At 41.7% G+C, this 144,179-nt stretch overlaps 2 protein-coding genes across 3 annotated transcripts; one reads left to right on the top strand and one right to left on the bottom strand.

Moving 5' to 3' along the window:
- Nucleotides 1-27,651: 27,651 nt before the first annotated feature.
- Nucleotides 27,652-37,197, bottom strand: TPBG (trophoblast glycoprotein). Of its 2 annotated transcripts, XM_063125788.1 has the most exons (3): nt 37,125-37,197; nt 34,092-35,573; nt 27,652-28,023 (listed from the first exon to the last, which is right to left on the bottom strand). In XM_063125788.1, the coding sequence occupies exons 2-3, from the start codon at nt 35,213-35,215 to the stop codon at nt 28,017-28,019; spliced, it is 1,131 nt and encodes a 376-aa protein (XP_062981858.1). In that variant the 5' UTR covers nt 35,216-35,573; nt 37,125-37,197; the 3' UTR covers nt 27,652-28,016. The 2 variants fall into 2 exon arrangements, with proteins under 2 accessions (XP_062981858.1, XP_062981857.1); XM_063125787.1 differs by lacking the exon at nt 27,652-28,023 and having other exon boundaries at nt 33,827-35,573.
- Nucleotides 37,198-62,757: 25,560 nt separating this feature from the next.
- On the top strand, nt 62,758-121,333 carry IBTK (inhibitor of Bruton tyrosine kinase). The gene is made up of 29 exons (XM_063124919.1): nt 62,758-62,932; nt 71,196-71,870; nt 74,902-74,998; nt 76,295-76,419; nt 76,893-77,003; nt 78,657-78,827; nt 79,893-80,010; nt 81,094-81,274; nt 82,878-83,001; nt 84,673-84,847; nt 87,848-88,019; nt 89,461-90,069; nt 90,840-90,926; nt 92,153-92,235; nt 92,325-92,362; nt 99,550-99,646; nt 100,209-100,310; nt 100,846-100,963; nt 103,634-103,694; nt 105,304-105,431; nt 106,090-106,202; nt 108,346-108,494; nt 110,348-110,511; nt 111,123-111,215; nt 111,529-111,663; nt 116,612-116,746; nt 119,209-119,280; nt 119,367-119,499; nt 120,000-121,333. Exons 2-29 carry the CDS (start codon nt 71,547-71,549, stop codon nt 120,123-120,125), a joined length of 4,041 nt encoding a protein of 1,346 aa, XP_062980989.1. The 5' UTR covers nt 62,758-62,932; nt 71,196-71,546; the 3' UTR covers nt 120,126-121,333.
- The last annotated feature ends 22,846 nt before the right edge of the window (nt 121,334-144,179 follow it).

Raw genomic sequence — 144,179 nt, forward strand, 5'->3', positions numbered from 1 at the left:
GTAACCTTTTAAACTTTTTCGTAGCATCGTGTTGAGCAATGAGGAAATAGAAGAGATTCCAAGAATGTTGTAAATGGCAGTTTCTTGCGTGGGAGGAGAACAAGGAATGCACGTACAACTTTTAATATTGTTTGCTGTTTATAAGATGGTATCCCTTTACATCCCATGTGAATGGTGATCCCTGTGTTCCTAGCCTGTTGCAACTTCAGATGTCATTCTAGACAATCTCTCTGGAATTAAAAAAAGCCCTTGAAAATTGTAACTGTGAAAATTCTACATATTATTGTAGTCAGTATCTCTTTGTCTGTTATTATTTTTTAATTTTGTAACAATTATAAAACTTTAATAAATGCATTTTACCTTCTCAAAGAAAACAAATTGAGTCATGTTGCTACTCTCATGATTTTTTAAAATGACCCATATATGCATAAATTAAGTTAAAACAGAGGCAAGGTAGACTATATACTGTCCAAAACTGACTTGCACAAGATAGAGAACAGTGGGCAAATTCACCAATCAATGCACTGAAACTGGTGCTGTGCCAAAAATGTCTTCCACCTTTTACAATCTATACTCATTCAACTTGATGGTGGTGGTAGTGGGGAATCCTTTCAATGAGAAATTCAAAGGAGAAGAAAAATTTGGAGAAATTCTCATGTGCTGGGTTGAGGGTTCTAGTGCTTATCTTACTTATGAGGTGGCTGAGGAGGATGTGCAAATATTCTGTCTTTCATTGTACATTCATCTCTCCAGCAACCGGTAGCCTCATCAGCTTCTGGCATTTCAATTAAAGCTGAGGGGAAGACATCATGGGGCAATTCCTCGCACTGGGTTGTTTCAAATCACCAAGCATAGGCAGCTGTGTTACAATCTCTGCCAATGGTGAGTCCGCCCTGTCAGAGACTATTGGAGAATTTCTCCTCCCCCTGGAGAAATTTGGTGAAACTGTCCAATTTCTTATCCACTAATAGAGTGGAGAATTTCATGAGGCCATTTGCACACTGTTCTAATTCAAACCACAGCGACAAGGCATACATTCTCTTATTGCTGGTGGGACAGCATTCCCCAATATAACAATACTGACAATAATGATGGCAGCTGTTGGTTGTTAATATTGTCTGTGAGGAATACCAATGATGTGAAAATACAAAAGTATATGTGGCTAAATAGATGAAAGAAACCAAAGTGAAAGAAAGTGAGTGAAGATGTTCAAGAATGTTCTGAATAGATTTTTTTTTAAGGTTAGGATTAGGATTAACTCTATGCTATTTTGTTTTAGTGGCCTGGTCACTAATAAGGAATAATGGGAAATCAAGGTAGTTAGAAATATAGGCCATACCAACCTGTCAAGGTGTTCTGAGGGAAGGGGAGCCAAAATGCTTCCTCTGGAAGGCCCTTCCTACGGCTTGGGCATGTGAGGTGCTCAAAACAATTGGTTCGAGCCAAGCTAGCTGGGAAATGCTGGGAGTTGTAAGACTTTTTCTTTCTAAACATGCATAGGATTGGGCTCTTATCCATGCTTGGAATAACCCATTGAAATCAATGAGACTTAAGTTAGTCATGACTAACTTCATTCCCATCAATTTTAATGCATCAGTTCTAAGCAAGTCTGGACTCAGCCTGTAATAGTTCTCCCTCTAACACCCCTCTGCTTCAAGTCTTAAGTACTTTCAAAGCTTTATGTGGAATGAAGTAATCGCTCCCCTTTAATGATTCCCCTTTGTCTTGTCTCCCTTGTCTTGTGTCCACATGATATGTTTCTTACTCCTCAAGTATTATACAGCAAAATGCAAACTCTGAAATGGACTCCCTGGGAGCCATTCTTCAAGGGAAGGCTATTGCCGTCTCATATTGCATCTAAGGGCAATATGAACTTGTTTCCTCAGGAGGCTGGGCCCATGGTGCATGATATTCAAAGAGTTGAGCGTTACCTGCCTGCTTTCTCATTTTACTGCCTTTGTCAGCTAAACACTCTTTATGCTATCTGTAAAGCACTGAATGTTAATGAAGGCAATTAATACTATCCCTGGAACAAGTTTGCTTGCAGCTATGCTGACTTTCCTAGAACCAATGCTTTCCTGGGGATAAGATGCACTCTTCAGCTAAGCTTGGGTAGCCTTAAGTAGTGTATTGTATTTCATTTTGAAAGCTCTCTAATGGGTTTGAATTTAAATAACTAAAATTAATGCCCCAGTATGCATGTACTTGCCTGCAAACGTGTTACTGTTGTGCAAACTCTAAGGTTTCTTCTATTCAAAGATGCCCAGCTAAAATATCTCACCAACAGAACTGGGAAGTCAATTCTCATGTCTTTTTATTACCTGAAAACATATTGGGACTGGTACTGCAGCTCTGTTTTCAAAGAAAAATGTCCATCAGTGGAAAACCTGTCCTGAATTATGGCTTTCCCTAGCCTGTTTCAGAATTATGGTCTTTGGTGGAAATAGTCAAGGCCTAAGGCATACACATGTTCCTCACAAATAATTCTCTCCGGATAATCTAAGCAGAAGCGTTGACAAGTTCCAGATGAAATTGTGTTGAGCTCTCCTTGCATCCCATAAAATGGGCTTGTTGCCATGTGACTAATCCATTCTGTAGCCAATAGAGCCCTGCCCTGGGAGACTTATACAATGCATTTAGAAGATGTGCCTGAGCAGTATTTATTAGAATATAAGGCTTTGTGGCAGGGAATTGTTGTTTTATTGCTTTTTTCCATACAGTACCATGTGCATTGATGGCACTGTATGGAATAAAGCAAAAGGGAGGGGAAGAGTCGAGATGAGTGCAGGACAGGGTCGCCGTCATGTGAGTATCGTGCTGCAAAAACACATACCAGACATGGTGAGAGTGTGATAAATCACTGGTGTGATGGAGCTCAAAGTTTGGAACACCCAAGACCAGTGATTCAGAATCTCAATCAAATGCTCATGCATTAATTCTCCCATGAAGACCGTATTCTCCCATATGAGCCTGCCCGTGCTCTGAGATCTTCTGGGAGGTCTTTCTCTCAGTCCCACCAACATCTGATGGGTACGTGGGAGAGGGCCTTCTCGGTGGCTGCTCCAAGGCTCTGGAACTCCCTTCCCAGGGAGGCTAGGCTGGCTCCCTCTGTGCTACACTTTCGGAGGCAGGCAAAAACTATTTTGTTTCAGCAGGCTTTTGGAACTACTCTGGACCTGCTTTAATGTATTGGATTCCCCCCCACCCCGGTTAATCTGTTACTGTTTTTACATTTTTAACATGTTTTTAATTTTACTGCAGGTTTAATTCTCTTTTAACTTTTGTAAATTTATATTTATATGTTTTAACTAGCTGTACCCTGCCACGCGTTGCTGTGGCTCAGTCTGGTTAAACTGAAAAGAAAGAAAAGACAAAGCGGATGTTTCTAATATGTTTAATTTCACAATGCTTGTGGATATACAATATTTTTTGTTGTTCCATTGTCTGTGTAGATATAGAGATTGTCTGGTTTGCCGACTCTAGAACACGCAACATATAATTGTCCATGTGAGAAGCAATCCGTGTCTAGATCTAAACCGCACAATTCAAAAGATTGGCCCTGAGCTTTGTTGATGGTGATTGCAAACGCCAATCGAATTGGGAATTGCAATCTCTTAAATTGAAATGGCAGATCCGTTGGAATCATAGGAATGCGAGGAATGAGGACATCTTCACCTTTGAAAGGTCCTGTCAAGATTGTTGCTTCTACGACGTTGCTCAGTAATTTTTTTTACTGCAAGCCGCGTGCCGTTGCAAAGCTTTGGCTGGTTGATATTTCGCAACAGGATAAGTGGCACGCCGATTTTCAATTGCAGTACGTGCGGTGGCATCCCTGGCAGATCGAGTGAATTCAAAAATTCTGTTGGATAATTAACTGCTTCATCTGCTTCCACAACAGTGTCAATGGACTTGTATGTGACTGCCTCGCTTTGAATGTTAGATTGAATAATATTGTTAAGTTCGTAGACGTCTTTGTTCTTGGCTGCAAGAATAGCTCGTTCACTCAGCCAATCGTGATTCTTATAATTGGTTTGAATATTGGGAAATACTTTTTCAACCAATTCTTCTTTTGACGTCACTAAATTACAGAAGTTATGAGGTAATAAAATTCGTCCTGAGGTCAGATCAACCGGCACCTTTCCGTTCCCAATTTCCAGCAATTGACGTGAGACTATCTCAGCTGATCGATCGTTTTGCAGCTGGACACGCATATTTGTAGTTAATTTTAACGTCCTTATGTGTCGCCACAAAGTAGAGTATTTCAGGCAAGCATTTATTTCGTCCGCTGGTGTCGATCGAGGAATTACAGGTAATGTTTGCCTGAAATCTCCTGCAAGCAATATTAATGTGTTCCCAAATGGTCTGATGTTTCCACACAAATCTTGCAATGATCTATCAAGAGCCTTGAGTGATTTTTTGTGTGCCATTGTGCATTCATCCCAAACAATAAGTTTGCATTTTTGTAATATTTTTCCCATGCTGGATGCTTTCGAAATGTTGCACGTGGGAGTTTCAATGAATTGTATGTTTAATGGCAATTTCAAAGCGGAATGAGCAGTTTTTCCACCAGGTAGCAATGTCGCAGCTATTCTGGACGACGCAAGAGCTAAGGCTATGTCATTTTGGGATCGAATTGCTGCCAGAATCAATGTAATTAGGAATGTTTTACCAGTTCCTCCTGGCGCATCTAAGAAGAAGATTTCTCCAATCCCGTTATTGATGGTTTTCATTATTTGATCGTAAATGCGTTTTTGCTCAAGCGTTAGCTTAGGAATATTTGATTGCACATACGACAAAAGATCATCCGGGTTGTAATTTTGTTCACGACGCAATTCTACATCGAACGAAGCAGCAACAGTTCGATTCGGTGATGGCATTCCCAATTGATTGAGAATTTTTTTTGCGATTTCTAAGTACAAATCTTCAATCATTATCAACGCTTCGTTGTAGATTTCTGGTGTGAAATCCATGTTCATATTTGAATTTTCTTTGCGTATTCGACGGAGAATATCTTCAGCCATGTCCGATTTATATTTCTCCCATAAGTCTGTTGGAGATGAAGGAGAGCAGGCGGTCAATATGATTGCAAACAATGCACGAATTTGATTTGGATGTGACGTGTTGCATGTGTCATTAATGCATATATCCCAGTGTCGGTCGTTCTCCAATAAATTCAGAGCTTGACATGCACTGCGGAAAGTGGCATGTGTAACACGTTGACAATTCTCAATTGATGGAAAGACATTGGACCGGGCACATTTACCAACAGCATGCGAAGAAAGAAGCATTCATCTTGATTGGGATGCACGGTGTACAGTCTGCCTATCGTTGCTTCTTTGAATATGCCAGGTTGTCCGTCGACTCGCTGTCCTCGTTTGCGTCGTTGAAATGATTTTCTACTTGCATTCCATGTGTAATACGCAGGCACTTCCGAATACAGCAGTGTTTTTGCAAATGCATCATTTTGACATAACGTGAAGAAACCAGTTAACGTTGTAGCCGGTGGATTCAGGGTTATTTTTTCCACATTTGCAGCTGTGAAATAAACGCATTGTCCATTTTCTAGATGTACTGCTAAGTGAACAACAGCTGGACTTCGTTCATGTATGGGAAATGATAAAATTCGCCAAACAGCTTCATTGCTGCTTATGTAACTTCCAGCCTGATACTGTGCTATTTCATCAATATGTATGACCACATTCCTATCACTTATTTCTGGTTGCACGCCAAAAACTGCCATGTCGCTGCCTTTATTCACGTACTTACAAATGTATTTTATTGATTTTACGGAGTTACAGTATTCCACGTTTATGTGTGCTTTGTATGTTTTTGATAGCAACGGCGAATATGGAACAACCCACTGGTTATCTACTTCGATGTCACCGTTTCGCATTTTTATGGTTGCTAATTTTCCGCCATCTTCTGCTGATCTTCGTCTGTATAAAGGATATCCATCATTTCCTGTCACTGTGTTGGATACTAATGCTCGAGGATATCGCTTAGAACATTTTCCGTCTATCATGCATGGTGAATTTGGATTCAGTGTACCGCAAGGTCCATGTAAAATATTTTTCGTCACAACTTCATGCAAATCCTTATTGACGTCGGCATCTGGTATTTCAGTGCATATTACATTGTCAATTTCATTTGAAGTTATTTTGTTTTTAAGCCAGATTAGTATATGTGTGCGTGGCAATCCTCTCTTTTGCCATTCCACTGAGTACATCCAGCAGCGCACAGACCCAAGCACTTCATGTTTTACCATGAATTCCATCAGCGATTTCAGCTTCTGTCTGAAAACACGTGCTGTGATGTCATGCCTATCCACCGGCGATTGGCCAGGAAGTAAGAGCTGTTGTATATCGTCCCAAGCTGGATTGCATGTGAATGTAATGAATAGGTCTGGACGGCCCTAGTGACAAACATACGCAATTGCATCTTGAGCGTACTCATGCATATGACGTGGACTGCCTGTATATGAAGATGGCAAAATCGTTAGTCTTCCAATGTTAGTTGTATTACCGTCATTTACAACTGCATCTCGCAAATGAACGTATTCTTCTGAGCAAAGCTTGGTCTGATTTAAACGGATGAATATCAAATGTTCTGTTTCTATTTTTGCATACATATCTACGATGTATTGGTGAAACAATTGACAGCATTTCAAAATGTGATTGTCTTCATTTTCTCGAATCATTAATTGGTATGAATAATAGTTCATTGCGCTGCATTTCATATCTGTTTCTTCGCCACTGACTGGATTTATCATCTTAACGTTGAAGTGATATCCATCGTCACCATCCCAAAAAATGATTGGATATTGCAGGGCATTGTAGCATCAATGAGTTTCTGCAATTTTTTTCAATTGATTGTTTTTCCGATGAATAACAATACCTCTAGGTTGAAATTGATCTCCGACTATAACAATTGCCACTTCGTCTATAGTTGGAGCATTGAATCTTCGCACATGTTCTCCAACAGGCGTTTTGTCAGCATGAATAACAATCTTGTGTGTATCAGATGGCATCATGTCAATTGCTGTTTTGAACAAATGTACTAAATTGTTTTTTTTGTGAAGTAGCTGTTGCAGTTTTGAAACGATGGACCTTTTTATGCCGGTATAAATTCCGCAGCGTGCATTCAATTCATCATTGCCATTACCAATGAAATACATTTGTAGGAATTTATGTTGACTATCTTGAAACAGAAGGAAGGATCCGGCTTTATGATAAATTTGTCCTTTGACTTTGAAAGTTGGCATAAATTGAGCTGTGATGATTTCTGCGTCAAACGACATCATTTGGAAGCATGAGTTGTATTTCCTGATGTTAGATAGGAAATACTTTGATTCTGCGGTATATCCGGCAAGCAAAGTTTATAATGGCTCTGGTGGTTCTCCAAGTTGAGGCAGTTTAATTTTTCCAGCAGCGTAACACATTCCTTTTGTTTCTCCATTAAATTTAAGAGCCTTGCAATAAGGATACACTTCAGTCATAGTGCCGATGAGAACATGCCGCCTCAAACTATAATCATCAGCTGGGTTGTACCGGAATGCAAGGCGATTGTAATCGTGTGATTGTTTACCACGGAGTCGTGTTTGACGCTGATGTGCTGTTTCTCGTTGACGTCTTTCAGCCCCTCTCAGCCTTTCGCGTTCATTCTGTTGAGAACAAAGCAGATCTGAAGCTGTAGAACGTGATTGCCGTACTCGCAACCGTGCATCCTCAAGTCTGGCTGAACGTTGCTTGGCTGGTTCCTTGGCACGTATTTGAGGCATTCTTTTTTCTTTTTTCCTCGATTGCTGATGCCCGTTTTTCCTCAGTCTGATTTGCAATTTCTCGTCGCAGTGCTTCCGCTCTGCGAGTACGACGACCTAAGTGTGATCTTCTGCGAGGCATTATTTGGATGAAGTAAAGCAGATTGTTTGGTTTTTTAAAAAGGATGTTTTTACGGTGAGGAGGTTAGTGGAAACTCCTGGCAGTTACCTTTCTTCAGAACGTGTAACTGTCACAGGTGTGACATCTATATTCACTCAGCCAATTTTGGGAGAACATGCAAATAGGAGAGGAGGCAGAGGCAGTGGATTGGCCTACTCGTTGGCGATGTCACAATGACCTATAAGAGCAAATAGGAGAGAACATGCAAATAGGAGAGGAGGCAGAGGCAGTGGATTGGCCTACTGGTTGGCGATGTACCCTGCCATGCGTTGCTGTGGCTCAGTCTGGTTAAATTGAAAAGAAAGAAAAGACAAAGTGAATGTTTCTAATATGTTTAATTTCACAATGCTTGTGGATATACAATATTTTTAGTTGTTCCATTGTCTGTGTAGATATAGAGATTGTCTGGTTTGCCGACTCTAGAACACGCAACATATAATTGTCCATGTGAGAAGCAATCTGTGTCTAGATCTAAACCGCACAATTCTAAAGATTGGCCCTGAGCTTTGTTGATGGTGATTGCAAACGCCAATCGAATTGGGAATTGCAATCTCTTAAATTGAAATGGCGTATCTGTTGGAATCATAGGAATGCGAGGAATGAGGACATCTTCACCTTTGAAAGGTCCTGTCAAGATTGATCTCCGACTATAACAATTGCCACTTCGTCTATAGTTGGAGCATTGAATCTTCGCACATGTTCTCCAGCAGGCGTTTTGTCAGCATGAATAACAATCTTGTGTGTATCAGATGGCATCATGTCAATTGCTGTTTTGAACAAATGTACTAATTTTTTTTGTGTGTGTGAAGTAGCTGTTGCAGTTTTGAAACGATGGACCTTTTTATGCCGGTATAAATTCCGCAGCGTGCATTCAATTCATCATTGCCATCACCAATGAAATACATTTGTCGGAATTTATGTTGACTATCTTGAAACGGAAGGAAGGAGCCAGCTTTATGATAAATTTGTCCTTTGACTTTGAAAGTTGGCATAAATGGAGCTGTGATGATTTCTGCACCGAACGACGTCATTTGGAAGCATGAGTTGTATTTCCTGATGTTAGATAGGAAATGCTTTGATTCTGCGGTATATCCGGCAAGCAAAGTTTGTAATGGCTCTGGTGGTTCTCCAAGTTGAGGCAGTTTAATTTTTCCAGCAGCACAACACATTCCTTTTGTTTCTCCATTAAATTTAAGAGCCTTGCAATAAGGATACACTTCAGTCATAGTGCCGATGAGAACATGCCGCCTCAAGTTATACTCATCAGCTGGGTTGTACCGGAATGCAAGGCGATTGTAATCGTGTGATTGTTTACCACGAAGTCGTGTTTGACGCTGATGTGCTGTTTCTCGTTGACGTCTTTCAGCCACTCTCAGCCTGTCACGTTCATTCTATTGAGAACAAAGCAGATCTGAAGCTGTAGAACGCGATTGCCGTGCTCACAACCGTGCATCATCAAGTCTGGCTGAATGTTGCTTGGCTGGTTCCTTGGCACGTATTTGAGGCATTCCTTTTCTTTTTTTCTCGTTTGCTGATGTCCGTTCTTCCTCAGTCTGATTTGCAATTTCTCATCGCAGTGCTTCCGCTCTGCGAGTACGACGACCTAAGTGTGATCTTCTGCGAGGCATTATTTGGATGAAGTAAAGCAGATTGTTTGGTTTTTTAAAAAGGATGTTTTTACGGTGAGGAGGTTAGTGGAAACTCCTGGCAGTTACCTTTCTTCAGAACGTGTAACTGTCACAGGTGTGACATCTATATTCACTCAGCCAATTGTGAGAGAACATGCAAATAAGAGAGGAGGCAGAGGCAGTGGATTGGCCTACTGGTTGGTGATGTCACAATGATCAGCAGGACTGGTTTTGAGGAGGCCTATTTCTTCGATTTTAAGACAAACCTTTGACCCCATATAGAACATAGTTACATAACAACGCTCGCGTATTTGAATGCAACGTTGTGTCACCATAGCTATTCCGAAGGAGAGTTTTAAACTTCCCCCTCCTGTTTTCCTCCTGAAATTCTATCCCTCTCTACAGGGGCGGGGGTGTTGAAAAAAATGGGGGGGGGGAAACCTCTCATTGGAATTCAGTGGAGTGTGGGAAGCTTAAATCACCGCATCCTGAATCAGCACGGTCCTGATCTGAATTGTGGCTACAAGCTTACATGAAGATAAGTTAGCCAATCACACATAGCTCTTCTATGTATGATTACCAACATGTCTAGTTTGGCCCTTAGTTCTACAGGAATCTTCTCTAAAATATAACTGGAAAAAGTTTGTTTATTTATTTATTTATTTATTACATTTCTATACCGCCCAATAGCCAGAGCTCTCTGGGCGGTTCACAGAGGCCTTAGCTAGACCTGAGGTTTATCCTGGGATCGTCCATGTAAATGACACACAGGATATCCCGGGAGCAGGCGGGGACGATCCCGGGACAATCCTGGGATAAACCTTGGGTCTAGCTAAGGCCTCAGTGTGAAAAAATGGTCATGTGAACTAACTTTAGTGTTCCAAAATAATTCCTTCAGAAACACCTTCATACATTATTTGGATTTTTTTTTAAAAAAATGAGGCTGTTAATTGGCTGAATGTACTTTTGTTTTTCTCACAAAACAGATCTGAGCACTACATGAAGAGCATTTCCTTTCTTGCTTTTCATCTACATCTACATGAAGCCAGAAGAAAAGAGAAAGCCGGTGCAAGTGACTTAGCAGAACAGGTTCATGAACTGGCAATAAATTGCTGAGCGAGATAAGACTTAACAGGACTCCGGATTTTACACCTGTTTCACCGCAGCTTCTTCAGAACCTCACTATAAATACACCACTAATAAGCTTGTGCTGTGGGAGAAAAGTTGAAGCAATGCTCAACTTTGTTCCTCTGTCCTCCAAAACGGATTGACTCAAATCCCAGGCAAGTTTTCAGAAAGCTTCAGGGGTGGTGAGTTGTTGAGCTTTTTGAGCAGCTGTGTGCTGTTTAGCGTTGTTCTGCTGACTTACGAAGATAGAACATGCTCAGTTAGCTCCCTCCTGCAGGCTTATGTGACATCACAGCAATTTGGCCAATGGTGAGAGAGAGCTTACAAAATAAGAGCGAACAACTGGTGTATTTTACCTCTTGTTTTGCCCCTTCTGTGTTCCTATCAAAGTTTCTAATTATAAACTACACCTCTCCCTGTTCCTTTGCTTTCTCCTGCCTGTATACCACTCTCCGTATTGAAATGATGTACATTTCAGCATCAAGGTCTACCACTGAATCATTCTTGGTATGTTTTTATGCAGTTATAGCAAATGGGGTACAATAAATCCCTCACTCCATGGTACATACACAATGCAAGTGCCCTCCTGGAGAACTGTTTGCTGTTACCCTCATAAATGGCACCTGTTCAAACAAAAGCTACGTCTGTTCTGTTCCTGTGTGAGAACAGGGGTATGAACTGAGTTGAAAAGCTTGTTTTGAATGTGTTGGAGCCATTCTAGTCCAGGGAGAAAAGGGGAGGGGAGGGGGGAAACTCTTGGTTGTGCAAAGCTTTCTCCTAATGACAACCTTTGCATACTGGCTTTTATGATTGATGTTTATGCTGGAATATGAAAAAACCAGCACCCTGCTCAAGCTCAGCTTCTTAACAATAGCCTTATGCAACTTTTGGAGTTGCATCTGTCGACAATGCCCAATAGAGATTTTGGAGTCCAGCTGATTGTTACAATGCATCTATTGCAGTCCAATTGCTTAATCGAGACATATCAGTTGAGGAATACAGGATATTTTGCGGTATTTTGTGATGGTATTTAATAATTGTAATGACTCTAAATGTTATATATAGCAGATATATAATGCTATCTATCTATCATCTATCTATCTGGCTGTTCTTTCTCCCTGGGTACTAATTACCCCAGGAAGCAGTTGTTTAACTCAAGTTCCTATTTTAAATTGGTACTGGTAGGAAGCATGCTTTCATCCACAGCCATCAAAATGATTTTTGCTTTAGTAGAAATAAGTGGAATCCATTATAATTGTTGCCACATGGAGGGATCCAGCTCTGCCCTTTTCTAGGATACTCCATTTTATTCCCCACACCCAGATTTTCTGTTCTTCCCCCAACAAACAGATACTTAGCATGCTCAATCGCTATTGGGTTCTTTCGGGGCTCTCTCCCAGCCCTTTTAAGGCTTTTTAAGATTCTTTTTGTCCTTCTGCTAAATCCTGGGGTTCCTCTAATCCTGCTGACCTTCTTGCGCATGGATGGTGCCATTTTGCTACATAAGGATCGGCACTTGGAGAATGTGGTCTCTGTTAATATAAATGCTATTTGCCCCTCCTTTCATCTTTCCATCCTTAATCTCTCTCTCTCTCTCTCTCTCTCTCTCTCTCTCTCTCTCTCTCTCTCTCTCTCTCTCATTAATTAATTGGCAGCAAACTAGATGAATATAGAGTTGCCAGAAAGCAGACACCATGTGCATTAGTACTCTTAGGTGTTGCTCAGACATATGGAAAATATTTGCACATGAACAGTAACAGTTTGTGAACTCATAACTATTGGAAGATTTCATGGAGTGTGGCTCCAGGTTTAGGGAAGCTGTAGTGCAAAACCCCCTCAATGGGCTCCTTCCCTCATAGAGTCAACCTTCTCACTGCCATTGTCACTTGAGCAGCTATCGCTCCTCCTCCTCCTCTTTCTTATCATTGTTGTAACTTGTTCACTTGACAGGCAGAAAGCCATTGACCAAGTAGGCCTTGGCATTTTGCTGTACCTCCTTTTCATTACCACCATTGTCTGGGCCAGACCAAGGCCAGGGTGAAAATCTACACCAAGCAGAATATAACACTTTGAAAACTGTATATGGAGTGTGTCCGGGGCCTCAACAATTGTCACTACTGTTATAGACTGTTTTAAAGTAGTAGTTTAGATCCTGCCCAGATCTACACCAAGCAGGATAGGACACTTTGAAAACCATTTGAAAACTGAATATGGAGTGTGTCCTGGGCCCCAACAGTTGTCACTACTGTTATAAAATGTTTTAAAGCAGTAGTGTAGATCCTGCACAAGAGACAGGTGAACAAGCAGGTTGCCATGGTGATGAAGAAGAGGAGTAACCCCAAGGGGGTCTTGTCATTGGCCCTTTGCCAGGGTGTGAGCCCTCACCAGGTGCCCAAACATGCCTACCCATGACACGAGCCCTGACTTTGTGCAGAGCTTCCTATTACTTGGAGAACATGGGTTTTCCTTGTAAGGTTTGTGGGTAGAGTAGCCATATAAAGGATACATTAATATTATAGGGAGGGAGGGAAAGCAGGGCGAGAGGAGCAAGTGCTGCCAAAGACTGCCAACAGCTGAGGTGAAATGCAGATGGAGAGTGTTTCCCTTTTTTCCACGTGGAGAGGGTGGAAGGAATAAATGTGTAGGCCTTACACTATAGAGGCACATTAGATTTTTATTGACTTTCTTCGTGAGCTATATTAAATATCTAATTTGGCAATAGCTGTAGCTTGAGTAAAATTAAGCACTGGAGAATATAATAAACTTACAGCTTGTGTAAGAAACCGCTCCATCTTCTTTGCTATCCTTAAATCTTTCCAATTGATTTTCTATTGATTGCAAATCATCCAAAGACTTTAATTCTTTTCATTCCCCACTCCCTGTTTAATAGCAAATATCTTTACCTTCTTTTAGCTTACTTGTACAGAATACAGCATACATACACTGAAGGGCTAATCCAGAAGGAAAGCACATTTTGGTGCTTTTCACAATAGCACTGCAAGTCCCAATTGCTCCCATCCAGTGCAAAATAAAGCCAGTATGGATGTTCACTCCAATATTGGAGAGGAAGAATGCAGAGACTTAAAAGAATGAAACAGTTAAAAACAGTAAAGTATGTATAAAATGGCAGGGTGTCATAGTGGGAGTTGGGTTAAACACGCAGGGGTTCACTTTTTAAAAAAACAACAACTAGGCAGTTCCATGATGCAGTGATAACAGGACCACATTCCTGGAACTGCTTAAACAAAGAAAACAATGAAAGTGTAGTGTAGTGGTTAGCATGTTGGGCTGAGACTCGGGTTCTAGTCCCAAACTCAACCATGAAGTGACTTTGAGCTACTTACTGACGCTCAGCCTAGCCTACCTCACAGGGTTGTTGTGACAATAAAATGGAGAGGATGATGACTATGTAAGCCACCTTGGGTCCTTGCGAGAGAGAAAAAGTGGGATATAAAAGATACAAAATGGCACTGGGTGTCATTATGCATCACCACTCTTACAACAGGCAGTTTCTAATAGGTTCCTGTGACACTCATGCAATCTTATGTCACACAGCAATTTCAGTAGTTATGTGGGGAGCAAACTGCATTTTCCTAAGCACAAAGTATCACTGATTTGAGGGGGCATCTATACGGTGTCGCTTTCACTGGTGATCCCTCCCCAAACTTGCAGCATTGCAATGACTGCGATACATGGCAGGATTGAACCAGACTATCCTTCCTAGAAAATTCGCAGCACCATTGTCACACAGCAGTAAGGCACAGCAAAGATTGAGTAACGATGGAACTGTAAAAAATTTTTTGGGAAAACTATGTGCAACTTTGTAGCTTGAAATCCTGTATCTGCGCACTTACTGTACTGTTGCTTGGATCTTGCCCTCTACCCTGCAGTCTCATGATGCTTCGCACATGTGCAGAGGTGTGTCCAAGCTGCACTCAAGCCACCACTGACACTTGCACAAACCATGGCAAAAGCAGAACAACGTAAAAAATATGCAGTAAAATGAGACCTCGAAAATGAGCGGCTTTGCGATGAAAACCACAATGTGGATGAAAATTGGAGGCTGTGTCATGTAAACCAAGATACACCACTTCACAGCCACAATGGAGTATATACAGTATGTAGACATGTCTTAAGTGCTGAGGAAATGTAATGTCCCTTCAACAGAAGTGTGACTTTGATGGAAGACTGGAGCGCCTACAACACATGGGTCATTCTGCCACGTCTTGAAAAAGTGGTAGATGACAAAGTAGGGATAATTTTTTCTGAGGGCCAATTCAGGCTGTACCAAAATCATGTTTGCAGTGTTTATACACTGCTTTATGATATGGTGAGCTCAAAGTGTCAAGGGGAGAGAGAAAGAGAGAATGAAGGAAAGCGATCTGTGGCATGTGTCCCCAGTGATTTACGATGTTTCCCAAATTGGTAATGTTTTGGATTAATAAGCTATACAGGTCATCACCCTAGCCCCAAAATCTCCCTTCCGCTGCCACCATAGACCTGTACCTTTCCTAGATACTACAAGGACCACACCAGTTTGAATGAAATGTAATTTATTAATACGTAGTTTGTTCAGATACAAGAGCTTAATGGTTTCCTCAGTTCACAACTGTATGGTTACAAAGCACAATGCATAATGGTTTCAGTCAGTAATTTCTCTTGAATGTTTCAAAATATGACTTCAGGTTCTCCTGCCTACTCTATCCCTTCTAGGCTACACACTAATCCACCCTAGACAACAAAGCACACAGACCCTTCCTATCTCTCAAATCACTTCTCAATCTCTTATCTGTCTCTCACCTGTCAGCAGAACCTTATATACCACACAGTACTCCGACTCCTCCCATTCTCTTATAGCCAATCCAGCTGCTCCACACAAACATCCTATCAGCACTCTCCTTCCATCCAGCACTCACTCCCCCTCTATGGCTTTATACTTACCAATCTGCTCTAAATACAACCACAATGAGTACATTTTTTATACTTTTCCAATAATTATATTAATAAACATTAATAGCAAACTTAACAGCATAGTTTAATGCAGTAGAACACTACACTGTCACTCTTTTTAATGGTGTGGAATGTGAGTTGTTTCTGTGGGTTTGCTTGCTTTCCTTTTCAGTGTTTGGCTTGGCTTTCTTGCTACCACCTCCCCCCACCCTCACATATCCTTTAAAATTATTCCTTCCATTTTCATTTTGCTGGCCCAGAAATATCTTTACACCATTCCAATACAGTCAGAGATTCCTCATCTTAGATTGTGGTGTCAGAGATATGCGCGCTGAAAATGTGAGGGGTGAGAGTAACACCTTGAGATGGGATTGTTACCAGTACCTGGAAGAATGGAATATCCAGATTTTTGCTTTTAGGTCATTAGAAGACAAATTCAGCCAAGTATGTATGTGAATGGGTATACAGGTGCAAGGGCAGGTCACTGTTTCATTTTTTGCAAAATATCTGATAGTGAATGGAGAAGGGGCAGTGATCAGGAGGATGGATCAGGCCCACAACCGATTATGTGCAATCATGCATGAGGTGCCTGATTTTACATGAGGAATGCAGTGGCAGCTCACAAGATGAAAAACACAGTTATTAAAAGAACCAGGACCAAACACAAGAGATACGGGGGTGGGGAGCTCATGGGCTGTTCTCCCACAGTCTCTTCATATGTTTTTTAAAAATCAGTGTGTACATATGTTGCCAATTGGATTGCGACAGTGATGCTGAGGGAAGGAAATTTAACTCCCCTCTCCACTGCACCATTTCCCTAATGTAACACACACACACCCAAAGCTATTTGCCATTAGGGAAAATGTATGGGTACTGGCAGTTTGAGTAATCTGAATTAACTCTTCTGTGGTGTATGTGTTCTCTCAAAGGTGTGTGACTTTGTGGGGAAGGTCGGTAGATTGCTTGTCCTTCTGTCTGTCCATCTGTTGTTGTATACCCTGCTGTGTTGTATCCCATTAGAAACTGAAGAGATAAAACTCACAGTCTAGGTGCACATACAGGAAATAACTATGCAGACACCTGGAATAATCATGCAGTTTTCACCACAGCAACTCTTTCTCCAGTTGTCAGAAAGGCAAACGATTGAAGAGATGAGCCCAATAGAGGCCTGCCTCTTCAGCATTGTGTATTCCTGCAGGAAAATCTGCAACCAAAAATCCAATTAAGAACATAATAGCGTAAGAACAGCCACGCTGGATCAGACAAAGGCTCTATCTACAGTCCATCACTCTGTTCACACATCTGTTGACCAGGGACCCACAAGCAACAGTACCATCCCACCCATGTTCCCCAGCAACTGGGGTATATAGGCTTACTGCCTCTGATACTGGTGGCAGCATATACCTATCAGGATTAGTAGCCATTGATAGCCTCATACTCCATGAATTTGTTCAATACCTTTTTAAAGCCATCCAAAGTGGTAGCCATCACCACGTCTTGCAGTAACGAATTTCATAGTTTGCCTATGTGCTTTGTGAAGAAGTACTTCCTGAATATCCCAACAATCAGCTTCATGGTTCTAATATTATGAGAAAAGGAGAAAAATGTCTCCCTATCCACATCCTCCACACCATGCATAATTTTGTATACCTCTATCAGGGCCTAATCTTCACCAAGTAGGATATTGCACTATGAAAGGAGTATGAAAGCGATATATAAAAGGCAGGAGCCCCACCAAGCAGGATAAAGCAGTATGAAAGCTGTATATGGTATGTGTCAATGGGCCCCAACAGTTGTCAGTGCATTTCAATACCACTATAAAGCAGTAGTGTGGCTCCTTCCTTTTATGTACCGCTTTCATACCACTTTCATAGGGTCTTGCTAGACCTGGAGGAAAATCCGGGGCAGAGGAGGGGAGATCTCGCGTTATGAATAACGTGAGATCTCGCCCTTATTCAGACAGGAGCTGTGACGAGCTCTGGAGAAGACTGTCGTGGCCGCCATTTTTTATTATTGTTAAAGCAGCAGGACGTAGGATAGGTAAGTAGGGTTGGTTTTTTAAAATTCTCCTTCCCCCCCCCCCAGCCCCGATCTCCTTCCCCCACCCACCCCCCATCCGCGATCTCCGATCCCCCGCCCACTGTCCCCCCCAATGTCCCCTGGGCCTATATTCCCCCCGATCTCCCCGTCCTCCATTTCCCACCCACCCCCATGTACCCACCGTAGCTATGATGGCCGCAGGGCTCCTGTGGAGAGCTGCGGCCTGTCCTCTGCTTTTCCCAGCTACTCGGGAGTAAATCCAGTAGCCGGGAAAAGCAGCGGACCTGGCTACATGCCTGTGGTCTCAGGCTCAGTCCAAGACCACAGGAAAAACCAGGCCTGAAGTGGTGCCGGTTACCCCGGGCCCAGGGCGGTTTGAGCCCTGCCTGAGCCCGGGATGCCCTGTGCGTCTTCTGGATGCACAGGGGTGAGCCCAGGGTTCACACCGGGCTAAAGCCCCGTCTAGGAAGGCCCATAGTGCAATATCCTGCTTGGTGTAGATTAGGCTGAAGTCTCCCCTTAGCCTCCTTTTTTCCAAGCTAAACAATCCCAACTGTTGTAACCTTTCCTCATAGGGGAGATGCTCCAGTCTCTTGATCGTTTTCGTTGCCCTTTTCTGCATTTTTCCAGCTCTACAATACAGTATCTTTTTTTAGTTGTGGTGGCTAGTTTTACAGGACAATCCCATACATGCATACAAAATAAGCCTCACCGACTTCAGTGAGACTTAGGCAGGATCTACACTACTCCTTTATAACAGTATTGAAGTGCACTGACAACTGTCGGGGCCCATGACACATTCCATATACCATTTTCAAACCACTTTTCAAGTTTTCTATCTTGCTTGGTGTAGATCTGGCCTTAGTTCCAGGAAAGCTTGCATAGGATTGTGGCCCTCTACATGACACTCTCTTCCACCTGATGGGACTTCTTGAATCCAAACAGTAAGCATAATTGCTTCTGCTTATAAACGAGTTTTCCTTAATACTTGTTGGACTCAATAGGAAACCGTCTCAATTTACATGCAAGCTTCCTCAAAGAGATCTATTCCTTGTATGTACTGATTTGAAATGGTAATGCATTGTTTTCATGTTTGTAGATTAACTAAAGCAGCAGTGAGATAGCTGATTTCATAGCTAAATGAGAAAGCACTGAGCGATAACCTCTAAAATTAATATTGCTTGAAGCATTCCTGTACTATAAATAGTTCCCAAGAAAGCTAATGCAACACAATATAATGCAATACAACTGTCAGAAGAGCAATGAAACTGTGGGCCAAACAAGTACAAAAGTGCTCATCCAAACCGACTGGCTCTTTTTATAGCCATGAACCTGGATACAACTTGAGAGAATGGAATGATTGTATGGGAAAGCGCTTTCATAATTACTTGATAAAGGCACCAGATGGTCCCAGAGCATGGATCTGGTCAGTGCTTGGAGGGGAGTCCACCTTGAAAATCCATGCACAGCTGAGCCCCATAATAGAAGAAAGGCGGGATATAAATGTAATAATAATAATTAAATGGTCACTACCTTTAAACCACTACATGATCTAAGTCATATGTACCCATATAGATGCCATCTTTGCAGGAAGGAAGTTCTTTTCTAGATTATGGTGTCATTGTTATGGAATCCTTTCACTCTAGAATCCTCTCAAGCTGCATCTTTTACCAGCAGGTAAAACCTTCTTTGATTTGTATGGCTCTTTCATAACATTCATATTTATGGTTCTTAGGTCTTTTACTGAGCAGTTGTAGGTTTAGGACTATTCTGCAATAATCTGTTGTTACTTCACTATATTTGAATTACATTCTAAGTTTACTTTTATTGATGTTCTAGATTTACCTCTTATGGCTTCTAGTTAACTGTTTTACATCACTTGAAGTAGAATTGTGATTAGTCATTTTAATGTAAATAAAGAAGTAAATATAAAAACTCAGAATCTTACTTTCCAGGATATAAATCTATTTTAAAAATAAAAATCATTGCACCAGTTTTTTTAATGCAAATGCATGGTTTAAGTATAAACCTCCTAGCACTGTATGTTGTTCCTAATAGATATGGCCATCCCTGTGAGCTTGCCTTCTGAAATCCTGCCTTAATCCATCCTTTTTCCATTATGTAGTAAAAGTTACAGACTAAGAAATTTTTATCTACTTTCTGAATTCCTGTTATTCTTAATAATATCGCCACACAGAATGCCATACAAACTTTTATATGCTTTCCCTACAGGCATCCACATTCTCCCCTCCCCATATTTTAACTGTCTTAATGCAGAGCACGAAGTTTAGTAAATAAAAGTGATTTGGGGACAAGTTTTAAGTATAGCTCAGACTCATTTATCTGAATTGCTCAGGGGCACATATCAACCATTTCAATTATTAGAGGCTGGATAAACAGAAAGGCTGTTGATACAGGACTATGACTACAGAGAACACAAACTTAATTCAAATAATGGCTGGCTGTGTGATGGAGCTCATGCAATGCATGTAGAAGGTCCCAGGTTCAGTCGCTGGCATCTCCGGGTTGGGCGAGGAAAAGAATCCCACTTGAAACCCTGGAGAGCTGCTGCCAGTCAGTGTCAGTAATACTGGTCTAGATGGACCAAGGCTCTGACTCAATGTAAGACAGCTTCCTATGTTCCTAATTTATACTCTTAATAACATTTGGATAAGGTGGGCTGTTACATCAATTATATAGCGAAGCTAGATTCTTCTTGGTAGATTTACCAAGGCCTTTTCCAGTTTTGTGTTAGCGAGGTTTTGCACTCAGGAGATTTAGAGTAGAATGACATCCCTTAAATATTTCTGGGATGCCGGCTGCTTGAAACTCTTAATTGTAGGCAATAAATGGTGCTGGAACTGACGACGACGTAAATCTGCAGCTTTATTAAATATACTCTTCTTGAAAATAACAGCCTAATACTTTATTTCTAAATAACACTACCCTTTATTTATGCACTGCTCATAAAAGTATAAGGAGTGGAGGGATCCTTATACTTTGTGAACCGCCCAGAGAGCTTCGGCTATTGGGTGGTATAAAAATGTAATAAATAAATAAATAAATAAATAAATAAATAAATAAATAAAATTAGGTTAAAAAATAAAGCATCAGCAAACTGGTAAAAGCAAGAGAGGGAAGAATCCGTGCAGTTGGGGTGCTGGATTTCACAATGGCTGGGACAAATTTATGACCAGGATACAAAGATGGGCTGATACCAAATTAGCCGAGTGAGGCAGATACTGAATCATGGAATTGTGGAGTTGGGAGGGACCACAAGGATCATCTACTCCAATCCTCTGCAATGTACAGTACCATCCATGAGAGGTGGCTGTCCAGCCTCTTCTTAACCCCACAGTTGGAGAACCCACAACTTTCTGGGGATGCACAAACATCTCATATGCAAACACACACCTTTCTTCTTCCATCCTCCTGCTTATTCTGCACTACATTACTTTAAAATGAAATGTGTTGCAAAGTGCCTGGGCAAGAGTTTGTGGTTTAGCTAGAATTCTGACCAACAAAGAGCCATTAACACATCGCAAAAATCCATTCAGGGATATGTAACAGGTTCAATGATATGAAAAGAAGAAGAAAAAACTTTAAAAGTGTTTCTCCAATTCTTTTCAAATATCAATTGGATTCCCAGCTTAGGCTGAAGAATCTTATTACTAAGCCCGTCGCTAGACCTAAGGTTTATCCCAGGATCATCCCGGGTTCGTCCCTGCCTGAGCGCTGGATGCCCTGTGTGGCACTTAGATGAACAGGTTTGACCCCAGGACAATCCTGGGATAAACCTTAGGTCTAGCTACAGCCCTAGATCATTCTTAGAGAGCATACATTGTTCTTTTCTGACACTCTCTGGCAAAGAGTGTTGGCAGAGCTTTCATCAAGAAATCAATGAATAGCCTCAGCAAAGATGGCTGACCTTGAGTAAAGCTGCCCTTATCAAAAGAGCAATGTCATCTGAGCATGAAGTGACATCACAAGCCCTCATGCCCAAATAGTGTTTAGATTTCCTTTGAAGTCCTAGCCTACGAGGGACGTTTACATGAGATTTAAATACGAAGGTTGCCCCAGGAAAGGGCAGTTATATTTTAGGAAGACTCTTGTTAGGATAATTAGCCTGGTTGTTTTTACCTAGAAGGGTCAAAAGAGTTCCAAAAGGGAAGAGAAAGATTTCCTCAACATACGGTCATGTTGTGCACATATAAATAGTCCTAATTGTTAGGCCATACAGGGCTTACAACAAAGTGATCACATGGTACAGAAACTCAGGGCTGGAAGCCAAATCCAACTGGCCTGGGGTCCCAATCTGGTGTCCTCAGATGGCCCCTTCCCCTGGCTCCACCCCTTCTCCCAAATTGTTCATGGTTCCCCAGCTTTTGTGCAGCTGCCCCCATCCCATTCTAAAATGCTGAAATGCTACTTCTAAGGGTGTTATTGGCAGTGCTGGAATTTAGGCTCCACCCCTTTTGACTTCAGTACCACCCACCACGGAATGCGGCCCTTAAGAGCTTCTCTGAAAATGGTTCAACACTACTACAAGAAGCAATTTTCAGCCTCGAGACTTGCATTCCCTCTGGCAGCCATCTTGTACAAACGTACTGATTCAAATGGAATTAAGGTATTGATCTTTTCTGATTGTGATTTGGGAGTACTCAGATATGGGATGAAAAAAGAAGTATTGGACTCTGCTCCCCTGCCCCTTAAGATAAACTGATGCCAAAGAAAGAATAAAAGTGATATGGCGGTTTTAAGAAAAGGCAGCCACTCAGGCCTGGCACACACGTGACATTTTACTTGTTGGTTTTGTAATTTTGAGAGAAATTGATAGATTAAGATGTAAATAGCCTCCAATTTACCTGCAGGCTACGGCTAGAGATAATTGAATAATGTTAAGCCAGAATCCATAGGGACTAGAGGCAATTATCCCCAGGGTTAATGACATAAAAATATAATGTACACCCCAATCCTCAGGGGATTAAAAATTGGATAAAGGAGAGAACTAATTACATACAGCTTAACAAAGAAACCCGAATTTCAGGCAACTGTAAATTCGGTATTCCAATATTAATTACTGATTTCAATGGGATTTATTTGCCATAATGGTTGCCAACTAATGAGTGCACTGTTGGGATCTTCCCCATACAATTTGGGGAGAACATGTTTATGTGTAAAAACATTTCACAATCCAGTATGAGATGCCTACTCTTTGTAGAAGGAAAAAGCCACAAGGACACTGTGGCGATACCCACTTTTCTGTTCCTTAGGTTTGTATGTCTAGTGAGTGCGGGATGTTTGACTGAGTGGGTGTGGCTGATGATGCTGTGAGAGAGGGGGAGGGAGGAGTATAAATAGGTTGGCTGAGGGGATTGTGAGTTTGGTTTTAGTTTTGAGGTTTGGTTTTAGTCTGGGAGTTTTAGTCTGGCTTGTGCTTCGTGAGAGTGTTTGGTGTGAGGAGTGAGAAGAGATAGAATTTTAAGGGACTTGGGATTGTTGTTTTAAATATAAAAATTTGCAGGTTTGATCTAAATTGAAATACTAAAGATTTGTTAAATTTCAATAAACTTTACTTTGTATTCTGTTACCACAAACCACGAGTCAGCTCGGATTTATTACCTGCTATATTACACAGTGTAAAAGCATCTAACAATACACCTGCAGTTCAGTACTGCAGTAATAGAACCTATTTTCCAAAACCCTTTACCTTGTTCCCTCACATATAGAGGAGAGGTTGTGTTGTTTTTATCCTTTCCTCAGGTTTTTCAAGAGGTGGCGCTTGGCTTGAGAAGGGTGTGCTAGGCAAGGCCTTCTGTGTGAGGTCAGTGCCGTCGCAGACAGCATCAGTAGATAAGAATCTCACCTTCTTTTTTGGATGACAGCAAATCACCCCAATCACTATATCTGATGTAGTGTAGTGACCATGCTGGCTGGGGATGATAAGAGTTGCAGTCCAATACATCTGGAGGGTACCAGGATGGGGAAAGCTGGTGTAGTTGGAATGTCAGCATAGGACTGGGAAGACCCATGTTCAAATCCACACAGACATGAAACTCATGGGGTGACCTTCAGTCAGTCTCTCTCTCTCTGGCTCTTTCTACACCTGCCTCTCCCCCCATCCCCGAGATCATCCTTGTGCATCCAAATGATGCATAGGGGATCCCAGGAGCAGGGAGGGACAATCCCTCCATTCCCCGGGATTTCTGGGACCGCTGTTAACTCAGTTTTACCTGTAGTCCTGGGATAATCCAGAGGACCATGGGTGGTGTGGGCACCTGTCCCAGCTTCTTCCTTCCTCCCCACAAGTAGCAGGGATCAGCAGAGGGAAGGAGTCAGGCTGGGGGAGTCCAGGGACATTGGGGATGGGGTGGGGAGCAGGGTTGGGACTTTTTTTAACTTACTTTTTGTGTGAGCACAAGTGCGCTCCGGCTCCTGTTGCTTTAAAAAAAATGGTGGCCGCAATGGGCATGACGTCCCTCTTCATTTCCAGGACGTCGCACGGCCATCTGGATGCAGAGCAACGATCCTGGAAGCTGGAAATCCCAGGATTATCTCACCTGCGTCTCTCTACATCCTTAGGTATAGAAAGGGTTATAGTCTCACCTACCTCATAGGGTTGGTGTGAGGAACAAATGGGGGGGAATGGGCATGTTGCTTGGAAGAAAGGCAGGATATACATTAAATAAATGCATTGCATAAAATAAAATCTAGTCATTGATGTATTTGTAGACTTGCACTTTAGTGAACACAGAAGACAACTTTTGAGAGAAATTTAGGTTTCGACAGGAAGAAGTTCCACGTCTCACTTAAGCCAGAGTCTTTGGGACTAGGATATCTGGGTTTCTTTGCAATTATTTATTAAAAGCTAAAGCATTTGTTCAAAACAAAAGACTAAGTCGCAATCGGGGGGGGGGGGGGAATAAATAGGCCACACCCAGTTAGCCACTTGCTAGTTTTACTTCTAAAAATTATTCCAGCAATCTGTATATAAAGTTATTCACAAAAGGTAATGTAAACATGCACCACAATGAACATTTTATTTATAGTGCAAAAAATACATTTGATTCAAAACTACAATCCAATGTAATCCATGATGGGCAAATCTGCTCAAGCCAAGGAGATGAGCCATAAGAATAAGTAGCTCAAAGACGCAGCGATTCCACTCTGTTCCATTCTCATCCTCTCACATGTTTTAGCTTCTTGTTATGCACCTGATGCCTTCAGACATATTATCACTGAATCTCACATGCCCAAGAGTTTCTCAATAAATTTTATGTAAACCTTTAAAATTGTTTCAGACTATATTGGCATTAACAGCAATACATGGCATTTTTTTGACACTCAAATGTACATTTTCATGCATCATTACTAAAAGAGTGCTCTAAAGGATTAAAGAGAAAACAAAAAGACACATCATTTTACTTGCATGCCGTCAATCAATCCCATCTCTGCAAGAACCTCACGGCACAGCTTTTGTGCAACTCTTATTCATTTCCCAACAGATTGTGCTCTGCTTGGTCAATTATTAACCAACACTGTGATTAAATTTATTTTTACATTATTTCTGAAGAATATAATTTAGGTTAACAAATTATAGGACTTGAATCACCTGCTGCTAATTTTAAGGATGGGCATGCTAGATCAGACCTAAGGCCCATCTACTCCAGCATCTGGCTTTCCACAATGGCCAACCAGATGTCCCAATGGGAAGCCCCCAAGCAGTGCAATAGCCCTCTTTCACGATTGGTACCCAACAACTACATAATTCAGAAGCATATTGAAGGAAGCACATAGTCATCACATCATGACCCACAGCCATTGATAGCCTTATCTTCCATGAGTATTGTGCTTGTTCTTCAAACTAGACAGGCAGAGTTATCTGAAGGTCGCAATGCAAATTGTGGGGGGTGGGGAACCAAGGGCAATAATGTTTTGCAGTATTGTGCCATTGAACATTCATGTGAAGTAAGGCTTCAATGCACATTTACCTGAGAGTAAGCTCCAAGCACAAAATAGTATTGGGCTGCACAGCACTCAGAATTCTGGGTTAAATGTCTTTAAATATTCTGTTGGATTAGGGCCGTGTTGACTGGGAGAATTTTCCAGCATTTGCTTTTAAAGTTGGCCGTGTTAAAACAAAACTAAACACCTGAGCCATAATAGCTGGTGATATAAGTGCAAGATTGACACCAGTACAGAATCGTGCTCCCTCTAACTCAGGGGTGGGCAACATGTGGCCCACAGGAAGTAGTGGAGTGACCCCTGCAGACCCTTTGAATGTGCTGTGTCAGTGGCAAAATAACTCTCTATTGATTTGCTGCCGAAAGTGTGTAGCAAACTGCTACAAAATACTACACTGGCAAAATTTAGCTTGTTTCCAGGCTAAATTTGGTCAGTGTAGCATTTCACAGTGGTTTGTCGCCAAAAATCAGTGTCAGTTCTGTGATCTTTTTATATTTTGCTGCTACCACCCTTCAGGAATCCATGGTGTACCAGCGATGGTATCAGGATTGTGGCTTGCCTGGAGATGAGGGGAGGCAAAATGGCCCCTGGACCTCCTGCAGTTGCCTACCTCTGTTCTAACTAGTGGTTTCTATACTATCCGTAGATAACGCTCAAGGTTTAGGGATTTGAAAGAAGAGGGGAAGATTGTTAGTCTTTTCATTCAGTTCAAAGGCCCAACCCGATCTTGCATTTTGGATAACTAAGGCAGGATTTACACTACTGCTTTATAGTGGTATTGAAGTGCACTGACAACTGTTGGGGCCCATGAAACATCTACACCAAGCAGAATATAACACTATGGAAGTGGTATATGGTATGTGCCAATGGGCCCCAACACTTCAATACTGCTGTAAAGCTGTAGTGTAGATCCTGCCTTGATATGCCGCTTTCATAGTGCTATATCCTGCTTGGTGTAGATCTGGCCCTACTGTGACCACTGTAGAGTTACAATGGCATTACAAGTGAAGTAACTCCCTCCTGTGATCCTTATACAGCAAGCTTAGTTTTGGTAACTGAACACCCTTTTGGAAAGCCCTATTGTCAGTCCATGGAATCTCTGATCTGATGACATTGTGCAGAAGCCAATTTAAGGCACTTCCCATGTTCAGGAACACTTGGTTCCTGCGTTGTTTGAAAGCTTTCCGTTCATAGATTTGCAGAAAGAGGGCCTAAACTGGCACCCAGAATCAATATAGTCCTAATTTCAAAAGTCGAAGTAGAAGCAGCAGAAAATCATAGAATCACATAACTGAACTGGGCACCCTCAAGCCAGGATGCTCTGCACATAGGAATAGACCAGCCTTCCCCCAACCTGGTATTCTCCAGATGTTTTTGGACTACAACTCCCAGCATCCCTGACCACCTGCCATTCAGACTGAGGCCGTTGAGAATTGGTCCAAAATGTCAGGAGGGAACCAGTTTGAAGAAGGCTGGAATAGAGAATACTCTACGAAGGGCAACTTGCATGATGAGTAGTGATGGGAGCCAATAGCAGGCCATGGGACTGATCCAGGAGAAGGACCTATAATTAGAATAGATGGGAAGAGATGTCAAATTGATATTTCCGTGGCAAAACCAGCTCCAGCTGATTTGGAATGTGCAGGAGCACATATCCGCAGTAGTCTGGCATGCACCGGACTGTGAAAAACACCACCGCTCCACTTTTAAAGGGATGAAGCTCATAGCTGACCCCTGAGTCTGCATTGGCTGCTCCATCAAAGGCAACGTACAAGTCATGACTGTTACAGCTCTTAAGAGAAAACAGGGATGAACTTCTCCTAAAGCCTCCCAACTGTGAGTCAACCAAAGCTTGGAGCAATCTCCTTTCCCCCTCCTTTTAAGACAAATTACTCTTAGGTCTTCACTTGTTGTTGGGATATATATTTTTAGGAATCAGTCTTATGTAATTGTAGATGCGTTACAACTGAACCCTTGACTGGGGAAAAAACACACACAAACAAAAACAAAGCACCGTTCCGTTTATTTTGTGCAAAAGCTCCAAGCTATATTACTACAAGTGGCTCCATATGGACATCTATAAAGATTTGCATCCACTATGCAGCAGGCGGAATCACAGGTCAATGCTAATGACAGGACATTGTCTCAATCAAATAATACTTATTTCAGTCGTGCGCATTGTAGTCCCCATTGCTGACAAGGGCGTGGTCGAGGGCTTCTCTGCGAGTGCAAAAACGAGTTCAGTCTTGCTTCTGCGGTATATAACTAAAAAGTAACTTAGGAGCTTGGAACTGAAAATGTTCTCTTACCCAATCTTATTTTCCTTCATCACATGCACGGAGTTATTATTCTTGTAGCTTGAGATCTTTCAGCTGCTGAAGAAAGGGGGAAAAAAACCCAAGTTAGCTTTGACTGAGCTCCTCAAATGTCATGACTTAAGAGGAAATTAAAACACACACACATAAACTTCTAGCAGCAGTCAAGCCAACTGCTTATCCAGTTCATTGGCAACAGAAAGGAAAAGGAGGGGAAAGAGATCAAATTCTGAGCTGGAGATTTTTTTTTAACAACAACAGAAGCTTCATGTTGCTTGTTCATAATGAGATCTTATTAGCAGTCTACCGCCGTGATGACTTCTCTCTAAGTGGTAGAATGGTCTAAGAGCACATGATGCATTGTTGAAACTAAAGGGGTGCATACCTTTCATCTGTGGGTGGGTGAAAGACTACTAGAAACCTCCAAGTGGAAGAAAGATGTAGGCATAATCATTGCATCCAAACGCAGCTTCTGCATTCAGAATCTATTATATTGTGCACAGATTGGGGCTTTATAGCCTAATAATCCAATTAGTAATTAGGAGGGCACAATTACCATCCCAGGGAACAAACAAAACAAGAGAGGGATGGCAGGCAAGCAAAACATGATCAGAGGTTTGGAATACAAGTCAGAGGCTATGCTCAAATTACAGAGGAACAAGCCTGGGGAAGGGCTGGAACTCAGTGGAAAGCGCACCAGGTCCCAGGATCTTGAGAGGTAGGAAAGATCTTGGTTTGAAACCACACAGAGTATTGTCTGCCTAGACAATTTGCGCCCCTCCAGATTTATTTATTTATTTATTAAATTTCTATACCGCCCCATAGCGGAAGCTCTCTGGGCGGTTTACAAAAGTTAAAAAAGTGGACATTAAAAAGTATAAGATGTTGCAAAGATGTTTTGGCCTACAATTCCTATCGGCCCTCACCATTTACTTTTCTGTCTAGGGCTGATGGGAATTGTATGCCAAAACACCTGGAGGGCCACATATTGCTCACCCCTGGCCAGTACTGAACTAGTCAGGTCCATGGTCTAACTCGGGATAAGGCAGCTAAACTAGGGCAGGGGAATCAAGGGTGGTGGGGCTTATAGATTTCATTAAGGCAGGGATAGGGGATGTGTGGCCATCCAGATGTTGTTGGACTGCAGCTCCCATCAGCCCTAACCAGCATAGCCAATGGTGAAGGATGCTCTGTGTTACAGTAGAACAACATCTGGATGGCCACATATTTCTCACTTCTGGATTGAGGGCATCTCTATCTTTCCATGGAACCTGGTTATAGAAGCAAAGCCGGGGGTGGGGAAAACTCAAGTTTACCTTTCAGAAAATTAATGGGGGGCATGACAGTGGTTTTCAAGTATCTAATAGGAGATAAGGAGAGTTTTTTGTTTTGGACATGGCACAACACAGCAGGAAACAGCATCTATATTAATGGATGTCTTCCCTCTTGGGGGTCAGTTCTGCACAAGAGCAACGTAAGGCGAAAAGAGCAGGGCAAAGATGTTGCTAATGATGTTTTCGTTTTGACTGCAGTGGCTGAAAGTATGGCCAGACGGTCCCCATCCATAGACAGCTCCGCACATTTGGGTTTGTGTACAAAAGGTATTTTACAGCAAGTGGGACAGAGGATATCCATACCTCCTCCGTTAACTGCAGGACGTCATTGGCAGTATAACAGCCCCGTGAGTGCAGGGCCTAATCTACACCTGCCATTTATCCCGGGAGAATATTGAGGTCGTCCCTATGGGGCCACATGATGCATAGCTGATCCTGGGGTGAACCGGGGACGACCACTCCATTCTCCAGGGATATCAGGCACTGCACGTATCATGATTTTTCCCCTCATTCAGGGCAATTCTGAGGTCCGCGAGCGGTGTGGCCACCCCTTCCTGAAGTGGTCGCTGTTTCCCACGAGAAGTGGGGCTCAGCGAACAGGCAAGCGGTGATGCAGGGCTAGCCCATGGGTATCGGGGGAGAGCATTTTCGCCGCCTCCTGGATGGCTCTCAGCATCTTCTAGTGCCGAATTATTATTTTTAAGGAATCATACCTTCGCACAGGATCGCTGTTCCACAATCGTCTCCACTTCTAAAAAAAACACCTTTCCCCTGGAGCAGCCCTCTTTACTTCTGGGAAAACCCGCTGGCATCTGGCCCCTGAGGGATGATCCTGGCAGTACAATACTTCCTGATCATCCCTCCCCCCTCTGAAAGGCTTCTAGGTGTAAACAGGTCACAGCAATTTGCAATTCCAGAAAAGGTTTACCAAATGTAAATAATGATTTGGCAAATAGCTCAAGATGTTCCGAGGAGCTGCAGGTTCTAAATATATCTGGTTACCATTGATGGCCAGGGGTCTACTTGTCCTCAGATATCCTTTTTAATTCTACAGTATGAGTGTGGTATCTACTGTCTGCCTGTCACAAGTCACCTTAAATGACTGTATATAAGAATAGGGACCTAGAAATTCTGGTGCCATGCAAGTCAACAGTGATTTTGCAATGGACAATCCAACGTTAACAAATGAGTCTGATTTATTTAAGTTCTACCGTTTAGACAAAGTGGTATAAATATTCTCCAAAGAATCTTAAAAAAGCAAATAAACACCAGCACAGTTCCCTTAGAAATGTTATATTACACACCTTATAACACCCTCTAAGCTCTGTCACCTGTCAAAGAAACATTCACTGTGTCATAACATGCCGAATGGCTATAGCATTGGGGGGAGGGGGGGACAAGCTCCAGGAAAAAGATATAAATAAATCATTTCTATCTGTACTTGGTAGGAAAACTATAAATACGTTGTCAGCTACTATGGAACTGTATTCTGTATATTGTCATTCTTTTTCATAGTACAACAAAGCCTTACACATTATTAAAAATATACCCAATTCTATAAAATACAATTCTGCCTATTACTTCCCAAACAATTCTAGGTGCATCTCATCTGCAAACAACAGAAAAATCGGTGTCACATGTTAACAAATGCACAGCAAAGCAATGGGTAGAACTTAGTTTTGAAACAGAAGTTCTTTAATTAAACTAACATTACAATTCAGTTTGGATCATCCAATAGTTACTGGCATTTCAGTATGACAGGTATTGGTATAAGAGCAGTATTTAGAACTTAGAAATTGTAAATTTGCTCAGTGTTTTAATGAAAGAGAATTTGATTCAAAAGTCCAAATCACATGTGCGTATTATGGCTTATGACACAATTCAAAGCCGTCATTTCACTGTGTTGATTTTTTAATGTTTGCTCACACATGCATTTGTTTGGTTTGTACATGTTTTACATAGGACAATCAAAATTGTACATTACAGTATTGCTTAAGAGTGAGCAGTGGAATGAAACCCAATAGCGCTGGGTGCTCTCTGGAACAGAAAATGACGGTTTCTGAAATCAGTGCATGACTTTATCAATGTATCTGGTGAAAAACTGGATTTACAAGCACTGAAGTGTTTTTGGAAATCCCACAATTGTTCTAATTCTACAATTATACCATTTTAAAAATTATTTTTAATTGGTGCTTACTACTTTTTTTTTAAAAAAAATCAACTGCTCCTAAATGTGGTAGAACAAGAAGAAAGTGATTACAGTTGGAGTTAAGTGTATCTTTGATCCCTAAAATATGGCGTTGACTTTAAAATATGAATTTGCAAGTCAGCCAAATAAAAGGTTTCACTTTATAAAGAGGACGTTTTATGAACACTAGAAAGGATAATACCTGCAAAGTTAAGCTCTACAGAATTTTGAACAATGACTATGAGGCTCCAATCCATATGCACACTTACAGAGGCATAAGCGCCATTGAATGCATTGGGACCTGTTTCCAAGTAGACATGCAGATAGGATTGTTCTGTTAAGCTGCGACAGTAAGTTATTTATCAGACCTAGCTGAAATAATAAGTTTTCACAAGAAAAACTAATTATGAGACCTATGACAGTTTACCAAGAACTGACAAATAGGCTTGGATAAACTAAGCATGTCTATTAGAATTCTGTTAAGAGCTGCTGTATAGATTGGCATCGCATATTATGCATTCCAGCTTGTTTCTAAAAACATGCTCACAATGCCTGTAGCATCTAAAGAAAATGTGATATTGTGATTTGGCATAACATCTTCCTTTATAAATGTGCACAACACAAGTCTGATACAGCCATAGCCGTGCACAGGTTAAAAGCATAAAACATACTCATATATATACATATATGTATTTTGTACTAGGTAGATTGCAGATCTACTGTATACATCATTGCATAAATTTACGGAGTTGAAGCTTGACTTCTTCAATATTGTGTTTAGATTAACATTTCAGTTGCAAGCAACCACCCATCCACAAGACCAAAGCACACTGGCCTCATTCTCAAAACATCCAATGCGGCGGTAAATGCTAGAACCAGACTTCCTGACACGCTAGTTTTCTGTGTGACAGGACTGTACGTGATAATTCAATCATGTGACCTCCCCATCCTGCAATCTGAAGTGCCCCATACAGATTTACCACCCCATCTGCAGTTTGTGAAATCTAAGACCTAAATCACATTGAGGTGAACAGAATGTTCTAGTCAGGCTGCATCTCTATGCACACTTACTTGGGAGTAAGCCAAATTATATGCAACAGGAATTAACTTCCAAGGAAACCTGGATAGACTAATGCTGTAAGTGCGCTTATGACTACAACCTATCACACTAAGATTAGATACATTATGCATGAACTGGCCAAGATTAAGCACTTTTAAGGCCAACTGACTTAAACAGGAGGGAGTTAACTGTCTCCCACTGAAATCCATGGCACTAAGATTGCATGCATGTACCTGGGAGTAAGCCCTATAGAACTCACTGGAGCTTACTTTTGAGTAAACATATCCAGAATTGGACTGCATCAGTACATATCTTTGGACAGTCTATGCCCATTACTTAGCAGTAAAGCCCACCAATTTCAGTGACTGTTCTAAGAATCACATCATAGCAGCAATTTAATGGACCCTCATCTTCAGTTACAGCAATTGAAGAACTGGCACAGTTTAGAACAAGGTATGAAATACGACATTGTATAATAAAAGAGATGGTCATTCATGTGCAATTTCATAAACAAGGGCAAAGTAGCATAGCTTCATATATTCTTAATCTCTCCAAAGGATAAACTACGTTGATGGGAACACTTTCAAGCAAACATCTTAATAAATGAAGAATTTGGCATTTGCCGTATTTTGTACTGGCTAAATGAATTTACCATAGAAGAAACTATGTTTATCCTATATTGTGCTTCATTTCCAGATTAGTACATTAAAACAGCAACTTCAGCAAAATACAAGTTCTTGTAAGAACATTTATTGAATTATTTAACAGTTCAAACTCAGTTCATAGGGAGTTTATAAGGTTTATTTTGTCTTTCTTTCTTTTTAAAAAAACCCTGTTTTCATGTAAAATTGCAAACACGTGTACCTTTTACAAACAGTAAAAGCCATACTGAGGTTTTCAGTTTTCCCTTACACCATGTAAAATCATCAAGTATTTGCATGCTTGCTATTTTATTTAATTCTTTATTCAAAGAAGGCATGTTCTAAATATGCATGTAGTCTACGGAATGCTTCACAAGTTAGGGTGCATAAAAGCAAAATTGATACCGATGGATAAAACATTCTCCCCTCCAAACGCTGAGGCAGCCCTTACTGAATGGCACTTTTTAACGTGCACTCATCATTTGGCAACATCAGAGGCGGGGGGCGGGGGGAGTGAAAATGACCCTTTTCCTTTTTTTTAATACGCTGAGAAATCCCCAAGCAAGGGCTGGCAATAAGTCGCAAAGCAGATGGGCAGGGAGACAGCAGCATGTTCCTTAACATGCAGCCTGATACCATGCACAAATGGCCTCTGGGCAACCGTCACCATAATTTTAAAACCTGTGAATTTTGTAGATACAGGTTCTCTGCATGGCACCTGCCCGCCTGTGATGTCTCGAAGGTGTGACGAGGGGCAGCGAGCATGTGCGTGGGGGAGGGGTAAAGCTAAAGTCTACATGTCATGCATAGCTACGGTGCGCTCAGCCTCCTTGCCCACAGTGCTTCTTCAGACATCAGAATTGGAGCTGAGGTTTGTCAACCTGGGATCGGCGTTGATCTCATACCTGTAGTGGTAGCCCTCCATGTGGTCTCTACAGGCATCCCTGATATTGTACATCCACTTTTTGATGCCTTTTCGGTTCAAGTATAAAACCAGGAGGAAAATGGCGCCGATGAGGGCCAGGACGATCCCCAGGAAGACGTAAGACGTCTGTAGCTGGGACTCGGCATCTGCCTGCTCGGGGCAACTCAGCTGTGAAACGTCGAGGCTCACCAAGGAGCGGTTGTGCATTTCTTCGGGATAAGTGCACAGGAGGGCCCCCTTGGCCTCCACCTGGTCGCTGTGCTTGAGCCAGCTGGCCAAGTCCTCGATGTGACAGTCGCAGACCCAGGCGTTGCGGCTGAGGTTGAGGCTGGAGAGGCCGGGGAGGCTGCTGAGCTGCTGGAGGGTGTCGTTCTTGAGGCACTTGAGGGCGTTGTCACTGAGGTCGAAGCTCTGCAGCCGGTGAAGGCTCCAGAAGGACACTTTGTGCAAGCCCACCAGGGAGTTGCTGTGCAGGTCTAGGTGCCTCAGGCTGGGCAGCATGGAGAGCATGCCGGCAGGCAGGTAAACCAGATTGTTGCTGGACAGGTCCAGGTGCTGCAAGTTGAGAAGCGCCCCTTTCTGAAAGAGCTTGGCCAGGGCGAGCACCAGGGTGTTGTTGTAGAGGGAGTTGCTCAGGTTCAGCTCCTCCAAGGGGCTGCTGGCGTTGCCAAAGGCCTCGGGACTGATCCCATTGAGGATGCTGCCGCTAAGGTCCAGCTGCTTCAAGCCGGGCAGCCCAGCGAACGCCTCAGCCTCCACCCACTCCAGCCCGCTGCCACTGAGGTTGAGGTGGCTGAGCTCCAGGTGGGGCTCAGAGAGGAAGGCGTTGGCCGAGAGGTTGCTGATGTGGTTGCCCATGAGGAAGAGGGTCCGCACGTATGGAGGCAGGTCCGCCGGCACTTTGGTCAGGTTCTTGTTGATGCACTTGACTGTCCTGGCCGCCTCGGAGCACTCGCACAGCTCGGGGCAGTCCCCTGGCTGCTGAGCCCAAACCCAGCCTGACAGGGCCAGCAGGAACAGCGACAGGAGCTCAAGCCCCCCGGCCCCCCGCCTCTCCCCAGATGGCGTAGGGGGTGCAGCGCCCCAAAGAGAGCACCCCAGCATCACCGCCTCTGCCAGGGGCTGCTCTCTCGTGGCACGCTCACACTGTGACTCCCGCCACAGCCTCTTCTCCTGGGCTCGCTGGGATGCTGATGCCCGTGGCAAGCTGCGGGCCGGGGGCAGAGAAAGGAAGCCTGGAGAGAAGCCTCCACCCCCTGGCACATTCAAGACTCCTGGGGAAGGGGGAGGAAAGCTATGCCTTTGCTTCCTACCCAGTGCAGTACCCTTCGGTACTGCAGCAGGATGACCGGGCTGTGGACCGGAACCCACCCAAAGTGTGGAGCAGTTCCTCCTGGTGTTTTTCTGGGCTCTTCGGTGGTGTCAAAGTCCTCCGTTTCCTCCTTCTCACACCCAGCCGCCTCTGAAAGAAGCAGCAGAAAGGCAGGATGAAAACCTCAGAAGCAATCCATGTCATTGAAATCAGATTTCATTCTCAGCCTGTTCCTTCCTCCACCTTCTCCAACGCACCTCCATACTACCTTCTCAAGATAATTTCCTCCACCCCGGGCACACCCTTGCCAAGCCGTAAAGAGAAGCCTTGGCAGGAGTGCGCCAGGGAGGGGAAAACACTCTCAAGTAGAACCATCCCGCCACCTGACTGTGAAAAAGGCAGTTTGTGCTTGTCTTTGCTATTCCTACTTAATACGTACAGTGACACCTGAAGTTACATCAATTTCTATGTATTTCCAACATCTGACGAATCAAGCCTCCAGATTGGCTGTCTCCTCCTTTCCTTCCTCTCTTTAAAAAGAAAGAAAAAGAGAGAGAGAAGAGAGAGAGAAGGGAACCTGCACCCAATAAAAATGAATCCATGTCTATCTGGAGAACCTGGGGACAAACAGAAGATTGCCATCACTTTCCCTCTGGGTAACATCCTTTCAGAAGCATCTGGCTGGCCCAGCGTTGGAAACACAATGCTAGGCTAAACGGACCATGCTCTGGTCCAGTTAAGTACTTCTGATGCCTAAATTCTTATAGTCCGGTAAGGCACTTCAACAACATCTCTTTCCTACCCATCCACAAAAAATACCCCAGTTAGGGGGCTTCCAGACGGAGAGCTCCAAGCGCCATCAACCAAAAGACATTGCGCAGCTATTCCGTCTTTTCCTCCTTAATGGATTTTTTTCCTTTGTAAGAACAAAGGCGGAAGAAGCAGCGGGAACACGAGAGAGCTACAAATGAAAGAAGGCAACATCTGGACACTACTCCTGGTAAAAAAATATTCGTGGATGACGCCAGAAGACTGCACAATAAAAGCCTCGTTTGGAAGTACTCTTAAGGAGTACCTGTGGTACTCTCAACCAGTAAACCAGGGTGAGTTTCCCCAGCCTTTTCAGTGCCTCTTTAAAGTGGGATTTCAACGCGCGTTAGCTTTTGGGACCACCGAACTCGTGCGATTACCTTTCCCAGCCTGAACGAGCACGTTGTACCACGTTGCAAGTTGGCTGCCCCTCGTATCTCCTCCCCTTCCAACTTTTCCCTGCCTCCATCCCATTCCCACCAGGAAGAAACTCCTTCGGTTCGAGAGTTTCTCGCGTTCCGAAAAGAGGGAACAGCCTCTCTCTCCCCCCCCCCCCCGCAACACACACCTCCTTCTCGTCTCGAAGGCTTCCTACTCCCATCCGATGAGACTCAAATCCCATCGACCCGAGCGGCCCTTACTTCCGAGTAAAGATGCACAGGATGGAGCGGGAGGGCAGCCACGCGTCCTGCGCCCCTTCAGGCGGCAATAAACGGCACTGCCTGGACAAGACAACCACCGGCACGGGATCGCTCCGTCCTGGCATCGAATCCGGGCTCGCTCGCTCTCCTTCGAGCGAGGGGGCGATCAGAAGTCTGGCTCTAACACAAGCCAAGCGGCCACCGCCAGATCCTGGGTCGTCGAGCTTAGCCGCCGCCCGCATCTCCTTACCTGGCCGTCCCTGCTTGCGCCCGGGGCTCCGGCTCCGACCAGTCCCGCGCAAATTCCAGAGCCGAGTGAGAACTGCATGGCGCAGGCAACAACTTTCCCTCCCACTCCCGGGCCGTGCCTGGCCCAGCCTCCGCTGCTCGAAGAAACCAATGGCAGCCGCGGCGATGGGGCAGCCGCCCGACACGGCGCGCCACGCCCCCCGCGGCGTCCGGATCGCTCTCGCCTCCCCCACCCCACTCTTGGCACCGCTTTGCTCTGGGGCCTTTCTCGAAGAGGCTGCTGGAGCCAGGCGCTTCCCGTGATGGAGCAGTTTTGCTCCCCGCCCTCCTCCACCTTTGGCGGCTGCCGCTGGATAAAGCACGCTGGCGCCGGGTATTTTTCCTGATCGTGTTAGGGATGCAAGGGCCAGGGGGTGGGGTGCAGCGCACTTGAGAAAATGTGATGGTGCACGCAAGAGTCCTTAGGGGTTAAAGGAAAGGACTCTGCACGAGCTCAGAGGTAACCCGCTTGTGTATTATCACGCTACAGATCCCGAGACTGATCCCTAGTACCGGCCCCCCAAATGGTTATTATCTTTGCTTTCGTCCAAGGAATTCAGAGCCGGACACATTTTTATTTTCATAACAACCCTGTGAGGTAGGTTAGTCAGAAAGAGAGAGTGTGTGTATGTGTGTGTAAGCTGAGCCGGGTGCACCCAGTAAACTTCATCGCTGAGGATTGTATCCAATGTAAGTCTAACTTTTGTCCTGTTAATTTCATTGGGTTTACTCCAAGTAGGACTAACATTGGATGTAATCCTGAATAAGTGGATTTGAACCCAAGTCTGATCATAATCTATGGACAATACTGTCCTGGCTTCCGCTAAGGCTAACCCTAGTGAGTTTTGCTTTAAACTCCTGCCTGTTTCCACATATCCAGGGGTTTCTCTGGCATGTGTTTGTCTACCCACTTCACCAGTCATCTGTTCTGAAGTCCTCAATCTCTTGGGATCCAGAGCTCTCAGTTTCTTCTCCAGTTCATTTCTACTGTTGCTCTCTCCTGCGTTTTCACACTCACAAGTGCTCTCCTACAATAAAGCAGCATTCGAAGTGAAAGTGCAGATCCTCCTCTGTCTTTTACAATTCCTCCGGATGAGGTCAGATTGGACACAGAGGGGCATGATGAACACTGAGGAAAGAGGGATATTTACTCATACAGGAAGGAAAGACCAGAGATGTGTTCAGCTGCTACGTTGATTTCACAAGCATGATGACAAAATAAAAATATCTAGGAAAGTATTAGACAACTGAAATTCATAAAGAAAAATGTGAGCGTATCCCAGATTCAATGGGCCCTGCACTTTAAACTTTATGACAGGGTTAGGTGCCCTGACGCCCACAACATGTTTTATACTACAATTCCCATAAACCTCAGTCACCATGGCCAATGACCAGGGATTTTATGCTTTATGGCATAAAGGCTATTTATTAAGAGCTACCAAGTTACTTTCTAGAATCTTCATACAGCCAGAAGACCTTTCCTAGGACACTTTAGACACAAAAGACATTTTCCTCTAATAATTACATTTTTATTGCATTTTAATGTATTGTTTTATTATTTGAATGGATTTTAATTATGTAAGCCACATGAAGTGCCTTTTTGTTTTTTGGTAGGGAGGTGGGGTACAAATCAAATAAATCAAGTCAAATCACTGCTTGAGAGACAGGAAGAGAGCATGCCCTTGCTTGCTAGCCAATAATTAAGAGAATAAATTCTGCATTTTTGGTAAGCATGCCCTGGGCAAAACTTCACCAAATGACATTCCAGATGAGGAATGTCTTCAGCTCCTTCTCCTACATCAACTGAACTTTTAATTCCTTGTTTTTTGTTTTGTGAGTAGCCCCATTTCAAGACTTTGGTGCACAATTTGCACACAAGCTTTATCCTTGTCATAGGACAGCTTTCTCCAACCTGGTGCCTTCCAGATGTTTTGGATGATAACTCCAAACATCCCCAGGATGATTGGAATTACTATCCAATGCCAGGCGGGAGAAAGTTGTCCTACAGCAAGGGTAAATTTGCATACCTGAATCTGATGACCCGCATGCACGCCATTTGGGGACTGATCTCTAGCAAATAAAAATTAAGAATGCACAAATAATGGTTTTAATTTTTTGTGAAGTGCCCAGAGAGCTTCAGCTATTGGGCAGTATAGAAATGAAATAAATAAATAAAAATGGTGGCCACATAAGTCAATGCTGCCAGCATTTACCACTGTTGATGAACTGTGTGTACTATTTGTCTCAGCTCTTGAGTGGATAGTAGAAATAGAAACTATCCATAGTGGATAGTAGATAGACCATAAACGGCAGCGTGCCCCTCCTCAAACTTGATACCCCAGTTTGTTTCCTGAGTTGCCTGCTCCTAAGTCCACCCCTGTGCTGTGGGCTTCTCGTTATTTTCAAGTACTGAAGGGGGAAATTTACGTTTCAGTCTCTTTGGGGGAATCAATTTCTATTGGCTTGAAGTTTCCGAATGATGATTTCACCGTGATCCAGCTATGTTATTTCATAACAAGGTTTCAATGTTATCAACAGCGTCCTTTTTAAAAACGCATGCACATTGCAATTGGCAGTTTAGTGGTAGAGGAAAGACTCAGAGGAGTCAGTCAGTTGTCTGCTGACTGACTGCGGAACTCTAATTTTGAGCTGCCCATCTGTAATCACAGGCTGGATTCCCAGTTACACAAAAGCCCATTAATGCTGTCCTGTCAGGATCCTGGCCCATCGAGAATAAGCTCCGTACTAAGGGCCTTTGTGGCTGACACAGGACTGACGCCAGAGAACATCTGCGTTGGCAGATTGGGGGCATAGCCTTTGTGGACTCCATGGTGCTTCTCTTTTCAAAGCCCGTTGGGAGTAATAACAAGGATGCTGCAAAAAGGCCGCGCTCCTGAAAACAGGTGATCAGATGCAGTTTAGAGCAGGAGTGGGTAATAAATCTATTGGGAGATCTCTGGATGATTTGTAGTACACTGGCAAGGGTTTATGACTCCCAATTGTTTTAGCAATGGCAACTGCAAAACACCTCTTTGCTCTTCTCAGTTAGGCTAGTAGAATCCTTGGGGAAGGATCCAACCATGTCCATGCCCAAGCACTATTGGCGTTCCGCACTTGCCCAAGAATCGCTTGCTAGCGCAATAAGAAATGCTGATGGCACAGCAGCAAAAGAGGAACGATTTTCCTTCAAAACTAGGGGTGTAGGGAGGGTGACTATAGGCAAGGAGGACAGGGCTCCTGTATCTTTAACAGTTGTACAGAAAAGGGGATTTCAGCAGGTATCATTTGTATGCGTGTAGCATCTGGTGAAATTCCCTCTTAGTCATAACAGTTAAAGCTGCAGGAGCCTTGTCCTGTTTTGTATCTGGTCAAGAGGGCAGGGCTCCTGCAGCTTTAACTGTTGTGACTAAGAGGGAACTTTACCAGGTGCTGCACCCATACAAATGACACCTTTGGAAATTCCCATTTCTATACAATTGTTAAAGATACAGGAGCCCTGTCCTCCTTTCCATACGGTCACCCTAGTGTACCTTTTTTACACATGGTGGTGTCCCCTTTTTTGCCGCTGCCAAATTTCCCATTGTGCTAACGGGCTGATGGCAAACCCGCATGGCCTTGGCAGCATGGAGGGGGTGTGGCCAGCAAATCTTGCTTCCAGCTCACACTTTCACTGTATCTGTGTGTGTTGGGAGGGGTGGGTGGGCACCTCTTTAATGTCTCGAGCCAGAGAAGTAAGAAACCCATGAAAAATAAGATCTCCCAAGCTGCCAGTTTGCGCAAGCATCCGACTTCCCTACTTACGTTGCATTCATAGCAAGAAAAGAGAGCAAACCAGCCATTTATGTGCTGCCCTATTCAATAACTCACACACAGATTTCAGTTGGTGCACTACTAGTTGGCTCTCACCAAAGGAAGGAATTGTAGGGAGACAAGCTATACCATAGAAGGAAGACTACTTGTACCAATTGGTCAGAGTGGGTCGTGTGATGTTCCCTTAACTCTGTAAAGGCTTCCAAGGGGGTTTCTATACCTTCTAAAAGCCCTGTGGTGGCTGCGCGGTAGTGCTGTGTTGGTTATACGACGTAGCCGCCAATTCATGGCTTTCCCGTGAAGCTGCGCGTTTAAAAAGTCAGGGACTTACTTCGACTTTTTATGCTGGAGCGAGGTCACCACGGCTCTTCTGTCATCTGACCTCACTCTGGCATTGATCCGGGGGCATTCCCAGGAGGAAGGTGACTTCTGATTGATTGCTGGAAGCCAGGCAGAGGGTGGGCCTGGCAAGCCAAAGGGCCATTGGAAAACCCGCTCTGCCTCCTGCTGTAGGGATTACCTGCAATGAAAGTGTGTGTGTCCCACAAAGCAGTGGCAACGCAGTGTCATGAAGGCATCCCCCTAGTCAGGTTTGCTCCTCGGTGTGGGTAGTTATGAGACCTGCTCTTGGCCTTTAACTGCCTAGGAACACTGTCTTGCAGCTATGTACTTGTTCTTTAGGAAAGTTCCTCCTTACACACTGGGAATTATGGGTGTATAGGAAGCTCAGAAAAATGTCCCTCCCTTTCCATTCTGTCTGGTGAAGTGTTTGATATAAGATGAAAACTTGTTTATATAATTTAAATTAAATTGAGCGCGCGCACACACACAAAACCCTTTACCTTTTAATCTCATATATTCAATTTTCACAGGAAAAAAATGTAATTGAAGCGTTCCTAATCTAATGGAGAGTCAAGATCTCTGTCTTGCCTATACATTTAAGGTGTAATCCTGCAGTATCATTATCCCTATATGACTTGGTGTTAATTTAACACTTGTCAAGGTTTTTTTTTACTGCATCTTTTTTATATTTGCTATATTTTGCATAATTTCCATAGCTATTTCTGCAAGATTTTCTCAGAATATATTTAGTTATCCTCTGCAAATTGATAGCTGTAGAGATTTGTCTTCCAGGTCTACTAATGAGAGGCAACTACATGATTGTAGATATCTGAATTAATTTAACAAAATGTCAGTGTATGCTATTAAAAAAAACCTATTTTCAAACATTTAGTGGGATTTGCAGTGTTTTTATGACTAAATGTTGCTGTACATAGTAGAATATCTACTGATCAACTGCACTTTTTCACTTTGGAGACTTGAATGCCCTAAAATACCAGGGACAGCTCATATCACTACTTTATACAATTAGAGTTACTCCATCTGTGCAATCCTATACATGTCAGTGTAATGTAATTCACCTGGTGGTTGCCCATATTGTCTTATCTTATTCAGCTAAATAATATGGGCTGTATTCAGCTTTCTCTCTGCCAGTGGATCAGAGACCCTTGGTAGAATAGAGTCCTCGTTCCCAATCTGGAAATGCCTTCAATTATTTTACCTGAGGAGGAACCTCCAATTTCAGTTTGAAAATTGGGGGAGGGAGCCTGGTGTCATCATAGGGAGGTGAAGAACCATCCTATGCTGTCATTATAACTAGAGCAACTCCCATCTGTATAGCTAATAGCTGAAGCGAATCAAATAAAAAGCACCTGCATTTCATGGTAATTTTAATAAGGCAACCACAATATGTTTGGAATGCTAAAGAGTACTAATCAGCATACCCGTTAAAGAAGTCAGTTTATGCTGTTGTTTTTAGAAACAAAGGAAGCTAGGCTGCTTGATATTATTTGTCCAGGGAACCTCCGACCCATAGCCCGATACACCCCACAGAGTTTCTGCATCTAGCCCACCAGTTGCTTCTCCTGGTCCTGGCTCCTTTCCTAGCAAGGAAAGGCTCTTATCTCTGATTAGTAGCTAAGAGCTCTTCCCTGCTGACCACTGTAAAAGTAGGGTGACCATATGAAAACGAGGACAGGGCTCCTGTATCTTTAACAGTTGCATAGAAAAGGGAATTTCAGCAGGTGTCATTTGTATATAGGGAGAACCTGGTGAAATTCCCTCTTCATCACCACAGTTAAAGCTGCAGGAGCTATACTAGAGTGACCAGATTTAAAAGAAGGCAGGGCACCTGCAGCTTTAACTGTTGTGATGAAGAAGGAATTTCACCAGGGCAGGATCTACACTACTGCTTTAAAATGGTTTATAATAGTAGTGACGACTGTTGGGGCCCAGGACACACTCCATATACAGTCTTCAAAACATTTTCAAAGTGTCATATCCTGCTAAGTGTAGATCTGGCCCAAGTTCCCTATATATACAAATGACACCCGCTGAAATTCCCTTTTCAATACAACTGTTAAAGATACAGGAGCCCTGTCCTCCTTTTCATATGGTCACCCCAGTAAAAGGTTCTCTTTCTCAGTACTCAGCAGATTCCAGACAAGTACTTGTACCTTCAGAGCCTTTCTACTGAGGCTTTTATTCTGCATTCATGATTACTCACTCACAGTACTTTGCAGGTGGTTTCATGATGTCCTCCTCCTCCGGGGCCTATCCTATGCTTTGCCACCATTATAGTGGGCGTTCTTCAAATGAGGAAAGCCTAGTATATCTATGAATGGCGGCATGAAACCCTCATGTATTTCTGCAATTTTGCTGTACCACATTGCCACCTAGGGGTTGTAATGGGATGTATAGAAAGACAGAGAAAGAACACACACACACACACACACACACACACACACACACACACACACGAAAAAAATGTGCAGAGGAGCCAATCTTAATCCTACAAAGAAGCCTCAATAAAGGTGCATATTAAAAGCCTCATGTGGAAAAGCCCCAATTGGCAGCAGCTCTCCAGGGGCACAGGCAGAGGTCTTACACATCACCTATTATCAGTTGAACTGCCGGAGACTGAACCTGGGACCTTTTGTATGCCAAGCAGATGCTCTGCCACTGAGCTACTCTCCCTGCCCTGATTTTTGGTATTCAAAATGTGTTTTCTGGTCTTGTGTTGCTCTCTGTAGTTCCATGTAGAGATAAAGTGCTTCATCAACTGTTTGAAAGGCTGCAGTGCCAGCCAACTCAACAAGCGCCTGAAAGCAGTCCTCGGAGATAGCCTGTTGTGTTCATTTTGTAACATTAAACTGCCAGATTTCTTTTATCTCTGTTTTGGGCCTGTCTTTTGCTAACACAAAACTTCTGAATAAGATTTACTTCTCCGGGGGTGGGGGATGATGACAATATCTTTATTTCCTGTTATTTCTTTCTTTCATAAAGGAATGCCTGCAGGGAAGAAGAAGGTGTACGCTCCCTTTTTTATTTTGGTCAACTTTTATACCTCCATATGCTGACTTTCCTTGAGACGATAATAATAATAATAATAATAATAATAATAATAATAATAATAATAATAATAATAATAATAAATCATTTATCTCCTACCTGTTTTCCTCCAAGGAACCCAAGGCGGTATACATAATCCTCACAACAACAACCCTGTGAGGTAGGTTGGGCTGAGAGTATGTGACTGACGCAGTAGGTTTCCATGGCCGAGTGGGGACTAGAACCCGGATTTCTCAACTCCCAGTCCAACACTTTAGCCACTATACCACACTGGGCATTTTCTTTAAAAAACCCATTCAGAGTGACCTTGGCCTCCAAAAATGATGTAATCTGTTGGGCTGGCTGAGCATGATGGGAGTTGTGGTCCAACACATCTGACGGGCACCAGCTTGGGAAAGGCTGTATATCAAAGTCGAGGGTGTCTCTAGAAGAACAGTAACAACAGTAACAACAACAACATGTTTTTACAACTGTTAACACCTGAAAGGAATATGCTGCAATTGCATTGGAAGTTTAACAAAACGGACCTTTAAAAAACACAGAGAAAGCCCTGCTACCTAACTTCCCTTTGCCCCAGATGCCTTTTAGTTCTTTGTATGTTTAGCACAAACTTTGCTATCTTGGGATCAGGGGCTATGTCTTGGGGGGGCTGGATTTGGCCCTAGCCCGATTAGAACCCAGACCTCCTGATTTCCAGTCCAACACTTTAATGAATGAATGAATTAAAAATATTTCTTTGCTAGCTTTCAGGCCAGAAGCCTTCCCAAGGAAGCGTACAATAATAAAACACATAATAAAAACCCAATACAGTCTTAAATAGCAATAAAATGCAGTAAAAACAGCAAAAACACAATAAAGTAGTGATAAAAACAGCAATAAAACAGCAACAGATTAAGTCCAAAATGTGGACGACAACCAGATTGGGGACAGATGTGTCAGAGAGATGATAGACATGTATACAATTATGTATAGTGTGGAGAAAGTAGATAGGGATATTATTTTCCTCCCTCTCAGCTAAAAACTTTTCTTTTTCCTAAAGCTTTTAAAACTTGATTTTGTTCTGACTTTATACTGTTAGTTTTACCCTACCCAGTGCCTGTTTACCCTACCCTGTGCCTGTTTGCATTCTCTTCCCCTCCTTATTGTTTTATTATGATTTTATTAGAATGTAAGCCTATGCAGCAGGGTCTTGCTATTTACTGTTTTACTCTGTACAGCACCATGTACATTGATGGTGCTAAATAAATAAATAATAATAATAATCTCAGCATCCATGGTCACCCAGGGAAGCTAAATTGAGGGAGATTCAGGACAGATAGAAGGAAGAACTCCTTCACACAATGCATAGTAATTAGTAGGGGTGTGTAAAGTGGGTCTTCTCTGTCTTGAAATTTGAGCCAGAGCTCTGTTGAGGTGATTCTCTGCCCCGATTTTGAAGTGGCTTCCCTTACTCCATCCTGTCGGATCACCTGTTGGAGAACTGCCTGTTTTCAGATAACCATTCTAGTCAAAGGAAATTAATTAAATGCTTACAGCTCCCTCATTTTTAAAATTAGAGAGATGAAACTTATCATGGTGATTGCTCTTAAGTTTGGAACAGATCCCTTCAAGGTTTGATTTTTAAGGAATTTCTAAAAAGTTCATGGTTTTAATTTTTTTTTTTTTTAAAAAAAAGCTGCTGTCATTTTTAAAAGATAAAGAGATGAAACTTGGCACAATGATAGCTGTTAAGTAGGGATTTAGCATGCCAAGTTTGTAACAGATCCATTCATGCCATGGTTTTTTAGGAATTTTTAATTATCCTCCCTCAAACCATTTCCATCCCCCTTACACACACACACACACACACACACACACACACACACACACACACACACACACGTACATTAATCCACCCCTGCACATTAATGGAGGGAGCTTTTATCCTTTGCTTTGCTTATGCAGAGCTCCACTGCTGCTGGTGGAAGTTTCTACTCCAGACTTCTCCAACCTGGTGCCCTCCAGATCTATTGGACAGAGCCCCCCTCCCCCCTGCACTGGAAGCTTAGCCAGCCAATAGGAGTAATAGTTTAACTGAAATAAAGAGCCTGCCTGACTCAGATATAGAAGCTTCCTCACTCACGATGCCAGCCAGCCCAGCAGCATTTTCACACTGTGGTTGATTAACTTCTATGAGTCCGAGCAGAAACGCACTCCCTCTCCCCTCCCCCATGGCCAGAATCAGCAGCCAGTTAGTGTTTCCCACTCCCCCAAACACTATGATTGGAGGACACAGCGCTGTGGCAATTCCTAATTGGTTAGCCACAGATGTAAATATCAAAGCTACCCCTCACCCCGCTCAACATCTTCCAAATATGGAGATATTCAACTGACACACACACACACACAGCATTGACTCCTGAAAAGCAATTGGATAATTTCGGAGACATTAGAAGTTCTGATTGGGCGTGCCTCTGCTCAGAAATTATTCGATGGGTTTGGAAGCGGCCAATCTCTGCTCTGGAAAATCGAATGCTCTGTGGATGTTCGTGGTTACCAGATAATTCCAGGGCAGAGAGCACACCCCTAGTAATTAGCCTTACCCCATGGAATTTGCTACCACAAAATACAGTGAGGGGCACCAACTTGGATGGCTTTAAAAAGGGATTAGAGAAATTCATGGGAGATAAGGTTATGAGTGGCTACTAGCAATGACTGCAGTATATTACCTTCGGTATCAAGGGTATAATGCCTCTGAAAATCAGTTGCTGGGGAACATGATTCGGAAGGTGGCACTGCATTCCTGTCTTGCTTCTGGGCTTCCCTTAGGCAACTTGATGCTTAATGCTCTCTCTGAGTTTAAGACAGCTGTAAAGACTAGTCCCTTTTGGTAGGCCTACCCAGATGAATTTTAAACCTAAGAATTTTAAGATGTTGTGATTGCTATTTAAATATTGTATTGGTTTTATATGCTTTTAAAACTAATTTTATGTATTATATTTTATCTAGTATTGTTCCCTGCCTCGGTCCAGAGGGAGAGGCGATGATGATGATGATGATGATTTGGTGGCCAATCTGGGAAGAGAATGCTGGACTGGACAGGTCTTTGGTTGATGCAGCATGACTTTTCTGTTTTTATTTTTGTAAGTAGGAGGGTCTTACAAGTGTTGTGAAAAAGACTGAAAGCACTGCAGTGACAACTCAGCTTTTCTTAAAATGCTCATTCCATCTTTCTTTACTGAAAAATAAATAAATAAGCAAAATAAATGTGGCTCTGGTGCAGTATCCTGTTTTTAAACCTTCCCTCATTTTTCCATTTCCTACTTAAAATAACTCTATTGTAGCTCAGTTCACAAGTCATTTACCTTAATATGAGATATACTTTGCTAAGGAATTTCCAGAGAAGTAGCCGTGTTAGTCTGGAACGAAAACAACCAAGAATCTTATGGCATCTTAGAGTGGCCATTCTGGAGCAAAGGAACTTCAGAAAACAGATATCAATGTGAAACAGCTGAATTACAATTCAATTCATGAAGAGGTTCAACTCTGTCTCTTGTAGCTTGAAAAGATAGAAGTTGTTGTTTTAATCACATAACATGATCATTAGCTCACCAATGCAAGGATTTCTGAGTTATCTTTCAACAACTGCTTTATGAATGGCCATGGTAAATATGGTAAATACTGACGTGGTTTGCCATTGCACAATTACTGCAGCCCACTGTGATTTAAGCCACAGGCCCCAGTTTGCCAATTTACGCCCCTGTCATGGCTTCTCGTGTTGTTTGAACTCAGTGAGGGTGGCTTGTTGGGGTGGTTAACAAACCATGCCACAACCCTATAACAAGCCATGGGTTCTAGCTTGTTTGTTGACCAATCCAACAAGGTACCGTCATTGTGTTCAGACAACACAAGAAGCTGTGCCCAGTGAGGGCAATTAGGGAAATGAGCCAGCATCCATGGGGGTGCTTAACCAGCTGCCATGGCTTATTAACCACCTTAGCGTTGTGCAAATTGCGCCACTGTTTGCATTTCTGCTACTTTCTGCATTTCTTTTCTCTCTGACTTCACTGTTTACAATTCTGCATCCCCCCACCATGTAACTCAGAATAACACTCATGCATCAAATGAAGCAGACTCTAGTCCATGAAAACGTATGCTGGTTCCTAAGGTTCCCCAAGACTTTGTTGTTTTCATTAAGAAACAACCCGTAGAGCACCGAACAATATCAAATTATTATTTTTACTAATGTGCCACGGTTAAGATCTTTGAGTGCTATCTTTCAATGAAGGGGTGGGCTGAAAGTAGAACAGGAGTTATAGGAAGATCTCTCTATAATTTGCTGTGGATCAGCAACAGTTTCTGACTCCCAGTTGTTTAACACAAAGATGGAAAAACTCTGGTTTGCCGAGTTTCCCATTTGGCCCACAGAGGCTCCCTCCTCCAAGCAGGAGCATTTCCCAGCCCTACCTAGAGATGCCAGGAAGTGAACCTGGGACCTTTTGCAAGCAAAGGAGGTGTGCAGTCCCTGAACTATTGCTTCACGTGAGTAACTATGAATATGTCTGCATTGGTGCATCTCCTAATTCGAGTGTGCTGCATTAGTACTAGGGATGCCAGTTTTCCTTGCTCCCACATTCCTTTAAAGCAACAATAATCACAATTTTAAGTTCTTTCCATCTCGAACAGAAAGAAATTTGTGAATTTTAGTAAATTCTCATCACAACCAAACTGAAATGAATTTTTCATCCATCCCTATTTGGTGCCAGCATGACAAGGGCCAGTGAGGTTGGGAGAGGAAGGGTATGGTTTATTAGTAACTATATATGGGCTTACATTCTGCAAATTTTAAGTAGAACATGGTTTTTTTCAGGGCCCATTTATTGTACCAACACCCACTAAGCCATTTTTAAAAAAAGTTCAGGGATGGGAGTAGGAAGGGGGAATGCCTGAACTATAATGACAGCTTGTGGTTCCATATGCCAAAGGAGCATTCATAATGAGCTGACCTCTCTAAGCACTTAGTTTTGCCTGTTCTGGTTCTTTAATTTTGGATTCTGAATTACTTCCTTTTTGGCTTAACCATGCAAAAATGGCAAAGGGATTTTCTGACGCTCCTTCCACTACCACTAACTCCTATATTCTAAAGGTGGATCATGTGATGGCAGGAGAACTTAGATTTCACAATGTTGCTTAAGAACATAAGAAGAGCCCTGCTGGATCAGACCAAGGGTTCATTTAGTCCAGCACTCTGTTCGCACAGTGGCCAACCAGCTGTCAAGCAGGGACCAACAACAGCACCCTCCCACCCATGTTCCCCAACAACTGGTGTGCACAGGTTTACTGCCTCGAATACCAGAGACAGCACACAACCATCAGGGCTAGTAGCCGTTGATAGCCTTCTTCTCCAGGAATTTATCCAACTCCCTTTTAAAGCCATCCAAATTGGTGGCCATCACCACATCTTGTGGTAGTGAGTTCCATAAATTAACTATGTGTGGTGTGAAGAAGTACTTCCTTTTATTTGTCCTGAATCTCCCACTAATCAGCTTCATGGGATGACCCCCAGGTTCTAGTATTTTGAGGGAGGGAGAAAAATGTCTCCCTGTCCACATTCTCCACACCATGCATAATTTTGTATACCTCTATCAGGTCTCCCCTTAGCCTCCTTTTTTCCAAGCTAAACAATCCCAGTTGTTGTAACCTTCCTTCATAGGGGAGATGCTCCGGCCTCTTAATCATTTTAGTTGCCCTTTTCTGCACTTTTTCCAGCTCTATAATATCCTTTTTTAGGTGTGGTGACCAGAACTGTACAACAGTAGTCTAAGTGTGGTCGCACCATAGATTTGTATGAAGGCAGTATGATACTAGTAGTTTTATTCTCAATTCCCTTTGTAGCAGCCACACACAGGGTTGAAGTTTTCATCGAGCTGTCCACCACAATTTTTGTGAACTGCCCAGTGAGCTTTGGCTATTGGGCGGTATAAAAATGCAATTAATTAATTAATTAAAAAAAACCAAGATCTCTTTCTTGTTCAGTCACTGCCAGCTCTGATCCCATTAGGTTATACTAATGGGTTTTGTATAACCCATTAGGTTATACAAAAAAAGTTGGTTTTTTTTTGCCCCAACATGCATCACCTTACACTTGCTTACATTGAATCACATTTGCCGTTTGGATGCCCACTCTCCCAGCTTGGAGAGATCCCTTTGGAGCTCTTCACAATCCCTTTGTGTTTTAACAACCTTAAAGAACTTGGTGTCTTCAGCAAACTTGGCCACTTCACTGCTCACTCCTAATTCCAGATAATTTATGAAAAAGTTGAATAGAATTGGTCCCAATACCGATCCCTGTGGGACCCCACTATTTACTTCCCTCCATTGGGAGAATTTACCATTCATCCCTTCTCTCTGCTTTCTCTCCTTTAACCAGTTACTGATCCATAAGAGGACCTCTCCTCTTTTTCCATGACTGCTAAGTTTGTTCAGGAGTCTTTGGTGAGGGACTTTTATCAAAAGCCTTTTGAAAGCCTCCTGTGCTTTCCAGGTGTCACTGTAAAAGCAACTTTCTTGCCGCTGGCTTCATAACATCATGAAGTCTCACCTTAGGAAACGTAGATGGGCATTTATAAGCTTAATACAGAACAGAAAATGGAATTATGGCTGATGCATGTTACTGTTACCTGCATCCATTAAAATGGCCATGGGATATATCACACTTATTTACTTGCCTCTGAGTAGTGCAGATAATTTCATAGACCCCTGGGTATATCTGATCATGAATGAGTCAGCAAGCGTAGTTCTGTGGAAATCTTATATTGTTTGTGTGAATCCAATAACTTTCCTTGATGAAGGATTACAGCAGTATAAGATTTGCACAGTACTGTGCTTGCTGACTCATTCATCATCAGATATACTCAGGGGTCCGTGACATTTGAAGCAGTACTTAGAGGCAAGCATATAACTAAATTCAAGCACAATTCAAGTCATAATGCGTGTATGGAGATGTGAACTACAGCAGCCCCAACCTGCCAACTGGGTGCCCTCCAAATGTTTGGGACTTCAACGCCTATCAGCCTCAGCCATCATGGCCAATAGTCAGGAACCCTGGGAATTGTGAGCTTTATCACCCCAGCGTATTACTGTGCAATCACTGTGAATTGCGTGCAAAGGACTCCGAAGTTTTCCAGCTTATAATCTGCTTTTATTGTGAAGTACTCCCATGCATCCTGCTTTAATTGTGCTTCTTAACCAAAAGAAGTGCAATATTTTGCTACTAGTTTTCGAGCGTATCATTTGTTGTTTTCCGAGCGGCCACTGGGGTGCAGGAGCAGGATTTGAAGAAAAATTAAACAAATGCTTACATCTGTGTAAGCTTTAAAGATAAAGACATCAAAATTGGCATATTAATAGATATTAAGGAGAGCTTTAAGCATACCAAATTTGAATGGGATTGGGTCATCCGTTGATTTTTTATGATTTTTTTTTTACATTTCCCCCCTTAAACCCATTTCCTGGTAAGGATCTAGCCACCCGGTAGCAACAACAACAACAGCTTAGCACTGTAGGGGATAATTCGAGGGAAACAGGTTCGTGGGATGAAGCTATAAATCTAAAACATCTCGAGGGCACTAGGTTGGGGAAGGTGGAACTGCAGTCATAATCTACATATTTGTTACATTTATATCTAGCCTTTCCTCAAATGAGCCCAAAGTGGCATACATGATCCTCCTCCTCTCCATTTTATCCTCACAACAACCCTGTGAGGTAGGCTAGGCTAGGGATGTGTGAATTTTGTAACATTTATTTATTTACAATATTTATATACTGCTCCCCATTCAAAATTTTGGAGTGGTGTACAAGATAAAATAAAAATAAAATAAAAACACATTAAAATTTATTTTTTTTAAAGCAAAATGTAAAGTGAACTGTGGCTGGTCATCAAGAGAAGGCATCTGTTCTATCTGCATTTTGCAGACAGGTATCTTTCATTTTGCAAAATTGGATTCCCCCCAATTCCCTGAATTTGTGCAAATTCATTTGTAAAAATGCGCAAATCCCCCCCCCCCCAAATGTAACTTTTCATGCTTTACCCTATGGTGCAAATGCACATTTTCAGCTGGTGCTTTTTAAAAATTATTTTAAATGTATTTTTCTATGACTTAATTTGCATAAAATCAGGAAAGTTAAAAAACAAAAGCAAAAACCATCCTGCAAATCAGCAGAATCTGTGCAACTCAGGAAAAGCCAGTCTGCTGTGGGATCTGCAAATCAGATTCATAGAAATCGGAACTCATTTGACTCTGTTGCAGATTTCTCCAACATCCCTAGGTTAGGCTGAGAGTCAGTGACTGGACAAGTGAGTTTTATGGCCAAGTAGAGACTAGAACCTCGATCTTCCAAGTTCCAGTCCAGCATTCTAACCACTGCATCACGCTAGAACAGCTTCCCCAAGCTGGTGCGCTCCAGTCAACCATGCTGGCTGAGGGTTGATGGGACCTGCAATTCAAATTCAGTAAGTAGAAGGCTGATCTAGAATTATCAAGTCAATGGCTCAAATGCTGAGCGTTACTATGCAACAGCAGAAGAGTATATGATACTAAGGGCACCTTTTGCTCTAATACTGGGAGCCCTGCCCTCCACTTCTTGCATAGACTTCAGCAAGTGCTGTATCAGTACCTTGCCAAATACTCTAAACACTCCAGAAAATAAGAGGCGATGCTGTGTCTGTTCCCCCCATCAGATAAAAAGGAATTAGAAAAGGCACAGAATTAACAAAATTGATAAAGATAAATTAAGAAGATACTTTAATGCATGACACATTCTATTTTTTCCTTCTATTTGGCGAACCATGTGGGACTGGGAGGAATACCATTTATTTTCTGGGACACTAGAGCCTGGTTGATGGCAATCAGAAATCTGTGTTTTGTTTAGTTTTAAGTTCAGCCCTGTGCTGTATTGGTAACTTAAGCTTTGATATGGAATTGATGCTGGCACCTAATAATTTGAAAGATTTTCACAGCCCTGATCTCTATTTGAAATAATGTAAAGTCATACCTGTATGCACAAATCTTGGTTTAGCTGATTAAAGGCGTAACCCCATGAAGACCTGCACACTGCTTTCTCTATATTATACTAGGCAGAATCTACACTGGAGTTCCTTTCATTTCTGAGGCATCACTGTGCCAGTATTTTTTTCAAACGCAATTGGTGCTCTGTGGTCACACATTAATAAATACTGCACAGTGTTCTCGATGTTTATAGTGCCATTCTGTGCCACACACCACTCTATAGTGCTGCAGTTATGAGAGAAGTAGGGGTTGTTTGCAAATGCTTGTGTACTATTCCAAGGCCCCTTTTTAAAATCTCTGGTAAACACCTGCATGGATGGTTAACTGCACAGAATTATTTTTGTGGGTGGTTTCACCCCGTCTCTTTTGATGGAAAAACCTCCATCCTCCCTAGATTCCTCTCTATTGATCTTCTCTTTTCCACTTCAGTCCTGTAGAGTTTCAGAGACACTTTCTCTTTCCAGAAACCCTTTTCTCTTTTCCTGAGCCTTGGAACAACAGTAGCTATTCCTAGCTTTTGAGAGGTTTCCCCCTCTCTCCTTTCCCCCAAATTCCACTTATGTTCCCCCTCTACTACAAAGCATTCTCCATCCTCCCTACAAATCACCAGGAAAGGCAATACCCCCCTTCCCCACGGTCAGACCTACTTACCTTGGAAGAAGAACAATTAAAGTCAATGGAAGTTACTTCTAAGTAGAACATGTTCATGACTGAGTAGTTTTTTTGAGAGGGGAATAAAAGAGAAAGAGGCAATGCCGACGACTTGAACAGACAGAAAACTTTATTTCGTTCAATGGAGGAATGAAAGATGGTTGTGATGGAAGAAATATTGATCTAACTCTCGGTTTGATTTGTCACACCAAAGCAATCTCACAGTCATTACAGTAAAGTTGTGCAGTAAAGCCTGCAGGTTTTTAAAGATGCGTTATTCAAAGCTGCACAGCTGTGTATGAGTGCCATTAAATGTACCATTCACTCAATAAGCAAGCAAGCGGCTGACCATCCAGCTTGGTCAATAGACAATGAATGAACAACATTTCCTTTAGGCATGTGCTCTGCTCCGATTAGAAGCGTAGAAGCAGGAGTGAATTGGCCTGCTCCGCCTTGCCCAGAGGTGGAGTAGAAGCGGACCGCGGACCCCTAGAAGCAAGGCAAAGAGAAACGGCCATTTTCGGAGCGCTCCGGTTTCTGCGGTCCGATCCGATCGCCATCTTGAAACATTTCGCCCATAGGATTGCATTGTGGAAAAGAAAGGGGGATAACTGTGTTGTTTTTTAAGCTATCGTTCTGAAAATTCTTGTGCTTGGAGAGTCGTGGATGGGGGTCATTTTGAGCCTACTCTCAGCTCTCTGTGTGGTGCGGTTCGTGTGCTAGAATTTTTTAAAAAACTGGCGGGAAAAATACCTTTTCCGAAGGGCTGAGGGGCAGAGTCAACTCCCGGTCATGATCACATGATCCCAAAGTTGGAGGAGGGGATAGGCAAAACGGGTAACTTGGGATTCTGGGAAACTTCTCTTTCTACTCTGAACGGAGTTTTCCCAGTGTTTTTTTAAAACAGTAGCTCCACCAAATGCACTAACACAACCTGAAATCATACTAACAGATAGGAAACACACAGCAGTGCTACCCACCCTAACTTTGGGGAACAACTGAAAAGATGTGGTGCAAGGGGATGAGCTCCCCTAGGGCATCCCATGTGGACGTGCCCCCACTCTCTCCTGTACTTGGAGGGCCATCAGAGCCCTCCAAAGAGAGTAACCCAGTGGAGCAATGCCTATCATGAGTTGAAGTGAGAGTTCTACTCCTCAGAGCTCTCGTGGTGGAGCAATCGCTTTCATGAGTTGAACTGACAGCGTTGCTTCTTAAAAGACTGGTCACCAGTCAAATTGGCAGCTGCTTCCCCCTCCCCTGGGCACGTCCCCCTATTGCTGGTAAAAGACAGATATAGCCTTTTTAAAAAAGTTCTTCTTGTTGTTTATTCAGCAACACTGCTGCTTTTAATTCCACCCCTCCTTCGTTTATTTATTTATTTATTCCATTTTATATGAATTACTAGCTTATCCTTGGCTCACTTCCTTATGCCCCCAGAAATGTCTGCTGCCTGCCTGCCTTCCCTCTCTCCTCCCCTGCCCGCCTCACAGGGATGTTGCGTGTGTCTGGCTTTGACTCAGGGGAGAAGTCCTTCCTGCGCTCACTTGGGAGTTTTGGAAGTTCCAAATCCATTTTTCAAGTGTGGAAGAAGATTCATAGGTTTATCTCTACTCCCCAGTTCATGGCATGTTGGGATTTCCTTTGAAATGGCCCCATTGAGATGTCTGCAGGTTTAAGCCCTGCCAAAAATCAGGGGATGATGGGACTGCCTTGAGTCTGGGTGTGCGTGAGTATCCCTGGATAAGCTATCATGGTGGTGAGTTTGAGGTTTTTAACGTGCAAATTGACGGAGCTATCGAAAGGGGTGTGAATGGGGTGTTGAATTTTCATAAATTCCCCAAAAATCAGGGGATGATGGGACTGCCTTGAATCTGGGTGTGCGTGAGTATCCCTGGATAAGCTATCATGGTGGTGAGTTTGAGGTTTTTAACATGCAAATTGACGGAGCTATGGAAAGGGGTGTGAATGGGGTGTTGGATTTTCATAATTTCCCCCAAAATCAGGGGATGATGGGACTGCCTTGAGTCTTGGCGTGCGTGTGCATCCCTGGATAAGCTATCATGGTGGCAAGTTTGAGATTTTTAAAGTGCAAATTGACAGAGCTATTGAAAGGGGTGTGAATGGGGTATTGGATTTTCATAAATTCCCCAAAAATCAGGGGATGATGGGACTGCCTTGAGTCTGGGCGTGCGTGTGTATCCCTGGATAAGCTATCATGGTGGCGAGTTTGAGGTTTTTAACGTGCAAATTGACGGAGCTATCAAAAGGGGTGTGCATGGGGTGCCCGATTTTCATAAATTCCCCCAAAATCAGGGGATGATGGGACTGCTTTGAGTCTTGGCGTGCGTGTGTATCCCTGGATAAGCTATCATGGTAGCAAGTTTGAGGTTTTTCACATGCAAATTGACGGAGCTATCGAAAGGGGTCTGAATGGGGTGTTGGATTTTTATAAATTCCCCAAAATTCAGGGGGTGATGGGATTGCCTTGAGTCTTGGCGTGCGTGTGTATACCTCCATGAGGTGTCATGGTGCCAAACATGAGGTTTCTAACTGTCACAGAAAAAAAGTTGTATACTTTTTTAGCTTAATGCAAGCCTATTGGGGGGGGGGAAATGGAGCTCCGAACCGGATCCGGAGCTCCGCAGCGGAGCGGAGCGGGCATGGGCAGAGCGAAGCGGCCCGATCCGCAAATCGCGGATCTGGAAGAGAAGCGGAGCGGGGGGTCCGTGCACACCCCTAATTTCCTTCCTGCAAAGCCACTTCCCCAACCTCTATCGCTGTAGCTAGACCTAAGGTTTATCCCAGGATCATCCCTGGTTCGTCCCTGCCTGAGCGCTGGATGCCCTGTGTGGAACTTAGATGAACAGGTTTGACCCCAGGACAATCCTGGGATAAACCTTAGGTCTAGCTACGGCCTATGACAAGGTAAAAAGTGAAGGTGGGTAAGAAACATTGGCAAACCAGTTTAGCAGGTTGAAGCCACGCGCCCACTGGATAAGACGTAATAGCACACAGCTTCTGCACATCAATCTCAATAATCTTTTCAACAGTCCTGTAAGGTAGTTCACTATTCCTGAGAAGACCTAGTGACTTTCTCTCCTGTCCTGTGCATGTTTACTGAAAAGTAAGTCTCGCTGTATTTAATGGAGTTTACTCCAAAGTAAATGGGCAGAGGATTCAGCCCTAGTACAGGGGTGAGCAACCCTTTTGCTTCCAGCAGCCCCATGCCAGTGGTGAGCATGGCCAAAGCTAACAGTGGGCTTGACCGGAGCTCCCCCTCTTCTATTCTCACTCACACATATACAAATGCACGTAGCCTTTTCCCTTTCTCTTACACATGTGCAGGAATGGGGAGCTTAAGGTGCATTAACATCCCATTGCACACTCCTCAGCTGTTCCCAGTACTAATCTCCTGGAAAGCAAGGAGGGATCACCCTACAGCCTATTCAGATGACATGCTAACCCACCGTGGATCACTAAAAAATGCAATCCACAGTGCTTTAGCATGTTGTGTGTGGGGAATTTCCCTCCCTAGGATAGGCAGACTACCCAAACCTGCTACTCACCTTCTGCAGGATGGCTAGCAGGCTTCCACGGTAGTTCCTATGTCTTCTGGCAAGAATTCCATGTTTTTTTCAGAGAAAAATTGAAAAAAATATATGACGGTGACCATAGAGTCCACTGGCAAGAGCGACTACTACTTCCAGTGAAGCTCTTGCCACCATAAACTTTCCTTATGGTTGATGGCCAATTATTATTTTTTTAACTTGAGCAGATGCTGGGTACCTGTTTAGGGTGTGGAGGATGACGGGATATGCGGTTAAACCACGTGGAGTTACAGACAATGTGGTTCTGCAATCGTGTAGTGGGTCTGCTTGTCATGGTTCCATTCCCCCTCTCCTCTATCCCTCCTATGCATGTCTGAACAGGCCCTAGTGAGTTAGTAAGACAAGGTCAGAACCAGGGACTTCACTGTTCATACTCCTGACTACTATACTTTATCATTTATGAACAGAAGCAGGGATGAAGATCTGTCAGCATACAAATCCCACTGTTGGATTGGTTCCTGCTTCTGCAAAAGGCTGCTCTAGGTATGGCTCCATGTGCTTCTAGCTGAAATCTTTTGTAATTGTTTCTATATATTAAAAAGGAAGGTATGTTGTGGGATAGGATTTCCCTTGCTGACATAGGACATTGCTCTTTCTTTCTATAGATTGAACTATTCAACTTGATCCACCCCCTCTAACTTTACTGAAGACATCTAGGACTCCACACAGTTGAGCACAGCTAAAATATGAGAGGTGGTGGGAAATTATTTTAGCCCAGATCCCTGCAAGTTTCCAAGGCAGATGTTCAGCTAGCATCAGTTTAGGAAAATGATTATATACTATACCAAAAAGATCAGACAGATCCATATCTATCCTGTTAGAGCTGGATTCTAAATTTGTTTAGTTAGAATTAAGTCCCACCAAGCTATATGACCTTTTCAGATTACTGGTTTTTCTTGTGGGATTTGTTGTTGTTGTTTTGGGGAAAATGAGATTCCTCCACCTCTTCTAGCTAGTTCAGTAAATTTGATTTGGGACTGGTGTGGATATGGTCACACGAGTATAGCAAGTAACTATTAGAGTACTTATTACATTATTTGTGATAGATAACAATATACCTCTTTATTTTTAAATACTGGAGTTTCCTCTTATCACACCTAACTTTACTTCTGCATCTGCAAATGGGAAGCAGGCATTTTTAATATGCATTTTTAACAATTCAGCATTTTTTTTCAAACATGACATTTGATATTGGAAGTTTCATCCGAGTAATTTAAAAGAATGTATCTCAACAGTGTCATCTAGTGGCAAAAACCATGAGGTTTTCTTTGCCAAGTGCATATTGTTTGAACATCTAAGAAGGTTATGAGCAGCGGGGGGGGGGGGGGGGATTGCGTTTGCTTACTGTCGCTTCTCCATCTGCGCCTTTGTTCCTCATTACTTCCCAGTGGGCCGTCGTCGCACTGCTTCTCCTGCACACAGCAGGAAATAGTGGCAACTTCTGTCTTTAAAAATAAGTCGGATTTACTGGGATTTTTTTTTTTTTTGGTCGTGCAAAGAAGGCTAGAAGGGGTGGGAGGCACATGGGAGGCAGACAACATCATGAGAGGGACCCGTGGAAATCCGTGAGTGCCCAGTAATGAGCATGCATTAAAACACTCGTCTGATGAAGCTCTATTAGTAGTATTATCCAAATGATGGGAGAGACTGGTTGACTTTATTAATAACTGTTCTTAAACATGTTATTTCCTCCACATACAAGAATGCCAGAAGATGGCACTGTATGGCTCAAATCTTAATTATACTAAATGAAAGTCTAATTTAATTCAGCAGGACACAGGCCTGACTCACACTTAACTGCAGAAGTGTGGGAGCTGAATTCATATGGCCACTTAACTTATTGCTTTAGTTACACAGCAATGAAGGAAACATGTAGAAAGCTCAGCGTAACATGGGAAGAATCATATGAGTATTAGAAGATCAGCAGGATCACAGTAACATGGTTTCTCTCACACAATAGTACTAGTATGTGAGAATCAAGTCACACTTTCAAATACTTACATTTAAGAGCAAGCTGTAAATCAGGGGTGTTGAGCCTCTTTCAGACCAAGGGCCAAATTCAATTTTGGAGAAACTCTTGGTGGCCACATTCCAGTGGTGGGTAGGGATGAAATCAAAAGTGGTGGAGCCAAATATAAAAAAATACCAGCATATTTTAGCTTAAAGTTCTTACAGCCAGTAACGAAGCCTTAAGAGAGGCAATTCAAATTTTTAGAATTGGGGGGGGGGGGATGCACAAAAGCCAGAAAACCATCAAACAATTAGTAGTTGAGCAAAAGTGGGGGCAGGGGGTGTTCCTGCCAGGGGAATCCCGGAGGTTTGAATTAGGGCCTCAGGAAGTCCAGGTTTGTCCCTCAGACCTGAGGATCTGCACCTCTGTTGTAAGACTTGTAAAATTCTGGTTCATTTAAAAGTTACTTAATAAATACCCTTTTAGCCTCTACTTGTGTTCACCTGCGAATATCTGAATTGAAATTTATCATAAATAAAATTGATTCCTAATTGGAAGATGGATTTACAAATGTACGTAAATGGTGATGTACTTCATTTGCGAACACACATCTTGAATACCCCACATTAGTCCCGTTTTAAAATCAGATGGAGTCCCTCCTGAAAGGTGGCAGTGAATTTGAAGTAAAAATAACAGAAACGGCTGGAGGGTGGAGGTTCATACACAGGTGTCGATGACATATTCACAGAGAAGACTGAACTGTACATTTCTGCATCACTTTGAAAAACAAAAGAATTATAAAAATCTTTTTCCCTTTAAAGAAACAAAACTGGATCAGGTTGCTTCTTAGATGTATGAAAACCTGCAATGGTAATAACTCACAGCCACGATCCAAAGAACTGATGCATACATGTAAGTCAGAACCAAGTATGCAGCCATGGATTGGTTTGATGTTGGTATCATAGGAGCCTTGTTCATGTTACAAGCATGAATAGGACAAGTGTGGTGAAAGCAGCAACAGGGTCCCAAAGTTGTGCCCCTCCTCCCACTGTCCCCATAACATTTGAAGTGAGATGAATTACATATTGAACAATGTCACAGAATATAGATTTACTAAAAATAAGAGGCTTTTATAAGTGTACCCCTTCCCCACAAACCACCTGAGGCAAATTTCTGTTGAAGTCTTTGCTGAGAGTGCTCTGGCTATAATGTATGGAAATGAGCTTTCTGTAACTATTAAATCAGTTGCTGAAGTGCTATGGAGTGTTTATGAACATTTTAATAGTTCAGAAATATACAAGAGTGGCAGCATTCAATACCTGTGTGCTATTGTGGGGAGATAATTCAGAAGAGAGGGGAGTAGGGAGCAGTTTTGAAATGTTTATCAAGTGACAGCCTGTGCACATGTATGAGAGTGGTAAGATAATGGCATGCATACCTATGGGTGAGAATGGGTGTGTTTATGTGAATGTGGAATGTGAAAGACTGAAAGGGAAATGGTATTACACAAAGTACCAGGCTCAACAGCAATTCTGTGGTCCTACACCATGGACTCTTGAAGTTCTTCTGTGTGGTCATGATGCCTCACTTGTTAATAGTTATATATTACAAGGAACACTCTTCCTCCCTCAAGTTGCTCAGAACTGCTTACATGTTAGGGCACAATTCTATGGAAGTTTAGGCAGAAAAAAGTCCTATAATTCTCAGCATGTCCCAGCCAGCCACGTTGGGAGTTGAAGATTTGTGTGTGTGTCAATATGCATAGGATTGTGATCTTAGTCTTCTGTCTAGAACACTAGTGTAAGAAGCACTCTCGATCATCCCAGAGTGCAGGACACGGACAAATGGGCTGAAGTTACAGGAAGCCAGATTCAAGCTGGGCATCAGGAAAAACAGTACGACAGTGGAATTGACAAAAATTCGTTAAGGGGGATTCCTGTCTTGAGCAGGGGGTTAGACACGATGGTCTTGTAGGCAACTCTACTATTCTATGAAGACCTGCCTTGATGAAAGATGGGATAGATCTTCTTTTTAAAAAGCCAATAACAATAATGATTATTACAGCATTTGTTTGTCATGGAAGTGTCAATTTGTTTACATTTTTCATTATTATTGCCCAACCTGAAATAAAAAGTGTAATGAGTTCCTTCCAAGTTTCTTCAACTGAACTGTTATGGCTGTAATCCTCTGGCACTCACTTGAATTCCATGGATCTTCCTTCTGAGGAAACATGTATAAGGTCACGTGCATAGTTGCGAACCAATTAAGGATTTGGAGCAAATTTCCTAAAACTAGAAGGACTGGAGAAGTAAGTACATACTGTACTACTCTGAAGTACAAATGCTTCTCTCCCAGGTTCTACATTTCCTTGCAACCTGAGACCACATCTTACTGGGGGAGTAAGTCCTAGTGATGCAGTGCAGCTAGGTCATTTTAGATCCTGGACATAAAGGCCTTATGGGGACAACTCTTTAGATGGCCACGTGTATTATTTCTCTTCCCTCCCCAATCCCAACTGTCATTCCATGTTTTACACTCCCGATACGTTAGAGCAACAATTAAACTGTTTGCCAATTCTGATGAGATGGAGAAAAAGAATAATGGCCAGTTTTACATTTTAAACTTACTTAAATCATGACTGCACGAATACCTGCTACTTTCTGGAAGGTTATTTTGTATGTGGGCTGGGCTGCAGGCTCTGGATTAGCTGCACCACTGGTGAGTCCCATTGAATTCAACGGGTCTTACTTCTGGTTAAAGATGCAGAAGCTTGCACCATCAGGCACACGTCCTTGCAGCCTGAGCGTATGCAGTTCGACTGGGGAGTAAGTCCCATAGAACTCAACAGGCCTCACAGGAAACAGGCATAAAGTGCCCGACCTACAACCGAAAAAGCTGTAGCGGCGATTCAGCCCAGCTTTGCCCGCCGCCGCCGCCGCCGCCTCCATTCTGCCTGGACGCCCCTATTGCGTGTCAGTCTCGCTTAGCTCCTGGCAGAAGCCGGCGCCTTGGCCCCTGCCAACCAATCGGCGCTCAGGATGCTCAGCTCTTCGCCCAATCGCGCGGCCCTTTGCTTCTGTGTCCCAGGCGCCAGTCCTTCGCCGTCCTCAATTCCTTCTGTGGGGTTGCAGCCGTGGCGGCTTTGCTGGCCGTCTCAGCCTCCTCGGAGACTTGCTTCGCCGTCCGCTCTCCTGGCTCGGCTGGGAGCCTTCCGGAGCCACTGACGATGAGCTTCCCGGTTCTCCGGCGCGCGTCCTCTTGCGACCGTCCGAGCCCATTCATCTAGCGACTGGTGAGGGTGGAGAAGCTTAAGCGGGAGCCTTTGCATGGGGAGAGGGACTGGAAGAGAGAAGGGGCCGAGCGAGGAGGCAGGCAGGCACGACACTTCTGCCTTCCAACCAACCCAGACAGGGCTTTTGTGCTTTTAAACAGCGCCATGGCGGGCAGCAATTCAACAGGTGCAGCCCTTCCTAGTACGGGGAGAGGCCGCAGGGGAAGAGCCGCACGGATTAAATTTCTGCAGATTGCAAAAGCCCTGCCGGGAAAGGAAAGAAAAAAGTTGCAAGAGGTGTTCAGAAACTGGAATGGGGAGAGAGGAAGTTAGGGATGCACTAAGGAGGACTGAATAGGAGGTAGGCAAAGTACCTTTGCTAGGTATTCATGACCTAAAGTTCACCCGATTGACTTCCTAGACCATCTTTGTGTCAGTGGTTCCTTGAGGTTTTGCTAACAGTTGAACTCTGGTGTTGCTCAAGACTTACTATTTGTCCAAAATCAAAATTCCACTGGGCTGCATAGCTGTGTTGTTTCTAAGGGTACCTTGTTAGGACCCTATTGCATCTCAGAATGACAATGTTGAGCACACCCTGTCCCTCAAAGGTTTATGCTGCCTAGGTCAGGCGCCCTCGACTCTGCTTGCTTTGATTGTGGGATAACTGTGTACACAATAGTAGGGTGGTTATTGCAGTAGAAAAGAACAGAGGTGTATTGACCTAATGTAGTGAGCAAGAGGCCTTGTACAAGGATATTTTTGGCTGTGTAAGGAGATTACATAAACTGAATCTGAGATATTCAGAAGACTCTCTAAAGAGTTATGAGTTAATGAGTTACATTGTCTCATTTTAAGGGATACTTATCTGCAACAGTTCAAAGTACATTGGAGCTTCATAAGTGCTGATGGACACCTCGTATTTAAAAATGAAGCAAGTGTCTTATTCTAGTAAAGCAGGAGATGTTCTGTTGAGTGTCCTTTGTTTCATTAATGCTATGCTAATAGCTTAGCAAGTGACACCAGCATGAAAGTTTTGTGTGTATGCCAAGAGGTAGACATCATATTTCAGTGTTGTATGTTATGGTGGTCTTGATAGTTTCCTAATGTTTGTTGGAATTCGAAGAACTTCATTTGGAGGTGTGGAAAGGGTGAAATTCTGTTTGTCATGTTTGGGGAGCTCAGCATGAAGGTGTGAAATAAGTGTGTTCTATAAGATAACATGTAATGAATAATTTAGGCCAGTCTTTGCTACTTACGAAAATGTAATCAAATAAGAATGGCCTCAGACTGTCATTTACGATATATGCGCAAATTATGCCAGTGGTATTCAAATAAAGACATATGAATTAGTTGTGGTTTACTGGTTCAAGATATTCACAGTTAAAGTGGTCCTAGTGTGTGACTGGGGTGGGAAGAGAATAAGCAGTTAAACCATGGCCTAGCTTGGCACTGCACGTACCTTTTATATCTACTCTTTCTTGCAATAACATTTTTAAGTATAGAAGAATATATTTCTCCTGAGGCTGCATCCTATATATGCTTGCTTAGGAATAAGTTCCATTGGACTCCACCTGGCTTACTTCTGAATAGAGACATACAGGATTGTACTATCCGTGTTTTAGTAGTGAATTCATTGCTTACCTATCTTTATGCAGCTAAAATGCACCATTCACTCATGAGAGGGTGGCATCAACAGGCTTGAAGAAATGTCAAGGTTTGCAGAAGTACAAAAAATCTTTATGAAAAAAGTCCTAAGGAGAACCCTTCTCCCCAAAGCAGCCCAATGATGACAGCATACATCAGTAGCAGAAGAATGCAGGGTAGCGGGTCAGGGGGAGAAAAACTGGGAGGGAGATTGGAATGGAGTATTATGGAAAATGGCATGGGTGTCTGTCTAAAACCCTGAACAAGGGCACTGCAATATTTTCTGCTTTTCTATTCCAGCTCTTCATTTTAAGATCCTGACAAAATGCAGACTCAACTTGGAAGCAAGCAGCATCTTTGACACATAGATGCAGTGTTTGTCCCAGATGCTGTTTACTTTCAAATTGGTATCTCATTTGAATATGCAGTCTTAATGTGCCGTGCCATGGCCAGCTCCTACTTCACCACTACTTTCTTCTCCGTAGAACTTTTAGATTCTTCTAGCTCTTAATGGTGACCTCTAGCTAATGATGATCCAAATCCATTTTGACTATGAAATATATATACTTGGCTGATGGAAGTTTTCTGAATTGCTGTGGAATCAGAGGAAGAGATGTATCTTCTAAGACAGGGGTACACAACTTCTGGTCCTCCAGGTGTTTTGCCCCCAAACTCCCATGATCCCTCACAGTGCCTATGCTAGTTAGGCCTGATAGGAGTTGTCAGCCAAAACACAAGTTGCCCACGCCTGTTTTAAGAGGTCACACCCTGTACCATCACTGTAACACCACCAGGGTTTTTAAAGCTCCATAAGCCATTTATGGACTAATCATTAATTCATCTAGGAGCTCAGTCCAATGGAAGCCTTCAACCTGCTGCTGCTGCATACGAACACTTGCATTGATGCAAGCTATTTTGGCATTGTACTCCTTGTTGGTTTCCTGTGATCTATGAGGGCCTGGGCTTTGTTGAGAGGGCTCTTTGTTCACTGTCTCTTTCCTAATCCCTTCATATTGTTTCTGGACATCTGGGTGTCAAAGGGGTGGAGTCTGTGTCAATGCCAGCTTATATGGTTGTATTATGTGATTGTTGACATTTTAAATAGACTATACACCTGCAGTTTGTGAGGCTGGCACATGATAATCAAGCTAAAATTCATACGTTATTTTGTTAGTGCGTTCTTAAAAAGCATCCTTAAAAAAGTAGAAATTATCAATCCTTTAACCAGCTCATTAATTTTAAAACTGCTTATGAGAAATAAGTCTTTTAAAAACTAGCAACATTGAAATTGTACGTACTCAGTACAACAGCACTGTACTGAACCACTGAGAAAGCATTGATCAGATGTTACTGGTAAGCTTACAAATAGGTCCTCTGAGGCAGATCATAATGCCTGGATAAGTTTATTGGGTGGAGATGGTCCTTCAAATAAACTAGTCCCAAATCATTTAGGCCTTTATAGGCCAAAACCAGCGCATGCCATTTGGGCCCAGAAAAGCCTTGGAAAAAAATGCAGCTGATACAGAATTTGTTATGCATGTTTCACTTGCCTGGCCCCCACCAACATCTGATAGTACCAACTGAAGCTACAGGACCACCTTTAGAGGCAGCCCTACGTAGAGTTCATTACTGTAGTCTAACACATTTGCAGTACCTCTACCTTGTCTGGTTTAAGTTTCCACTTGTTTGCCTTCATCCATCTCAAAACTGTCTCCAGAAATTGGTTCAGGATTTCCACCTGCCTCCCTGGCTATGAGGTGGAATAGCAGTCACCTCTGTAACCAGTCTACTAAGAATGCCCAGAATGACTACAATACAGTAATGCCCCCCCCCAAGCCTAACCCAGTGAGGAGACCCAGAAGGATGCCATTGTCAATAGTATCAAAAGCTGCTGAGAGATCCAAAAGAACTGGGGGTGCGCTCATGCTGTCTAGTTCCTGTCCTGACATATCATCCACCAGAGAAACCTATGTTGTTTCTATTCCAAACCCAAACTGGAATATGGGTTAGAATGTATCCAAATAATGAGTATCTCTAAGACCACCTGGAGTTGAGAGGCCATCACCCTCTTCAACACACTGCCCCTCCCCCAAAGGCAGGTTAGAGATTGGACAATAACTTATACACAAAACATTGGTTCCAGACTTGATTTCTTTAACAAAGGTTGCACCATTGCCTTCTTCAGAACAGTGTGACCATGCCCTTCCTCGAGGCATTACTCACTTCCAAAGTCCCATTCCCTAAACATCTGCCTGGCATCTTTCATTACCCAAGGATGGCATGGAACCAGAGAACAAGTGGTAGATCTTAACACTGTGAGCAGTTTGTGCAACCTGAAGATGTGGACAAACTGAGAAATATCCATAACAAGACGGTGTCTTTGCCCCATACATCTCTGACTGTTAAAACCATGGCATCCAAGCCATTGTGAATATGAACAATTTTATTTGCAAAGTGTAAAGCAAACTTGTTAAAACAGGCTTTGAACACTCCACGCTCTGCTCTCAAGGAGACTATTAACCACTTTAAATAGCTTTGTGGGTTGACTGTGGGCTGGTTCACACAACGCTAAGCCACCATGAGTTAACCCTCGCACAACCCACACTATTCAGGTTGGCAAGCCATGGGGCTCACCTGTGAAGCCCTGCATGGTGGCGTAAAGTATGTGTTAAGTAGTTAAATGTGTGGATGAAGTAGTGGCAGAAAAATAATATTTAATTTTCCTTTGCTTTTCAATATATTTTGTAGCTCTGCTTTTGTAGTTCTACAACTACAGAAGTAAATTAATTGGATATTCATAGATATACTTTGAAAAATGAGATGCCTGTTCCTGGTACCTTGTCAAACTATTATGGTTAAAGCAGAGGCTCATGCCTTAGCTACCATGGTGGTCTATTTCAGACAAGTGCTGTAAAGCACTGTCTGGCTTTGCTTGCCCCTTTAAATTGTCTTTAAATTCCTTTAAATTTTAGGTTTTGCTGGTATATCAAAACATCATCAGCATTGGGTAGATAGATCTACATCCGCACTAGTTAGAGTGCTTTGCTATATGCTGTGAGCAGTCCTGTGCCCTTTTCAACTCCCCCCCCCCCCCGTCATCTTCCTTCTCAAACAGTCTCTTGAGTGATGCTGTTCTAGATCAAGGGGGTGAGGTGTCCTGATACGTCTTCGCTACTCTGAACACAGTGTCTTTGAATCAGCATTTTAAAATCATTTAGCTGGAAGCAATGAAGAGGCTAAAATTCTTGATGTGAAAAAGAATCAACTGTACCCATCAGAGATATATCTACTCAGTTGAGGACATTGAGTGTCATGGGTAGAAAGCAAGTGCCCTGCAGGAAGTTAATGGCTGTATGCTGTGATACTTCCTTGGTGGTAAGTTGCACTGGCTTTAGTGTAAAGGCTTTTGCTGGTACGCTTGGTTGTTTTTCCTCCAATGTACAGTTGCTTTGTTTTTTTCCAAAACAAAACATAATCTGGGCTTCAGTTAAATTTAAGTGTTCAATACGCCTTTTGTCTTTTGGGTTACAAACAAAAGAGCTTCTCACTATTGATTTTGTTTTAGACCTATTTGGTCATAAAAAGAGCATTTCCTGCTTGATTGCAATGTCAGACTTAGCAGTGGCCATGTAAATCAGGTCAATAACTTTGTGATCCCTTACTTTTTTTTTTTTTTTAGCGTATTATGATTTGTAGCCAAACAAAAACTAATTAATTTTGTGTTGCCATTTGGGACTTTTCTGCTGTAACATGATGTATAATAAAGAATAATTTGAATACTGTGACTGAAAAGCATAGTTTTTGGCATTGTGGTTGTTCATACTAAATCCTAGTTTGCTTCATGTGTGACTCTTCCTAAAACTCAAACTGCTTTTCTTTTTCTTTTAGTAGTTGTGTTCTTTTTGCTTTGCATTATAAGGCTGGTTTCTTTTCTATATGTCTAACCAGAAACAATTAAGTTTGTGTACATTGCCATGAAATATAAACATATTACCATAAACTAATAACCTGTTGCTCATTTCAGTAGGAAAAAATGCAGTCTGACTTGCAGTAAAATAGATGTTTGAAGCAACACTTGCATGTTGAACTTGCCTATCATTTCACAGCTTGTGTAGTAATGGATAAGAGAGAACTGCTGAGTCAAAAATGCTTCATGATGTCAGCAATTTGCTTTCTTTTATAGCAAGGTCACAAATAGTACTCTGACTAATGTTGTCCAGCCTCCTATTTTGTTCCCTCTATGTCCTCTACTGCCAACTTTATAGGTTATGTAACTGCTGTTAACTTTGGATTGCAGTAGTTGCAGTTACTAGCACATGGGGTGTATGTTTTGTGCCCCGAAACCCATCAAGAGGTATAGCTTTCAGAGGAAATATTTGATTAGAGCTATTGACATAATGAAGAAAATAAAGTTAAAAGATCCTTGCCATCTTCTTCTGCAGCTTGTGTTGTGTTTCTATCAAATAACTGACATTAAATATTAGCTCTCAATTATATTGTATTTGATACTTCAAGTATTTGATAGTTCATGTTTTTATAATCAGTATGTGATATTCTACAGAGAATGTAATTTTTAAAATTTATAATGGCATGTTTTTAGCAAATATTGATAATAACTATTGGTAGTCTGTATATGGTAATATTTAACATCATATGCTAAGTTTGTTTGTTTTTTAATGGACCCCAGAACTGTTGTTGTTTAAAATGGATACTGTTTTATACTGTTGTTTTTATATTTTTGATGGTTTAAATTTTGTATACTTTTTTAATGTTCACTGTTTTTAACTTTTGTAAATCACCCAGAGAGCTTCGGCTATGGGGCAGTATATAAATAAATAAATAAATATTTAAAATACCCATTGTGCGTGTGTGCTAAATAAATTCAATTAAGGCATTGGAGTATCTTAAAAAACTCACAATTATTTTCTGGAGTACACATTGTATTTGTTATAATACCACACTAAATTCAGTAGTTTTAAGAAAATATCATAGCTGATGGGTGAAATATTTCCAGACCAATATTACAGAACTTGTGAACTTGAAATAGCAATGGCTCCTGATCATTTGGGTCTTGGTTAGTGAAGTGGCTAAGACTGAGCTAGACAGTCTCCAAACTCTCACTTCAGCCATGAAAACACTAGCAGTGCAATCCTTTATATGCCTATCCAGAAATAAGCTCCATTGAGTTTTAATGGGTCTTACTTCCAAGTAAGTGAATATAGGACCACAGCTTACATAGCCTTAACTCGCTTGACATGGGTGATCAGGCATGGGGACTGGTGCAGATTCTGCAGGGCGGCTTATTTTTCACAAACATGACACTATGAGAACACATAGCTTGTTTTAGAGCTGTTGATATCTATAATGGCTTGTGTTGTCCAAATCCAGCAGGGCAATTTCATTTTGGGTTTTGGGGAATGGCTGCAGAGCCGCCTCGCTAGAGCAGCAAAAAAACCTTCCACTCCTTGCGATCTCATTAATGCCATCTATCCTCCTTCGTCCATTCCCAGTGCCCCTGTCCTAAAAAATAGTAAACAAAGGACACTGTGGAGAGTCCTGAATAAGTTCACAACTTTTTTTAAAAAAAACTTTCCTGGCGCTGTGTAAGTGGGGAGGAGCGAATGACAGCTGCATTTACATTTACACAATTTTTGTTTCAGTTTACTGCTCTGTCTTGAACTTTGCAGTTTCCACCAATATTTTACTGCTTTGCTCAAGATTTGTGCAATTTCTCCTCTGTAATCCATATCTAGATGTGCCATCTATCAATGGAGGGAAGCACTGAAAGTAGCTGGCAGCTGCAGGAGAAGGCGCTTTGCGGGTGGATGTGCTTACTTTAGTGTAAGATGAAGCAGCCTTAAAATATAGTGTTTGCAAGCTAGCAAGGGAAGCACTGAAATGTAAGAAGGGAAAGCAGGGATGCTTAGCTAAACATCAGAGGGGTGGAAAATAAAGCACCCCAAAATAATAATAAAAAAGCTGGCAAATGTGTTCTCGAGTTCAAAAGGGCTCAGATATTATTTTTTAAAATTTTTGCAATCTTTTGCTGTGGGCAGGAAGGGGGGGGGGGAACAGAGCCGAAAGTGGCTGCTGGAAGCAAAGGCACTTTGTAGGCAGGTGTGTCTTGTTTATTTGCATAATGACGTCTGCAGTAAAAGTGAAATATGCTTAAAAATTATTAACACAAGTATAATACATGCACATAGTTGTCTAAATCTTCTTGATTTTAATTTTCTCTGAGTTTGTAGCTATCATGCTGGTATAGCTCGTGACTGTCTGTGTTAGTAATTGCTAGGGTTACACAAGCAATGGTATGAAGGGTGAGAGCAAGCCCAGAGATGAAAGATAACGGAGTTGATGTGATGGGAAGAAAAAGTGAAGGACACAGGATATCCACCCTCCTGCACTTAGTTCTGTTCAGATCCTCAGTTTCCTACCCACATGTTTCAAAAACTTAGTATCTGTGTTCTGGCCTTGGTGATGTGTGCACAGAATATAACCATTCTACTCTCACACAATAAATACTGCACCGTCTCTGTCCATGGAGGGTGAAGACATGACATAAGGGCTACAACTCTCCAGAAATGTTAATATTTTAAATGTTTCCTAATCTAATCTTTCCTCTCTCTTTTTTTTGCAGGTCTCCTTTGCAATTATGGATATCTAAAATAACTTGTCGGTGTGGAGGGGGAATCCCCCTCCCCACTCCTGTGGTCGCCTTCTGGATAATCCTTCCCCCCCCCCTTGGACAATAATACAATATTTTGTAGAGAAAAGAAATGAAGACTTGAACTCTAAATTTTTATTGATGAAAATATTTATTTTTTTAAGTGCCAAGCCTTAACAGCACAATGATTCTCACGGCAGCTGTCTGAAACTGAATAAAAGACCTGGAAATCATGAACTTCTTGTGAAGAACGGGTAAATGAAGAGTGTGTGGTGTGTTTTACAGGGGCTTATCTTGCATAGGGGAAGTTGAGTAAAGAGTAAGATGAGTTCTCTGATGCCTGACTGCACCTTGAAGTGTCGATCACTGCAGCATGCTTTGGATATTGTTTCTGTAGTGACCCGAGGAAGCGAAGGCCAGATCAAAGCCTTCCTCACTTCTCATTGCTATAATGCGGCAACGAGCAAGGATACCTTTGGCAGGAATGCTCTTCATCTTGCATCTTCCTGTGGTAAGAAAGGAGTGCTAGACTGGCTGGCAGAAACAAATGGAGTGGATTTGTTGGTGAAAGACAAGGAGTCTGGATGGACGGCTTTGCACCGTGGTGTCTTCTATGGCCATATAGATTGTGCATGGTCACTACTGAAGGTTGGTATTTTACCAATTTTATTAACATTATAAAGATGTATTGCATCCGATGGCTTGAGAAACCAAATACTAAGCAAAAGCAAATTCTATTTATTTTACTTTATTTTATTTATTTATTTATTACATCTATATACAGCCCCATTGCCGAAGCTCTCTGGGCAGTTTGCAAAGATTAAAAGACTGAACATTGAAATTCAAATTCTAAACAAGCGCATGTTGTTCATATTGCTGCCAAATTCCATGCGGACATTCTTTCAGTGGCACACAACTCTTTATTCATTTATTCTGATGTTAAAATAAAGTCAAACTAAATTGCTCCGTTGAATAGAATTTAAGGGGAATTTGTTTTAATAAAGAAGCCTTATATAGAAAGATTGAGATTGGCCTGAAAGCCAATCATCACCCACTAATGCAAGCTTAAGTTGGTGAAGGACTAAAAAATGTTTCTGTTTTATTTCAGCATTATTGAAATTGAAATTGAACAATAAAAAAGGCTTCTGCGTTTTTTTTGTCCATTAAAGTTGCCTCTAACTAGGGAACATGTATTGTTTCCCCCTGTCTGGGCACCATCTCTGATGGTTGCTGTGATTACTGTCAATAATTTATGGGTGTAGTAGTTGAGTTTTAGTTGAAACATGCCATAAAAAAATACATTCAAAGAAAAAGTGTGTGAGCACGGTTCTAGAAGTTCCGGCTGGCCTTGGTAGCCAGCCAGGATTTGTGTTTGCCACAATGGGGAAGGGCAGAATGAAAATCTTGTTAGACATCACCCTGTGCTCAAGGCTCGTGGTGGTGGTAGTAATAATAGTGGTGGAAGGCTGCCCCCTTTTCCAGCTATGTTTTGCTGTGTCTCAAACACTCCAAAAGCAGCAAGAGAGTTTCACAACTTTCCCGATGTCTCCAAAGGATCCAGGAATTCGAAATATCCAATGCGTTTCACTCCTCAGACGTTTTCTAAATAGCTAAAAACCATTTCTATACATAATTTCAATAACAGACCTGTTCAAAACAGCTGTCATAAGTGCCTCATCATATGCCATTCAGTGCCTGGGAGGAGGAGACAGTACATCAGCACCTTTGGGCATGAAATTAGGTTTACATACACTTCCAGAGCTAAAAACTGCTTTGGTGCTTTGCCTTGCAAATGCTCTTGGCAAAAAATTAGTCACCTCACAGGTATTTTGTGATGGCTTAATTAATTAGTCCTTTAAGTGCTCTAAAATCCCTGAACTGGGCTTGCATCAGTGTAAAGAAATCATGCCTTACAATTATTGCTGATTTTGGATATTATGCAAGAAGAAAGGCCTGTTTAGTAAACATCAAGAAGAGGATACTGCTGTGAGTGGAATTGTAATAATCCATATAAAAAACAACCTGCACATTAGCCGTGCAACCCTCCCAACCCCACAAAAAAAGCAACAAAGGAAAAAATTAGAACCACAATATCAAAATAAATGTTGTGTTGCTTTGTAAGAATAAACATTATTTATCCCTCAAACACGCTGTAGCACAGAAACACCTGCAGAAGAAGTATTAGGATACTGACCTGAAGGTTTAAAAACTAGTACTACCCTGTTTCCCCGAAAATAAGACAGTGTCTTATATTAATTTTTGCTCCCAAAGATGCGCTGGGTCTTATTTTCAGGGGATGTCTTATTTTTCCATGAAGAAGAATATGGTACACATTTATTGTTGAACAAAAAAAAAGGTCTTATTTTCGGGGGGATGCCTTATATTACAGCGAGAGGCAAAACTGGAAGTAGGTCTTATTTTCGGGGGATGTCTTACTTTCGGGGAAACAGGGTAGCAGCATAAAATGGGGGCATAAAACAAACTGGAATTAGAGCAGGAATTAAAAGCCTGGGGAAATTAAAACAGCCTTCATGTGGCACTGAAAAGGAGTCGGTGACAGGTGAACCTCCTTTACAGATGGCATTCTGGAGGCACCACAACTGAGATGGCCCTCTCCCCAGTAACCACCCACTGTTCCTCAGACAGTTGGGGATCTGGAGAGACTTCTGTAGGTAGCCCAAGAAAATGGGCAGGTAGAATCATAGAATAGTAGAGTTGGAAGGGGCCCACAAGGCCATCGAGTCCAACCCCCTGCTCAATTCAGGAATCCACCCTAAAGCATCCCCGACAGATGCTTGTCCAGCTGCCTCTTGAAGGCCTCTAGTGTGGGAGAGCCCACAACCTCCCTAGGTAACTGATTCCATTGTCGCACTGCTCTAACAGTCAGGAAGTTTTTCCTGATGTCCAGCTGGAATCTGGCTTCCTTTAACTTGAGTCCATTATTCCGTGTCCTGCACTCTGGGAGGATCGAGAAGAGATCCTGGCCCTCCTTTGTGTGACAACCTTTTAAGTATTTGATGTGGGACAAGGTAGATCTCAAGCTGCGTAGGGTTTTGGGGGTAAATACCTGCATAATGAATTGTTCTTGACAACTGACCAGGTGCCAATGGAGCTCCTTAAGCAACAGATATGTTCCATATGTTCATCTCTAGTGAGCAGCTGTATTTTGCACTAAGAACAGTTTCCAAGCAGTCTTTAAAGAGTCCACCACCCAACATATTACAGTAGTCTAATCTGGGGATTAGTAGAGTAAGAATAAGTTTAGCTAGGTTAGTTCAGGTGGTGCCTTCGCTGGCGTACCAGCCTGAGTTTGTGGAAAGAGCTCTATGCTTTCAGTGAAAAGTCTGGATCAGTGAGCAGCCTCAGACTTGGATCCTTGAGCCATCTACTACTACTACTACTACATCATCATCATCATCATCATCTACATTTATATACCACCCCATAGCCGAAGCTCTCCGGGTGGTTTACAGAGATGAAAACACTGAACATTAAAAACTGATATACAAAATTTAAAACTGTAAAAAGCATAAAAACAGATTACATACAAAATCCATAGGAATATAAACAGGCGTCGTAGGGGATTAATGGAATAAGAAAAACACACATCTGTGTTGTTCATTAAATCAGTTTCTGTATCTTTTTGTCTCTACCTGCCCCCCCTCCCCCCGGATTTCAGCATGGTGTGAACTTGTATGCACAGGATAAAGAAGGCTTGTCTGCTTTGGATCTTGTAATGAAAGACAGACCAGGCTATGTCACTTTCAAGAATACAGGTGGGTCATTATATAAGAGGATTATTATGTTTACAGATAAAAAGTTGACCATGGGGACGTTTTTTTTTTTTTTTTTAGAAAATACATGTTATATAAAATGCAGTGTACCACAGCTATGCTAAACGTGTGGAGTGTGCATACCTCATTAAAATGCTGGATGCAAATGCAGATCTAGAAGGGCATTTGTGTAACTCACTGGAAGTCACACCCCTCATGTACTGTCGTTTGCCTATTTTCAGTCCCTCCACAGCTTCCACTTTGCATTTTCAGCCCACTTGGGTGGGCAAGTGACAAATGCCATCCTAATGCAACAGGGCATGGCAGCTCCAGTCTAAGAACATTGTTACATCATGCAGCTGATTTGTTTGAAAACCATCCTAACCACCAGTGTGTGTGTGTGTGTGTGTGCATGTCAGTGTTGGTGCAGGGTACTGGCCAGCTACTTCTTTTCTCTTACTCTAACCAACTCCAACACCTACCTTTCCCAGCTATCCCTTTGTTAGTGAGTGCATGATTGTTTCGGCTGCTAGTACAGTGTGGTTGTTTCAGGGTAGTTACTATGCAATTTTTTTTTTGTTGTTGAAGCCCTCTCCATCAGTATTTTTCACTAGGTTCTAGAGTAGAGGGAGGCAATCTGGTGTCCTCCAGATGCTTTGGACTGCAGCTCCCATAACCCCCACTCAGTGGTCATGGTTTCTGGGAGTTGTAGTCTAAAGCTTATAGAGGGCACCTGGTTGCATTCCCCTTCTCTAGAGGGTTTGCTGTACTAGCCATGTCTGGCTACATCCCCCATCCCTCACAGCGTGCAGGTTTCTCTGTGTACGGTTTACCAATATAAAATAGAGATACTTTTGAAGTAAATTTGATTACTTAGTGGCCTAAAATTTAACATGTCAAATCTACGTTTATTGTATCCTTCTAAATTCATAATTCATGTTGTATGCTTTTTCAAAAGTGTATGGAGTAATCCATTAATTTGTTACATCTGAAAATACAAGAGTTGCTATGATAAGTAACGTCCCACTCAGCATGGCTGAAATTGTGTGTGCATGTCTGTATTATATATATTATGTGTGTGTTGAGATGGTACTTAAACTATATTCAGTGGTTTAGTTCTCTATAATTTTACTGTAGTGATAAATTGATATGCAGAAATTTTCTAAGGTTAGTGCCCCAAAATGTATTTTCCCAGAATATCTGAAGAAGAGCTATTCAATAAAAAGCAGAAGTGTTGTTAAAATAATGCATCTCCTGCACTTATGTACAATAATACAAATGAAACTTATTTTGTTTTAGATCCTACAGAAGTCTACACTTGGGGAAACAACATAAATTTTACTTTGGGGCATGGTGGTCAACAGAGTAAACATCATCCTGAGTTGGTGGATCTCTTTCCTAGGAATGGTGTTTATGTTAAACAGGTAATTCAGACATTATGGAAGATACTTCAGTAGTATTAGTAGAATATATTCCTTTCAGAGTTCCTCTCTATGTAGAAAACCTGGTTTTGGTATTAGACTTTCTTCTCTTCTTTTTTCATATTATCCTTGATTTTAGGCATCTGTATTCAGATAAAAAAAACCCCAAATAATTTTGGAAGTATTACTACAGGCAGCTACTTTAAAATGCCTGATTTCCTTGTTTGGCCCTTTCCTGTCATACAGTGTCTTCCTTTCACAAGATCACAAGCGATTTTGTGTATAGTCGGTCTAATATTATAAATGTATTAATATGCAATTTGTTCAGATTTAGTGTTGACTATTCTTTATTTATATTAAGAATATTGAGTCCAGATTTCTTTATGCAGCATTGCAAAATAAAGGTTAAGTATCAAATTACTTTGCAGAAAAATTACTCTATTAAATACCATTTCCCCCTTTTCCTCTTTCCATAGGTGGTACTCTGTAAATTTCACTCCGTGTTTCTTTCCCAGAAAGGGCATGTTTACACCTGTGGACATGGACAAGGAGGACGCTTGGGTCACGGTGATGAACAGACTTGCTTGGTATTCGAAAACTAATGTCTTAGATTGTGAAAAGAAACTGTGTTTTCAGATGTAGTCTCTGACTAACTAGGTGTATATATACTGGGGTTTAAGAAAACCCCGTAGCTATCCCACAATGCTTCAAAAGCTGCTTTTCAAACACTACCAGAAAAAGCTACTATATTAGTGCAGAAAGGTGCTGTTTTAACATGAGTCAAAAGTATAATTGCCTCTGCACAGACCTTGTGCTATGTTGTGCATTACTGAAAAACCACCTTTCTAATTCAATCTCAATTGAGTGTCCCCTTAATTATGCCATCTTTATACCATAATATACTGTTCCGAGTTTTTAGGGTATTGCATACTCAACTCGCCTGATCCCTTTCTTAAGGGTTGTCGTTGGTACCGATGGATAACCATAAGGGACTACCTGGCTTCACTTTTAACCAGTTTCAAAGCCTAGTTAGGAGTGAAGTTTGGTTAATGGTAACCTGACTAATGTTCAGAGTGGTAGCTATGTTTGTTTGTTTTGCAGCAAAAACAAGGAACCTTGTAGTACCTTAAAGACTGACAAATTCCTTGTGGCATAAACATTTATGGAGGCTAAGGGTGAGATTGGTGGTGGGAAACACACAATACTACAGCTTGCTCCTGATTCCTGATAAGGAACTGGAATGTTGCATCTGCACCAGCACAAAGCCACATTCATTGGGCAAAGGGCTTTACAATTCTTTTCACATTTCTGTTAGAGTAATGTGAAGTAGTTTAGGCTGTGAGTTAATGATACCTAGTGAGGTTACTAGTCATATGTTAGGTTACCTCAAAATTCTAAAATCAATATGCTACCCACTCCATTGGCCTGCTTGCAGTTGGTTGGGTGCAAGAGTAGAATATTAGCCTCCATTGGCCTCCATAGATTCTTACAGTGTAAATCAGTGTACATCTGCTCAGAAATAACTCAATTGGACTCCCTTCCAGGGTTCAATGGGACTTACTCTTAGTAAGTCTGTATTGGACTTCAGCCTTAGTTGTTAGTGTGCTCTGGAATTCTCTTCCACTGGAAGAGTATCAGATGGAAATACAACAAGCTAGTTTAGGCTAGCATTTATTGGATGTTATTAGTCTGGTAAAAACTCAAAATAATTTGTAGATATAGCAAATCTATGAAACGTTTTGAAATTTATGAAGCTGGAATCTTTTTCACCCAAAGAATGCAAGTAGCTACAATGTGATTGCATTTAGTTTTGTTTCTCAAAACGTAATGGTCCTGGTCTACCTGTATAGACCTCTTTTTCCTAATATGCTATGGAAATATATAAATAATAAACTAGCTTGGGTTGGAAGGCTAGGAGAAATGTTAAATCTATCCTTCACTAATAATCTAGATAATGGTGATTCTTTCTCTGTTGGTGAGTATATTTCCAGAGGTCTGCAAATGCTCGCCAGTGGCAAGTACTGAAAATTTGGAATTTAAATCCTAAAGGATTCTAGTCTAAGGTGCATTTAGACAAAGGTAGAGCATCTGGAACTCTGTAGAAGAGATACTATGTGCATATTGCCTATAATATTGTTTTATAAAGTGATTTTACTTTGGTTTTGAGTAAGGTGGCGAAGCTCCTAATTGAGAGGCCCGTGACTGAGATACAGATGCAATAGTTTCTTAATCTCTCTTAGATTCCTAGACTGGTGGAAAACTTGATGGCTCATCAGTGTTCCCAGGTGGCAGCAGCTAAAGACCATACACTTGTGTTAACAGAAGATGGATGTGTTTACAGCTTTGGCGTCAATACTTTTCATCAGCTGGGTGTTCTTCCTCCCCTTCCTAACTGCAATGTTCCCAGACAGGTAAAATATCAGTTTTGGCATGCATATAAATTAGGGTGCATGAGTATGTGCATGTGCACACAGTCCCATGTGCGCACATATCTATGCATGCCAGACAGTGTGGTTGTGCATCTGTTGCCTTGGATGGAAAAAATACTTAAGATATTTTTAAAAGCAGCATTAGTTTATTAAGTGCCGGGTGACTGCACCACTGTGCCTTCTCCAGCCTTCTTCATAATCTTGTTTGCTACACAATCCATTATACGAGGAGTGTGCATTTTAAACAGAAATTGGTAACGTTGCATGACCATTTAAACACGGAACTAAGAAACATTTTAAAAACAGTTTGACCCTTTGCAGTGGTTTAGTCCTTGTTAATTCAGTGAGACTATGGTAATGAAACTGAGGAATAATTCTCTTTCAAAACACAATTTCTGTGAACCGCCCAGAGAGCTTCGGCTATTGGGCGGTATAAAAATGAAATAAATAAATAAATAAATAAACTGGAATTTCCAGAGAGAAAGAGAGAGTCTTCAGAAAATGAGCAAAATACAATGCTATTGTATGAAAATATTTACAGGTGTGAATGCTTGCAATTTTGAGCATATCCTTCTGAATGATGTAATAATGAGTGGAATAGTTAAGCGTAACTGTAATTTGAATTAATGTATTAGCCATCCCAAACTCTTAGGATAAGTGTGCTATAAATCAAATATAGTTTCAAGAGTCAGAATGCTGCCCACAAGACTGTAGGATATACACTTCATAATGTGGAACAGCTTTCTATTCCAGTTGGTGAACAAATATTTTTGGTGACATCTAAAACTGAAAACATGTTGCATGGTTAGTTTTACTGAGAAGAGCATTCCAGGGTTGTGGTGTCATCACTGCAGTGTTTAGTGTCTCTCCTTCTATTTGTTGATGGCTGGATCATAGTACTAAATCTCTTCTAATACTACTTGCATTTGTTTTGTTTCTTTAAAATGTAAATTAAATGTAAATGCCTGTGATTGGATTCTGTGCTCCTGTTTATCCTGAATAAAACTCAGTATGTGATGCTTGTGTGTGTTTGGCTTTTTCATACAGGTTCAAGCAAAAAATCTTAAAGGAAGAGCAGTGATTGGTGTCGCTGCTGGCAGGTTCCATACAGTACTGTGGACCAAAGAAGCAGTATACACAATAGGGCTGAATGGGGGACAACTAGGTGAGAGAGGAATTTTTTTTAACTCTGAGGTGTTTTGTAGGGGGTGGGGACCCTTTAATGTTGCTATTCCTGTTAGAAGTGGCTTTAAAATATACTTGCTATTTTATTAACAACATGCAGAGGCTTGAAAATATCTTAGAGGTGATGTTAAAGGCTCAAACTACAAAAGGATTGGGCAGACTTCTTGCCCCTCCATATCACAGCTTCTCTATTAGTTATCATTGTCACCACTCAAAACCTTCTAAAAATGTACACACTCAGAGGGCGAAAATATTAATTTTTAAAACAGAAGTTACACAAGTAGAGCAATTCCCTGCCTCTAAATATTTCATCCACAATATTGAAATCTGTGTGAGGACACAGATTTCTTTAGTCAAGTAAAATGTCTTAAATGGACTTTGTCATTTGAGCTCAAGATGTTGATAATCAATAGGATGTGGACCCAAACTTTAGAAACACCTGCAAGGTTCCTTGAAGTAACATGTGCCTTTAGTCTGTAGCATATCTGAACTCCTTGACAATGGAGCCTGGTAAGGCTATATAATCCTAAAGAAGTCCATAAAGGATTAGAACATAATTTTAAGTAAATGTGCTCTAGATTGGGGTTATATGTACAATACAAATAAAAAATAATAACTTTATTTGTAAAGGCTTTTAACTGTATTTAATTCTCCCTATCAGATTAGCTCTAACTGAGGGCATAAGCAGGATAGTGAGTGATTTGTTGTTGTTGTTGGTCTTTCTACTGTGTAGTCCCAGAACCCACAAAATTTCCCGTTCCAATTTTTTGTTGTAAATGAATTGTGATTTGACAGGCAGACTGTAGAACACTGTCTCTGATCAGGGGAGAAAAATACTATGCTAGGTGGGCCAATGGGCAGTTTCAGTACTAGCCTTCAAACGTTGGCCCTAAATTAGTTTCTGATCCTACAGAAGTTTTAATTGTGTGAATGGGTGAATGGGTGAGTGACTGTATGGACAACATTTATTTCTGCCTTTCCTTTTAATGGGAAAAGATTTGTGCTTAAAGCCAAATTATGGATCTGAAAAACTTGACATTTAGGGTGTTCTCTTACATTGTAGGATACTTGCTAGATCCTAATGGAGAGAAGTGTGTAACTTCTCCTCGCCAAGTTTCCGCTCTGCATCACAAGGACATTACTATGTCCTTTGTCACTGCAAGTGATGGTGCCACAGTTTGTGTTACTGAAAGAGGAGATATCTATTTGCTCACCGACTATCAGTGCAAGAAGATCGCTTCCAAGTGAGTGCTTTTCTTCAGAGAAATCTATAAATTTACTCTTGGTGAAGTTTTTTTAATTGTAGCAAGCTAATTGAAAGGCGGTATTGTTTGTATAGTAACAGCTCCTGTTTTGAGCATACTTACATTGCTGACACCTGAACTTAGACCACTTGAGTTGCGATACAGAAGGCTGAGAGCAGAACGACTAATGCTTGTTCCATGTATAGATGCAAATGGCTTTGCCAAAATTGTGCTGTTAGCTGTGTGCAACAGACTGCTGCCTGCATAAACTGGTCAGGATACAGTTTGACTTTTCTTGTAGCACAATAGTAGAGAACACCAGTCAAGGTAAAGCAAGCCTACTTTTCAAATCGAAATGTTTTAATTAACCTACCTTCACTGAGCTCAGTGAAATACATGATTTCTTACGTTCTGAGAAGTACCTGTATTGTTCTGTTGCAGCAAACACAACAAAGAGTCTTGCAGCATCATAAAAGGCTGACTAATTTTAGCATGAGCTTCTGTCAATTAGAGCCTAACACTAATTTTTTAAAAAGCGGTTTAAGGATGCAGAAAAACCTGCCCACTATGGACTGTAAGATATCATCTAAAAAGAACACAGCACTAAAAAGCACACCCCTCCCCCCAAATGAAACTGAAAAAAGGAACAAGGATAACATTCAAAATGATCATTAGCCCATTTTTTTTTGTTTTAGTCTTTAAGATACTACAAGACTCTTATTGTAAAAACAACTAATTGTTTGTAACTCCTTAATAGTTATCACAAGATGATTTCCAGTTTAATGGAAACTGGAAGTAGAATATTTTTATCATCGTAATAGTGCTTTTAGGTACCCAAAGTGCTTCACATAGATTATCTCTGTAATCCTTACCCAGTAAGGTGGGTCATGATTATTACCATATTTCAGGTGGGCAGTTGAGAGGATTGTGGCTTGCTGAAGACCACCTACTGTGTTCATGGCAGTGGTGAAATTTGAACTCAAAAGTGTCTGATCGATATATTATTTTTTTTAGCCACCAGTTCTCACTAGGAAAGGTTGAATTAGGGTTTTAATTTTAATCTTAAACTGTTCATTTAGTCTGCCTCGTAGGTCTGATTGCCAGTTATGTGGAAACTTAATGCTATCCTTGTTCTTTTTCCTTTTTTTCCAGTGCTTTTTAGTGCTTTGTTCTTTTTAGACGATATCTTACAGTCCAAAGTGGGTAGATCTTTCTTTATCCCTAAGCCACTTTTTAAATAAATAAATAAATAAATAAATGTGGTGGGTGGGTTTCCTATGCACCATGTTTAATATTAATAATGAGCAAAATCTTAGAAATCAAATAGGGCAAGATGTCACTGTTTGCCCCAACTTAGTAGAGGTGGAGTTCTTACCTCAGTGCAAAAGCTTATGCTATTCTCTTTGCTTACTGTATGCAGCTGTGGTGAATCTTGCCCTAGCTTAATGTTAAGGTGTTGTTGTTTTTTTATCTGTACTAGCTTGTCAATATCTACTTAGAGAATAACTGTAAAGCTAAGTTTTTTCTTTAATGTATTATGTTCTTTATTCTTCTGACTTGTGTGTCACATCAGAATAAGCTCTTTTTGTGTTTTCGTGTTTAGGCAACTTAACCTTAAAAAAGTTCTCGTTAGTGGAGGCTATTTAGAGTACAGAGTAGATCCTCAACATCTTAAAGAAAATGGAGGTCAGAAGATTTGTATTCTTGCATTGGATCAAGCTGGAAGAGTAAGTTGCCTGATACACGATGTCCCCCTACTACCCTTATAAACTGCAAAGGTGTACCCTGAGCTAGAGTATCCACTTGCAGCAAGTAGCGTAGTTATGGCATTCATTGCTAAATGCAAATACAGTTGCTTGTAGTGATGATACTTAAAGTCTGTTCTGGCCTCTTCACACTTAGGTTTTTAACAGGAACATGTAATAAAAGAAAAAAGTGATTGATCTGAACAGTGTTTTTTTTAATTATTTATTAAATTTATATACCGCCCCATAGCTGAAGCTCTCTGGGCGGTTTTATGTGCCTATATGTTATATAGATTTATGGGTAGTTGGAATGAAGCTTCTACAATGATCATTCAGAGGTGTCTAGAAGGACTGGCAGTGGTTAGAGATGTAAAATTTCCAGAAATTTAGAAGCTATGGGGAAAAAAACCCTGGTTTTTTGGGTGGGTGGGTGGGAAAAAATGGTATTTTTTGGTATTTTTTTTTAAAAAATGCAATAGTCACACTTTTTACAGATTGAAAGTCATTTTGTTACTTTAGGAGCATAAAATGTCATTATGTACAAGTTGGTTTGGCATAAAATTATTACATTTGATATATTGTATTCAAACAATTAGTACAGATTGAATTTACTTTTTTAAATTTTTATTTCTTTTGTAACAAATGGAGCTAAAGCTCTGCCAGTTTATGAGAAGCAGGCAAAAACAATTAAAAACAAACAGAAGAAACCATCAATATTAGTAACGAAGAAAATTATTTGTGTCTCTGCTAGTCCTCCACAGCGTCAAGCAGACATAAAGCACCCATTCCCATAAAAAGGACTGAGAAAAAAAGGGGGGACACCAAGATTCAATGAATATGCATGAAATTTAATCAGACTCATTTCCTGAGCTATCGCTGTCACTATCAGTTTCAGTCTCTGCTTCAATGGCAGTGCTGCCCCCTAGAGGCAGAAATGCATCTTGCCTCTTGCATTAGAGAGTTTATTTATTTATTTATTTATTTATTACATTTTTTATACCGCCCAATAGCCGAAGCTCTCTGGGCGGTTCACAAAAATTAAAACCACAGTAGTCTCAGTTTGCAACCTAGGGCTTGCTTGTCCTCGGTGCACAGAAATTGTAAAACTCTGATACTGTACATAGTTTTTAGAAATTATTTGGAGAATTAAATATATTCATCATGCTAAAATAAAAAATTCCATAATCCATTTTTTTCATTTTTTTTTCAATTTTTCAGGAGAAAAGAAAGGCTTCAGGGAAAATAGTGTTTCCCCTCCATTTTTTTTCCTGTTTTTTTCCAGGGCCTTCACATCTCTAGTGATGGTGGAGAATTAATTTGACTTTTTGAAAAGTTTGATGCCTTTAAATTGAATCAGTAGCCTGATTCCCAAAAAGTGTAGATGGAGAGCAAGTCCCCACATAGGTTGGTGAAATAAGAGTAAATACTAGCAACTTCTCAGTGCAGAAAATATTTATTTCAAGGCACTTGAATAAGATAGGAGGTGAAATTGTTGTAGAAAGGTGTAAATCTCCATTATTACTATTATTATTATTATTATTTATAAAGCGTCATCAATTTTCATGGCGCTGTACAGAATAAAACAAAACAAGGCAATCTGCCATATGGCTTACAATCTATTCTCTTCTTGCTCCCATTTTACTAACGTTTTAGGTGTTTTGCTGGAAATCTGCCAACAATCCTCTGAAGCAGTGCCGATGGATTTATGGACGCCAAGTCTACATGTCTGATATTTCTTTAAATAGGAATGAAATGATGTTTGTTACACAGGATGGTGAAACTTTCAAAGGAAAGTGGATGGATGGGAATAAAAATTCAGACAAGAAAGGTCAGTTACCTTGACTTCTAGTATATTAATTTTGGCATAACTGAACTTCTTGGGGAGAGCATGCACTCAGGCAGTTCTTGGTTGATCAGTGTTAATATGAATATGAATGCACATTATGTTGCTCTTCCTGAGAAAAGTCATACAAATAAATGAGGGGAAACTACAACGTTGTATTTTTGCTGCAACACTATCCAACACTAGTTACCTGACTTGACTTGAAATTAGCTATTCATGTAATGGTGGCAAATCTTGGGTTAATTAACCCCTGACTTCCCAGGTTGCCTGCTGCGTGTTTGCCGCTGCCACTTTACAATATCAACCTCCGATTGGCGTAATCAGAAGATGTTGCATAACATGTGTGGCTTATTTGTGGTTTAAACAACCCAAAGTTAACCTAACTTGTAGCTTAACTTTAGATCATTTAACTCACAAATAATCCATAGACCTAGTTCACACATCAAGACATTAAAATCAAATTAAAATCACTCCATTGGCTGCCAATTAGTTTCCAGGTGAAGTATAAAGTGTTGGTTATTACCTTTAAACCCCTACATGGGTTGGGTCCAGGTTACCTGCGGGATCTCCTTCCCCTGTACAATCCGTCCCGCACACTCAGGTCCTCTCGAGAGAATTTACTCCAGTCAGCCAAAACTAGGCTGACAACAGTTACCCAGAGGACCTTTCATTCTGCTGCCCCGAGACTGTGGAATGGCCTACCAGAAGAGATTCGTCAACTTAATACTCTCTCTGAGTTTAAGACAGCCATGAAGACTAATGGCAGGCCTACCCAGATGCATTTTAAACCTAAGAATTTTACGATGTTGTGATTGTTATTTTAATATTATATCGGTTTTATGCTCTTTTAATCAGTTTTATGTATCTGATTTATATTTTATTGTTGTATTTAATGTTGTTCCCCGCCTCTATCCAGAGGGAGAGGTGGGTGGTATTATTATTATTATTATTATTATTATTATTATTATTATTATTATTATTTATTACTACTACTACTACTACTACTACTACTACCCAGAGTATGGGTTGTTTATGAATTGAGTATGAGTTGTTGTTGAATCCTGGCTTGTTGCATGTGAACTCTGTATTGTGGTTTAGTTATGGGTTGTTAACCATGAACATCCAAAAGTTTACAACCCAATAACAAACTATGGATTCTTTCCTGAATTGTTCATGGTTATCAACCTATAGTTAAACCATAGTGCAGGGCTTGCATGAAACAGTAACCAATACTCTAGTTTGTTGTTATGTGTGAACCAGGCCATAGTATCTGGGTTTACACATCACAGAGGTTGATTATGAAAAGCGGCAGTGGCATGAGACCTGGCAAATCATAGGTTAATTACATGTGAAGTGGGTTGCTTTGTTAACTCATACTGCACCTTCCCATGACAAGTTGGTCTCAGGCTATTTTGCCTGATATTTGTACCATTTCTTTTGAAATCAAATATATTAGGTTTCTATAATATTGAATTTGAGGCTTGACTGTGGACATGGATTTAGAGCAGTTGCATGTTTTTTTTTAATTGCACAAAGTATACCTTCTTTCAATGGTTTTCTGTGACTTTCCTTTGGCTTTCTAATGATACAAGCCCAGGGCTGATAAGGACACACAGGCAGAGAGCTCAATCACTCTTCTCCCCCAAATGATGTGAGTCGGGTGGGGGAAGACAGATGGGTAGTTCCCAGCTTGGGAGGTACAGCATGAAGAGGTGAACTTAAACCTCCTCTCCTGAGACTACATTGCCAGCCCTGCAATGATGCTGTAGCTATAGAGACAGAGGTTTCAAAATTAGTTGGACAGGTAGTTGCACCCAACAATTAAAATTTAAGCAGTATAGTTCCCCAATACAAGCTGTTTGACAGCTTAAATATATTGTCTTGCTTGCTGTTTTCACATTGCTCTCTCTAATCAGGTTATTTGATGGGGCAACACAGTTCTTCAGCAACCTTACTTGTGGCAAAAATCAGGGCTTTTAACCTTTTAATATTCTGTTCTTACAGTAGAGTTTGTGCATGTTTGTCAGGAGAATTTTTGGGGATCCCCCTCCCTTTTTAAACAAAAAGTGAAAATTCTCAATATATCTATATTTCTCAAGAATTTACAGAAACCTCTACCTTGTTCGTGCAAACCCTTTTTCACTGCCCTGCTGGTTGATACTGGACATAAACTTGGTACTAGGAGAAAACATTGCTTCTGTAGAGCAACAGAATAAATCTAACTAGCTTGTGCCATCTAGTGTATTGAACTAGTATGCAGGCGTGCATAAAATTGTCAGGAAAAGGACATATGCTTGTTATTAAAAGGATGTTCTTATTGGGATAGTGCCAATACAGAGTCACACCTACACCACTATAATAGTATAGTAATCATGGGCCTCCTTTCTTTGATATAATCTGAAAAATTGATTGCTTCATATTAATATAAAATTCAGGCTGCCAGACTACAATATTACAGTTTAACTATCCCTGAAGCTACAACTAAAAGATTGTCAAATTTTTTAAAATACTAAAATAAAAAATGCTTTACTATGTTCTGTGGATTTGTGCCAGGTATTTGAGCAAACAAAGCATTTTGAAATCTTTTATGGGAAATAAGATTTCATCTTAAGGCTCTGATATAATTTTGTCCACATGTGTCTTGTGACCATGGAAGCTTCAATTTCACTTCTTCCTGCAAGGTAGCCCTCTGCCTCATTGGCTTGCCCAGTCCATGCATTCATTGCAAAATCAGTATTCATGGTGCAACTTAAATATGAAGTTGTTCATGCAGATATTGGCTGCTTTTGTGAGATATTTAGAAAGCACATCATGTATGAACCAGCCTTTAGTGGATGAAAATCTTCAAGCAAACACCTAACTTTTCAATCTTATTGGAATCAATGGAATTATTCCAATGAATCAGTGGAATTATTCCAATGACATACTTTCCTTTTGCTTTCTCAGCTGATCACCTAATTAGTTTAACCTCTTCATATTTAACAGAGATTGTGTCAAACCTTCAAAATCCCTCAAATGATGACTCATCTTATGAAATAAATAATGTATATGAACAAATACGACTTGAGAAGCTTGCTTTTGTTCATAGAGCAGTCAGTGTTACAACAGACCCCAATGGATGTAACTTTGCTGTTTTACAGTCAGATCCCAAAACAAGGTATGCTTCAACTATTTATGCCATAAATGTTCTGGAATTAACTTACGTGAAACTGCTGGAGGAAATAGTACTGTGATGTGCAGAATTGCTTCTGTCAATTAGCTCCTCCTCCACTAATGTTGATCACTCAAGGTTATGATGATGATCTTGGTTTATTAAGAAGAGGGTTGGTGCCCTGTCTGGCCTTCAGCAAATGAAAGGCTATGTATGTGATGCCTGGTCATGTGATGTAATCTATTTTACAGTTTGGTATGTGTATATATGGTAATGCTGTCATGTAATCTATTTTACAGGTTGGTATGTATATATATATGATAATGTTGTCAATGTCAATTGTGTAGAATGAGTACGATAAGTGAGTTAAGCAGGGAGGCAGGAGTGAGTGAATGGAATGTTGGTGTGCTGGTGACTGATTGGTGGAGAGCATGAGGTAACAGTGTCTTAAATAGGAGTGTCTGTAGTCAGTCAGTCAGAGAGAGTGGAGGGGTGAACTGGGGGTGAACTGTTTGTTATTTTGGGGTTAGAGGTTGTGAGAGGAGTAGAGAATAGGATATGCATTTTAAAAAGGATACAATAACTACAGTGCCTTATTGACCACACACAAATACATCTTATCTGCTGTTTTAAAGTGTTATTAATAAATTATATTTCGTTCATCAAAATTCAATGTGGTATCTGTAATTCAAGATAGTCAATGTGAGACATATGTTGGGAATAAATGGTGGCAGCAGGATTGAGAGTGGTCAAAGTCTAAAAGCTGGACTGGGCTTTAAGGTGTATAAGGGGCAAGGTTTTAAGTGAAAGGATAACCCCCCTCTTATACACTGAAAATATATCCATAGCCTCAGGGATGGGATTCCTAGGGGAGGGGTATGACAATGTATTACATTATGAGAGCCAGTGTGGTGTAGTGGCTAAAGCGTTGGACTGGGAGTCGGGAGATCCAGGTACTTTGGGCCAGTCACAGACTCTCAGCCCAACCTACCTCACAGGGTTGTTGTTGTGAGGATAAAATGGAGAAAAGGAAGATTATGTACTCCACCTTTGGTTCCTTAAGAGGAAAAAAGGTGGGATATAAATGCAATAATAAAACCAAAGCTATTAGTCTGCAGAATCAGAAAATGTTGCTGGCAATATATTCATTATCCAAGATACTTAACACTAAACACTTAAAGTGTTCCCACATACCCTCTCTTTCCAAGGGGTGGGGTGTATATCTGTGCCCACACACTGAATATGAGTATTATAATTGGTAAGTTTGGAGTTGTAACTCAAGGGTAATGATGAATTACTTCAGGGAGTTCTTGTTTGTTTGGCAGAAGGGGAAAAAACATTTAGAAGTTTGTTTTTTGTTTTTCTTGCATTAAGCATGAAGATTTTAATAGGGTGAAACGAAAAAGTAGACTTCTTGAAGAAAGATTGATATAATTCTGTCTTCCAGTTTATATGAAATTCCAAGTGTGTCAACATCTAGCTTTCATGAGGATTTTGGCAAATTGTTGGGAGAAGCAGAAGTCATGGACACCATCCATGATGTGACTTTTCAGGTTGGCACCAGGACTTTCGCTGTGCACAAGTATGTTTTGACAATGCGCTCTGATTTTTTCCGGAAGCTCTTTGTGTCAGATCACAGTTGGCTAGATCCTTCCGACTTGTACCGTAAAGATGAAGATGATGTTGGTTGTGACCTGTTTGTGATAGAAAAACTTCACCCAGACTTATTTATGTACCTTCTACAGTACATTTACACAGATTCATGTGATCTGCTGATTCATGGTCACAGGCCCAAAATGATGTACAAAGAAAAGATGGAAGAGAACGAAGACACCTTAATTACAAACTTGAATAAAATAACTATTCATGGAGATGTTAATAATAAGTCTGCTTTTGAGGTTTACAGAAGTAACCAAGTGCATATGGTAAATGAAAAACAGAAGAGTAAACCAAAATCCACTTCTAAGAAATGCAAGGGTGTTGGAGAAGAAGTGAATCTCATAAAAATGTTGCAAGTTGCTGCAAAGAAATTTGGACTTGGCAATTTAAGCTCAAGGTATGTGATCAGCCATGCATACGTGTGTGTGTGTGTGTTCTAAAAACATGATCTTTAGGTTAAGCATTTCGGCCCATGCTGCAAAACTGTTGAGGGGAGGACTCTTCAATCAGAAGGTATATTTGCAATCATGTGGTTTACCAGTTCCTGAGGAGGCTTCTACTACATGGAATAGTAGTAATATTGCAATGACAGAAAGTCTTTTTTAAAAAAGGCAGGTATGGGGTACAATCCCATCTCACTGTTTGAAACATCTAACAGCCCATTTCTAAAACTTTGCTTTAGAAATGTAATTTAAGGCACCACACCTAAAGTGGTGTCCTTTGCATTCACTGCAAAGTATAACTATTGAATTCTGCACTATCTGCTATGCAGCAACGGATTATAGCAAAAAATCATGACAAATTGTATGTGGCACTTTTTACCAGGGTGAGATCAGCTTGAAACCCTAATACTAATCCTGTACGGTGCTCTGGTCTTAGGAGACCCCAATAAACCTTTTACTTAAACTTCTCTAGCCCTACAAGTAGCATCTTTGAAGACAGTTGAACATCCAAGAACATTTACTCCAATTCCAAAAATGATGAGTAAATGCAAATCCAATACAATGTATTGAAATAATTAAGTAATGCAGATTTGTTGAATATTGTATCATTCTTCTGTGGCTTTCTATTAATTGATTAATGTTTCCTTATTTTTGCAATGGACAATTGTTATAACTATGAATGCCTCTATGCAGTTTCTTTATTATTGGTTTATTTTCTTGGCAGGTTAGATGGAGTCAGAATAGAAAATGGAAGAATTAATGTTGCTAACAGAAAAAATGGCAACAAACCAAAGCTGAATCAGAAAAAATTGTGAGTTTCAAAATGGTTGGGGGAGAGAAGAGGTTGGGATTACAAAGATGAATGTTGAAGAGGCTAGTCTGATATTACTTTGTGAACCAGTATGAGAGAGAAAGGAAACTTTAGGCTGACTTATGTCTTCACTCCAGCCCTCTGTTCTTTCGTATCTGGTATCTTCCTGAACCTTTATGTAGTGGGTTGTGGCAAAACTTGTGTGCAACTTCTAGCATATTTACAACATCGCTAATCTAACATATTGAAGAAAATTATTTAGCAGTACTTCCTTGTCTTTTGTGCTGTATCTTTTTAAATAAAATTCTGAGATCATAGATTTGTATGCAAAGACCAGTCCCTTAGACAGCAATCCTATGGCCCCTTGACGACATCTGGGAGACAGTGGGATAGTTCGGTTCCCTGTATCTGAAGTCTCAGACCCAGGAGGCGGAGCTCTCCTCCCACTCCCCTTTGCAGCCAGTATGGAGAGAACCACACTGGTTGCCTCTCCAAGGTAGCAAAAGCAACCTTGCATGGAAGGTAATCGGGGCATTCCTGTGGGAGGGGAGGAAACTGGGGAGTCTGGCTTATGAGGAATCCTCTGGCCTCCCCAGTCTCCTTCCTTTCCTCTCTGTAATGCCTCAGCTAGACAGGTGAAAAAGCCTGTCTAGCTGAAATGCAGAGCGGGAGGAGCGCAGAGGCAAAAATCACCACCACACTTCCTGCTCTCCACTGGATGGCCATAAGCCTCCTGAGTTCGGAGGCATATGACCATCCCTATAGGATTGCACTCTTATTGTTTTGCATTATGATGCCATTTTCCCTACACTGTCTTATCCTTGCTTCTGCTTGTCAGTCCCTGTTGAGAGTCTTCGCTTTTTCCTGCATCTCTAATTCAGATTACAAATCTTCTGGGTAGCAGCTATATCCCTGTTGCGATGTTTATGGTGCTCATCAGCTCTGCGGACTGTAGAATAGTCTCAAATAAAGATATCTTTTGTCAAAAGTGCATCCTGTCTATGAGCTTTTCATTTCAGGGTTGTCATTGTAAAACATGATGATGAACATGATGATGAACTATGCTGTGTTTTGCAGTTCAGATGTTTCTGTTTTCTTTTAAATCAAATCAGTCAGTCAATTTGAGATTGCATATTAAGCATAGTGAGGAATAGACTGCTGAATTAGATGAATCCATCTACTACTTACCAATTAGTCTTCTCAAAATTGGTTGTTGTTGTTTTTAGTTCATACCTCTGTGATGTGACCATGAAGTCTATAGATGGAAAGGAATTCCCGTGCCACAAGTGTGTACTCTGTGCAAGACTTGGTAGGTATAATGTAAGGTATTTTGGTTACTTTATTACTAGTTATGTGTCTTTTTAATGCCTGTCAAAATGAAGTCTCTCTCCTTTTCAGACTACTTTCACAGCATGTTGAGCAGCTCCTGGATTGAGGTAAGTGTGCCAATACAGTGTGCCCCCTTCTTGCGTTCCCTTTTTAATTTATCCAAAAGCATTTATTTGGGGTATGTGTGGTGAAAGTAATTATCCACAAAACAGAACTTAGTAATAATGGCTTGCAAAAGAAAAGGTTAGGGTCGTGTAAGATTATGAAAATCATCCAGCAGTAAATCAAAACTTGACTTTCACATACTTGATTACCTAAACAATATTGAACACAAGGAACCTTGAGAAATTTTGTGAACCGTCCAGAGAGCTTTGGCTATCGGGTGATACAGAAATTCAATAAAAATAAATAAATAAATAAATAAATAAATAAATAAATAAATAATCCTTTACAGTAGCTGTATATTAGCATGGTCTGGAAAATTGGTTGTAGTGTGTTGATGATGGGATTTTAATGGCAGCTTTTTTATTATTATTATAGGGGTCATGGCTCAGTGATAAAGCACATGCTTTGCAATCTTAGAAAGACTCTTGCCTGAAACCATGGAGAAACCATTGGCGATGGTTCGTACAATCAGCAGCGCAAACTATGCACTGCTGATCATACTCTGCTCATGCTTAGGATTTCCTTAATTACCTGCACCGTGTTGTGAGTTGCTGTGTCATCTGAACCCAGTATGTGGTGTGGCAGGGTTAGCTTATAACCCACCCTACAACCCATGGCTTGTAGTAGAGGTTGTGGGGTGGGATAGAAGCCCCCCCTCACACCATACACTGGGTTCGGACAATATGGCAACCAGGCAATTAAGGAAATGCCAGCCATGTGAGCGGCACACGCAGGAGCAGGGGAAACTACCTATACTGTGTAGTTTGCCCTGTTGATCATGTGAACCCGGCCTTTGGATACTATACTGAGATAAGCACAGCAGTGTTCTGACTGTGTATAGGGCAGCCTTTTTCTTTGTAAGATTATGGAGAGCCAGTGCCGGTCAGACTGGACAATATTGGCCTTGATATGGCCTGACAATATTGGCCTGACAATGATATGACCTGATGGAAGACAGCTTCAGATGTTAACACAGGGAAATAGTCTGCTTTCTTGCAGTAAGTTCTTATAAATGGTGGCTTGCTCTTGCAATGAGTTGTAATCTGGAGAAATTTGCCATGCAGATAGAATTTGTTACAAATTTCTTATTTCTGTGCTGAATAAATAATATGTTGAAAATGGCTCAGCAGCCATTCATTTTATAGTCTTCGTATTACCGGGGGAGGGGGGGCAAGGAATGGTACACAACACTGAAATACATTTTCCCTGTTTAACTCCTAAAATATCATAATGTTTCTAAGGCCAAGATCCAAATAACCAATAACTACTTTTGCTTGCCTAAGGGAACTGTGGGCTTGAGTTTCTTGATTAGCAGCCTCTTCCCTAAACCTTCCTGCCATATATAAAAGATTCCAAAGATTCCAAATAAAAAATCCCATTCAAACATTTGGCTCGGTCTAAAGTAACTCTTTGGATCCCAGCCTGGAACAGTGGATAAGCGATGTGCAAAACATCTAAATTTTTGTTACTGGAGTTCATGCATGCTAATGCAGTGACTGAGTAGTGAACATGCAAGTGATGCCTTGCATTATGGGCACAGCTATCACAAATCAAATACTGCACCCAGGGCTTTCATATCACCTGAGATGACACTTTTCAATGCAGAAGTTACTAACTTTACAGTTAGTTATTTTTTCAGTTGATATCTGACTATATTTTCTAGACCCGTTTCAAACTGGCTTTAGGGCGGGATATAGAGTTGAGACAGCTATGGTTGTGTTAGTGGATGATCTCCGCATGAATATTGATGGGGAGTGTGTCCCTGCTGGTACTTTTGGACCTTTCAGCGGCTTTCAATACCATCGACCATGGTATCCTTCTGGAACGCCTGAGGGGTTTGGGAATCGGGGGCACTGTGCTGCAGTGGTTCCGGTCCTACCTCTCAGGTAGGTTCCAGATGGTGATGCTTGGGGATAGTTGCTCCTCAAAAAAGGAGCTGTTGTATGGCATACCACAAGGCGCCATCCTATCCCCAATGCTGTTTAACATCTACATGAAACCGCTGGGAGACATCATCCGAAGGCATGGGGTGGGGTGCTATCAATATGCTGATGACACCTAAATATACTTCTCTATGCCTTCAATAACAGCATCAGCTAAGGATAGTGTGTCTCCTTTGAATGAATGCTTGGAGGCAGCAATGGGCTGGATGAGGAAAAACAAACTGAAGCTGAATCCAGATAAAGCAGAGGTGCTTGCTGTCACGGGCTCTGACCTAGGTTTGGAGGTGTGTCAAGTGGTTCTGGATGGGGCTACACTATCCCTGAAAAACTGTGTTCGCAGTTTGGGGGTGCGCCTGGATCCGTCGCTCCAAATAAACGCGACTGCCAGGAGTGCCTACTATCAGCTTCGGCTGATACGCCAGCTGCGCCCCTTCTTAGAGTCAGAAGACCTAAAGACAGTTGTGCACGCACTGGTGACCTCAAGGCTTGACTTCTGCAATGCGCTCTACACAGGGCTACCATTGTACCTAGTTTGGAAACTTCAGCTAGTTCAAAATATGGCAGCCAGGTTAGTCACCGGTACATCTAGGGGTGAGCATATTACCCCAACATTAAAATCACTCCAGTGGCTGCCGATTAGTTTTCGGGCAAAGTACAAAGTGTTGGTCATTACCTTTGAAGCCCTAAATGGTTTGGGTCCAGGTTACCTGCGGGATCGCCTTCTCCCATACAGTCTGCCCCACACACTAAGGTCCTCTGGGGAGAACTTACTTCAGTCAGCCAAGAGTAGGCTGACATCAGTTTCCCAGAGGACCTTTTCTTCTGTTGCCACTGGGTCTGCTGGAGGAGATTCGTAATATTAACTCCCTCTGTGATTTTAAGGCAGCTTTGAAGACTAGCCTTTTCCGGCAGGCCTACCCAGATTAATGTAAAATCAAGAGTTTTTAAAAATGTGTTGATTCCTGCACTAATGTTGTTCCCTGCCTCGATCCAAAGGGAGAGGCGGGTAATAATAATAATAATAATAATAATAATAATAATAATAAGAAGAAGAAGAAGAAGAAGAAGAAGAAGAAGTTTTAAAAAGGCTTGAGGGTAGCTTGGAACTTAAATAACAATAATATTAGTTAAAAATAAGCAGCAATTGCTAATAAAACAATTCAGTGTGCATGGGAAAAAATTAGTGTCGAAAGAGTCACTTTAGCTGACTTCCTAAAAATGGGAATGTAGGGAGAATTCATAACAGAGGATGAGAACACCCTATCTGTTGGGCCAACCTAGCTTTGAACTGTGCTGGCTTTTGGAGCTGGACCCCAAATAATGACCTCTAAGTGCATGGGGACGGTCATTAAAAGCAAGAGCAATGAATCATGTGGAGATGCGTTGGAGTTTTATTTAAAGTTTTGTTTCCCTTGTGCCTCATGGCATTTCACACTCAGCACATTAATGTACCCCAGTGCACAGTTTAGGAACTCCTGTTCTAGGGAGAATTGCTTACATGAAAGTACAGAGGTTTTGTGTGTGTGTGATATCTAAGCTCATACATTAGAGACATGCTGAACTGGAGGGTCTTTCTCTTCCCCATTTGTCTGTCTTGAGTATTTTGTGGACAGCATTTTACCACGTGTTCTGCCAGATATCTATTTTGTATAGAAATTATTGCTCCTAGATGTTCTGCTAGCTATGATGGGATAGACCTTGTTCTACAGGCTGAGTGTTGGTAGGTAGTAGTTATAGAATTTTGGGGTTATTGGCAAAGCCTGTATCAGCCTTCCCCAATCTGGCATCCTTTAGATATATAGAATTGCAACTCCCATAATTAGCCATGCTGGCTGGAGATGATGGGAGTTGCAGTCCAACACATCTGGAGAGTGCCAGTTTGGGAAAGGCTGGGTTTTAGACTTAAGAGATTCATTAGTGGGTAAGTCAATTGTGTAAATTGTGTTTGGGTTTGTCTTGGATTACACTTGATTGTGAATAGTGTGGTTTGTGGCTTGTTGATATCTCTAATAGTATGCATATAATGGGGCTGTTCTCATGAAGCTACAGCATTCAGCAGCAAATAATGGATTGATGAATTAATCCATGATTTGTGAGAATGTGATTTGTAGGGACACATGCTGTGTACATTATTGGTCATTTAGCTGTCAAAGGCAGCGCTGAGGAGGAAGAGGCAACATACCAAAGAATTGGCAAGATGAGACAGCATACGTAGGCTAAAGTGTGCACAGTTGCCAGGGATCAACTGAAAAGCACCAAAAGGGGAGGGGGGAAGCGGCAAAAGTAGGTGCACCAAAAGCGGGGTATGTGTGATAGTGGTTCAGTTTACACAACTCTTCTCTCTACTCAGTGGGAAAACTCCACTCAACGGTGGAATTTTTAGGGAGTATTCCCTGCACAACATGTTCCAACTCCACTGTTGTGTGGGTGTGGCCTCCTGCAGAGTGGAGTCAACGCAGTGTTTGATTGACAGTTCCTCCACCCTCTCTCCTCCCCCAGTCCTCCCAATAGTATCCCATCAGCCATTGCTGCAAAAAACAATCCCAGCGGCTCTCCTAGAACAGCACTCCCTCTTTTCGCCGCTCTTGCCAGGGAACTCTGTGGCCACTGGGAAACTCCACTCCACTCAACAGTAAACTCCACGGAGCCCTCCAGACAACATGGAACACAACAATTGTGCAAGAACTCTCCTCTGCACCGTAGGGAGATTCAGGGTGGAAAGTTTTTCAAACACACACACAAAAAAACTCCACCGTGGGGTGGAGTTTTCCCTGCAGACAACACTTTTCTCAACGGAGTAGTTACACCAACGTTGAGAAAAATGTTATGTGAACTGAGCCCATATCTCCCCCTAGGTAATGTGGATCTCTTGCTTTTAAGCATTGAAATGACACTTCTCAGTGCCCTCTACCTTTTCAACACTTCCTTGAGTCTCCAGCTACTCCAGAAAGGGGAGATATTTGTTCCCTGACTTTTTGTGGCTCCTTTTCAGAGCATTTACTGCTGCAGTTACTGCAGTTCCCTTACAGTTCTAGAAAAACCCCTAAAAAGTGAATGGGGCCCCATGGTGTGTGTGTGTGTGTGTGAAGTACAGCTAGTGCCCCATTGGTTCATCCCTTTCTGCCAGCTTCATAGGGTTTTATTTTAACCTTTTGGGAATATTTGCACATATTTTGGGGGTACTGGGAAATATATGCAAATTTAATGGCGGGGAAGTAAATAAAGGGAAATTTTGCACATATTTAATGGCTGTGAAGTAAACGGGGGAATGTGTGTACCTGCAGTGATGGAGCAATTAACACAAGTGTATGATTTCCCCCTCCATTTACTTCCCAGCCATTAAATTTATTCAAATTTCCCTTCCATTTACTTTCCAGCAATTAAATTTGTGTACATTTCTTAAATGTGTGCATTTTTTAAAACTACTGTCAGGGAACTACAGTAACCGCAGCAGTAAGTACTCTGAAAAGAAGCTGCAAACAGTGTGTGTGTATGGTGGGGGAGCCAATATCTCTTCTCTCTAGAGTAGCTGGAGACTCAGTGAAGTGCTGAAAAGGTTGATTAACTCATGTTTTGCTGCTGTTGCATGTGAACCAGGTCAATATTAGAGTTAAAAGTATGCAACTGTAATCCAAATCCACATCCAAGAAACTCGAAGTTCCTTGTTACAAAAGTCCATCTTGAATCCAGGTTTGTTGAATAAAACTTGAAAATGTTAAGCCTGAAAAGACTTGATATGATTTATCTGTACTGAAAGTGCCAGTAGATGACTAATAGTTGTGAATATTATGTTGGAATCCCTTAGTGCTTAATTTTCAAAATGGGGCACTTACCAAAAACCTTGAGATAATTCTGTTATGTCTACAGAAAGCTATGCTCATTACAGCCTTTTTCCCTCTTCTTTGTGTTTGGCTAGATAGTTCAAAGCAGTTGATGAAGCATGGATCCTCTACATCAGTGATTTCCATATTGTGTGCCATGAGAAATTAAAAGATCCCGTGTACCCAGTTTACGTATATGCAGAGGAGGCTGCCATCTACAACTTAGTATGATTCACTGCTCTGGCCTGCCTCCTTCCAGTCAGCCTCTGTTGGAAATGGATAATTCTATTGATTGGGTGTGATTGGATCATTATCCACTTGGGCTTCCTTTTACATCATCTTCCAAACAAGAGGCATGCTCAGAACCATGACTCATGCACAGTGGTGCAGCTAGGTCATGTCATGCCCTGGGCATTTCTCTCTCCCCCCTCTCCTGCCATTCCATGCTTTACAACTGCTTCTACATTCCTGATAGGTTAGAACAACCCCCCCCACTCCAAACTGACTGCACTTTAAACTCATTCTAAATTTCTTGCATTCTAAACTCACTTAAATCCTACCACCATCATGATTACAAGAATAACATGCCATTTGCTTCAGCACATTTGATGTTAAGCACATTTACTTGGAGAATAAGCACCATTTTGTTAAAGTTAAAATAATAAAGTAAGGATCGGTAACCATGAACATCTTAGCCACCCCTGACTATAAAAGAGAGCTTTTGCTATTTGGCAATATAAAAATGTAATAAATAAATACCTAAATAAATACAATGCTTTTAAAAAAAATAAGGAAAGATGCTGCAGTGAGCAGCATTAGCTCCAGTAGGGCCCTGACCTGCCATGTTGGTCTGACACTGCTGCCCCCATCACCTGCTGCTCTCTTTGCGGTCATTTTGGGGTCTCCTGGCCTGCCTGGCCCTGGACGTCAGCCCCAAGGTCCAGCACTAGCAGCACTTCAGCTCGTGCAGAATCACCGGGAGTATGTTTCTTGGAGGGTATCGTTACTCTTTCTCCAAGTCTTTCTATTCCTCTAAATCTTTTGAAGTGTCAAAGTCAAGTGTGTGCCTCCCAGTTACCCAGAAAAAAACCTACTACTCAGCTGTCAGAAATTTTTGGAGACATGTTCTACATCAGGAATGATCTTTCAAGTAAAACATTCTTTGCCTGAAACGTAGAGCTCCTCAACCTCTTGATTTTCAAAAATGATGCCAAGACATTTTTGTGATATATAGTCTGGGTTGTGTGGTGTTAGTAGCGGCATATATTGCATTTGAAATCTGAAGACTTCCTTCACTAGGAAATTCTGCTAGGTCTTAAAGTGGAGCAGTACTTGAAATTTTTGTTTAAAATCGCTTCCATTTAGGCATCACGTTGTGCAGCTCTGGAAATGCCATTCCCCTCTGACATCCTGCAGGTCATCCTGGATTATATTTACACAGATGAAGCTGTTACAGTAAAAGGTGAGAGCCCTAACATCTCTGGCATTCCTAGAATATGAATGTCTAGCATGCCTGGAAGTCTGGTGCTTTGAGAACAGTGACTGGGAAGAGGGTAGGAAAGTAGTATTGATAGCCACGGATCAGCTTAATGGGTTTAAAATACATGGATGAAATAATGGCATGCAAGTCCATTGCAAATGAGTGTAGGGTTTTAAAAACAGGTCTAATTAAACAGGGAGAAGTCTGATTATTTAAAAGTGGCATCCTGCCTTTGCCACGTTGAACCGACAATGGAAGGGAAGAGGCAGGTACTGGAAGTAGGAAATGCAGTTCATAAAGGGCTTGTAGAAAGCTGAGATGAAGACAGGAAATTTTGTTTTGTTTTGTGAAGTTGGCAGAGGAATAGGAAGAGTACTTCTGGGGAGCAGCTTGCACATTCCAGTCCAATCATTTGAAACCACTTAGTGATGAGTGAGTTGACTCATACTGCATATGTTAGAATGTATTGGTTCAGCCAGCAGATGGACAATAAATAGAGCGAACTGGAAGCTTGTCCAAGGAATAATTTTCCAATGATTTCCAGAATCTCAAAATGTCGAATTCATCTGCAATGTTCTTGTGGTAGCCGACCAGCTCCTCATGTTACGACTCAAAGAAATCTGTGAGGTAGCCATTACAGAAAAACGTGAGTTACATCTTGTTTCAGAATTTTGTTGCAGTTCTACCTGTTTGTGTTAAAATCATGTAATAGTTCACATGAATGTCAATGGATAACATCTGTTTCAGAATTTTTAAAATTATATATCATTGCATTTGCCTGTTCTTAAAATAAATGGGTTGACCCAGTGGTTTTCTTTTGCTCCATGGAACCTTGTCAGGGCTTCCTTAGTGGACAAGTGTTCTGAAAGGCAGATAGTCCATTACCCAACTTTCTTTGCAATATGCAGCCCTAGGAGCACACAGGGAATTTCAGGTTATGTGCTTGAATCATATAGATCTCAAAGGTCTTGCTAGTGCCCAACATGATCCGAGTATGCACCCTAGACGAGAACATATCCCAGCATCTTGTGCAATACACAGGCATTTGGATGTAAGAATTTCGCTGTAAATTGGTGACCTATTACAGACAGTAGATGGGCAATGTCTTGGTCCCCCCCCCCTTTTGTCTCAATCTGTTGATCTTGTGATCTAGGTAGGTAACCTGCTTTTTTCAATTCCAGTTACTTTAAAGAATGCTGCTGAGCTTCTGGAGTTTTCAGCCATGTATAATGCTGAGCAGTTGAAACAGTCTTGCCTGCAATTCATAGTATTAAACATGGCAGCTGTACTTGAAACAAGGTAAGAGCAAGCCCCGGCTCTGTGTGCACCATTCCTTTTCTTAAAACATGATCCAGAAGGGTACAGGTAGCATCTGCGTGTGCATCTGCATGTTTGGGTATATCCTCTTTGGCATCCCCACCCCACGCTTTAAAAAGCAGTTTGGAAATATGGCGCATGAACCATTTAAAATGAAACTGACTGCATGCAAGTGGCATGTCCCCTTTGGGTTTCATTTTAAGGAGTGCTTGCATCAAATTCCGAAATATTTTTCAAAATGGGGTAGGGAAACAGTTTTGGAGGTTCTGTAAAGGTAACTGTACTGCTTATGCTATAGTAAATTTGATAATCTTTAGTATTAAGATACCATAAGACTCTGTGACTGCATTGTAACCTCGTTTTTCCTCAAGTTACATGTCCTTACACTTTAGACTTTCCACTGCTTTCTTACCCCTCTCTCCTGATTTGTATCCCCCTCTGCATACTCTTGTAAGATCTACTGTTTGACCCACTTCGCTGCTTGTGCACTTTGTACATGCTGCTTCCTATGTCTAAACAATCTCTACTCTGTCAAGGTCGCGCTTCTCTTTTTAAAATATCTCCTTTCAACATCACCAGCAGAACCTTTTCTGTACCATCATAGTATCACCTGTTGTATGTTTGCTGCCAGGGCTTGGGAAATGTTATCTGGAGAGCCATTGTACCATTCCCACCCCCAGGCTTATACCCTGTGGTGGCTCTCCCATTGGGGCAATTAGGCCTCCGCCCTTCCTTTCCATTACCTTCTCTATCGGGAATCAACGCCTCTCTCTCCTCTCCCTCAGGCTCCCCCTCCCACTTCCCTATTGGTGATCAACTAGTCTCCCTGGCTGTTCTCTCCTCCTCCTCCTCCTGTGCTTGTTTGAGGATTGGGCAGGGCTCCTATTTCAGCAGCAGCACAGGCGCGGGCAACAGTCCAACCCTATTGCCAGTTCACAAAAATAAAAAAAACGACATGCTTACTTTGAAGGGAGCTCTGCTGGCCAGCCAAAGGTTCCTTACCCACAGCCTTTCTGACCCCCCTGGGGTATCTAAAAATTTAGAGTTAATATAGTGGGTTTGCTGGCTCAATTAACGTTTGCCTGACTGGCCCACTCACTCTGAGCAGGTGCTGTGTGAGTGTGAGGCAGTGGCGGTGGCAGCAGCATGTGCTAACTCCTCAAGGCTCATGGGGGGGGCAGGGAGTCAAACAGGCTAAAGAATATCACCATCACCACCTTCTTCATCATTATCATCATCATTCTGGAATGATCTTACTGCTGTCTTTTTACGTTTCTTGCTGCTGGTAGTTGCTGATCTCCTTTGTTCATTTATGGGTGGGCGATGAATCATTTACTTGCAGTGTTATTTGCAGTGCAAATAATTTTGTTTTAAAAATCCATTCCCATCAGAGTCCAATTAATCCATTTAAAAATCTTTCCATGGGTCTGTGACTGAATAAATGGGGCTTAGGGAAAGCATTTAAGGCTGTGTTGTCCTGCTGTGTAAAAAATGTATTTGAGCATGGGGTGTGTGTGTGTAAGGAGGGAAGGATATGCAAATTAAAAAATTCTTACATGTGTGGGTTTGTGATAGTATATAGTGTTTGGTGTGGGTGGATTCTATCCTTAACATAAATCCTTTTCAGTTTATGGTGCTGCAACTTATGATGACTGTTGTTGTTGTTGTTGTTGTTGTTGTTGTTGTTGTTGTTAGAGAATACACATTGGCATTATTTGCTTGTGTGCCAAGTGCTTTTGAAAGATGGGATATATACAGCAATGCTAAGTAGGTCTAGCCTCGTGTGGCGCAGAGCTGTAAAGCAGCAGTTTCTGCAGCCGAAACTCTCCCCACGGCCTGAGTTCGATCCCAGCGGAAGCTGGTTTCAGGCAGCCGGCTCGGGTCGACTCAGCCTTCCATCCTTCCGAGGTCGGTAAAATGAGTACCCAGCTAGCTGGGGGAAAGGTAATAATGGCCGGGGAAGGCAACGGCAAACCACCCCACTATAAGGCCTGCCAAGAAAACGTCAGCGAAAGCTGGCGTTCCTCCAAGAGTCAGTAATGACTCAGTGCTTGCACGAGAGGTTCCTTTCCTTTCCCTTAAGTAGGTCTACTCAGAAACAAGTCTCACTGAATTCAATAGGACTTACTCCCATGTAACCATGTGTATGTGTGAGAAGTAGGTTTTTCTCTCTCCCCCCACCTGCCTTTACTTTCAATTTTGGAAAAGCCAGCTCTGCTAGGAATGTCTGGGAGGGTGGTGGGTTGAACTATGTAGCAAAAGTCTTGTGTATAGCAACATAGGTGCTGTTGGGTCCACCTCTGGTGACCCCCCCCCTTTTTGCCTCACCAGTTAGATTGGCCACAAGCCTCCACTGCTTATACCATTATTCAAGAAAATCAGCACATAATAATTCTGGAACTGCACTAAGCCAAGAAATGGTTAACAATACTTGCTTGGCATTGTAAAACCCCTTATGTGTCCCTATCACTTTAGACTCCTGTTCTCTAAAGAACTCCATGATAAATAGACCCCACACACTTAGGATCTGAGTTTGAAAAGGCAATGTAGAAGTCAGTATGGTTTCCATTCGTTTCATTCATTTAGTTGGACACAACTGGATAGAAGTACTACCACTGAATTGAATTGGCATATCATGTGTGTTTTTCTTAGGGCTCTGGATGTTTTAAGTGATGATGTTCTGAAGGGCCTTTCTGTTTCTTACAGGAAAATGGTAAGTTCTGCCATTAATTAGTTAAAACTGGCTACATTTTAAAACAACTTGAATTATGTAATTCTTCACCAGCTTTGGACATGGGCTGTCTTCACAGGGTTTTTCCTGCATCTTGGATGCATTGTGACGTCGTTTGCGGCACATTATGTTGTGGCCAGAGCACTCCCAAACAACCGCTTCTGCCTGGAAAAGACGCAGTATCTGAGAGTCCTTTTCCTCTGTTCTTTTTAGTTAAAGTGGCTTGCTCTGCAATGTGCCACTGGGCTTCTGCACTGAACCGTGGCTGTGCCTGTGATGTAGGCTGCTCCTTCCCCCATTCTCTCCTTTTTCTAGAGTTCCCTTTGACAGAAGTCTAAGTGCTTATGCACTTCCTTATTGCTACATTAATTTGGTCCTTTGATGTAGTGTTAATTCCGGAGCTGCGCAGCTCCACAGTTGCGAACAGGGAGCTGCGTTAATTCGGTTCTCTGATGTGGTGTTAGCTCTGAAGCTGTGCAGCTCGAGCTGGGATTTGCATTAATTCGGTTCTCAGATGTAGTTAACTCTGAAACTGGGTGTGATACTTTTTGGACTGGGGCTTTATTTGTGCTGGTGGAGTGTTCTCATGGGGAGCCAGTATTATGGGTTAGTTACTCCCCATTCCCGCTCATAAAGCTGTAGTGGCAGGTGGAGCCTGGAAAGGGGCTGGTAACAAGTCTCTCTCATTAATGGTGTTGATTCTACCCCGCTCCCCCAGAAGTATTATTTTTCAGGCACTGGAAAGCCAGGTTCTAGGGATGGTTGGCTCTGGTATGTAACACTGATGGAGCAGATCCAATTTCAGAATACTGCGGAGAATAACAACTACGTGTGCTTCTCCCGTGCTTGTATGGATGGGGTCGCGGGCTATCAGCTTCCTAATCTATGTAATGATTTGTCTTTTTGTTTATGCTCTTTGTAATCATTTAGCACTGATATCTATGTTATCCTTTAATTGGTTTCGTGGACAATATGTTGTAGAATGATCCCAGTAAAGTTGCAAATGCCTGGTGAGCCTTGATTAAGCAGTTTCTAAACCTACTACTCAGCAGACACTAGAGGGGGTCATGCTTTAGAATGAGCTGTTTTCTTTTTAAAAATAGCCTAGCCAATGGCATAGCTTATTCTCCTTTCAGTTGTAGTGGCTTTAGAGAATGTCCTACTGTACCTCCTTATTTGGACGTGGCATTAACATGCTATGGCTGTAAAGATTATTACAATTGTGCAACTGATAATGGATGAATAAAATGGAATAAGCAGATTTTTCCCCATTTAGTAAATAAGGCTCTCTGTGTGTGTGTGCCTTTGGGTACTGCTCTGTGACATACCTTTATCAAGCATATACATATGCAAATACACATCCTTAGATTAATTTAGAATGGAAAGCTTCTCTACCCTGCCACAAGCGTATACATATGCAAATACAATTCCTGAGAGTAAGTCAGTATGGAAAGCTTTTTCTATCCCACCATATTTTAAAGTATGAGTTTTATGGGATTTCAAAATACATGACAGAGATTTTAAAAATAGGAATTCAATTCCTACATGCTTTTCCTAGTGTACACCTTAAAAATAATGTATGATGTTGCAGATTCCTGCTATGGTCAGAAGAGTAATTACACCATACCAAGATGGCCCAGATATTAGTTCTTTGGAGCCTGTGGAAGGAGAAACCTTTGTCTTCCTGAAAGAAGAAATAAGTACAGAGCAAGCTTCTCAGTAAGAGTCCTTTTTCTTCTGATATAGATTATTTCTAGGTCTCTTGGCCTGGTTTGTCACTATTAATGTTTTAAAGGATCCTAAGCAGAAAGTGAGCAGCTTAAATGGAGTAATGTGGCTTCTGTACAGAATACAAACACATAGGAAATTTTCAATGGTAAATAATAAACTATTCTTCCAGTAGTTACAACTAAGACACCTTTAGTTTAGCAAAAGAGGGTTGATATTATATTAAGGTACTTCTTTTATGAATATGTTTTGTTACGTTTTCTGGGTATTATAAAGCTACCAACATAAATTCAAAACCAAACAAGAGAAGGTGGAGAATGTTAAAGTAGCCTCAGCCAAGATGGCCACTGTTCAGAGATGATGGGAGTTGGCTTCCCCCAACATCATCTAGAGGGACACAGGTGCCCTACTCTGTGCTATAGCATAAGATGGGTTGCAGAGTTCTGAAGGAATCTTATAATGGCAAGTAATCTTCAATTCCTATTGCATGTTTAAATGTCTAAAGTAGCTTTCAAAGGTTGTGTTGGAAAAGAGATAGTTCAGATGTTGGGAAATGTTTAATCTGTGGGAACATAATAAGAAAAGCTGACACTCCGTATTCGAAAAGTGAGTGAAATCTAAATAAATGTGTGCTTTTGTTCTAAATCAGGGAAGCTCTTCTCAAAAAAGCGAAGGCAAAGGCTAAAAAGAAGCCTCGAAGGCGGTCAGACAGCTCAGGGGGGTACAATCTATCCGATATTATACAAAGTCCACCCTCCACAGGTTAGTGGAAAAGACATTTTCTCGATAGGGCTGATTTGTTGATAACTTCTAAGTGATTTACAGCTGACCTTTGCATACTTAGAAGAACAGTGTGTGCATTACTCTGATGGCCTTCAACTGCTGTTTGTTCTGTGATGCCAGAATGAACTCAAGAAAACTTGGATCTCAACATGAGTGACGTCTAGTTGCTTTACGTTGCGTGGATCCATTCGCTGTAATGTGATGCTGCTGTTCATGCGAATGCTTTCTCGTGTGTGACTTCATTACCGTGGTTGAGTTACCCATGGATGTCCCTCTAGAGCAGGTTTCCTCAACCTGCCGCCCTCCAGGTGTGCTGGATTGCAATTCCCATAATTCCCAGACAGGGTTGGGGAAGCCTGGGAAAGGATAAGGGCGGGGACTGTAGGCCACTCTGCACATAACCTTCCTGGAAGCTAGGAGAATGCTGGGAGATGAAGTCCAACGCATCTGCAGGGTGCCCGGTTGGAGAGCTGCTCTAGGATGCTCTCTATTTGACAGAATTTGTGGGAACTATATGATTCCCAGTTTAGTGTGAGGAGGCATCCATGATGAGTTACCTCCCTGCCCTCTCCTTGCCATCACCCAGGAAAGGCAGGGATCATGTAACCAAGAGAATACTGATGCTCTCTGTATTATTGGATTGCCACTTTATTTTTTGGCTTCACTGCTGGCTATATGCAACATTTTGCTGAAGTTCTGTGAATTGTGCTAAAAGGCTGCAAAGAGAAGGTGTTGAAATTGACAAGGCTTTCCCCTCACCTCCTCAGATGGTTGAAAGCGGCTTCATTGTGGAGGTAAAATTGACAAATTGTCCATTTGCTTAAGCAAGGTATTGCATCCATCCATCCACTATTCTCCCTCCCTCCCTCTCTGGCCAAGAGTTTGCTCTCAACAGTCCATGATGAAATAGAATAAATTGAGATTTAAAAATGAAAATAAAATACTTCAGTGTATTGTGCAACACAAACATTAAAATGGCTTTTCTATGAAACGATCACAATACATTGAGGTGATTGCAGCTTGCATAGTGGATGACGCTACCTCCAGCAAAGCCTCAACAGGGCATTGCAGAAATAAACGGCTGCAAGAAATGACAGGATATGCTGACAGCCAGGAAGTAGGAACATACCCAAGCAAATGATTGATGGGGAATGTCACTCTGCACAGAAAGAGTAGATCAGAGTGAAAATATAAATGCTCAAGGCTCCATGCAGAATGCATGCACTTAATTCAGTAATCATGATACAGTTGAAAATATGTTGTGTCTCTTAGTGATTAGATGTGAGAGAGTGGTAACTTACTGGGGCTATGTCAATCTCAGTATACGTCCTAGTTAAAATGGTTGTGTTAAAGCTGACCCTAAGACTGTATTCATTTTCTGATTAGCCAGAAGAACCAAGGACACAGATTTGAATTTCATAGGTTTGCAGGCTGTTGGGATAAACTGCACTGTAAATCTAGGCCACCATTTAGCTTGTATTCACACTTTCCAGTCCCATTGATTTCAATAGTAATGTTAAACATGTACTTAAATCTCTCTCGTTGAAATCAAGGGGACTTAAAAGTACTGACTCTAGTTAAGCCTGGCACTAACATTTTAAAGATGTATCTTCTATAGAACTAACGTCTGTTAAACTTTTTGCTTTGGTTTAAACATTTATTTGGTTATTTGGTTAAAAATGCTGAAACGATACCTTGCAGAGTGAGCTATTCCTACAGCAGTTCAAAATAGTAGCGAGGGAGGAAGAGGAGGCAGGGTAAGATGAACATCTGCAGGGTCAGAGTTTGAAGATGAAATGCAGTAGCAGGGGGCTGCAGGCATCATGACTTCAATGGCCCCATTCGGAAGACACCTTAAACCATGGTGAATAAAGCAAAAAGCCTTATTCACAGTGGTTAAAGCCATGGTTTATGGTGTCTTCTGAACATAGCACGGTTTTCTGGCTTAACCACTGTGTTAAAGCCGTGGTTTAAGGTGTCTTCTGAACAGGATAGCAAACCTTCCCTCAGCCTCGACTTTTGTATCCCTGGAAGCTTTACATTGCCAGGATATGGTATCAATAATCACCTTTCTTTATTGAAATTAATCATGATCCCCTCTCCCCCCTTCTAATCTTTGCAGGAATATTGAAACTGGATAAAACGAATTCTGTTGAATCCCTCCCTGAAATGGTGATGTCTGATTCTGAAGGTAGCTATGTGGGAGTGAACAGTCCCAGAGATTTGCAGTCTCCTGATTTCACAGCAGGATTCCATGCAGATAAGGTTGAGGTTAGAACATGTTAATCCATAGTCTACCTTGATGCTTGCTAATTAAACACAACTTCTAATACTTTTAGAGACAAATGAACCACACCTTTTTTTGTACTAACTGACTTAAAAAGAATTGCTCTGTCTTGTGGAAATACTAATCTGGGCATAATTTTGTGCAACTATGTTGGATTAATATGCATTTCATTTATATGGAGTTGATCATTCAATAGTGTGCAGATCTTCTCTGCTTTAAGCTGTTGCTTTCTAATCTCTGAAGGTATGCTGTATAAAGCATTTTTTTTTAAAAAAAAAATTCAATTCATTGATATCATGCTTTCCAGAGAGACCTTCCCAAAGTGGCATACAAACAGTCAAGGTATTGGACCTAAGCAGACATAAATATACAAACTAGAGCAAGTTAAGCCATGTTGAGGCTGAGAGTGTGACATATGTATTAACAATCCGTTCAGGCCGGCTTGAACATCATTTTTAAGGCGTTTTAATGGCCTTTGGCTTTGCTGAAGATGTAAGTTGCAAAGTAGCAGGAAGGAAGGCGCATGTGGAGAGCTCTTTATGATGATCAAAATGTATAGGCAGGATTGCATGGGTGAATGCGATCATTTAGGTCAACTGGCCCCAGGCTGTTTAAAGGTAATAATCAACACTTTGAAGTCAGACTGGAAATGAATTGGTAACCAATGCAAAGGAGGTGATGCTTAGATATTCTAGCCCATATCAGCATTCTACTGGCTGCCTTTTGCACCAATTGGAGTTTCTGAGCTAGCTTCAAAGGCGACCCAATGTAAAGCGCATTACAGTAAGCCAGTTTAGAGATAACTAGGGAGTGGGTTAGTGTGACTAGGTACGGCAGTTCTAAATAGGGCTGCAGCTAGTGTATCATCCCTGGTTGATAAACAGGACACGGAATAACGGGCTCAAGTTAAAGGAAGCCAGATTCCAGCTGGACATCAGGAAAAACTTCCTGACTGTTAGAGCAGTACGACAATGGAATCAGTTACCTAGGGAGGTAGTGGGCTGTCCCACACTAGAAGCATTCAAGTGGCAGCTGGACAACCATTTGTCAGGGATGCTTTGGGGTGGATTCCTGCATTGAGTAAAGGGTTGGACTCAATGGCCTTGTTAGGCCCCTTCCAACTCTGCTATTCTATGATTCTATGATTCTAAGACATCCTTTATCACTGCCACCACCTGGTCTTTACCACATAACGCCAAGTCTAGGAGAACCCCCAAATGGTACCCCTGATCCTTTAATAGAAGTGCAATGCCATGTAGGATTGGCTTGATACCACCATCCAGAACAGCCAGCATCCCAGTCTACAAAACTGCCATCTCATCCAGAATTATGTTTCAGCTTTAATATATTTGTATAACTTCAAATGACTTATGAGCAACGATTTTCCATTATTTGGCTAAAGAATACTGGTTGAAGAAGTTATAATGAAGTTATTCCTCTTTGGGAAATATAGCACTTATAAATACCAGTGGTTTTTTTTTTTTTTTTTTTTTAAAAAGTATAAGGAGGGGAACTGTGCCCGTGATTAAACTTGTTGGAATATGGAGTCATTAAATTCACAGCATAGTCCAGAGTACCATGTAAACGAGCAAGGATTTAGATATGTTAACCCCCAAATACTGTCAGATGGCGAGCCATTTCTAAAACTTGAAGGTGCTAAAAGCAGTGCATTGTGACGTGAGTAGCTGTTGACAGGGGGTCGGGGTGGGAAATCCCTCTAGACATGCCCAAGGTAACTCTGTAGATCTCAGTCAGTATATATTAAATTTATTTTTTGTCTGTAAGTGCAGATGACCACTCCTTAATCTGGTGTAATTTTAGTGTGTTTCGGTTTCAGGTGAAAGAGAAAATATGTGTTTCCAGTGCAGTCCTTCCACAGGCTAATAAAGAGGTAAAAATCTGTGATGGAACATCAGTGCAAAAAATCTCTCTTCCATGCTGCATTCCTAATAACAAAAACACTTCTACAAGTTCTTCCAATTGGGTTATCAGCTCTTTCAGGTATGTATTTGGCTTGTATCCCACATTTGTCAAGTGCTGCGTTCTTACCTTAGCTCAAGTGGCGTGCCTTTGGAATGAAACTTTCCCTGCAAGGCATTGCCTGCATATGACTACTTGTTAACATGCTTTATTGAAGACTCAAATAACCAGGTCATTTTGTGGTAGCTGTGATCATTGTGCTAAAGGCAGTTACGCAACTCTATGGTGAGATTGCTAATTCTCCCTTTTCCATGGGAGTTATTACAAGCCTAGCTGTGTACAGATGGTAGCCTAAACTTGCTATCTTTAAAGATCTAATTCCCAGTAGGTTTTAAAAGAAAAATAGCCAAACTTCTTATTAACTAAAATGCTGGGTTTTAAATCTTCTGTTCAGCCTTGTCAGTAGACCTAAAAGTGTCCTTGGTGTATGTTCTTCCTGAAAAATATATATAAAATGTTTGCCTGAAAACATTCTATTTGAGGTTTGCCATAATTGAGGAAGTAGACATAAATTATACATCCGGTTACAAATGTATGCAAGATATAGAAGTTTTCAGTGGTGGTTGGCATCTGGAATATAAGTAAACATAGATGTCTTGAAAAGTAACAACTTATTATTTCTTTTCATTCAGTCCTGCCAGTCCTCCTGCTATGGATTTAAGAACGATTATGGAAATTGAAGAAAACATGCAAAAATGTGGAAGCATGCCAAAGATAAATTCAGGGTTAGTAAAAGACAAGGATTTAATAAAATATATTATAAGGCTGAGTTGTGTTAATGTAAATCCTATTAAAGTTCTAATCTTTGTGTAGCCTTTGTAGCCTTGTGCAGCCCTTTAAAATGTTGTTATTATGGAAACAATTGTTTGAAGAACAGGTCATTCTATGGATTTGAGGAACAGGTCATTCTTTATTTCTCTGCTTTTGTAAAACTCTGGGACATATTATCCAGCAGCGTGTTATATGACTGGTATTCTGTTTGAAATTTGTTTGATAAGCTGGGGCAAGCTACCTCATATTTCTATCTTTAATTTTTAGTAGACCCACTTCTCATGGAAGTAAGCTTTCTCAGAAGCAAAGGAAACTGATTGCTATGGCTGCTAAGGATAACAGTCCAGAGATTGTGCCAGATGCAGTCATGCCACTGACACCCCCAAAATCAGGGAACGTGTGGTATGTTTTTTGTTACGCTTTTATGTTAATGCACATTGGGATCTATTTCAGTCTTTAAAATAAGCTTTGTTTCATCCTAGCGGGATTAACCAATTGTGACTTAAACCTCAACAGCAAGGGGAAACGGTATACACTCTGCATGCAGAAGGTCCCAGGTTCAATCCCTGGTATCTTCAAGTGCAATTGGGAAGGGCTGTTCTCTAAAGTCCTGGAGAGCTGCTGACAGTCCGTGTAGACAAGGTTGAGCTAGTTAGACCAATGATCTGACTTTCCTTATATGGAGTTGTTCCAGCTCCTTGATCATTTTGGTTGCTCTTTTCTGCACCTTTTCCAGATCTACCCCTTCCTTTTTGTTGTCTGGTGCCCAGAACTGTACACTGTATTCCAAGTGTGGTCACACCATAGATTTGTATGAAGGCAGTATGATATGGCAATTTTATTTTTGATTCCTTTTCTAATGATTTCACAGCAGCTGCACACTGGTCAATCACTGCTAACTCAGCTCCCCATCAGTGTATATGTAAAGTGCACTACATCAGCTGTGGAATGAGTTTTGGTTTAATTTTCATGTGGGCATAGGTTACTGTGACTTCCTTCACAAAATTCCTCTGGTTGCTAAAGTGGAAAATGGCAACAACTCCAAATGTTCTAAGCAGAGAATCAGTGTGAAATTTATAATTTTAAATACGTACCCGTGTGCCCCCACATGATCACACACATGCCTGGCTTCTTGGATAATTGAATTTATTTTAGCATTTTAAGTTCCCTTATGAATATACCTTACTACAGCTGGCTTGGTGACAATTCCTTATTAACAAACATGGTTTTCATTAAGTATTCTTGACTTAACTAGTTAAGAGTGAGAAAAAAGTCTTTGTACTACCCTTAGCATGTTGAGTTATAGTATGACCCTGACACTTAAAAAATCTGAAATGAACTCTTATGTATGCATTTGGCATCAAACTGAGGTTTCCGTGCTTGCAGTATGTGGCATTCTCCAGAACCTTTGCAGTGAAATGAGATACTTGTCTTGGAAATTCAGCAGCTCTTCTGGCAAGACAATATGCCAGATGGGTGTGGGACTTTCTGGAACTTTTTTGGGTTGACATGGAGACTCAATATATCTTAAACCATACTTGCATTCTTCTTGCCAAAAGAAACCTCCAGTTTCACAGATCGGGAGAATTAAGGCTATATAGTGTTCTTTGAAGATTAATTAAGAAAAATAAAACCCAATATTGAGATCATTTTAAAAGGATGTGTATGGGGAGGTGGAGAAAGAATAACTGAACGTGGACTAGCTCCCCGCTGAAAACTTACTTTAATATAGTTTTCAAGGTGTGCTTATTAAATATGTAATATTGCATTTATGTTGGGGGAGTGAAGTAGTTTCTCTGCTGAAAGCTGCTGCTTACCTTCCTCTTGACAGGACAGAACACACCATTACTTTCCTGAGCTCCCAATTATAAACATTTCACTTAACAGATTCATATTCTCATAAATAGTATTTATTTTGCACCTTATGCTATAGGCTTGTGGTGAATTTCCCTATAAATCATAACATTCTCTCTGACCTGGTTCACACAATTCAGTGATGGAACTCTGGGTTGCTGAAGCAGAAACAACTCAAATAAATATATTTTCACTTTCTTTGTAATTGGCTCAGGCCTCAAGTATGAAAGATGTTTCACAGCTGAAGAATAGCCTCTTACATTGGCTCTCTGTACACCTTAGAGTAGATTTCTTAAAAGGGGTTTATTGAGGGTGTGCATTGACTACAAGATTTGCTTGGGACCCTGATTCAGTGGTTCGGAAAACAGCCGGGCAGTCTGATAATTCAGAAGCTGCCGTATTCTGGGCCAAATTGAATCCTGATTTGAAAACCTGAAGCTTTGTGCATCCCATTTCCTGTCATTAGAAATCAATCAACAACGTTTTTGCTGTTTGACACAATGGGCTGCAATTCACCACATAACAGCCCCTTTGTAAGAGGATGAAATGTGCAAAATTTCAGAGAAACAAATGCAGGGCACTTTGTGCTAGAATCCTTTATTTATTTTTTTAAACCAAACTTCCATAACATTTTTATTTCTCTGCAGAATTGGATGAAAATTACAGGCATACTTCTGCCTTCAGAGGGTGTGTGAAGGTGCTAAGCTTCAGATGAATAGGTTCAGAACAGCCTTTACAATTTGGGGTTCCCAAAAAGGATGGTCTTGTCCCTGTATGCTCTTTGTGGACAGCTGTGCAGTGTAGATGTGGCCCTAGCTATGAAACTTGCAAAATCCCAGAAGGATAGATGCAGCAATTTTGGTGTAAGGAGACTTTTCAAATTTGGGAGTGGGAGTTATTCATCCCCCCCCCAGCACATAGTTGTTGTGGTGGGTTTTTGGTTTTTTTTTTGCAATTTGTAAGGAAATGCCATATATCTTAGAAGTAACCTTATGCATGAAACTGGCAAAATTTCAGATTGGATGCAGGGGATAAGTTATGTGTAATGAGAAGTAGTCTCAAGCTTTTTTGTTTTCTTCTCAGTTGGCACCAGTCACAACACTATAGGACAAGAGTAGACGATAGATATGTAGCAGAGTCAGAAGGACTTCACATTAGCATTTTTCCAGCAAGCACCCAATGCTACACCCCCCTCCCAGGTTGCACAGACTCCACAAAAACCCTTAAGGTTCCTATTCCTGGCAGAGAGAGCTGGTAAAGAGCACTGGGCACTGGAACAGTTCTGCAAAATATTGCGTTAGCAGCCCTGCATCAAAGCACTGAGATTGGAGAGCCCTGAGAAAATTATCCATTGTGATTAGAAGTTAGAGCTGCCAGTACAAAATTACACCCCCTCCTCCCTCTGCCCACCCTGGCATTTTCCTTAAATGGGGAACTTGGGGAGAAATGTATCACAAAATTTTTGAAAGGACACAGAGTCTAGGTCCCTGTGCCCCTCCAAATGGCCAATTTGGGGGTTGGATTTGGTCCCCTTTGGAAAAGACCTACTTCAGTTAGGATATCTCCCAACTCTTTTTGAATCAGCCCAATTCAGTTCAGGATTCAGCTGAATCTGAAGTACACCCCCTAGTTTTTATGGATAGCAACTGTGGACATTTGAAGCTGTCTTAATTGAGTCAGCACATTAACCTATCACTTCTAGCACTGCCTGCTTCATTGGGCACTGATTCTTAAGTATGATGCCTTCCTTAGTCCTCCCACCTAAGATCAGCAGAATGGTTAGTCAATTCAACTTGAATCCAGTTTTAGTGAATCCAGTTTGAATGTGTTTTAGCCAGAAACACATTTCTTTACGTCAGAGAAGGCAGGAACTGGCTTCTGAATTCTGTTCTAAAAATAATATGAAAAGGTCCTAGCAATGCTAAATAATGCTCTGAAAGGATCTCTCCAATGTGCAAGGAATGGAAAATGAGATTTAATGTAAGTAAGGTTAGAGTGAAGCTTCACTGATTATGAATAGCTGGGAAGTAGTCAAATTTTGCCTTCTTTTACCCATTGCTAGAGATGTAGGCATGACTGCAGGAGTGAATGAGCACACTGTGTTAGGCCTAACAGGAGAGGAAGAAAGAGGAAGTGGTTTTTTTTTTTAAAAAAAAATCAGTGACAGGTTCAAAACGATATATTAAGGTATAGGAGGAGAACTTCTGATTTGCCTCACATTGATGTCACACGAGCCATCCAATAGGTCAGTGATCCTCACTATTTTTCAAGCAGAAGCCACTTTGGCTCTAGGCATTGTCTGCTTGACTGTGGAAGAAGGTCATCTTTTCTGGGCTATGTGGGGACTCTCCCTCCCCACCCCACCCCCAGTCAAGCAGTAATGCTATGCACTGGACTGGTGCATAGCAGGCCTCTTCTCACAATCCATTTTGTTCAAGCAAGGCCTCATCAGTCAGTCATACAAGTTACTGGGGAGGCAAATTCTGACAGGCTTACTTGGTCATTGGATTGGGATGGATCTCTTTTTCATCACTGAGTGTCCTCTATTCAGTGCTGTGAAATCTCTCAGCATAGGCCCACTCTCTCGCACACATTCAATTTCTGCTCTACCTCTAGCACCTGCACAGTGCACCACTGCTGCTAGCCAGTTGCATTGCTCTTTGCCTATTAAGCACCTCCTCCAGTCAATTAACTGGTTGATTGATCCTGTGTTTCCCTCTCCTCACCCCCTGCCTCTTAATTCCCAGAGAGCTCCGGCTATTGGGCGGTATAGAAATGTAATAAATAAATAAATAATAAATTCCCCACCTCTGAAGCCCCCTCCAGTAGCCCAGGATCAGAGCAGCCAGCCAGCCAGCCCCATCACTAATAGAAAACAACAAGGCAAAGCTAGAGGGAGAGGGGGAGCCAGAGAGAGGGTGGAGAGATGGATAGCTGCACTTAAGGTGTTAAGAAGCCACCAGTGTCCCTGGGGGTTGTTTCAGTGAAGAACACTGTAATAGGTGCTTATGTGTTCAGTGCTGTTGCCAGCTCTACATTAAACTATGCAGGCCTATATATTTAATGATATCAGAGTTGCCAGTAATGGTTGTGCTTGGAAAGATGAACGTGCTTAGTTTGGATATGTAATAGATTCCTCCAATACTTCATTCTGCCCAAACGCCTGTTCATATTCAACTTTCAAGGTATGCAGGAGGTATAGCTTGCTGTAGTCATATTCTAAGAGAAGTGTAATGAAGGTCCATACCTCCAAATGGCTCATGTTCACCAGTACATAAGACAGATTTGGCTCTGTAAACAGCTGTGGAAGTCCAACAGATGTATGTGAATTAGGATATTCTTACATTTTTAGTCTGTTGGTAAAATAATTTCCAAACAGAAAGATCTGCAGCTGTCTATGAATTAGGTTCATTTTCTTTCATTTAGTGTGACTCGGATATAATACTACATGGTGTAAGTGTAAGTATTCAAGACTTCATTCCTCTTTCTCTTAAAGGGCTTCTTCATTGCATTCTGTTTTGCCAAAGTCATTCCGTGATCTCCTAGTGGAAGAAAAAAAAGTAGTTGGTGCCACTTCTGGTAAAGTTTGTGCAAAATTAATGGAGGATGTACCAGCTCAAAAACCTCTGAGGTAAGAGAAGTTAAATTTTATTTCCAGTTGTAATAGGACACCTTTCTTACAACCATTGAAGGCCTGTACAAGTATAAATATAAGTTTGGTATCTCAATTGTCAGTGTGTGTTCTGTGAGACTGCTACACTGTATAGTGTTGTCAGAAAGCTGATAAGTGAAAGATGACTTATAGTATTTTCATAGACTGTTATAGAGATGCCAATAATTTGATGGCTGAGGGAAGATGATTCTCAGAAGCAGTTTGAGTGACATATGGGTTTGCATAGCAATTTACTTAATGTCAGTGAAGGACTGAAAAATTATTTATATTCAGAAGTATAGTCTATCGTCTAAGTGCCATTTTAATTCATAAATTAATTAACTCATAAAAATTAGGGCTGTGCTCCGCTCCAATTCAGATAGTGAATCTGGAGCAGACCGACCCGATCCGCCTCCGCCAAAGGCAGATCCAGATCGGGTCGGGGGAGCTGCAGATCGAGGCGAAGCAGTTCGCCTCCATCCGGATCTCCGAACACAGGAAAGTGGGGAGGGGGGCTCACCTGGCGCCGCCGCCGCAGTCCATGCAGCGACGGCACCAGGTAAGGGGGCAGGGGGGCTTACCTGCCTCCGTTGCAGGCTTCAGCTGAGGGCCAGGCCTCAAAGTGGAAGCAGGCCTGCTTCCACTGAGGCCTGGCCCTCAGTTGAAGCCTGCGATGGACTGCAATGGAGGTAGGTAAGTGGTGGGGAGGGGGACTTACCTGGTGCCGCCACCGCAGTCCATGCGGCGATGGTGGCGGAGCCAGGTAAGGGGGTGGGGGGCTTATTTGGCCTCCATTTTGTCCCCCTTCCCCACTTACCTGCCTCCGCCACCCGCCGCGGAGGCAAGTAAGTAGGGAAGGGGGGCCAAAATGTCGATCCGCCCCTCCGGATCTCACTCTGCGAAGTGGGGGAGGGTCGGCCTGAAGCCGATCGGCCCGATCCGAAAGTTGCAGATCAGGCCACGAAGTGGTTTGGGGGGGTCCGTGCACAGCCCTAATAAAAATATACACAAACATATTTGCGAGGTACAAGCCATTTTCCAGTGTATACTTAGGCAGTAAAATGTCACATGAAGAAATATATGCCTGCCATTTCAGAAGTTTCACAATACTAAGGCACCCATCGTCAGAAAACCCAATTTCACAGGAGGTAGAATTTTTCCTTTCATTATATGTTTGCTCCTCCCTGCTGCAAATAGAATTACCTCCCCCGCCCCAAAGCCTGACGCGTTTCGGCCTGTACTTTATTCAGAGGCCTTCCTCAGGGAGCTGTAAGACTGATAATACAATAAAACACATTAAAATAACACATACTATTACAATATGTTTTTAGGTTAGTTAGGCACATTGCCACAATGACATATGCCCATATGTAAGTTTCTTTTTTTAACTTAACAAGGTTAAGGGCCTATACGTACGTAGTATTAATAAAACCCTATAAAACCATTTTCTACAAAAGTATAATATACAAATCCTTACTTGTTAGAAGATAGTGTCTGCTGTGATAACCTATGGTGACTGAAAAGAGTAACATTCAAAGCCATCCTTATATTCTTAGTTCGGGGTCGGGGGGAGTCTGCCAGGTACTGTATGTCCATGTAGTTGTGATACGTCCAAGGTCTCGTAGTGAGACACTGCTGCTATTGTAGGGGAGTGTCTGCAAATAGTTCCTGAATCACAGGAGTGATAAAAGTTCCAGATCTTCATTCAGGCCACTTGGATTCAGCGATTTTAATTTCAGAATCCATTATATTTCCCTGCTTAGTATCTGTTTGTCATCAGGTGTATTAAATTTATCCAGTGCCCAAAATATTAATTCTCCATAGGAATGCTGTTGTTCTACAAAAGTATTGCTAGCACTTTCAATTTGGAACTACAAAAACTATGTTTAAATTCAAAATCTTGGTAAACACTATAAACTATAGAGGTAAACCTTTATTATCAGTAAGAATACATAACCACCCCAACCAACTGGAAAATTGAAAGATTGTTTGCATAGTTTTTGGCCCCAGGTCTTTTTTATTTCCAGAATGAAAATGGTAAGTGGCATGGGGCTGAAATTTGAGGACATTGTGCATGTGGGAGTGCATGTAGTCAGCAACATCCTGGGAGGACTAAACTTGTAGATCTAGTTTGTGTAAAAGTGCCATTCGCCTAGTAGCCCTTTAGCCCAGCTTGTGTCCCTGAAATACTATTCCACTGACTTGTATTCCTTATAAGTATCTCAAAGCTTACAATGGCTGTGTATCTGATAATCGTATAAGCATAAAATGCTGGTTCAGGACACCATTCAAGCACTGTACGCTCATATCATTTATTCTGTGGAAGGCAGAGCACTGTATTCAGTGAAGTGGGTTAAGCTTCATGTTTGTTGATGGCAGCTTTACATGCTTAGGGTATATTTTTAATCAACAGTTCTTCCGTTAATCATTTTTGCCTCTAGATGCACTACTGCCACCGCTCTTGGAGCAGAAAATGGGCATCCTTGTGAACCAGCACAGTCGGAAAATCAGAAGTAAGTCGCATTTGTAATTAAAAGTATTAGTAGAAAAACGTTTTCTGCAATGTGGTGATAACTTGCATTTGTAACTTGCCTTGCAGTCCTTGGTTAGCAGCATCCTTGGTGAGTCCTGCTGTAGCAACGCCCATCACATTTGCAGCGATTGTAGAGGAAGAACTCCAACAAGAAGCTGCTCTTATCCGGAGTAGAGAGAAGCCTTTAGCTTTGATCCAGGTAGTACAATAAATTAAGAGTGGCTGTTTCATGCATTCTTTTCATTTTCATAAGTCCATTTTCCTCCTGCCTTTTGGCCCTAGCAAGTATCCCAAAGCAGCTTGCAACCACTTAAAAAACTAAATACAATGAAACATTCTGCTCAGTGTTTTAGGCTGTCATGTATTAAGTTAAATATTTTCTTAAGGAGATTACAATGAGCAGGCATTATTTTTCATCACATAACTAGACCTAACTGATGGTTAGATTCCTTCCTGCAAGGGCTCAAGAGCAGCTGTGTGTATTGCTCCCTTAGCTGCAGAATCCTTTGAGGACATGGGATTTTGGTGAGGGCCTCTTTTGTGGATCTGTCCTGCTATGAGACATGGGCACATTCTTTTAGTATAGCTGAAAGTTCTGGTGATTGCCATTATTCTGTGCTGTGTAAACATTAATCCTTACTGATTCTTGCCAGGTTTCAAAAGAGTGTCTCTCTCCGCTTTCCTCCTTTCTCGTTTCAGATTGAAGAACGTGCTATTCAAGATCTCTTAATCCACTATCGAGCAGTTGGCAACCCTGATGAGTTTGTTGTTGTTGAAAGGTCTCCACAGGGGCCAATAGCAGCTCCAATGTGGAACAAGCATTGATGTAGACTAATTTGGGATGTTATGAAGATGTGTGCATTGCAAAAATGTGGGGTTATTTGTTGTTTGCATGGATCTGGCAGTTCTAAAATAAGAATGTGGTATAGTAATGTGTGTCCATTTCTTTTCATCCTAGTACCTGTTTTGAAAATACATCTTCCTTACTAAATTGCTTTACTAGGCGATATACCTTTGCAAGGTATTTTGATTAAAATGAAGTTGGAGACTACATGGGCTTAAAACTAAGTTTTAAGTTGGAATATAGGTGTTTCCTATAATAATTAGCAAAAAGTATCAAACCAGGTGTTGCTTCTCCAGTTAACAACTGAACTCTCATAATCGTGCATACATGTTGAATTAATGGGACTGAATTGTCAACCAAAATATCGCAAATTGAGATTTCCTAAAAATTAATATTTATAGCTTTTGTGTGTAATAACAGAAACAACAACACTGTTGTTGCTTTGCTGTCTATTGAAGCAATGGTATCTAATGTCTGGTATGCTTGTATGCCTCTGTACTCTTCTGGACAATACTCCTAACCATCAAGCCTTACATAGGTGGCGAGCCTTTATGCCAGACAGGCATTTTTGTACTGGTTTATGTATTTGCATTATTTTAAGGGCAGCCTCAGAAGAACCTAAACTTCCATGTGGGCTCCCACCATAGCAAATAGAAAGGAGCAGCACCTTTTGGCTTGTGTGGGGCGAAATGGGATGGGGGTAGGAACAGCATGTTAAACTGCAAAGTGTTTTGGCAAAAGAACAAACTATTCATCCGACATCAAAACTATTCAAACCGATGACAATTGCATTTTGATAGTTTGCAGTTGTAACTGTACAGTATTTAGTACTGTATGTTCAGAAGCCAATGCCTGATTGTGGATGATTTTGTTCTTGTTGGAAAGTCTTATAAAAGATTGTTTGCTAACTCTAGAAAATAATGTGGTACTAGTCTGATGGTGTGTTTGGGAACTGTAGCTATACTTATCAGTCATCTCGGCCTTTATCTGCTCTGGGCAGTCTGCAGTGATTTACCCTAGTGAGCATTCATGGCCCTGTGAGGGAATAATCTTTGTCTGCATTAAATGTAGTTCTGTCTCATGGTGGGGTGGAACCCCAAGAATAATTCTGTAAACAGAACTGCAATAAAGAGAAAAAATGATGGAGCAGCACAAGTTACCACAGAATAAAAATCTGATTCATGTGTTATTTTAGTGTGTCTCAATATTTCATTTTAGAAACAGAAACAAAAACAAGCCACTATGAAAGGATAACTCTCACTTGTGTTCTTTTATGTCAGAAATCTTCAAATATAGGCCTATGGGCAGGGCTGTATATGCTGTGATTCTGCAGGAGCACATAAACGATACAGACATGTGTTCTTGAGAGCAAAGTTCAGTTTCCTGAGAGCGTTAACTTTCATGTTCAACTTCAAAAGCATACAGTGGCAGTAATTCTGTCTGTCTGTCTCTTTTTTAAACATGCCTGTTCATCCCAATGTAAAAAATAAGCAATTGATGCAGAGGGCAATTGTGATTTCTTCTCTCTTGCTTCAGCTTCAGAGCCTGGACCCTCTAAATACCATACAGTTTACCTGTGATAATTACAAGATCGTTACAAAGTGAATCAGCACTCTGTTAACTTTAACCTCCTGCTTGTGTAAACTTTTTGCAAGTGGGCCAAAATCCATTACTTCATTGCTTTGATATAAGCAGATGTTGTATCTGGAAATCTGAAAACTAGAATTCGTAAACCTATTACATACTCAAGAATTGTAAGAATAGTTTCGGGATGAGTGCTAGTTCTTTTTCTATAACTAGTTTAAATGCTCATTCCCAGGGTTACTCTAGTAAATGTAGGGTTTGTTAAGAGTGGCAGGTTGGGACTTGGTGTGGTGGATTATTGGATAGCCTCTCCGGAATGCCTGTAGTGAAATATGGGACAGGGTACATAAGCAATTAAGGCTGGTGTTAATTCTCTTATAGTGAATGTCAGAGAAAGGGTGGGGTTTGTGAGTGTTCCCTTGGCACATAGGTAGAAATAATGTCTTCGCGTTTGTGTTTAGATCTTGAGAATTCACAATGCTTGTTTTAATCTCTAAACTTCTTTGTAGTAGCCAAAAATTTAAATAGTGGAAATGGAGAGGGAAATAAAATGGTTATTAAAATCTGGAGACCCTCAAATGGTTAAGTGGTTTGAAAGGCTGCCTGTGTCATGATCTCTACTAAGGTTTGTGTTCACAGTACTGGTATTCTACAATATTTATTCAGAATATAACTGTTAATATGCCCAACTACTCTAGTTTGATATGTACCATGCTAAAATGAGAGTAGTTAAACATATGCACCTTCACATTCATTTATGATATAGTTTAAATTAATTAATTAGATTTATTAGGTTCAATGCAATGAAGATAGTTGGCAGCTTCTAAACTCAGGGGCTGCCAAATATCCAATGCACGGCAGCTGGAGTGCAGAGGGGATTTTCACCTCCGCTTTAAAGCTACCATGCATTTTTGCCAGATAGATGTTCTAGCAGGCACACTTTGGAGTGGGAGGAAAGGAGACATAGGAAAAACCGTATGGCCGCAGCCCCTGTCTCCGGCCCTCCACTTACCCAGGAACACCTCTTTTTGCATCTCTGCATTCCATTTCCCAGTGTAGAGGTATAGCAAGAACTGCACTGGTTATGCCAGGGGGGCGGTGGGGGAGGTGACGACAGGGAGCACGGTTTCTGGGCTCTGAAGCTGGAGCCCTGTTTCCTATGCAAAATGAGAAATTAGTCCACTGGAACATTGATCCCCCACCTATGATGTGTTCTGAGTAAAATCTGTGCTGCATATAAAGTTTACTTTAATGTGAAGCAAATTCCTGGCTCAGTGTTTTACCTTAGTAACAACTATATCTTATCATTTTCATGCTTTTTTTTTTAATGTTACCTGGTTTTTTAAAACAACTACTACTACTGAATGTTGTTTGAAATACTAGAAGGGTATCTTATCAACTTGTCTAAAGTGAGATAAATTTGAAAGTCCTTTTTTGAGTGGGGTGTGGGATTGGTTTTCCATTAATAAAATTTGATTTCTTGTCTCAAAATTTAAACCTTTTGTAATTATAGGCATAAACTAAAACTGATAGGTCAACATCCAAATTTATATAATCAGAATTCCAAAGAATTATGCTTTGTCTTTATCATCTCTGGCATTATTGCCAATACAGGGGGGCTTTTCAAACAGCACTGTGTCAAGGCTTAAACAGATATGATTTAATAGATCTGTGATAGAAATCTCCATAAGAACGTAAGAAGAGCCATACTGGATCAGACCAAAGGTCCATATAATCCAGCATTCTGTTCACACAGTGTTTAACCAGCTCTCACTCAGGAACCCACAAGCAGGACACAGGTGCAACAGCACCCTCCCACACATGTTCCCCAGCAACTAGGGTATTTAGGCTAACTACCTCTGCTACTGCCTCTGTAGAGGCAGTTAGCACATCAGGACTAGTAGTCATTGATAGCCTTCTCCTCCAGGAATTTATCCAACCCCCTTTTAAAGCCATCAAAATTGGTGGCCATCACCACATCTTGTGGTAGTGAATTCCAGAGTTTAACTATGCACTGTGTGAAGAAGTTCTTCCTTTTATCTGTCCTGAATCTCCCACCAATCAGCTTCATGAGATGACCCCAGGTTCTAGGATTATGGGAGAGGGAGAAAAATGACCAGAGTTTGATAAGAGCAACAGTGCTGTTTTCTTTTTTCCTACCCTGTTTCCTGCACTAAGTCTCCCACTTCCCCTGCCCTACTCAAATCAGAAACTCACAACTTCCCCCACGATTACCCTTAACATGTTCATGTTCCTTTTGTTGTTGCTTATTCGTTCAGTCGCTTCCAACTCTTCGTGACTTCATGGACCAGCCCACGCCAGAGCTTTCTGTCGGCTGACGCCACCCCCAGCTCCCCCAAGGTCAAATCTGTCACCTCCAGAATATCATCCATCCATCTTGCCCTTGGTCGGCCCCTCTTCCTTTTGCCTTCCACTTTCCCTAGCATCAGCCTCTTCTCCAGGGTATCCTGTCTTCTCATTATGTGGCCAAAGTACTTCAGTTTTGCCTTTAATACCATTCCCTCAAGTGAGCAGTCTGGCTTTATTTCCTGGAGTATGGACTGGTTTGATCTTCTTGCAGTCCACGGCACTCTCAGAATGTTCCTTTTACATTTATAAAATATAGGTCAAGGATCTCCTGCATCACATATGTTTAGTCCTGCTGTTTACAGCGTAATCAGCATAAGACATGTTTGTAATTACAAGATTTTTCTGCTAACTTTTCAAAACCTAGACTAATAAAGCTAACAAAAGGCCTTTGATGTATGGTACACAATAGTATCTAAAATGGTTGGGCGGTTGAGTTTGTTTGAACAAGATTGACCTATTTAATTCTGTTGATTTTGTTCTTCCGCAGACTGAATTTTTAATCTTGACATTTGCTGGATCATACTTCAAAGTAGTTTACATTTTTTCATAACCTCCTCTTCTCCTAATCAAACTACTGCTGTGGCATTCTTGTATCTCCAGCCTGCTGTTTGTGATCTCCTAAACTGCATTATCAAAAGTTAACCAGTTATAAATATACCATTTGTCTTGTTTGAGGCAGATGTTCTTATTTATGGAGAGGAAGACCAAAGATATGCTGATTAATGGTTAGAAAGTCTTTGCAAGTTTTTAAAATATTAAACAAATGTCCCTTAGCTTCTGAGCGCATTTTACTTAAGCCCTACTGAGGGCCAAACTGAACATTGCAAATAGCAGTCTTGAGGGAGTTTTGTCAACTGGAATGGGAGGGAAAATAGTAGGCTGGTACGTTTCTGGCCCTGTCTCTTCTGCTTCAGAATCTGATTCCAATTGATTGCCTGAAACTCTTTCCCCCAGCTTAAGGGGAACAGGCCTAGTCATAACACCTACCAGTCTGGACAAGGGACCGCCCTCTGGAGCTGGGTGCATGTATAAGCACTAGCGGTGTGCATTGGATTCAGTTGGATCCAGTACCATATTGGTCTGATTCAGAAGATGTCTGAATTGAAGCGAGACTCCTCCAATGCAGGCTGAATCTGAACCCTCGAAAAGCTTTGCTAGTGATTCAGAGGGACACAGATGGTGCAAATGTTCTCCCCGTAAGAAATGGTACGGTGCAAAGGAGAGGTAGCGAGGATTGGCTGTAGCTCTGTGGCTGACAGCTCTAGCTTCTAATGATAGTGAATGATTTTAACAAATTCATCCTCCTTGCTCCCCTGTTTTCTGGAAATGTTTCTGAACAAAAGACATGGCCGGGCATCTATGGACATCACAATCTGCATTTCTGCACGTTACATGCAGATTTGTTCGCTCCACCTTCCCCATGCAACTTGAACTTTGCTCCCTGGGAACTGCCCAGTCCCTATAGGAATACCATTGCTTGTGAATTGCCCAATCCTAGTTTAAAGCAATAAAAACTTACCTAAAAACAAAAATGGTGTCTTCTGTCATTCTCCTTACAGATATTAAATTGGAGTGGGGAGTCTTGACAAGGGATTAGAAAGCAAGATAGTAGAAGACATTGATAGCAGGAGTGGGAGAGAAGACTGAAAGGGCTGATCTAGGAGCTGAGATTGTGTATGTACAGTAGACAAGGGAGGAGTGTGGGGATCTGAATGTTTATGTATGTGTAGGCTAAAGTCTCTGGAAACCAAAAGCCCCATAAAGAAGGAAATCTGAACATCATATAATTAAGCAACAATGCTTGGGTGCTTGAATGTTGTCACCTGAATGGACTGTGTGTGTATAAAGACTGCAAGGTTTCTTTGTCCAAAGATAATTTTGCAGTTGCTGTGATTGCCTCCCCCCTGCCTCACAAGACTCCAGGCCTAGGGAATGTGAACCTGCTACCTCCCCCCATGTTTAGGTCCTGCTTTTCTCTCTTTAGGAATACACAGTAAACTGGTCCTGAGGGCTTCTCCGTCCCTCCTCTGCCTGTTCTGGTGGGATAGGACATGCACCATCTCTTGCCCAGTCATAACTTCACTTTTATCTCCACTTATTTCACAGTTTTTGGGAACAAGACTTTCACAAGCATCTAGCAAATGCAGGGCGAAAGCTCATTATCCTTGTTTTTGAAGTTCCTGCTCTACTTCATAGTCCCATTCCTGACACATAGCCATGATGACGTTACTTTTTTACGCCAATTTCTTTATGTAAATTCAGCCCAGTTAGATTGTGATAGTAACAAGTGAATGCCTCTGAGAACGCAAACTATTTTCCTCCAGTCAGGGTGAATCATCAGCTCTACTGTCTTGCATTATGACTCATTCCTGACGGCTATTTTCTCTCTAATTTCATGTGGGCAGCCACTTGCCACATCTGCTAAATGTCACTGAGCAGAGCATGACACTTCATTAGAAGTTGTGTGCTTTCTTCACCTGGTAAAAGTGGCTGAAACAATAGGCAGAGGGGAAGGTGGGAGCACTAATTAAAAAAAGTTCAGGATGGAAAGAGCTGTCTGTTTCCTCATGCAAGTCAAGCTGTGTGCAGCAGGCGAGGTGGCAGAGGAGCACCTGTTCTCTGAAACTACTATATGTATTTTCATGGCTAAATGCAAAGATTTTCTTTCCTTCTGGTTGCTTTTGAGAAGGGATTTACACCAGGAGAAGAAGTGGACGGCTTGGTGAATCTTCTGAGTTTAGAGTGAATTTTCACTTTATCCAGAGCTGCCTTGAGAATACCCAACTTTTATTTATTTTATTTATTATTACATTTATATCCCACCTTTTTCCTCCAAGGAACCCAAGGTGCTTTACGTAATCCTTTCTGTTTTATCCTCACAACAACAACAATCCTATGTGGTAGGTTGGGCTGAGAGTCTGACTGGCCCAAAGTCACCCAGTGAGCTTCCATGGCTGAGTGGGGACTAGAACCCAGATCTCCTGACTCCCAGTCCAACACTCTAACCACTACACCAAACTGGTTCCAACTTTGGCCACTGTGGTGCAGCAGATGGTGTATCTTAATGTGGCAGTTGCCAAATACCAATGTAACCCAAATCTAGCACTCTCGCTCCATGAATAAAGTCTAGTCAAATACCCCTATGAGGCATTACTGAGAAAACTGTTTCTTTACAGCATTTTGTAAGATACCACCTGCGTACATGTAGATTTGAGTTACAGCTATTACGGTTGGTAGCTCTTGACAAGAACACCTCCCTCATGATTGCAGTTCTTCTCCTCCTGGTCACACAAACTTGTATGTTTCCGGCAGCTGCAACAGCACCTGGAAGTATGGCTGGCCTGAGACAGTCTGCTGGTATTGCATGTACAGAAGCCAACTGGCCTGCTGATTAAATTGTGCTTCAGCACTGGCAACGGAACAGCATCCTACACCGCACCTGAGGGCAACTGGCTAGCTTAGGGAGGGCAGGCCACATGGAGCATACAGCTCTGCCCTGTAACACTTTGCTGCCACTCCCTACACTCCAAGCTTCTGCTGCCTGAGGCAGCGGTCCTACTCTGCCTAACGATAGGCTTAAGTTAGGCTGGGGGACAGGAGTGCTTCTAATTTAAGTGGAGGGGGGAAACCCTGTGCCTGGGTTGAACCATTTCAGACTTTGTTAAACCACACACACCACTACCCTGCTCATAGAGTACTAGAAAGTCAAGAAGAAAGAGGTCACATGCTAGTTTTTCTATGTGCAGAGACATGAGGTGAGATATGGAGAAACGCTTATACCCCCACTGTGCATTCTGAAATGGTACATCCCAGAAACAGGTTTGCCATCTCTGTAGTGATCTTCAGTTCAGGCCATGGATGGAGCTAGCTCCTTTCAGTCATGAAACCATTCACTTCTGTGACTGACAAAGCAGAGACCCTCTTACCAAGGAAACATTCATTATTAACAAAGTGCAAGAGTATGAGGCAGTGATTTAAAATATCTGACTCTCAATACTTAACTCTGGTAAATTGTTAATAAGCATTTTAATGCATTATTCATGCAGCTGAATACGTTTTCACTAAGAACACTGGCATGCCTTGCAGGGCGATAGCTCTTCAGAATGATGTATAAAACCCAAGAGAGCTACTAATCACCACATATCAGTTTTTCACATGAAATATAATAGCGGCATATCGCTGATATGGAGGGGTGCTGTCCTGAGTAGTTGAGTTTGACTGGCACCTCAATTTTCACTGTTTAATTATTAATTTTGCTCTAAATCATTTTCCCTCATGCACTGATACTACTGTTGTGTGGGTAAGCTGTTCTTGTCCCTCCACATGGGAATGAGTGACACCTCCAGGCAAAGTTATGAACATAACCACTTCTGACTATGGGCAGGAAGGTGACAGATTTTGAAGCTTTTGTCAATCCTTCCTGCAAAGATAGAGGACTAGAAAGAGAAAAGAATACTTCAGGGGAATGACTGTCTACACCGATGTTGATGAGAGAGGTTAAGTTGCTGGGGCTGTGCTCTCAGGTTCTTTAATGAAGGATGAGGGGCAGGAGTTGGGCTGCACCACAGGGCTCATCTACACCAAGCAGGATATTCCACTATGAAAGCGGTATATAAAAGGCAGGAGCCACACCAAGCAGGATGTAGTGGTATGAAAGTAGCATATGGTATGGGTCAATGAGCCCCAACAGTTGTCAGTGCACTTCAATACCGCTATAAAGCAGTAATGTGGCTCCTGCCTTTTATATACCACTTTCACAGTGGAATATCCTGCTTGGTGTAGATGAGCCCTCAGAAGGACCAGGAGAAATGTGTTTGGTAAGTACAGCCAACCTAATCAAGTATTTCTTTTAATGTGTGGGGCAGATGAAGAACATACGAGCTATGCTCCTTTTCATTAAATACCATTTTATGTAATGTATAAGAAGATCATTTTGGAATTTTGATCTTTCCTTTTAATTAGATTTTTAAGTTTTGTTTTTTAAATAGTTGTATTGTTTTAGGTATGTTGGCTCTCACTCTCTCTTTCATATACATTGGCATGTTTATATCCTATCACACACACACACTGATATTCTGTATATTTCCCTGAAGAAGGGCCTAAAAGAGGGCCGGAACATGTTGCAACAGAAAACCTCTTTGAAATAAATACTATTTTTGTCTAGTCCTTTGCTTTTTGTTTTTTGGTGGCCTACTTGGAGTGTGTGTGTGTCCCATTTTGTTGGATTAAGTGTGATCATGTCATAGATTTCTATAAGGGAAGTCTGATATTGGCAGTTTCATTTTCAATTCTATTTCTAGAATTTGCCTTGTTTCGCAGAAGCTGCACAATGGCTCAATATTTTCACTGAGCTATCCACAACAACCCCAATCTCTCTCTATTGATTAGCCACCACTTGCTGTGATCCCATCAGCAAATATGTGAATTTGGGGTTTGTTTGTTTTTGCCCCAATGTGCATCACTTTACACTTGCTTACATTGAACTCCAGTAACCACTTTAATAACTATTCTCCCAGTCTGGAGAGATCCTCTTGGAGCTCTTTGTCATTCCTTTTTGTTTAACCATTCATGTTATGAACAAACTTGGCCACCTCATCTACTCACTCCCTAATTCCAGATCATTTATGAATCAATTAGAAATGACCGATCCCAATACAGATCCTTGTGGTGCCCCACTATTTACATTCCTCCATTGGGAGAGGTTACCATTTATTCCTACTCTCTGCTTTCTGCTCTTTAACCAATTACTGATCTATAAGAGGACTTATCCTCTTGAAAAGAAGACCTTTCCGATTCCAAGAAATTTGCTGAGGTATCTTTGATGATGGATTTTGTCAGAAACATTTGGACTTCCAAGTCAACAGTGCCTACTGGATCCCCCCTCCCACATCCACATGTTTATTGACATCCTCAAAGAACTCTAAGGGGTTATTGAGACAGGATGTATCTTTGCAGAATCCATGTTGACTGTTTTTCAGCAGGGCTTTGCCTTCTGTATTCTTTATTCATTTGTCTTTAATAATGCCTTTCCACCAATTTATCCAGAGTAGTTTTAACCTAAATGATCCATAATTGCTTGGATCCTCTCTGGAAACCTTTTAAGAAGTTGGTGTTACATTTGCCACTTTCCAGTCCTTTGGTACAGAGGCTGATCTTAGATAATGTTAGGAACATTATATATATAATCAGCAATTTCTGATTTGTGTTCATTAAGAACTTTAGGAAGGATACCATATGGATCTGGTGATTTGTTAGCTTTCAATTTGTCAACAAGCATTTCTTATCTTATCACTGCTATCTGCCTCAGTTCCTTAGACACCCTTCCTGAAAATATCTGTTAAGGCATGAGTATCTGCCCTATGTTCATTCTGCTTCTCTGCAATCTCCTAATCCTCCTTTAGTACTCTTTAACGCAGTTGTTGTCCAACAGTCCCTAGTCAGTTTCTTATTTCAGGTGTATTTTAAAGAATTCTTTATTGTTGATCTTCAAGTTATTAGAGATAGGCATCAAAATATGTGCTTTAGTACGATACAAAACAGAGTTAACTATGATATTTGAAAGTAGTTTCCAAGCATATCTATGATGCATTACTTGTTTTTGTTGTTGGAAAAAGAAAAACCTTGCTTAGAAAAACTGAAGAACTCTTGTGAAACATTACTGCTCTAGATGCCTCTTTTGTGTGCTACTGATATTCTATGATGGAAAAGAGAGACCGAGTCTCAGGATACAAGAAGATAAAGGGCCTGGCTTCACAGTGCTACTTCACCACTCCTTCCCCCTGAAACCCCGTGGTATCGCTGCTGCGGGATGGGAGTGGGAAATCCCCATGCCAGTTGGAAGTGCAGGGTTTTCCGACCATCTAGGTACTGGAACCCTTCCCGGTTTCTGAAGACCAATCAGCAGTTGCTGTCTGCCTCGGACCACCCCTGGCTCGACACTGGACCAAGGTCACACGGCAGAAGGGTCGTGGTGACTTCACTCCAAAAGGACCTCATCCCAACCTTTTTATGATGCAGCTTTGACAATTTGCCCTGCGGTGGCTGTGGGCTGGCTGCTGTGTCGTATAACTGGCACAGCGCCACCATGGTGCAAATAAGCAGTATAGACAGCCCCAAAGTTTTATTCTTGAAAGTAGTTGGGCTACTTTGAAGAATACAGCTTTATTTCCCTTCATCCTGAGACATGTTCTTTTTCTAACAGGTTATTTTGGATGTTTTCTAGTTTTTGTCTGACACTGATATTCTACACCAGGAGTGTTTATCTATCTCCCATCATCTCTTCCTTTTTCATCTCTCTTTCTCCCATTTCCCCACCCAAGTCTCTGCGTTTTCCTCTCGGTGCACTGAAAAAGGAGTTGGCTTAGAGCCTAATGGAGGCCTGATTACTAGCTCCCCCTGTAGGTGCTACCAGAAAGTTTGGGTGGAAAGCTAAAAAGGAAGCTGTGGTGGCAGGGAGGGCAGATGCCAGACCAAGCCCATTATGTCGAGGGCTCAAGGGGATTCTGAGCTACAGCAGCAGAAGCAGCACTATAAAACATTTCTCCTCCTAATCTGCTCTCTTCTTCATTTGTTTCTCTACCCCCACAAGTCATGATCAGAGCTGAATAGTACAGACCTTGTAGTGAGGTGAGCCATGTGACAACAGAAAAGGGCTGGACGGGGAGAGAGAGCGGAAAACATTGGCTTAATACATCTGTTCTTACCACTCCTAGATTTTGAGCGTCTGGGTCCAGGTAACAGACACCGTTCTTCAATTCCTGAGTGATGTGGGTGAAAAACAAAAAGGGCAACAATTTCATTCATGGCAGTTCTCAGAGATGATCTAAGTCATCTTCGTACCTGAGGCAGGAACTTCAAATGGCACCTGCCCACAGTAATAGGAATAAAACAGTAAACCATCTACTTGACTGCTGCCTTTAACAGTACCCTATAATCGATTTCCACTTCATCGTACCTAATGGCTGGCCATTCTCCTCTTCTGGAAGCCTCTTTTCCAAGGATCTTGCCAAAGGCTGAGCTTAGATTGCTCCCAGAAATGATGTAATTCACTTAAGGAAGCATTTAGTGGCTACGGATAAGTGTGGGTTTGTTTTAGTGGCATGTTTTCTACATATTTTTGTTATATAGTTGATGTGTGGGTTTTGTGTTGTTGGGGGGCATTTCAAAACTTCTTGTTATTCCCCGGAACCTAAAAAAAAATGGTAAGTTACAACTTTGAAATAAATCAACAAGATTAAGGCCTACAGTCTCTGGGAGTGTATCCCAGAGGCGCTTAGGATATTCTAGACCTCTCTCGCCAGAAAGGGAGATCGGTGGGTGGAGAAGGAGGTCCACCACCAGAGGCCTCCTCATTGTGGTGGTGGAAACTTCCACTCTGCTGTACTTGTTTACTAGAGTTGTTTTGTCTCGTGCCACATGTAACATATTTGAAGTGTGTCCTAAAACTTTAGCCTAAAACACAAACCCAACATTCAGTTTAGAGTAAATTCTTTGCAATGAACACTTTTTCTCCCTAAGCAAGAGACGGGCAATTAACAACTTGTCATTTTTGTATGTGGTAGCATAGAGTTTAGACTTCTCAAGGTATAATAATAGCTGACTTTTTAGTGACCTTTCCATCATAACCAGCAATAAAGGAAAAAAACCTCATCTAAAACACAATGATCAACTGGCCATCCAGTTCCACTGTAGTATTTTTAGTTCCTGTGGCAGGGGCTTTCATGGAAAGGTTTTGAACTTGAAAACGGAAGCAAAGCTAAACTAATCTATTAACTTAATGCAGGTTAAAATATACGTTTGGACTAAAATAGTTGGCTAAGGCTGAAGTCCTATACGCATACATATCTGGGAGTCAGTCCCACTGAACTCCATGGGGCTGTACTTCCCAGTAGACATATCTTAGATTGCACTGTAAATAGTTTTCCAATGAATGACAAAAGCCATATTTGATCCATATGAGAGTGGTTATTTCTCCCTTTATGCTTTCAAGGGAATGTGCTCTGAAGTTATCATAAGTACATTTACTAAAAAGCAAGAAGAATTCAATTCACTGGGGATTTACTTTGCCATTTACATGGCTACTTTAAAGCTGCTTTCCCCAACCTGATGCCCTACAACTCCCATAACCCCCTCCAGTTGGCCTACTGGCTGAAGATCATGAGAGTTGTAGTCCAGCACATCTGGAAGGCACCAGGTTGAGGAAACTTACTTTAAAGTGAATGGCCTCTTAAGGTGCAGCCCTATGCATGTTTAGACAGAAAAAGTCCTACAGTTCCCAGTATTCCCCAATCAACATGTATTTTTTTCTGTCTAAACACCCATAGAATTGCGCCCTTATTCACTGAACTAGTTAACAGAAATTCCGAAACTTCTTGTTTGTCCATTTCCATGTGACAGATTAGCTTGCTGTACTTTGATTTTTATTTATTTATTTTGTGAATCTTCCTGATGTGCCCATAATACAAATGTAAGTTTGCCTGTAGTTGTGTTATTGTGGCCCGGGTGCTGTGGTTGTGGTTTCTAGTTTCTGAAACCCTGCTCATGTATAGGAAGGCAGTACATCGAGCAGCCAAGACTGCAAGAGTAATTTCTCTGAAAAACTGACTTTTCTCTCCGCCCCCCCCCCTCAACTGTGCATCATTTAATTAACAGCCTGTGTACTGTGTGACAGGATGTGTCCCTCAGAAGCTTTATCTGGTCTCTTCTCAGAGGATTAAGAGTTCCAGAGAACTCAAAAACTGGCACACTAGTATTTTGTGACATTTTATTTGATCCTAATAAAAGTATTGCCCAACTGTGGACCTATGAAGAATATTAGTCTCCTCACCCCACCCCACCCAACACACATTACAGATGAGGACTGAAAGATGGTGGTTTGCCTAAGATCCCCAAGTGAATTTGTGGATGAAGTAACATTTGAACTGGGGCCTTTCTGTCTCACAGACTTGGCCATTACGCTTCACCAGCTTTCGACCAGATGCATGGCTCTGTACAATAACCTAATGTTTACCATGGAATTCAACGCCATGAAGCATGTTTTTTTCAAGCCTTCAGAGCCATAAAGAGGTTTTTTTTTCTTTTTCAAAACAAACCAACCATATTTGAGTTATGCTAGCAAGGCACTATGCTGCCATTTCACTTGTGTGGGCTTTCATTTAACATTTGATTTCTTAATACTTTGGACCAGTGAGTCATGTCCACCTACAAAGGTCACATTTATTGAAGGAGTCTGTTTTTTCATTTGTTGTACCCCCTTTTCTTTTAAACCACAATTCTTGGTTCAATCTGAAAGAATACACCACTGGAGCAAACTAACCAGGGTCACTCCTTCGCTAGGATAACCACTGCTCAAGACAGCAGTAACTCTAGTGAAGACCCAGCACAAAGCAAACAGCTATTACAGTCTTAATTTGTGGTCTCAGCTAGGATTTTTGCTTTAAAGAAAGTTAGTTGTGCTTCAATCCCTTTTGAAATAAAAGTCCCATAGATTTCATTGGGATATGTGCAACTACCATCCTTTGGATTGGACCCATTAGCCATACAGAGGAGTGTTTAATGTGTATAAGGAATATTGCTAAGAAGGATGAGGGTTTTACAATGAATGAGTCAGCAAAGGGATTATCTCACATAAACACTTGTGTGTGTGGTCGTGGTGATCTAAATATCTTTTCTTAAGGTAACATTTCTTTTAAGGATGTAATGAATTTTTCCTGACTCTGAATTCACAATATTTTGTCACTGAGCTAGTTGGATATTTTGTCACTGAAAGGCTGTCTATGTGCCCTATTAACTGTGTGATGCCTGTGCTATGGCACCACCTCACAGCCACCACAGTGCTTTTCCCTGAAACTGCATGTTTAAATAGTTGCAAACTTACTGCGACTTCTTCCTTTGCTCCAAGGTCATCACCATATTTCCTCCATCTGTCGGTGGTGACCTCGAATCGAGTTGATTCAGGGGGCGTTCCAGGGGAGGATTGAGGCCCACAGAAGGTTGCTTGTACTGCAGGAAGGCAGGGCAGAGGGTGCTTCCTCCTGCCATTGGGGATTAACCATTCCCACCCCGCAGCTGCGATGTTGCGGGGTTTTGTAGGAACAAGCGGCCAAAGCACTGCCATAAAGATAGCCCCTGAGAAAAGGCGATTATTACAAAGAAAATATTTTGTCACTGCAGAAGATAATGACCTGGTTCACGCAATCACAAGGTGGTTAATAAACCATGGTGGCTTGTTAACAACGCTGTGCATGGCATTGGCTCAGTTCACATAACACTTTTCTTAACGGTGGTGTAACAACTGGAGTTGTTGTACTATCATTGAGAAAAGTGTTGTCTGGAGGGAAAACTCCACTCCACGGTGGAGTCCAACCCCCTGTATTGAGCAGGGGGTTGGACTCAACGGCCTTGTAGGCCCCTTCCAACTCTGCTATTCTATGATTCTATGAGTTAAAAAATAATAATTCCATGCTGAATCTCCATGCTGTGCAGAAGAGAATTCCTGCACAATCATTGTGTTCCATGTTGTCTGGAGGGCTCCGTGGAGTTTCCTGTTGAGTTGAATGGAGTTTCCCACTGGCCACAGAGTTCCCTGGCAAGAGCAGCGAAAGGAGGGAGTGCCACTCTAGGAGAGCTGCTGGGATTGTTGTTTTTCCCCCATCAATGGCTGATTGGATACCATTGGGAGGACTGGGGGAAGAGAGAGGGTGGAAGAACTGTCAATCAAACACTGCATTGACTTTTACTCCACAGGAGGCCACACCCACATAACAGTGGTGTGGTGAGTACTTCCTAAAATCTCCACTGTTGAGTGGAGTTTTCCCACTGAGTACAGAAAAGTGTTGTGTGAACTGAGCCACTATATATGCAGATGCTTTGTTTGGAAAGAATGGGATACTTTACTCCTGCATTTTGTTGACTGTAGGCTGCTTCTTTTCATGGCATCGCATTGACCTAAAACTGTGAAGGCAACAGCTGGATTCTGTTTTGGGCACCATATTTAAAGGGGAATGCGGATATATTGAACAGAACTCTCTGAGAAGAAAGAGAATACAGAAGAGTTACAACCGACTGCTGACCAATTTCATTGAACTAGGTCCAGTATTTCAGAAAAATCTACCCATTAATTTCACTTAATTTAATTGAACTAGGTCCAGTATTACAGAAAAATCCACCCATTAATTGAAGAGGATGTATATACCACTTGTACTGGCTAAATCAGATGTCATTAAACCCAACCTTAGTAAATTCCAAATGGAAATGCTCAGAGAAGAAACCTTTTATTCTACTAGAAAGGCAAAGAGGTATCTGCCATGACACAGGCTCTGAACACCAGACCTCACGTCTGCCACCACTTCTTATGGGGCGACACAGGCTCGGAACAACAGACCTGGCCGAGGCTACTCCCTGCTCAAGCCAAGCACCACCACTTGGTATGCCTGAGGCAAGGGATAAAGCCCACCTTCCTCCAAACTATGTGGAGAAAGGGGTTTAAAATGGAGAATGGATTTTAATATATATAATAATGCGCTGTGAGTTATATCTGCTTAGGTGAATGACTGTCAGAGTGGGTGTTAAATGTGTAAACTTAAGATGATAAACGCCAAACAGACACGTGGGATTTTTGTGGTAGTTTTAAAACAAACAATCAAAATTTATTTTTAAAAGTTCATAAGCTTTGTTTCAAATAACAACATTTAAAAACCTTTTTGAAACCTTCCATACAATCCGGTCACTCATTTACATTCGCGCTTTCCTTTTTCTCACACAATCACTCTTGAACTTTCTTTATTATCAGTATTGATTAATATACTTCCACTACGTGCACACCACACTCTAAAGACACCACTCACTACACTGACTCTCAAATTTCCCAGAACTTAAGTACCATAAACACAGAGAGCACTACAGACTCTAAGAGTACCTAACAAGTCTCCCTGAAAAAGTTTCCTGAAAAGAACAAGAACTCCCAATCCCCTCAGTCATTCCCTTATATATCACTCCTCCCCCCCTCCCAAGACATTCTAACTCCGCCCACTCAGGCCAACATTCTACAAACCACAGACTTACAAACTGCAGACATACATTTGGAATTGACTTGTGGAGTGTAACGCCACAGTATCTACTGCTATTGCACAGAGAACATGCATGGAAACCCTGTTGCATCCCTGGCTACAGTGAGCCTTAGGAATAAGATGTGTTGTTTAAAAATGTACTCTAGTAGCTAAGAGGTTAGAATTGGAATTCCTAGGTTTGGCTCGTGCTTCTTTCACAAACTTGCTCGGCAGTCCAATGTCTTTTGCATCAGGTCCCCTTCTGTAATACGAGATTAAGAATATTGACCTATATAAAAGGGCTGTGCAAGCTGGTGTGGGAGGGAGGCGCATGGCACCTCTCCCCTCTCATCTGTTTCTCTCCTCCATACCTGCAACCAACAACAGATTCCCCACCCCCCCGCAGGTGGGGATGATGGGTGTTGGAGATGACGGGTGTTGAAGTGGGGGGATTTGTTTCTGCTCAACTGAGGCAGGATCTACACTACTGTTTATAACGATTTATAATGGTTATGACGACTGTTCAGGCCCAGGACACATTACATATACTGTTTTCATAACGTTTTTAAAGTGTTATATCCTGCTTATGCCATTTTTGGAGTATCAGTTTCTATTCTCTGAATGGCTCATCACTCAATATAAAGCAAAGGCTTAGTTCACATGACACAATAGCAGTACCCGACCCCCTCTTAACCCTCACCCTGGCAAAAAGGGGTGTGGTACTGCTGCTGCTCAACTAGGGTATGTTCCTGTAGTTTTTTTTAACTTTTCCTCTCTATTCTCTAAATGACAACAAAGGGTTAGTTCATCACTCTGTAAATGACACAGGATCACTCATAAGTTTAGTCCGTTATTGCTACGGAGAACACAATTCTGCTCTCCCATGGGCTGCAATGCATGCTGGGACTTGTAGAACCATCTTTCCTCTTCCCACTAGGGTTGTGCAGAAAATGGGGCATTTCATACAAAATGGCTGCCATGCTCCAGAATTCCAAATCCAAAGCTTGCACAGCCCTACTATCTAACAAGTAGCTATGTTTATAGACTATACTTAGGTCTAGCGAATGAGGTACAAGTAACAACTTCTAGAAGTGTGACTGTGCTAGTATGTTACAGCAAAACAAAAACAAAAAAGGTCATAGATTGCATTCAATGAAGGCAGGGTGGCCATGTGTCCTACTTTACAGAGGACATTCCTCTATTTGAAGGAGTGCTCTTTTTGAAGGGCACTAGTCTATATCTAGTGTGATAAGAAAGAATCAAAAGAAGTTAGAGCAGGAGAGGGCACAGAGGTTATCCATCCACTGACAGCACCTGGACTGCAGACTGAGCAAACACACACGTCAACTGCTACAGTCTTCCCCACTGTGGTGAGATGTACTGTATTTCTATTTAAAGTACAGTAATTATCTCTAAAATTGAATCTAGTCATATAAAATCCTATCTTCTTTTACCCTCTTTTCTTGATGTTTTGCATTTTTCTTCTTTGGCAATCCTTAGGTGGCCACCCTAGGTAAAGTGGGCTCTGTCCCATGAAAGCGTATGCTTCCATAATCCTTTAGGGTACCATGAAAACTCAGTTGCACTATGCCACTTCAGGCTGCCACTGGATCACGTTCTGGAAAATTCCTCTCATCTGTGTGAAAAGCTTCTGCAAAAAGTAAAAGGTTAGAAACTTTCTCCCTAATATATATATATTTTAAAAAATGTAGGGAATTAAAAAACAAAACAAAACATGGTAGAACATCAAACAATTCTCCCCCCTCCACCCTCCGGCTCTGTTCCTGAAGTACTGTAGTCTACTCTGCCACTTCAGGATTTTACCACCTTATATTCCTGCATGAATGGAGCTGAGATAACATATGTGAATTGTTTTGAACATTCCTGAATATGATCTATGAATGCTTTAGTCTGTGTTACCCTTTTAATAATGTCTCTAAGGTGCTGTCACGAACGTACAGACAACTGTCACGCTAGGTTTTTGTCCCAGAAGGTCCTCTGCCAGTTTTCTGAAAAATGGGATAGATTGCCTGGAAACTATCCAGGAAATATTGCCTAGGTTCAGGGACAAGGTCCGTTTTAGGTTTAAACTGTGCCTTTGTAAATAAAAAGATTTGCATTGAAATATGTCATAATTCCTTTGTGATTTATCCTCCAATCTCAAGACAATTCATGGAATACTTGCTTCAAGTCATAGGGACAAATGTGACTGTGTCCATATTTTCCCCAGGTGTCACCTCCACCCCACCACTTGCTTGAAAATGGTTGGTGTAGCTCAATTGCATAGACAAGATAACTGCATTAAAGGTGCATTAATCCAGCTTTTACCTAGCCTACGAAGGCTATCCTAGAATTTTCCATGGCCCAGCAACGGGAGAGCAACACCAACTTCAGAAGAAAAACAAAATCTATAAAATCTGCTACCTTTGTCCTGCCATCAGAAATGAAATCTTAGTTGGTTACATAATAACGAGAGATTGTGTATGGTCTGGCAAATAAATCCCTAATGAACTTTAACTTCTTAGTTTATAGAATCTGCTTCTGAAGAGAGAATTCCATAGAGGATTCCTGGAACTTTATAGACTCTTGAAATGGGGAAAAAACCCTTAATGGTCTCAGACTTTCAGCCCACTTATTGGGCAAGTATGCACAGCTCTGCGGGACAGACAAAGAGAGCCATCTATTAACCACCTTATTTCATGCATATGGAACATTGTTATCTTGGGGGAAAGGGACACTTGTAAACATTTCAAACTGTCCTGGAAATATTGGACTTTCAAACCTGTCTATTAGCCAGGCAATGCTAATATTCTGGGAGGAGGCAAATTTTGTACAGAATGTGCTTTGCGAAATTCCTTGCACGAAGCAGAAATAGCTTTTGGTGTTTTACTGGCACACAAAAATTTGCAACCTCTTCTTCTTTTTCTTTTTCTTTTTGTATAGAGGTGGATTCTTTCAAATCATATAAGCAGATGTTCAGTGAAGAGAACAAAAAAGCATTTGTTTCTAATGACACTCAAATTAGGGAAGCACTTCGCCCTACCATATTCTGATTAAACTGGGCACAGTTTATACATACCCATGGCAGAAAGAGTAGCCTAGTTCTCAGCTATTGGAGTGCAGCTCCCTTTGAGCTCTCAGTTATTGAGTTGTCAACCTTGAACGTAGGGTGACCATGTGTCCTACTTCACAGAGGACAGTCCTCAGTTTGAAGGGCTGCCCAGTCTAAGGCCTTAGGTAGATCTACGGATTATCCCAGGCAAACGGAGGGGTCGTCCCTGCCTGCTCCCGGGATCCCCTGTGTGTCATTTGGATGCACAGGGATGATCCCGGGACAATCCCAGGATATAGGCCTGGTCTAGCCATGGCCTAAGCCTGGTTTAAAGGTATGTAAGAAGGGAGAGGAGAGCCTTTAAAGCGGCCCATCAGCAGGTTACCAGGGCCGGATCTACACTACTGCTTTAAAGTGCTTTATAACAGTTATAAAGCGCTTTAACTGCTTTAAAGCGCTATAAAACTGTTATAAAGTGCTTTAAAGCAGTAGTGTAGATCCGGCCCTGGTCACAGTCTGTCCTTCCCCACTTTGGTGAAATGCATTGCATTATAGCAGGGGTGGGTGAACTATGGCTCTTCAGATGTTTTGGCCTACAGCTCCCATCAGACCTTGTCAGAATAGCCAATGGTGAAGGATGATGAGAATTTTAAGCCCAAACACATGCAGTTATCCACCTTTCTATTACAGAAATTCTTTCTAAATGTGCATTTTATACAGGGAGGGAACAACTTTTTTTGTCCCTGAAGACCACATCCAGGGTATGCTGGGGTGGTGGTGGGAGGCTTAGGCTGCATGTGCATACACCCACCCCTACTCCCATGTAATTCTTACCAATTTGGACATTTTCCCACCAAGCAAACAAAGCACAGCTCAATTCTTTGCATGTCTACAATAATGATTTTTTAAAAAATCATTTCACTGTGGGAAGAAACATCTCCCCACTCTCTCCAAAGCTATTAGTAAGACAAATACAGGTTCCAAGTCTGAAAATTAGAGCCAAGCTGCATACTAGACACAAGTGCACGTGACACATTCCCATTGGCCGCTTTTTCTGAAGAAAAGCAGCTTTGGGTGGGACCGGCTTTGAACATTGAAGTGATGGATGAGGACCTTAACCCTTTTCCTGTCATCAATTTTTCCTTCTCCAAATTCTTGCCAACCAATGCTTTTCTCCATGCACCACTAAACTTATGAGGCAAGGATATGGAACAGATAAAATGGCCAGAGGGCAAAGGTTAAGCACCTCTTCCTCCCCCACAGATTCACTCAAAGTGGGTACGTCCAGAAGGTCTATGCCCATCAGTGCTACATTGCACCCAATTGAGTGTGCAATCCCCCTTCCTCCTTCATTAGCCTGATACATTCAGTAGCCTGTCTATATGCGAGGAAAGCCCCGCGGTGGCTGTGGATCTGCACCGTGTCAATTAGACGACACAGGCACAGCTTCACAGTCATCGTGGGGCTTCCCCATGATGCTGCATTTTAAAAAAGTCAGATTTATCCCAACTTTTTCCAAAAGAAGGATGTCAACACAGCTCTTCTGCCATGTAACGTTGCTCCATGGCCAATCCAGGGTCAACCCCGAGGCAGAGCCTGGTGGAAGGCGACCAGCAATTGGTCATCTTCCACCAGGAAGGGGGCGTGGGTGGCTCCGGGACCCAGAAGGCCACTTAGAAACCCCACACTCCTTCCTCAGCATTGGAATGACCTGATGCCACCCCAGGAGAGGGGAAGTGCAGGGTTGAGGAGGGAGGCAGCTCCAACCTGGTGCCATGAAGACAGCCCCCCGGGACTGGTTCAAACAACCATGTAATTTGCTTCATTTCCAATAAATTTCAATGTTTCATCTCCAGTCACTTGATTACTCAACATTCAGAATTTATACAGACATTCAAGAGTAAGCATGATGATAGGATTGGGACCATGCTTGCTTGCCCAGCTGCCTGTCGCATGCATCCTGGATTTGCCCAATCAATATCATATTTGCATAGATCCAATGTGCAACTTGTATGCTGATTTTACACAGTTGATGCCTACATACCAGATGCCGCTATGCAGATGATCCTTACGGTGTGGTGGAGAATGGAGGAGGCATTGTCCCAATGTCCTCACCAACTCTTGGTGCCTTTGATAAAATATGGCAGGATTTTATTCTATACACTGATCAGGGACTTAAACAGCAGTATTTGTCAAAGCTTTTCCTCAGGTCATGGAAAAATATAAGCTTGATATAGTGAAGAATTATAAAGAAAACTCCTAAACAGCCCATGGATTTCATCTTGGTATATAAAGTAAAGTGGTAAAAGATTGAATAGAGATTAAATGTACTACCTTCTGTCAATTATTAGATTTAAATTCAATGTATTTCTGTTTATTTACTTCCTTTCTGTTTCTTCTATTTTTCTTGTGGGTTTGGATGATTTTGTTTTAGAACTAATAAAACTCTAAAATGAAACAAAACCCCAAAAGCCCAAGTCTTACTGACTTGCAGCTGAATGTGTTAACTGACTCAGTTAAGAGCTAAGTGTTCAAATCCCAAGTAGACAAATTTGTCAGTTTCAGTTTCTCCCACATTCAGAATGTTTTAATCTCAAATTCTTTCCATTCCATTTATGAATTTGTTAAGTTATGAAAAAAACTGAATAAAATCCTCACCAATCTCTAGGACAGAAATAATGGAGCTATTGTAGGGCAATTACAGTGCAATCCTGTGTATGTTTACCCAGAAGTCAGTCCCATTGCATTCAGTGGGGACTTACCCCAGGTACGTCTGTATTGGATTGCAACCTTAATGATGTATTTCCAGTATGTTATAACCAAATCCCCATCTTGGCTTTTAAATCAATGGATGGCAGGGTTGCTGCAGCAGAATAAGGACTATGTCATAAAGCAGGTGGATGAGAGCCTTCAGCAATGTAGAATAGTGTAGGGGGTAAAGCTCACCAAATGATCCTTGGTAAGAGTATGGGAAAGGTGCAAACAAGTCAGTGTTTTAATCTTGGAAATGTTGGTGAGTATGCTGCTCTAATTTTCATATGGTCAATGATGGACAATGGACATGGCATATATGGCTAAATAAATAAATAAATAAATAAATAAATAAATAAAATTGAAAGTGGGTCCCATGTTTTTAAAGAAAAGGTTTGGGTTCTGAAAAAAAGTTGGGAACTACTGCACTCGTGGAGAAATCCAGAAGTCCGGAATAGGGGAGATGTTAGCGTCAGAATGGTCTGAAAGAGAAGACAGGAGGGATATGTTGTTTATTCTCAATAGATTTTGCTTCTGTTTTGTGCTTTTGACATTTGTCTTTTGAAAACTTGTGTGTGTGTGTGTGTGTGTGTGTGTGAGAGAGAGAGAGAGAGAGAGAGAGAGAGAGAGAGAGAGAGAGAGAGAAGCAGAAGCAGAAGCAGGAAGCTCTAGTATCAAAGGCAGTAACCCTACAGTATATGTACCAGTTGCTGGGATCATGGGAGGGAGGGTGCTGTTGCACTGTGTCCAGCTTGTGGGTCCCTGGTCAACAGCTGGTTGGCCACTGTATGAACAGAGTGCTGGACTAGATGGACCCTTGGTCTGATCCAGCAGGGCTCTTCTTATGTTCTTATGAGAGGGAGGGAGAGAGGGAGTTCTAACCTCTTTTTCTATTATCTAATTCTATGAATATTCAAATCGAAGAAACAGAAAAGCAAAATGCTTTTGCATTTTCATTATTAAGAAATCTTGGATTTGCTTAAAACGAACTCCTTTTTTTTCCCTTCAAAAATCAGCAGAGTTCTCCACTATCCCATAAAACTGGACTGAAGAGCCATAAATCTCAAATATACATCAATCCACTACTGTGCATGGCAAACAGCCATCCATTGAGACTGAAAGCATTTATTTCCAAAGCAAATCGTACTGGGTTGCCAGGCTTGGAATGACACTGAGTATGAAGTTGACAGGAAATGGGAATACCAGCCCTGCGTTGCCTTTAGAATGTTTCA

Source organism: Elgaria multicarinata, chromosome 4 (assembly GCF_023053635.1).
Source record: "Elgaria multicarinata webbii isolate HBS135686 ecotype San Diego chromosome 4, rElgMul1.1.pri, whole genome shotgun sequence".
In the NCBI taxonomy this organism is placed as follows: domain Eukaryota; kingdom Metazoa; phylum Chordata; class Lepidosauria; order Squamata; family Anguidae; genus Elgaria; species Elgaria multicarinata.

Coding starts and splice junctions, on each gene's coding strand:
- TPBG (XM_063125787.1), bottom strand. CDS start 35,215: ATGCTGGGGTGCTCTCTTTGGGGCGCTGCACCCCCTACGCCATCTGGG.
- IBTK (XM_063124919.1), top strand. CDS start 71,547: ATGAGTTCTCTGATGCCTGACTGCACCTTGAAGTGTCGATCACTGCAG. Junction 99,647..100,208: donor TGAAGCTGTTACAGTAAAAG/GTGAGAGCCCTA, acceptor AATGATTTCCAG/AATCTCAAAATGTCGAATTC. Junction 100,311..100,845: donor GGTAGCCATTACAGAAAAAC/GTGAGTTACATC, acceptor TTTCAATTCCAG/TTACTTTAAAGAATGCTGCT.